The following is a 144179-nucleotide window of genomic DNA, read 5'->3' as shown; positions in this document are numbered from 1 at the left end:
CCTCACTGGGCCTCTGTTCAAGTCTCTAGTCTCCCTCTTTGGTTTCCACTGTCCAGGAGAAGTCTTGACTTCTGGACCATTGACCTAGCTGTGGAGGACCTCCCACCGACCCAACCAACAAACTAGCTGCTTGATCTGGGAATTTTTCCTCAAATTAGTCTTCCCTCACCTTTCTCAAATCACATTGGAGGGGAGAAGATCCAAGGTACCGCCCCTCAGGCCTTCTCCGACCAATGCTTTTTGAGGAGAGAGGACACAAGACGAGTTGGGGAAAGAGCCTGGGAGGGACTATCCCATGCGCTGAAGACAGACACAGATGACAGCTGAGAGGGAGAAAGCGAGAGAGAGCCTATTCTGACACAGTCAGATTCCACGAGGATTAGCTAATGATCATCACCACTTCCTCTTCTTTTCAGTAGGCTGCTGGGTAAAACAAGCGGACACCTACCTCGTTGGGCATGCTCACCTACATCACACTCAACGGGGAACAACGTAACTGGATGCCATGGCGGTGTGTGGTCACCCCGTAAGGGAAATTGCGTATGTGTTTGCGCACAACGGCTGTGCGTCTGTCTCTGGGCTACATGCCCCAATTGCTCAAAGGCATTGAACTCCCTCTCTCTCAGTCTGTACATTTTCAGCCATCATTCCTTACCATTTACATGACCCCCCCTCCATGGGGATCAATAGAGTACATTCATTCATTCAGAAAACACCACCGACACTCACACTACATCTGGCGCTTAAAACCATCTACACAACTGACAAACCAAAGTCCTTACAGTTCCTTCCTGCAATAGAATAGGCTTATGATCGGAGTGGGGCTGTGATGGAATTTTGCATGGTGGTAATTGGCCAGCGAAATGACCGCAGTCGCTGTAAAACCGTTCCAATAGCAAATAATATAACACAATTAAAATGTCTTATTTTGGACGCACATTTTCCCCTCTCCTCCTGACTGCATGCACTGTCGTAGGTTATATTGCTGTGTGCTGCTGCGCCTTTCGACGTGTACTCATTTGCTTCAACACCTCTTGCTTGTTTCAGCAAAGAGCAACAAAGATTCATCACGTTGTTAAGAGTCCATGTGACCCGCAGGAAAAGGACAGTCGCACGGCTACCCGGCTGTCTCGTCTCCAGTCAGCTGTTCGTAAAAATATATATATATATATTTATTTATTATACGGTGAGATTATCCTGCATCTACAACACATTCAGAAAGGTATTACTTCCCCTATCACTGAGTGAGATCACCACCCTGCCCAAAAGAACTTGGCTTCAATTGGTTTCCATGGAGATGTCTGCCCTCAGCTGACCCGGATGCTGTAGAAAGGGGGCCTCGACACAAAAGTTGACCGATGACAAACAAAACACTGAGGTTAGGTGGAAAGAATGAGTGTATAATGTGTATTGTACCCCACACAGACCTAATAAAGAAGGCAGTTGAGTACACTCATGAACACAATGAGTGTTTCCTCCTTCCCTCATCAGCCACAGTAGCGCCCAGCTGGCCATGACCATTGGCACAGGCTACTCTCTTCACTAGCTAGGTTTCCATCCAATTGGCAACCGATGTGAATATTCAAAAATATGCATAGAAACAACATGCGTATTTTCCCCACCAGCCATAGTGCACATAAAAATAACTTTTCGGTCAAATTCTCCTGTACTGAATAAAAAGTACAAGTGAAACGGGTTTCCAATCACATTTTCAACTCTACTCATGGTTTTGTCACATACGCTCTAGCCCACATATGTCAGAGTCAAGGCCCGCGGGCCACATCCGGCCCGCAAGAAGGTTTTTTACGGCCCCTGGGATGATCTTGATTTATTATTAGAACCGGCCCGCAGCAAGCCGGCAGCCCGCAGATCTTTTACACGCACCAATACTACATTTCCCACAATGCAAAGGTGACGCACCGAGCAGTAGGCTGCTTCATTTCAATATTTATTGGCACAGCAGTCGTCAGCATCACAGTAAAATTAACTTTCAGATACCCATCAAAAATGGCAAAACGGAAGGTGGATACTGAGAACCGGGGGTTTCAAACAAGGTGGGAGTCGGAGTATATGTTCACGAAGGTAGCTGGAAAACCTGTGTGTCTTCTGTGTGGAGAAAGTGTGGCGGTACTGAAAGAGTATAATCTGAGACGACATTATGAAACGAAACACGTGGACAAAAACAAGAATATGGACATGGAACAAAGGCTACAAAAGGCAGAGGAATTAAAACGAGGCCTCAAATCTCGACAGGCTCTGTTCAAAAAAGCCAAATCACAAGGCCAGGCTGCTGTCAAGGCCAGTTTTATTTTGGCAGAAGAGATCGCTAAATCAGCCCGGCCATTTACGGAGGGGGATTTCATCAAAAACTGCATGATTAAAGTTTGTGACGAAGTTTGCCCAGAAAAAGGCAACTCTTTTTAAATGTGAGTCTGAGCAGAAACACCATTGCCGAGAGAGTAGACCAGTTGTCCATCAATCTAAAAGAGCAGCTTGTGAAAAAGGGAAAAGATTTTATTGCATATTCCTTGGCTGTGGATGAGAGCACCGACATTTCTGACATTGCCCAGTTGTCAATTTTCATCCGCGGAGTGGACTCCAACCTAAGCGTGACAGAGGAGTTTTTGGCTTTACGTCCTATGCATGGCACAACTACGGGGCATGATTTGTATGAAGAGGTGTCAAGATGTGTAAATGAGATGGAGCTGCCTTGGGAAAAACTCGTGGGTTTGACAACCGACGGAGCACCTGCGATGTGTGGACACAGGAGCGGACTGGTGGCGAAGATACGGGAAAAGATGCAAGAGGAAAACGCGACAGGTGAGCTGACAGCTTATCATTGTATCATACACCAGGAAGCGTTGTGCGGTAAAGCCTTGAAAATGGAGCATGTAATGAGCATCATCACGCGCACAGTTAACTTTATCAGAGCCAAAGGTTTGAATCACCGCCAGTTCAAGGCATTTCTGACGGAGTTAGAAACGGAGCATGGTGATTTGCCTTATCACACAGAGGTGCGATGGCTAAGCCAGGGAAAGGTGCTTCAAAGATGTTTCGAGCTTCGTGAGGAGATTTGTCTGTTCTTGGACAGCAAAGGGAAAGACACAACACAACTCCGAGACGAAATGTTTCTGTGTGAAATGGCTTTTCTGTGTGACATTACGAGTCATCTGAATGCAATAAACTTGCAGCTGCAGGGTCGGGATCGTGTCATCTCTGATATGTACAGTACAGTGAAGGCATTTAAAACCAAACTGACTCTGTGGGAGACGCAGATGCGGAAAGAAAATTTGAGCCACTTTCCCAGCTGCCAGACCATGAAAGAGAAGCTCTCTACCAGTGCGTTCCCGAGCACACAGTTGGCTGATAAAATAGGTATGCTTGCCGCTGACTTTCGACGCCGATTTGCTGACTTTGAAGCACAAAAAAGCAGGTTGGAACTGCTCGGTAACCCATTTGCTGTTGACGTGGAAAGCTCACCACCAAACCTCCAAATGGAGTTGATTGACCTCCAATGCAATGATGCACTGAGGGCAAAATATGCGGCAGTGGGTGCTGCGGAGTTCGCCCGTTCCTCCCGGCACAATGCCCCAGCTGCGCATCCAGGCTGCTCAAACGTTGTCTATGTTTGGCAGCACATACCTGTGTGAACAACTGTTTTCTTTGATGAACCTGAACAAAACATCACACAGAAGTCGACTTACTGCTGAACACCTCCACTCAATTCTGAGGATTTCTTCAGCTCAGAGCCTTACCCCGAACATTGATGAACTTGTGGAAAAGATGGGACACCACCAAGTATCACCCTCAACCTCAAACAAGTGAACATTACTGTGCAATCACATATTTAGAGTTTTTACTCAGTTCAAGTTTAAAAGTTAAAATTTAATATTTGTTTTCACTGCATGTTACTTCTCCTTAAACAAAGTGTTGTTTTTGATTAATAGATTTTTGCACTTTATTTTTTTGTATTTCAATCCAATTATATTTTTAAAATATTTCAGTTGAGTGGATGATAGAAAATTGCTATTATTGTTTTTTCTTTGAAGTAAATTTAGCCCACTTTTGCTAAAATAGAAAATATAGTCTACTGATGGTGCCTTGAATACCGGTTTCTTTCATTTAATGTTCATGTTATGGGGATATTTATATAAAGGAAATGTGTCTTTTGTGTCTGTTGAAAATTAAAGATTACTGACAGAGCCATAAGAAAATATTGCTTTATTTATCTGATCATATTGTAATATATTTGTTAGGTTTTCAGTAGGTTCAATTAGGTTCACTAGACTATATGCGTCATTTAAAAAATGTTCAATGAACATTCGAACAGTCCGGCCCTCGTCTTGTAGCTGATTTTTTTATTTGGCCCTCCGTCCATTTGACTTTGACACCCCTGCTCTAGCCCATGTATTCCCAAACTGGGGTACGTGCAATGCCGTCGGGGGTACGCTAAATAAAAATGTGGTTAATATTTTTTATTTTCCCCTTTACATTTTCAAACAGTCCATTTATATTTTCCAACGGGGCTATGCATTTGGGTGAGGTTCCCCCCCTGCGCCTTGAGTAGCCTCGTTTCACTGCCAGAAATAAAATTAAACCATCAAGTATTCAGCGAAATAACAACACAATGTAAAAAATACAGGTAGCCTAGTCAAATAATTGACATCCAATCACATTAACCGTTACTCTCTCGCGGGAAACCTTCACTCTTGCACAGACACTTAGAAACAAAACATGACCATTTGAAAAATAAGCCACGGGAGGTTTTTTTGTGCGGGAATAAAGATGACTTTCGAGTAGTAAGACAGGTATAAAAGCAACAGTATATGGTGAGCTACCGAGTGGCTAGGACAGGCAATCCCCATACTATTGTGGAGGACTTTATTCTTCCTGCTGCCACAGATATGGCTGGGGGGAAAAGGCCCCCCCCAAAAAACTATACAGACAATGCCTTCATCAAATAACATTGTTTCACGACGCATCAGTGACATGGCAGGAGATGTTTTGAAGCAATTACTGCTTTGCATACAAGCCAGTGAATTATATGCATTTACAGCTGGAAGGGTCAACAGACGTGATGGGAATGGCACAGCTCCTGGTATATGTCTGTTACGTTTATGGGAGGGGGGTCAATTAAGGAAGATATCCTCTTCTGCAAACCAGGACAACATGAGAGGATATTTTTAAAGTACTGGACAGCTTTCTGACATCAAATGGACTTGGGGTTAAGATGTGTTGGCATCTGTACTGATGGCGCAAAAGCCATGACAGGAAGACACAGTGGAGTGGTAACGCGCGTGCAAGCAGTTGCTCCCGACGCCACTTGGGTCACTGCAGCATCCACAGAGAGGCTCTTGCTGCCAAGGGAATGCCTGACAGCTTGAAATATGTTTTGGACACTACAGTGATAATGGTTAACTTTGTTAAAGTAAGGCCCCTGAACTCTCGTGTATTTTCTGCATTACGCAATGATACGCAGATATTCTTTACTGACCATAATTTTCACGTTTGACCACTTGCCTGATGACGTGTTTCTCACCCGACTGGCCAATCTGGGTGATGTTTTTTCTCACCTGAATGATCTGAATCTAGGATTACAGGGACTCTCCACAACTATATTCAATGTGACAAAATTGAGGCTATGATTAAGAAGTTGCAGCTCTTCTCTGTCTGCATTAACAAGGACAACACACAGGTCTTTCCGTCATTTAAATGATTTTTGTTGTGTGCAGATGAACTCAAGCTTACAGACCATGTCAAATGTGATATAACGAAGCACCCGAGTGAGTTGGGTGCGCAATTACACAGGTACTTTCCCGAAACGGACAAAACAAACAACTGGATTCATTATCCCTTTCATGCCCTGCCTCCAGTCCACTTACAAGACAAGAGAGCCTCATCGAAATTGCAACAAGGCAAGCGGTTCTGTGAACATCGAATTTAATCAGAAGCTACTGCCAGATTTCTGGATTGGGCTGGGCTCAGAGTTTCTTGCCTTGGCAAATCGTGCTGTTAAGACACTGATTCCCGCAACCACGTACCTATGTGAGAGTGGATTCTCGGCCCTCACAAACATGAAAGCTGAATACAGGCACAGACTGTGTGGAAAATTATTTCAGATGGAGACTCTCTCCAATACATTCTTTCAAGCACACCCTTCTCATTAACCTGTGGTGAGGTATTCAACATTTTTGAGGAACTAATATGTAAGATGGTTCAATAAAGACCAAAATGATTGATTATTATTATTACTATTATTATTGTATTATTACTTGTGCCCTGTTCCTATAAGAGCTCTTTGTCACTTCCCTCGAGCCGGGTTGTGACAAAACCTCACACTCATTCTTATGTTTAATGAATGTATTGTATCGTGTGTGTGTGTGTGTGTGTGTGTGGTGGCAGGCTTACAATGATGGCAAAAAAACAAACATTTGAGAGTGCGCTGACCCTGGTGCGAGAGGGGGTACGCAGCTGGAGGTTGAATGTTTGAAGGGGTACGGGACTATAAAAAGTTAAGGAACCACTTGGTCTACATGATGAGATTATGATGGACAAAATAGTGAGATTATTGATATTTTTCCAACGGTAGTGAAGCATCAATCAAGTCAGCAGAATAAGACAGCAAAAAAAAATAGTTTGGAAAGGAGCATCAAGCTCATCACGTGCAACACCCTGTTGTCATAACTCATTTCATCTGTAACCTAATAAACTGCATTCTTCCCCGAGTCCTAGCAGGAGGATCAAACAGAATATCACCACGTGACTCCAGATTTACTTCCATATGGATATATGAATAGTTCTGAGTAAATGCATTTCCGCCGCCATTTCGTACATAATTAATTTTACCTACACAAAATGATATTTTGTTTTGTCGGCATTTGGAAAGTTTACAGACAAATTTGCTGTTCCCATCAGGCCTGTAGTGACATGTTTTATCCAACATGTACTTCACTCGCATAAAAAGGGTTGGATGAAAACCTGGTTACCGTAATACATTAAAATCACCACCACTAACAACTTCTCCTGGACCAGGGGACAGCGGAGGAGGAGTGCATACATTTGCATTAAAATGGACTCTGCATGGACTGCGTGCGTATCATGATTGATGAGGTGGCAGAGAGGTCTCTCCCTGAGAGTGTATCATTCAGTCCCCATTCATCAGAACGGAGGTGAGGATCAGATGTGTCCCATTTTCCTTTTGTTCGACACATGAGCAGAGCTGTAGGGAAGTCATTAGCTTCTATATCCATAGTCATAAACCCCACCCATTCCTACAAGTTATCTTCTTCAAATTATATTTTAAACCTAACCCCACTGCTAACATTATGCTTAACCCCGACCTTAAATTAAGACACATTTGTGTAGCCAATTTTGATGTTGTGGCTGTGGAATCTGACTGCTTGTGGAAACCAAATACTCCTGAATAGCTTCCTCTCATCATCTCCTTTTGTTTGATTCATGTACCTTCTATATTCCCTCTCTGAATTATCCTTTCCTTCCCTTACAGGGAGGATTCTTAATGTGACCTCACTGCTCATTTGCATCTTATTCACCACCCACTCTTCATCCTGCAAACTTCACAGGTTTCAAGGTGGACCCTGCCTGCAGGAACACACCATCTAAATAGCTGACAATCATGTGTTCAGTCCTCAACAGGATCACCTGTCAAGTGTTACCACACAAGCTATGCAGGCATGTGCTGCTAGGGCTAGTCAACACCCTCACCCAAAACTACAGGTTGGTGTCTGGTCTGCCAAGGGATAGGCCTTTAGTGCAGCATGTGATTTGACATTATGGGGGGACATCATTCATGTAGTCTGACAAATGGTTGGATAATCTAAAATGGTCAGGTAGGCTATATACAATTATACCTTTATACTAAATCTGTAATACCGAAGCATCGTCAATCGATCGAAAAGGTTAGTTTGCGGTCACGTTCAGTGAAAAAAAAAGCGTTATGATTTGAACCCTTTCTCATTCTCTTTGACAAACCCCATTCCGCCTGTAATATTTTTTGGGTGTGTATCGCTGCGGTTCCACTCTGTCACTCTTCTGTATAGGCCTCAAAACTCATCCCCGAACTCACTCTCTTGTCTAGGTTGAGAAAAGATACCTTCAAAACTGGGGTCGACGCAGCGGCACAGCCCGATGTGTTCTGACGGCCCGGCCTTGCTCGAATCGAGATGACACACTAAACCACACTCGTTACAGGTTAGCGTAATAAATATGAGTTCGACTCATATCGAGCGAGGCATGGTTGGCTGTATGGACGTTGACTCCGATTCAACAACTTTGCCCCGAAAATACAGACATTAACGTTACTGTCACCCGGTGAAAGTCGGTTATGGGAACATTAGCGAACTATGAATTGACTAGCGTTACTAGTCTATGACTAGCTAAAGCCCCCCCTGTAAAATGTAGCTCGCTTCAGTGGTACGGAATGGAGTAGATATTTTGCAAGCCAGTTAGCCATTTCTGGTGGCTAACTTCTAGCTAGCTAGCTTGGAAACTGTGCTAGCTTGGTGGCAACACCTGAGCGTTTGGGCTACCTAGCCAGCTAGCGTTTGGGCTACCTAGCCAGCTAACGTTTGGATACCACATTTAGCCTGCAAAGCTACAGTAACATTAAGTTAGCTTCTAGGTTTAATTTTCACAACAGCATTTTGACAAACCTGGCTAACCATTTACCTGTAGCTATGTGGATTCACACCGGCTCCTTGAGTGAATAAATCCCAAAACGGTTGAATGTCCCCCCCGTTGATAGATTAGATTGATGATAACCGTTTTAATCTCCATACGGTTTGGTGTTGGGTCCTCTGTGTTAGCAATTTGGCTAGATAGCTACATTTTCCTTCTCCATTACGGTACAGTACACGCCTAAAAGATAAGTATCTAAAGCTGTTCGTTATCACTGGTCGATGGCTTCGGTGCATGTGTTTACATAACGGCTAGGCGTTTTTTTAATCGAAGACACGAACGATTGCAGCATGTAGATTGTACTGAGATGCCCGAAGCCGATACATATTTTCAGGACCAACCAAGCGCAGATGTCCACGAACCTCTCTCCGAGAAGATATTGAAGTCCCGCCTCCTTCCTTGCTATTGGAAAGTTTATCTGTCAACCAAGAAGTTGAGTTTCTCGTGTACATTATGTGGTATGTGGCCAATATACGACATACAGCTAGGGCTGTTCTTATGCACAACGCATCGCACAGTGCCTGGACGCAGCCCTTAGCCGTGGTTTATTGGCCATACCACAAACCCCCGAGGTGCCTTATTGCTATTTTAAACTAGTTACCAATGTAAATAGAGCAGTAAAAATAAATGTTTTGTCACACCCGTGGTATACGGTCTGATATACCACGGCTGTGTGCCAATCAGCATGCAGGGCTCGAACCACCCAGTTTATAACAGATCCTATACCATGGGTATGACAAAACATGTATTTTTTACTGCTCTAATTACATTGGTAACTAGTTTATAATAGCAGTAAGGCACCTCAGGTGTTTGCGGTATATTGCCAATGTACCACGTCTAAGGGCTGTATCCAGGCACTAGTGGCATATTGGCCAAATACCACACCTCCTAAAATGATTGATTGATTAGACCATTTCATTGATCCTTAAATTAAATCTCCACACAGGGGACACCGGGCCATGCAAAACGAACTTTCCCACTCATCAGTAGAGATCAAGACCAATACATCATGTCATGTACTTTTACTTTGTTGATCATGATGGTCAGTCAATGTCCATACAAGATACCCTTCCAAAATAAATAACCGTATTTTGACTCCCAACACTCGAATACAATCAGGTATGTATTGGGTAAGTGGTTTTAGCCTGGCTATTCCTACTCCATGATTGACAGGTAGGCCTTGACTGAAAGGGGGTGTTTAAAAACCCTCTGACACACTGACATACTAAATACTGTGTGTTTTGCGTATGTGTACTGTCTCAGCGTGTGTGTGGGCCCGTAAACACACACACGCCAGGGGGATTAAAGCGACAGCAGGAGTTTTGGATAAGCCCACCCTACCCCTCCTCTCCACACACACATATTCCCACAAAGCTCACATACATACATACACTAAGTTGACCAACATCTGCTGCAGCACCACCAGACATAATGAAACAAATCTGAATCGCACTAATGAAATCACACACAATGGCATACAGTGTTTCCCCTAGGATTTTGTATGCAGCGGTGGCATGGTTAGTGTGGGGGGTCCCTCCTCTTTGCCTTAGAGACAAAATATTGCTTTTTTAAAGTAACTTCCCAGTGTTTCCAGATTTCTATGAAATATGACCTATAATTACTTACAATAAGAGTGAAACTATTCCCATTTTTTGGAATGAAAACTAAGTTAAAAAGCAGCTTTTCTGTGTTGGAATGGTGTGGGCATATCCCAACAACAGAATGGTGTGGACTATACCCGTCATAAAAAATATTAATGCAAGTAGAATGCTGATTGGCTAGCTCATCCTCCTCTATACCGCTGATTACCAGGACCCCAGTGTCCGGTCTGGAGTTTGAAGTCACGAGCTCCGCTGGTCAGCAACTGCGAACAACCTAGCGGTGCCAAATGCCCTGGTTTGCCCTAGAACGCCTATGTAATTATGATCGTCAGAACGGCCCAACATTTTTTTTAGATAGCTGTTTTGGGCTCTAATATGTGTTTATTCGATCACCATGATGAGTTATTTAAAAGTTTGCTACAAACCGAGATCATTAATTAAATAGTGATCATTCTGACTACTACAGGACCACGTGCTGACACAGACCAATCACTGATGGGCAGGCTACGAGGAGGCTCGCACCCTCATGCACGCTCTTTGCACTTGGTATTCACACCGATGTCATCTAGCAGCATTGGGTTGACTGTCTCAAGCAGGATGAAAACGACCACATCAACTGTGATACTTTGCTAGTTACGGACACTTTCACCATGATCCTTAGTGATGCTTTGGTGCCGTTCAGCCCCATTCAGCAATATGGCACGCTTCGAATTAAAATACTTCCAGCTTCACGCGCCATCGGGAGTTTTCCTTATGAATATGTGGATGATGTCAGCGCTGTCACTAGCTACTGGTTTTAATGGCAAGGGGTTTTACATCATACTCTGAAGAAATAGCAAACTTTAAAAAAAAGTTTGATGTGAGGTTTTTGAAGTAATTTTTCTCAAATGTATGTTTTGGCCACAAAACAAGTATAGGACTAGTCAACAACATTTTTGTATGAGTTAACAGAATATTAACTTTTAAAAGTGTGATTTTCACTTTACAGTTACTTTCAAACCTAGTTTCCTGCAATTCTATACATTTTGTCATGGGGCTGAGAGAAAAAATTGCAATTTTAAAGCTGATTTCCTGCAATTCTACACATTTTGCAATAGCATAAGAACATCACATAAGCCATCTGAGTGACTCAAACTTTAGCAAAATCAATGGGGACCCCATGCCGTGACATTTTTGGAATTTTAGATTCTCCCTGACTGTCTAGTTTTTATTTTGGTGGATGTTAGTTATCAAATATGATCTTATTAAAACATACAGTTGAAGTCAGAAGTTAACATACACTTAGTTTGGAGTCATTAAAATAGTTTTTTCAACAACTCCACAAATGTCTTGTTACAAACTATAGTTTTGGAAAGTCGGTTAGGACATCTACTTTGTGCATGACACAGATATTTTTTCCAACAATTGTTTACAGGCAGATTATTTACCTTATAATTCACTGTACCACAATTCCAGTGGGTTGGAAATTTACATAGTTGACTGTGCCTTTAAACAGCTTGGAAAATTCCAGAAAATGATGTCATGGCTTTAGAAGCTTCTGATAGGCTAATTGAAATCATTTGAGTCAATTGGAGGTGTACCTGTGGATGTATTTCAAGGCCTACCTTCAAACTCAGTGCCTCTTTGCTTGACATCATGGGAAAATCAAAAGAAATAAGCCAAGACCTCAGAAGAAAAAAAATTGCAGACCTCCACAAGTCTGGTTCATCCTTGGGAGCAATATCCAAACACCTGAAGGTACCACATTCATCTGTACAAACAATAGTAGGCAAGTATAAACACCATGCGGCCACACAGCCGTCACACTGCTCAGGAAGTAGACGCATTCTGTCTCCTAGATATTAACATACTTTGGTGCGAAAAGTGCAAATCAATCCCAGAACAACAGCAAAGGGCCTTGTGAAGATGCTGGAGGAAACGGGTACAAAAGTGTCTATATCCACAGTAAAACAAGTCCTATATCAACATATCCTGAAAGGCCACTCAGCAAGGAAGAAGCCACTGCTCCAAAACCGCCATAAAAAAAGCCAGACTACGGTTTGCAACTGCACATGGGGACAAAGATTGTACTTTTTGGAAAAATGTCCTCTAGTCTGATGAAACAAAATAGAACTGTTTGACCATAATGACCATCGTTATGTTTGGAGGAAAAAGGGGGAGGCTTGCAAGCCGAAGAACACCATCCCAACCGGGAAGCACGGGGGGTGGCAGCATCATGTTGTGGGGGTGCTTTGCTGCAGGAGGGACTGGTGCACTTCACAAAATAGATGGCATCATGAGGTAGGAAAATGATGTGGATATTTTGAAGAAATATCTCAAGACCTCAGTATGGAAGTTAAAGCTTGGTCGCAAATGGATCTTCCAAATGGACAATGACCCCAAGCACACTTCCAAAGTTGTGGTAAAATGGCTTAAGGACAACAAAGTCAAGGTATTGGAAGTGACCATCACAAAGCCCTGACCTCAATCCTATCGAAACATTTTGGGCAGAACTGAAAATGTGTGTGTGAGCAAGGAGGCCTACATAACTGACTCAGTTACACCAGCTCTGTCACGAGGAATGGGCCAACATTCACCCAAGTTATTGTGGGAAGCTTGTGGAAGTCTACCCGAAACGTTTGACCCAAGTTAAACAATTTAAAGGCAATGCTACCAAATACTAATTGAGTGTATGTAAACTTCTGACCCACTGGGAATGTGATGAAAGAAACAAAAGCTGACATAAATCATTCTCTCTACTATTATTCTGACATTTCACATTCTTAAAATAAAGTTGTGAACCTAACTGACCTAAAACAGGGAATATTTACTAGGATTAAATGTCAGGAATTGTGAAGAACCGAGTTGAAATGTATTTGTTTACGGTGTATGTAAACTTCCAACTTCAACTGTATATAGCTCCTTTATCTTTTCTACGTCATTTATATCTGGCATTAGTCATTTAAATTGACACAGAATACGTTTTACTATCCCCCAAATTATATATGTAAAAAAATACTGCTAATTGAGTATAGGGGAAACACTAGGATAGGTGGCTGACAAGTGATTTCTAATGGTGTGCATTAGTGTGAGACAAGGAGAGGGAGCGAGAGTGTGTGTGTGTGTGTGTGAGAGCGCAGGGGGGGAGAGAGGGAGCGAGAGAGAGAGTGTGTGAGAGAGCGAGAGAGAGCGTGTGCCGTAAACTCTTTGGTAGTTGGCACAGAGAGTAAATACAAAAGAGGGGAGAAAACGGATAACAAAATGGATGAACATGCCTAAGCAATGCTTCCACACGTGTGTGTTAGTAAACTAATTAATACACTCACACACAGACACACACGAGTAGGTGTGTTCACCAATGGCTCCAATACATAACTTTATATTAGAAGATAAACAATATGCATGAAGAAGACATGCATGTGAAAACGTTACAATGTCTGTTATCTATTCCACTTTTGAAGAAACACAGACCTGTGGTTTGGATCACGGTGTCAGTGCAGGTGCCTGCTCGAGCGTTGGATTCCCGTTTCAGAGATGTTTGCTGCGATCCTGTGGTTCGAAACAGAATCGTGGCCACGACCGCTACAGAAGGCTTTCTGCTGCAATGTCACAACGTTGCTATGTAATTGTAGCACTGTGCAGTTTCAGGGAACTCATCAAGTTAATGTCGTCTCAGCTTTTTCGAAAGATATCTGACTGTGTGGGGACACCAAAGGGAATTCCGGATAGCCTTCATAAAGTAGCCTGTGTTCATGATTTGATTTGATGTTGTCATTATTCTTAGAGATGATTATGAATAGTTCGTAGACAGCTTTTCTGATTATTCAATAAGAACCGTGGCTGACATAACAACCATCACGGGGCAGAGGTACATTTTATTACGGCTCATACCGGGAGTATGTTAGCCCAATAATGGACTAAGGGAACCTAACGTTAGTCCTTATAGTCCAAGGACCTTGCATGTTCTGTTTTGAGGTGAATTGGCTCTGGAAGCCGAAAAAAGCCAAATGCAGTACGGTTGTAGAAACATAAAGCCCTCTACTTTCACATCACATCAAAATCATTTCACAAATGTAAAATATACACTTACTGTACACTTTTTGAAACCGGGTTTTAACACAGTTGCAGCCGACAGTATTTTTCAATGACATGTTTGTGCCCTCTGTCTTCTGCTATGGTGAGCTTCGATTTGTCACTCGTGTCGCAAAATCGCAGAGGATTCGAATAAAGTTCAGCTTTCCCCAACTTTAGCCCCGCCCTGTTCTGCTCCCTTGCACCATGCTCGCAGCGGCCCATTCCACTTCTCTCACTTTCCCTCCATTGAATATGAATTGCTTCCGGTGTTTCACAGAGCAATGCTGCTTCCTAGTGTAAATGTCCCACTCTGGGCCTCGACCCGCTTGAATACATTAGGCTATTGAATTAGTATTTCATATAAAAGGCTGTGTGTTTTCAAGTACAGCCTGTCACAGTGACTGGATATACACCCCCCCAAGGAGTCGAAAGTATTCCACAGGGATGCTGGCCCATGTTAACTCCAATGCTTCCCACAGTTGTGTCAAGTTAGCTGGATGTCCTTTGGGGAGTGGACCATTGATACACGCAGGAAACTGTTGAGAATGAAAAATCCAGCAGCATTGCAGTTCTTGATACACTCAATCCAGTGCGCCAGGCACCTACTACCTACCATACACTGTTCAAAGGCACTTAAATCTTTTGTCTTGCCTATTCACCCTTTGAATGGAACGCATACACAATCCATGTCTCAACTGTCTCCATTAAAAATAATTATATAACTTGTCTCCTCCCATTCATCAACACTGATTGAAGTGGATTTAACAAGTGACAGGATCAGAGCTTTCACCTGGCTTCACCTGGTCAGTGTATGTCATGGAAAGAACAGGTGTTCATAATGTTTTGTACACTCAGTCAATACGCATCCCAAATGGCACCATATTCCCTATATAGTGTACTACTTTTGACCAGAGCCCTATGGGAATAGGGCCATTTGGGACGCGGTATAGTGTTTAGGCCTACCTCTTTAGGCCTACCTGTATAAAAGTCACTGTAGTCAGAGTAGGCTCCCAAAAGGCACCCTATTCCCTATATAGTGCACTACTTTTGCCATTTTACTATGTAAAGTGATTTGAGCATCTGGAAAAGAGCTATACTTTGCTATACAACCTGTCAATTATTCTCTCTCAGAATAACTTTACAGTGTACAGTTTGTGAGAATAAACATACCAATAAGAATCCTAAATTCACTCACATTTATATTATTTTTTGGATTGATCATGTCTTGATTAAAGTCGTATGTGTATGTATATACTGTATGTGCGTGTGTGTACGTCATAGGAGGATGGTGGCTGGAGCTATAGGAGGACGGGCTCATTGTACAATGGAATGGTGAGGTTTTGTGAAGGTCAGAACTGTGTATGTGTTCTTGCATACAGTGGGGCAAAAAAGTATTTAGTCAGCCACCAATTGTGCAAGTTCTCCCACTTAAAAAGATGAGAGAAACCTGTAATTTTCATCATAGGTACACTTCAACTATGACAGAAAAATCCAGAAAATCACATTGTAGGATTTTAAATGAATTTATTTGCAAATTATGGTGGAAAATAAGTATTTGGTCAATAACAAAAGTTTCTCAATAATTTGTTATATACCGTTTGTTGGCAATGACAGAGGTCAAACATTTTCTGTAAGTCTTTCACACACTGTTGCTGGTATTTTGGCCCATTCCTCCATGCAGATCTCCTATAGAGCACAGATGCTTTGGGGCTGTTGCTGGGCAACACGGACTTTCAACTCCCTCCAAAGATTTTCTATGGGGTTGAGATCTGGAGACCGGCTAGGCCACTCCAGGACCTTGAAATGCTTCTTACGAAGCCACTCCTTCGTTGCCCGGGCGGTGTGTTTGGGATCATTGTCATGCTGAAATTCCCAGCCACGTTTCATCTTCAATGCCCTTGCAATGCTGGGGGGGGGGGGGGGGGGTTAGGATGATAACAGGAGCTAAACAGCTGCCACAACAAAAACAGAGAAAACTATAGAACCAACAGGTACAGCTACACAGCACTACTGTATATAACCATACAACGGGAAGAACTCTCCAAGCAGGAACAACTGCACAACAGAAAGGAACAACTACACAACACTATCATATAGAATAAAAAGTACTTTTTTTATTACATTTTTTTGTATTCAGATGACAGTTGCAAAATGCATTTTAAAGTTCACAAAAACTTAAAACATCAGCTAAACTGCGACTTTACGTCAAGAGTAAGTCTTACTTGCTGCTGGTTTCCCGGACACAAACTACTGAGTGGGCTTGATCTGGGTGGGAAACAGACCCACAATCTCATAAATGTAGCCAACTCTTATCTGGTGTCGGGGTGCTCTCCAAATTAACCACCCGGGGGAGGTAGTACTCAAATTATATACATCAAAAGCATTATTATGGCCAGGAAAGTACTTACATTTATCATAGATATTCATAGTATTTATTCACGCCCATAGTATCCCTGTCTTTACAAGTCTCCAAGATGCATTAAGATATCCTAATGATATTTGTTTGTGTGTGTAGGGCAGAAAACGGACTACTTGTATTCCAAATTTTTAGTTTACGTGGCCCATTCCCCCCCAGGAAGTCATTTTCTGCACTTTTTGAGTTTAGGGGCTCACAGTCTCACAGTGTCTATCAATTTAACAACTTGCAGTATAATATTTTTATACAACTATCCATTTCATAAATGAGAGACGTTATAGCTGTGAACAACGTGGTTGTGTTTTGTTTTTCTAAACAATCTCAACATTTTGCGTGCCTTGCCACTAGCCTACAGGTCATTGCAAAATAGGATATGCTGTTCTAGATCTGTGGATAAGAGGTTGATAAATGGAGCTAGTAGATTGAGTGTTAGTTTGTATTCTATTTGGTGACAAAACATCCTTCACTCATACGGCTTAACATACCCTCATAAAACGGACTGTCCTACCGATTCTTGACTTCGGCGATGTCATTTACAAAATAGTCTCCAACACTCTACTCAGCAAATTGGATGCAGTCTATTACATTTACATTTAAGTCATTTAGCAGACGCTCTTATCCAGAGCGACTTACAAATCACCTTATGACATCCAGTGGAACAGTAGTGCATCTAAATCTTTTAAGGGGGGGTGAGAGGGATTACTTTATCCTATCCTAGGTATTCCTTAAAGAGGTGGGGTTTCAGGTGTCTCCGGAAGGTGGTGATTGACTCCGCTGTCCTGGCGTCGTGAGGGAGTTTGTTCCACCATTGGGGGGCCAGAGCAGCGAACAGTTTTGACTGGGCTGAGCGGGAACTGTACTTCCTCAATGGTAGGGAGGCGAGCAGGCCAGAGGTGGATGAACGCAGTGCCCTTGTTTGGGTGTAGGGCCTGATCAGAGCCTGGAGGTACTGAGGTGCCGTTCCCCTCACAGCTCCGTAGGCAAGCACCATGGTCTTGTAGCGGATGCGAGCTTCAACTGGAAGCCAGTGGAGAGAGCGGAGGAGCGGGGTGACGGAGAGAACTTGGGAAGGTTGAACACCAGACGGGCTGCGGCATTCTGGATGAGTTGTAGGGGTTTAATGGCACAGGCAGGGAGCCCAGCCAACAGCGAGTTGCAGTAATCCAGACGGGAGATGACAAGTGCCTGGATTAGGACCTGCGCCGCTTCCTGTGTGAGGCAGGGTCGTACTCTGCGGATGTTGTAGAGCATGAACCTACAGGAACGGGACACCGCCTTGATGTTAGTTGAGAACGACAGGGTGTTGTCCAGGATCACGCCAAGGTTCTTAGCGCTCTGGGAGGAGGACACAATGGAGTTGTCAACCGTGATGGCGAGATCATGGAACGGGCAGTCCTTCCCCGGGAGGAAGAGCAGCTCCGTCTTGCCGAGGTTCAGCTTGAGGTGGTGATCCATCATCCACACTGATATGTCTGCCAGACATGCAGAGATGCGATTCGCCACCTGGTCATCAGAAGGGGGAAAGGAGAAGATTAATTGTGTGTCGTCTGCATAGCAATGATAGGAGAGACCATGTGAGGTTATGACAGAGCCAAGTGACTTGGTGTATAGCGAGAATAGGAGAGGGCCTAGAACAGAGCCCTGGGGGACACCAGTGGTGAGAGCACGTGGTGTGGAGACGGATTCTCGCCACGCCACCTGGTAGGAGCGACCTGTCAGGTAGGACGCAATCCAAGCGTGGGCCGCGCCGGAGATGCCCAACTCGGAGAGGGTGGAGAGGAGGATCTGATGGTTCACAGTATCGAAGGCAGCCGATAGGTCTAGAAGGATGAGAGCAGAGGAGAGAGAGTTAGCTTTAGCAGTGCGGAGCTCCTCCGAGATACAGAGAAGAGCAGTCTCAGTTGAATGACTAGTCTTGAAACCTGACTGATTTGGATCAAGAAGGTCATTCTGAGAGAGATAGCGGGAGAGCTGGCCAAGGACGGCACGTTCAAGAGTTTTGGAGAGAAAAGAAAGAAGGGATACTGGTCTGTAGTTGTTGACATCGGAGGGATCGAGTGTAGGTTTTTTCAGAAGGGGTGCAACTCTCGCTCTCTTGAAGACGGAAGGGACGTAGCCAGCGGTCAGGGATGAGTTGATGAGCGAGGTGAGGTAAGGGAGAAGGTCTCCGGAAATGGTCTGGAGAAGAGAGGAGGGGATAGGGTCAAGCGGGCAGGTTGATGGGCGGCCGGCCGTCACAAGACGCGAGATTTCATCTGGAGAGAGAGGGAAGAAAGAGGTCAGAGCACAGGGTAGGGCAGTGTGAGCAGAACCAGCGGTGTCGTTTGACTTAGCAAATGAGGATCGGATGTCGTCGACCTTCTTTTCAAAATGGTTGACGAAGTCATCTGCAGAGAGGGAGGAGGGGGAGGGGGAGGAGGATTCAGGAGGGAGGAGAAGGTTGCAAAGAGCTTCCTAGGGTTAGAGGCAGATGCTTGGAATTTAGAGTGGTAGAAAGTGGCTTTAGCAGCAGAGAGAGAGGAAAATGTAGAGAGGAGGGAGTGAAAGGATGTCAGGTCCGCAGGGAGGCGAGTTTTCCTCCATTTCCGCTCGGCTGCCCGGAGCCCTGTTCTGTGAGCTCGCAATGAGTCGTCGAGCCACGGAGCGGGAGGGGAGGACCGAGCCGGCCTGGAGGATAGGGGACATAGAGAGTCAAAGGATGCAGAAAGGGAGGAGAGGAGGGTTGAGGAGGCAGAATCAGGAGATAGGTTGGAGAAGGTTTGAGCAGAGGGAAGAGATGATAGGATGGAAGAGGAGAGAGTAGCGGGGGAGAGAGAGCGAAGGTTGGGACGGCGCGATACCATCCGAGTAGGGGCAGTGTGGGAAGTGTTGGATGAGAGCGAGAGGGAAAAGGATACAAGGTAGTGGTCGGAGACTTGGAGGGAGTTGCAATGAGGTTAGTGGAAGAACAGCATCTAGTAAAGATGAGGTCGAGCGTATTTCCTGCCTTGTGAGTAGGGGGGAAGGTGAGAGGGTGAGGTCAAAAGAGGAGAGGAGTGGAAAGAAGGAGGCAGAGAGGAATGAGTCAAAGGTAGACGTGGGGAGGTTAAAGTCGCCCAGAACTGTGAGAGGTGAGCCGTCCTCAGGAAAGGAGCTTATCAAGGCATCAAGCTCATTGATGAACTCTCCGAGGGAACCTGGAGGGCGATAAATGATAAGGATGTTAAGCTTGAAAGGGCTGGTAACTGTGACAGCATGGAATTCAAAGGAGGCGATAGACAGATGGGTAAGGGGAGAAAGAGAGAATGACCACTTTGGAGAGATGAGGATCCCGGTGCCACCACCCCGCTGACCAGAAGCTCTCGGGGTGTGCGAGAACACGTGGGCAGACGAAGAGAGAGCAGTAGGAGTAGCAGTGTTGTCTGTGGTGATCCATGTTTCCGTCAGTGCCAAGAAGTCGAGGGACTGGAGGGAGGCATAGGCTGAGATGAACTCTGCCTTGTTGGCCGCAGATCGGCAGTTCCAGAGGCTACCGGAGACCTGGAACTCCACGTGGGTCGTGCGCGCTGGGACCACCAGATTAGGGTGGCCGCGGCCACGCGGTGTGGAGCGTTTGTATGGTCTGTGCAGAGAGGAGAGAACAGGGATAGACAGACACATAGTTGACAGGCTACACAAGAGGCTACGCTAATGCAAAGGAGATTGGAATGACAAGTGGACTACACGTCTCGAGTGTTCAGAAAGTTAAGCTTACGTAGCAAGAATCTTATTGACTAAAATGATTAAAATGATACAGTACTGCTGAAGTAGGCTAGCTGGCAGAGGCTGCGTTGTTGACTATGTAGGCTAGCTGGCAGTGTCTGCGTTGTTGACACTACACTAATCAAGTCGTTCCGTTGAGTGTAATAGTTTCTACTGTGCTACTGTTCGGGGCTAGCTGGCTAGCTAGCAGTGTTGATTACGTTACGTTGCGTTAAAAGAACGACAATAGCTGGCTAGCTAACCTAGGAAATCGCTCAAGACTACACAATTATCTTTAATACAAAGACGGCTATGCTGTTGGCTAGCTAGCAGTGTCTCCTACGTTAAGGACGACAAATAGCTGGCTAGCTAACCTCGGTAAATTAAGATAATCACTCTAAAACTACACACTCTAAACTACACAATTATCTTGGATACGAAGACAGCAAAGACAACTATGTAGCTAGCTAACACTACACTAATCAAGTCGTTCAGTTGAGTGTAATAGTTGTGCTGCTAATCGGTAGACGGTGGACTAGCTAACGGTGGACGTTAGCTAGCTGGCTAGCTGCAGGGCAGTGTAGACTGCGTTAGGACGACGAAATACGAGAATTACGCAATTATCTATGATACAAAGACGGCTATGTAGCTAGCTAAGAAGAAATTGCTAAGATTAGACAAATCAAACCGTTGCTAATCGGTAGACGGTGGACTAGTTAACGGTGGACGTTAACTAGCTGGCTAGCTGCAGGGCAGTGTAGACTGCGTCTATCACAGTGCCATCAGTTTTGTCACCAAAGCCCCATATACTACCCACCATTGCAAAAATCACTAAAGCTGGAGACCCATATCTCCCTCACTAACTTCAAGCATCATCTGTCAGAGCAGCTCACATATCATTGCACCTGTACATAGCCCATCGGTAAATAGCCTATCCAACTACCTCATATTGTTATTTTTTTTGTTGCTCCTTTGCACCCCAGTATCTCTACTTGCACATTAATCCGATGCACATCTATCACTCCAGTGTTTAATTGCTAAATTGTAATTACTTCGCCACTACAGCCTATTTATTGCCTTACCTCCCTAATTTTACCTCATTTGCACACGCTGTATATAATTTTTTCTATTGTGTTATCGACTGTACGTTTGTTTATTCCATGTGTTGTTGTTTGTGTTGCACTGCTTTGCTTTGTCTTGGCCAGGTCGCAGTTGTAAATCAAATAAAAAATGTCACTGTGTTTGTTTTAGTCTGGATACCAGTCTTTTAGGCTAACATTCCACTCCTTGACATTCCTGCCATTTGCCAAAGAGACTGGCCTTTCGGAAATCTTCAAATATGAACATTCTATCTAATAGCAGAACGGAGACAGCAACCAGGCGATGTTTCTGTGTGAATCATCAGCGATTAGTGTTATGCTTCAGAATGAAATCATGAGATGCTGTCATCACTCAGGGCAGTGGGATTAGAATTCCCTTTCACACTGAATTGTCAGTTGACTTTGATATGCTCATTACAAATGGCTCTGGATGGTCAGTGCCATTGTCACTGAGGTTCTGGTGGAAGTTTATGGTGCTTTTGTTATGCCCTGTAGTAGCTGAAAGATTTTATTGGCCAAAATAAACAAAAGCACATTTGTTTCTTGGATAACAAAAGTCTGTGTCCACCAACACCCTAACATTAACACAAAAAAATGTTTTATTTAAAGCCGTTAGCAAATTCTGCAACTTGTATTCATGTCAAAAGAACATGAATTTGAATAGAAACATTTATTTCCATAAGGTGAATGTCTGCAATAAGCTCTTTGGGTTTTCACAGTTTTCCTGTCTATGGGTTTTCAGTGGGGGTACCATTGCGTCCAACGTATAGCCTACAGTGAAAGAGTATCCAGTGCCACAAAATAATATTATAAAAAACGTGTGATTGCAGCGACACTTCCGCCTCGGTCACAAGGAAAGTTGAACTCTTCCTGCTTTTTACCTGCAGTAAAAAAGTAGGATATACATATACATCCTTGCGAAGTATTCCATATTAGCAATAGAGGCCATGGATGCAGCTGAGGGGAAGAGTTTGCGAAACAACTAATCTGTTTAGAAGCGCAGTGTAACATACAAGCAAGGAAGTGAGGCGGGCACTTGAAACTTAAACGATTGTTGTGTTTTGGGAGTTCCAGTCACTCCATAAATCGCCTGTTAACAATGGGATGCTGTGGCAGTTCAGAGGTAATCGGGGTTCGGGATATTTAAGCCAAAACTAACTAGCTAGACATTTTTGGATTTGCCAGATAAGTTGCTAACATTATCTGTTTGGGATATCCATTTAGCTACGAACACGTACACGTTGTTGTCGACTGCAGATCTTTCGAGGCGTTGTCTGTACTATATGTAGTTAGCCATAGTTGCCTACGTTTTAAACAACGGGCTACTTCCGTGTGTAAAAAGACGCTTGCGTGTTAATTTGGGTGAAAGTAAATGATTTACTCAATTACAGTACAGTAGTTGTTGTGTGTGAAACTGATTTGAGGTTGTTGTCTTTTTAGAAAGCACGCCAGGTTAAAACAGTTTCGCGCATGCACCAGGTATTCACAGTTGACCATTTTTGATTCTTTGTCATTTGTATTTGTTAGCAAAAGCAGCGCGAGTGGAAACCATTGGAGGATCGAAGCTGCACGGATATTCCATGGCTCATCATATTCGCATTGTTCTGTATCGGAATGGTGAGTTTGACTGTGATTGACCATGGGCGCGTTCGAGCGGATCGCTTTTGTCAAGACGTTAACTAACCCTGGTCACGTTATTATAAAAAGTGTCCGATTTGGGACTGCATGTAGACTGCATGACTTTTACAACAACCATGTCATCAAAGGTCATGAACTTTCGACTGCAGTCGACTGGACATTTTTTCAGTTGCTCCTCACCACAGATTATCCATTATATTGACCAGATACTCCAGTGGCGGCTCTAATGAAAATACATGTCTTCAAAAATGGAAAGCAGTCAAGAGGAGGCAAGATCAGGTGGGACCATTCTAGCCAATGAGGGGGCAGATACGCGTGTGAATGGGCACAAGTTACCACGGCCACAAAGTGTATCGTAAAAATTAATGAAGACAAACATTTGTATTTCTGTCTTAATTTAAGGATTAGGGTTGGGCATAAGGTTAGCAGTGTGGTTAAGGATGAGGTTTAAAATCACATTTGAAGAAGATAAATTGTAGAAATAGGCAGGGTTTATGACTTTGTGTCTGTGTTAATTAGTGACTACCAGACACAACTCTTAATAGTTGCCGGGATGTAACGTGGCCTCATTATAGAAATACATTCATAACAACCTAATTATTACAAAACGTATATTCAAGCAAATAAGACATGTAGCAACTAAGCCATACCATTTTTTGTTAATGACATTTGACACAAGTTACATGCTGGAGAAGACAGACTTTGGGTCCCCCTCGCTTCGCCTCTTCCTCTCTGTCCTCACCAACTGCAACTTGAATTTGGAACCAAAGCATTGTGGGAGACAACCTTCTGTTTTTTTTAAGCAAAAGGCACTACATACTGATCATTGTATTTACCAGCATAGTTCAGTGCTACCCCAATATTTTTTTTGTGCATTGTCATGATGGTGATGATATCGTTATTAATGGAAGCTGCTTCCCCTGTAGGCCTGTATCGCTGGTTTCTCCATTTCCACGGGAGCTGCATCCAGGCTCATCTCTGGCTACGACAGCTACGGTAACACCTGCGGTCAGAAGAATAGCAAGATCGAGGGGGTCGAGCTCAGTGGCCGGGATCAGACCGACAACAAGTAAGTTGCGTTGGAAATGTGGAACATCTCGAGATGGATGCTTACCAGTTATTAGCCTATCATGTAATTGCAAAGTAATAACAATGTTTTGGTTGAGCTGTCCACTCCCATGACAATGTAGGCTCAGCAGGTTATGACTCCTCTCTCCTAGCCTGGTTAAACCAGACAGAATGTGGCCTTCGCCATTGTTCAGTGTGATTTAACCAGGCTAACTCTCTCCCCCTTCCTCCCCACAATCGACAAGCCTTTTTTGTGGTAGTTTAACACGCGCCATTTAACATTACCGGTGCACAAACACGGATTTCATAATTTGGTAATCCAGTTTGCCACTTATACTTTCTTGCTCATCTGATGCTAGGCCTGTTAAAGCCTGGAGGCTCATTTGTTTTGTTGATGGGTTAACCAGTGAGATCAGTGGGTTACAGAGGATTATAAACTGGGGGGGATCGAGCCCTGAATGCTGATTTACCACGGGTATGACAAAACATTTCATTTTTACTGCTCTAATTACGTTGGTAATCAGTTTATAATAGCAATAAGGCACCTCGGGGGTTTGTGGTACATGGCCAATATACCATTTCTACAGGTTGTATCCAGGCACTCCGTGTTGTCGTGTGATAGAACAGCCCTTAGCCGTGGTATATTGGCCATATACCACATCCCCTCGTGCCTTATTGCTTAATTAGCTTGCTAGCACAGGGTGTTACTGTAAGACACTTTACTCGAAATCTTACTATACTCACTTCTTGTTACCTGTGGTCAGAAAAGACTGATGTGGGTCTGAAATGGCACCCTATTCTCTATATAGTGCACTCTTTTTGACCAGAGCTGGTGTCAATAATAGTGCACTAGGTTATAGGGTGCCATTTCACATGCAGCCTGAGTGCAGCAGTGTTCTGCATTAATTCACGCCCGTGTTCTTTTTTTTGGAATATATTCGAATAAATTATTCAAACACGATTTTTTTTTTGAGCTGCTCGTCCAGTAAGTTTCCATTCTAGCAGTCTCTAGGAACAGTTTCAATGAGACAATGGGCTTTGTTTCATAAGCTGGGCTGGTATGCCCATTGACGTTTTGAGTGAGGGGCAGCAGGGGCGTTTTGGCTACAGAGATTTGACTGTTTGATAAGCTGTGTCCCACATCACATTTTACTCAACCTACATCACAAAGTCTACTATGAAAATATACTTAGGAAAATGTGCAATGTATTGTATTGCAAGATGGAAGAGAACATTCAAGGATGTTACTCAAATGTGCAGATGTTTAGTTCTGTCTGACTTGACTTGGGCCCTTGGCTTCCTTCAAGGAGCATGTGCCATTGACAGATGCATCTCGCTCTCTTTTCAGGATGTTTCTCTACTTCCATCCTTATTGAAGTCCTGTTCTTTGTCCTTTTCCAGGTATGTCTTCTTCCTAGACCCTTGCAACATTGACATTCTGAACAGGAAGATCAAGTCCATGGCTCTCTGTGTGTCCAGGTGTCCAGACATAGAGCTCAAGACGTACACTGACGTCAAAAAGTTTGCACTGCAAAATGGTGAGCGTTCCTCCTGCTCTCATCCGTACTTTATGCATGTATTCATTGGTCATTTCCACAGTGTGGATGAATGAACTACACAATGTTTATTTCCCATTTCTCCTCTTTACATAGGGTCGGAGCTCTGCTCGTACGACATCCCAGTCTCCAAGTATCCAAGCCACGGAGAGAGATCCAAAAAGTGCCCCAAACTCCCCGTGCCACCAAGGTACGGTCCTTTTTTTTTTTTTTTTTACCAGTGTCGAGTCGACAGCGAGTAAATATAATGACACTAGCGAGACTATGCTGATGATATCATTTCCTCATCCTCTCGCCTTGTGCAGTAATTCTCTCCCGGTGTTCCACCGCTGCACTCCCGTGGACATCTCCTGCTATGCCCAGTTCGCTGAGGCCTTCGTCACCTTCGTCAGTGACAACAGCATGCTGCACAGGGTCATCGCCGGGGTGATGGCCAGCAAGGAGATCATCATGGGCCTGTGCGTGCTGGCTCTAGGTACTGTACATCCTAAAGTGGCATTTTATGTTCGAGCTGTCTGTGTAGCCTCGTTAAGCATTGCAGTGTATATCCTGAATGACTTCTCTCTCTCTATATAACTGCCTGATTTAATTGTGCCAAAGAGGCCTCTGCTCTCCACCTAGAAAGTTGTGTTTCCTGGGACAGGGTCAGGAAATGATAACAGGAAATGTCTCCAGGAGAGCTGACGGCATCCAGGGCTCTACGCTGACCGTTTAAAAAAAAATGTTTTAAGTAGAAACATTTAGGAGCACACAGAAATTTAGGAGAAAGATTTAGGAGCACACGTAGAAATGTAGGAGCACAATGGAGAATATTTGAGGTAACAAGCTGTTTTCTTTGTAGTAATGGTGCAAGCATGACAGTCATGAATCTGCACTCGGGCTGCAGTGCCTTGAAGTAGCCTAATTATTGCAACAATTATCACCTGGGAGATTTTCATTCTAGGCGCACTGGTGCTCCTAAATGATAATACCAGGTCAGACAGCACAATATTTAAGCGCATATACGAGTAAGAAGGTTGCACTGTAGAGCGCTGGCATCCAAAAGAAGTAGTCGTGCCACCCCGCCCCCCCCCCCCTTAAACGTACATGAAACATCACACAATTATGCCTTATGTTTCAATAAATATAGCCGTTATACAATAATAAGGCATTTTTTGTCATGACAATGGCATTGTTTCATTTCTTTTATTTATATCCTCCTCTGTCTGTAGTCCTCTCCATAATCCTGATGGTGGTGATTCGCTACATCTCTGTCGTGCTGGTCTGGATCCTCACCGCCCTCGTGGTTCTGGGCTCTATAGGTAATCTTCCTGTTCATTTGGCTCTCAAACGTCTCTTCCTTCATTCTGTAGTGCTTAAAAATGTATGAAGAAACATGTATTATAGCACATTTCTAATTTAAAGCCTAAAAGGTCACCAACCATTAGGTCAGATTGTGAAATGTGAGTTCAAATAAATTTTACATCACGAAATTAGATTGCTTACAAAAACACACTGCAAAAACTGAGCATGGACCAGAATGAGCTTCTCTCCTCACAATCCCATTGTCCCTGCAGTGAGGAATTACTATCTCCAGATAATGTTTTACAACTGCTCTCCGGATAATGTGTTTTTTCAACTGCTCTCCGGATAATGTGTTTTTTCAACTGCTCTCCGGATAATGTGTTTTTTCAACTGCTCTCTGGATAATGTGTTTTTTCAACTGCTCTCCGGATAATGTGTTTTTTCAACTGCTCTCTGGATAATGTGTTTTTTCAACTGCTCTCCGGATAATGTGTTTTTTCAACTGCTCTCTGGATAATGTGTTTTTTCAACTGCTCTCCGGATAGTCATTATAGGGAGCTCAATAAGAAGTAGTAGTAGTATGAAAATCAGGGAGCCAAATGAACTGTGTGTTTCAGGTGGGACCGGGGTTCTGTGGTGGCTCTACGTGGACCACAGGACGAATCTGACCGACCAGACTGGTACCTCCCCAACACCCCAACAGCAGGTGGCCACAGACAACGTCCAAGCTCTGCTGGTCTACGCCATCTTTGCCACTGCCTTCACGGTACGTGTGTGTGCTTGTTGCCATGTGTGCTTGTTGCCATGTGTGCTTGTTGCCATGTGTGCTTGTTGCCATGTGTGCTTGTTGCCATGTGTGCTTGTTGCCATGTGTGCTTGTTGCCATGTGTGCTTGTTGCCATGTGTGATTCCTGTTTTATATGGGTACGGTGTGTTGTGAGAGTGCATGTACTGTGTTATCAAGTATTTGCTCTTTCAGTAACAAGAAAAAGCCTGATGTTGACAGACAGGCAAGCTTTAAGTCTGGAAAACTGGAAAACATGACCAACGCTTTTGCAAAAATGTATCTTGATTCTGCAACTATAAAAGCCATAGTTTCTTCTGTAATACAGACAGAAATGACCTGACCCACATTTACATTTTAGACATTTGGCAGACACTCACAGATTTTTCACATAGTGGGCTCGGGGATATTGAACCAGCGACCTTTCGGTTACTGGCCCAATGCTCTTAACCGCGCGGCTACCTGCCGCCCCACCATTCCGAATCAGTGTTTTCCACAAGTACCTAAAGTAGCCAGACAAATAGAAAATGTACCCATACCTCTACGCTGACATGTTTTACAAGGAGCCCACAATTAAATTATTTGAAGAAGAGGGTTTTATGATCAAAAATTACTCTAAAGTTTATGAATAAAAGGTTTTTGGGGTGTTCCATGCTCAATTTAGTACAATCAATGTACCCTCTAATATATGACTCACATCTGAGACAAACATTTTCAGCTGCCACTTTAAGGGGCGGCTTTTACCGTGGTAATGTTGGGATTCACATTTTGTCTGAGAGCTAAGATTCTCCAACATCCTTTTGCTAGTAGCAGTTGAACAACCTAGTGTATGTGAACAAAACGATGTAAATGGCCCAAAAACACGAGGAAAAAGTCACACTAGTACATTTTTGGGTAAATTCAACCAACTTCTGTGTCTGTGCACTTCTAAAAATGAATATTTCAGAACTTCACTCAGTGTGCACAGCACTCCAGGCACTGTTGATGTGGTCCAGGCACTGTTGCTGTGTGCGAGGTGGGATATTTTGAATTCTACAGTGGCTTATGAAAGTATTCACCCCTTGGCATTTTTCTTATTTTGTTGCCTTACAACCTGGAATTAAAATAGATTTTTTTTGGGGGGGGGGGGGGGGTTTGTGTCATTCGATTTACACAACATGCCTACCACTTTGAAGATGCAAAATATTTGTTATTGTGACACAAATAAGACGGAGCATAACTGTTCACCCCCCCAAAGTCAATACTTTGTAGAGCCACCTTTTGCAGCAATTACAGCTGCTAGTCTCTTGGGGTATGTCTCTATAAGCTTGGCACATCTAGCCACTGGGAGTTTTGCCCATTCTTCAAGGCAAAACTGCTCAAGTTCCTTCAAGTTGGATGGGTTCCGCTGGTGTACAACAATCTTTAAGTCATAGCACAGATTCTCAATTGGATTGAGGTCTGGGCTTTAACCTGTTGCTCCTACCCTCTACTTAAAAATCGCGCAACATTTCAGCGCCCTGCTACTCATGCCAGGAATATAGTACGTTCATATGGTTAGAATGTGTGGATAGGAAACCCTCGGACGTTTTTAAAACTGGTTAAATCACGACTGTGGCTATTACATAACGTGCGTTACATCGGAAAGCGCAGGAAAACCTGATCACAGAAAATGGAAATAAATATCCTTGCGCCACTTCAAGCAATTGTTAACAGTGAGCCGAATTAGATAAGACCGAGCATTCAACTCCCACAGCATCCCCATGTTGTCTAGAGTCTTGTGAATTGAATCCTCTTTGATTCTTGGTTGAACCGAAAGAGGGGCACGACTTACCTCCGGTCTCCGCCCAGATCATTCCGGAAGAGCTCTCTCCTGAAATTTTTTCCAAGACGACAGCTAATGATATTTACATCGCCTACGGATGATTTTTATCGCTTATTAACGTTTACTAATACCTAAAGTAGCATTACAAACGTATTTCGAAGTGTTTTGTGAAAGTTTATCGTCTACTTTTTGAATTTTAAAAAATGACGTTACGTTGTGAAATCGCTGTTTTTTTCGTTTATCACACAGTCTACATATAACGATATCTTGGCTTTATATGGCCCGATTTAATCGAAATAAAGACCCAATAGTGTTTATGGGACATCTAGGAGTGCCAACAAAGAAGATGGTGAAAGGTAATGACTGTTTTCTATTTTATTGTGCGGTTTGTGTAACGCCGAAATGCTAATTATTTTGTTTACGTCCCCTGCTGTGCTTTTCTGTTGTAGTGTATTGGTGCATGCTATCAGATAATAGCTTCTCATGCTGTCGCCGAAAAGCATTTTAAAAATCTGACTTGTTGCCTGGATTCACAACGAGTGTAGCTTTAATTTGATACCCTGCATGTGTATTTTAATGAACTTTTGAGTTTTAACTAATACTATTAGCATTTAGCGTAGCACATTTGCATTTCCAGAGCTCTAGTTGGGACGCAAGCGTCCCAACTAGAGGCAAGAGGTTAACTAGGCTATTCCAAGACATTTAAATGTTTCTCCATAAACCACTCGAGTGTTGCTTTAGCAGTATGCTTAGGGTCATTGTCCTGCTGGAAGGTGAACCTCCGTCCCAGTGTCAAATCTCTGGAAGACTGAAACAGGTTTCTCTCAAGAACTTCTGACCAGTTTCCCAGTCCCTGCCGATGGGAAAAACTTCCCCACAGGGATGGTGTTCTTAGGGTGATGAGAAGTGTTGCGTTTGCGCCAGACAGCATTTTCCTTGATGGCCAATTTTAGTCTCATCTGTCCAGAGTACTTTCTTCTATATGTTTGGGGAGTCTCCCACATGCCTTTTGGTGAACACCAAATGTGTTTGCTTATTATTTTCTTTAAACAATGGCCTTTCTCTGGTCATTCTTCCTTAAAGCCCAGCTCTGTGGAGTGTATGGCTTAAAGTGGTCCTGTGGACAGATACTCCAATCTCCGCTGTGGAGCTTTGCAGCTCCTTCAGGGTTGTCTTTGGTCTCTTTGTTCCCTCTGATTAATGCCCTCCTTGTCTGGTCTGTGAGTTTTGGTGGGCGGCCCTCTCTTGGCAGGTTTGTTGTGGGGCCATATTCTTTCCATTTATTTTATAATGGATTTAATGGTGCTCTGTGGGATGTTCAAAGTTTCTGATATTTTTTATATCCCTGATCTGTACTTCTCCACAACTTTACCCCTGACCTGTTTGGAGAGCTCCTTGGTCTTCATGGTGGCCCTTGCTTAGTGGTGTTGCAGACTCTTTCAGAACAGATGTATTGTGTGTGTGTGCACTGAGATCATGTGACACTTAGCTTAAATATGCACACCACTTTTCCATTTTTTTATTATTTGAAACAAGTTTTTTTTTCTTTTTTTCTCTTCACCAATTGGGACTATTTTGTTTGTTTATTACATGAAATTCAAATACAAATCCATTTAAGTTACAGGTTGTAATGCAACAAAATAGGAAATGCCAAGGGGGATGAATAATTTTGCAAGGCACTGTATGTATTTCTTTACATAGGAATAAGATCTATGGTTCTTTGTGTGATTAGCTGTCAGCTATGAAACAAAATGACAATCCTCTTGAGTGTAGCTACAGCAGGAATGTGCTCATGCTTTACTTTTTCAGTTCACTCATCTATTTATAGGTGCACATGCGAGTAAAATGGTCACACTCTAGAGCCCTGAAATGAACTCGCAGACCATAAAGAAGCATCACCCTCTCCCCATCTTCCATGTAAAGAAATTTGACTGCAAACATCCACAGCGCACACAAATCATACTTACCACACGTACCTACCGGGAGGCGGGACTGACAGCAGACTGTCACAACGTAACTTCCGCGTCAGACTGTACCTGCCATCACTGTTTCCCTGTGCCTGTCCCATCAATAGGAAACTAGAAGATGCATATTGTTTATTCTAGTGACAGAGGGCTTGGCAGACTTTTTTAAAATTCTGACTAGCAAATTGAAAAGTAGCCTTGTGAATTTAAGTGGAAAAAGTAGCCGGCTGAAAATGAGTCTGTAATCTGATGTTTAGCATACGGTCGGCACTAGTGGAAAACACTGCATTCCTACATACTCCTCTTCATTTGAAATGTATTCACAACCCTATCCTATAGCTGATAACCAGCATATAGTGCATTCTGAAGGTATTCAGACCGCTTGACTTTTTTCACATTTTGTTACGTTACAGCCTTTATTCTAAAATGGATTTTTTTAAATGGTCCCTCATCAATCTACCCACAATACCCCATAATGACAAAGCAAAAACAGATTTTTAGACATTTTTGCACATAAAAAAATATATATAAAAAATGAAATATCACATTTTCACGGGTCTTAATTTGTAAATCGGGAGGTGCCGGAACAAAAAGTGAGCACAAGGGGGGTGACCTGGGGAGCTCTGAGGTACTATTTTGCTTTTTAATAAAGCATTGCATGCTTATCGCATTTGCGTAATGGCATAGAGTAGAGGTACTTGCAGAAGGTGCACACATTGGGAACATTTTTCCCAAACCCTAGGCTACTAAAAATCTGCCTTTTTATAAACGTATTTCATGCAATTCTACGTCATTTTACATGACTGGAGACTTTGGTAGAATATTGTATTGAATCCATCATTAGCCTAGGCCTAGGGGTGTGGAGACATTGTAGGCTACAATGTGAGGAAGAAATTATAGTCCTAAAAATGCTTTCCAGTTTCACTGACTTGCCCCATGATGCACAGCTCCCTCGCTGGTGATGGCAGAGATGCGCTTGTGCCAAAAGTCTTCTCTCTCTCTCTCTCTCTCGCTCGCTCTCAAAAAAAACAATATTTGGAAGTTACCCAATACTTTGGTAGCCTTCAGGATAGTCTTCTCTTTTCAGCAGGAGCCATTTGCTTTCCAACCTGTGTTTTCCTTCGATTGTATTTGAAATACTGCGATAGGCCTGTTTTGTCTGGCATGCTGTTTTTTCACTGACAGATTTGCTGCGTGTTCCCGACGGTAGGCTATTCCTTGTTATTGGTCTACAATCCACAGCTAGACAATAAAAAAAATAAGTTATTGATCCTCTGTGGCTAAATTCGAGGCCTTTTCATGGTGTAGTAGGCTATTCTGAATGATTTCCTTTTGTTTCTGACAGACTGCAGTAATTCTATAACTTTTGGCTAATTTATTTCAATTTATCAAGGCTGCTGAAATGATGAAGTGCAACAATGGAGAGATGAGTTGCAGGCTCGTGTCTATCAGAACAGCGAGAGTGAGAGGGATCATAAAATGTTAATTTCGTTGTAGTTATGTGAGGGATACTGGCGCTCTTCTCACACGGCCACGCGTTGGTCTCCAACAGGTTACAGTGTTGCGCAAACCATAAACCTGGATCGGCCCAACCTGAATCAACTCTTAGAATATTAGGCCCGGGCTGAAAAATGAACTTTTTCGCGTTTAGTTTTTTTTTTGTGGGAGCAGGAGAATTAACAAATATTTAACTTGAATTAACTTCCAGTGGGGCAAAAAAGTATTTAGTCATTCACCAATTGTGCAAGTTCTCCCACTTAAAAAGATGAGAGAGGCCTGTAATTTTCATCATAGGTACACTTCAACTATGACAGAATCTTTTGGGGGGGAAAAATCCAGAAAATCACATTGTAGGATTTTTAATTAATTTATTTGCAAATTATGGTGGAAAATAAGTATTTGGTCACCTACAAACAAGCAAGATTTCTGGCTCTCACAGACCTGTAACTTCTTCTTTAAGAGGCTCCTCTGTCCTCCACTCGTTACCTGTAGTAATGGCACCTGTTTGAACTTGTTATCAGTATAAAAGACACCTATCCACAACCTCAAACAGTCACACTCCAAACTCCACTATGGCCAAAGACCAAAGAGCTGTCAAAGGACACCAGAAACAAAATTGTAGATCTGCACCAGGCTAGGAAGACTGAATCTGCAATAGGTTAGCAGCTTGGTTTGAAGAAATCTACTGTGGGAGCAATTATTAGGAAATGGAAGACATACAAGACCACTGATAATCTCCCTCGATCTGGGGCTCCACGCAAGATCTCACCCCGTGGGGTCAAAATGATCACAAGAACGGTGAGCAAAAATCCCAGAACCACACAGGGGGACCTAGTGAATGACCTGCAGAGAGCTAGGACCAAAGTAACAAAGCCTACCATCAGTAACACACTACGCCGCCAGGGACTCAAATCCTGCAGTGCCAGACGTGTCCCCCTGCTTAAGCCAGTACATGTCCAGACACGTCTGAAGTTTGCTAGAGAGCATTTGGATGATCCAGAAGAAGATTGGGAGAATGTCATATGGTCAGATGAAACCAAAATAGAACTTTTTGGTAAAAACTCAACTCGTCGTGTTTGGAGGACAAAGAATGCTGAGTTGCATCCAAAGAACACTATACCTACTGTGAAGCATGGGGGTGGAAACATGCTTTGGGGCTGTTTTTCTGCAAAGGGACCAGGACGACTGATCCGTGTAAAGGAAAGAATGAATGGGGCCATGTATCGTGAGATTTTGAGTGAAAACCTCCTTCCATCAGCAAGGGCATTGAAGATGAAACGTGGCTGGGAATTTCAGCATGACAATGATCCCAAACACATCGCCCGGGCAATGAAGGAGTGGCTTCATAAGAAGCATTTCAAGGTCCTGGAGTGGCCTAGCCAGTCTCCAGATCTCAACCCCATAGAAAATCTTTGGAGGGAGTTGAAAGTCCGTGTTGCCCAGCAACAGCCCCAAAACATCACTGCTCTAGAGGAGATCTGCATGGAGGAATGCGCCAAAATACCAGCAACAGTGTGTGAAAGCCTTGTGAAGACTTACAGAAAACGTTTGACCTCTCATTGCCAACAAAGGGTATATAACAAAGTATTGAGAAACTTTTGTTATTGACCAAATACTTATTTTCCACCATAATTTGCAAATAAATTCATAAAAAATCCTACAATGTGATTTTCTGGATTTTTTTTTTCTCTCATTTTGTCTGTCACACTAGATTTCTGAAAACCTTTGGTATTGTGCAAGTTTGAAACTGGGAAGAAAATTGAACCAAAAAAGGAACATAAAGGCAAGGATAAAGGAGAACAAAAATTGATGAAAATTACAGGCCTCTCTTATCTTTTTAAGTGGGAGAACTTGCACAATTGGTGGCTGACTAAATCCTTTTTTTGCCCCACTGTAGATTGCTTTTTGTTATGGTCTTTACATTGCAAAAAGTGGAGAGAACAAAATAGTCCAAAACGGAGATGTGCCAAATCCAGATCAAATTAAGCACTGCATTTACATAAGTATTCAGACCCTTTACTCAGTACTTTGTTGAAGCACCTTTGGCAGAGATTACTGCCTCGAGTCTTTTGGGGTATGAGGCTACAAGCCTGGCACACCTGTATTTGGGGAGTTACTCCCATTCTTCTCTGCAGATCCTCAAGCTCTGTCAGGTTGGATGGGGAGCATCGTTGCACAGCTATTTTCAGGTCTCTCCAGAGATGTTTGATTGGATTCAAGTCTGGGCTCTGGCTGAGCCACTCAGGGAAATTATCCCGACGCCACTCCTGGGTTTTCTTGACTGTGTGCTTAGGGTCGTTGTCTGCTCTGGAGCAGGTTTTCATCAAGGAGCTCTCTGTACTTTGCTTTGTTCATCTTTCCTTTGATTCTGACTAGTCTCCCAGTCCCTGGATGCTGCCACAACCATGCTTCTTCATAGGGATGGTGCCAGGTTTCCGCCAGAATGCTTGGCATTCAGTCCAAATAGTTCAGTCTTGGTTTCATCAGACCAGAAAATCTTGTTTCTCATGGTCTGAGACTCTTTAGGTGCCTTTTGGCAAACTCCAAGCGGGTTGTCATGTACATTTTTTACTGAGGAGTTGCTTCCGTCTGGCCACTACTAAGGCCTGATTGCTGGAGTGCTGCAGAGATGGTTGGGTGGCCAGCTCTAGGAAGAGTCTTGGTGGTTCCAAACTTCTTCCATTTAAGAATGATGGAAGCGACTGTGTTCTTGGGGACTTTCAATGTTGCAGAAATGTTTTGGTACATAATCCTGTCTCGGAGCTCTACAGACAATGTTTTCGACCTCATGGCTTGGTTTTTGCAAGTGTGGGACCTTATGTAGACAGGTGTGTGTGTGTGTGTGTGTGCCTTTCCAAATCATCTACAATCGAGTTGAAGAAACATCTCAAGGCTGACCAATGGAAACAGGATGCACCTGAGCTAAATATTGAATCTCATAGCAAAGGGTCTGAATACTTCTGTAAATAAGGGATTTCTGTTTGATTTATTTTTACACATTTCTAAAAACCTGTTTTTGCTTTGTCACCATGGGGGATTGTGTGTAGATTGAGGATTTTTTCAATTTAATCCATTTTAGAGTAGGGCTGTAACATAACAAAATGTGGAAAAAGTGAAGGGGCCTGAATACTTTCCGACTACATTATATCGTGTATGTACCATTTTCAGGTGATCCTGCTGCTGCTGCTGTTCTTCATGAGGAAGCGCGTGGCACTAACCATCACCCTGTTCCACGTGGCGGGCAAGGTGTTCACTCACCTGCCTCTGCTGGCCCTGCAGCCCTTCTGGACCTTCCTCAGCCTCATGCTCTTCTGGGTGTCCTGGCTCGGTGTGCTCCTCTTCCTCGGAACCGCAGGTCAGAATAGAATACAACTTTGTCACGTTGTGAAGGACATTTTTGTTAATGTCTTTATTTTCTCCTTTCAACAAGATATTTACATCTAAATAGACCATTTTGGTGAGGATGCCATATATTTCTTTTTAGATTAGTTCCAATTATTTTATGCCCTGTAAAAGATTAAGGAAGTGGACTTGCGTCACTATTGAAAGTTTGGATACTGTACGTATGGAGTGTTTGGTTCACTTCATCCTGCTAGTGATGTGGTGATTAACCATGTAGATCCTATTCAATTACTTAATGGGCTATGTCATTAAGTTCCGTAATGGGGTGAAAATGGCAGCCAACTTGGTCAGGGAGAAATCCAAAACCAGTTTAATGATGCATTTCCTGACTTACTTATGCAGGAAAATAAAAGTAAGGTATGTGATGCATCAGATATTGTGTAATGTCAACCAACAATATTGTCATATAAATACAATTTCTAAGTGTTTTATACACAGTCTGTTCAAATAGCCTCTCAAATATATGTAAATGGACCATAAATGTCTGATTTTGTTTTCTTAGAGTGCTATTATGAGTACATTTACATGCACACTAAATAATTGAATATTAAACAGATTACGGCAGTAAGCAGAGTATGGACATAAGCAGAGTACGGTGTTTTTTTTAACCTTTATTTAACTAGGCAAGTTAGTTAAGAACAAATTCTTATTTTCAAAGACGGCATGGGTTAACTGCCTGTTCAGGGGCAGAACAACAGATTTGTACCTTGTCAGCTCGGGGATTTGAACTTGCAGCCTTCCGGTTTCTAGTCCAACACTCTAACCACTAGGCTACCCTGCCGCCCCACGTTTAGATGACTATCTTGATGCTCCATACGCACAAAAAGCGTATTTCTCAAAAATGTTGTGCACAAATTTGTTTACTTCCCTGTTAGTGAGCATTTCAACTTTGCCAAGATAATCCATCCACATGACAGGTGTGGTATATCAAGAAGCTGATTAAACAGCATGACCATTACACAGGTGCACCTTGTGCTGGGGGGTCAATAAAAGGCCACTCTAAAATGTGCAGTTTTGTCACTATACACAATTCCACAGATGTCTCAAGATTTGATGGAGCGTGCAATTGACAGGCTGACTGCCGGAATGTCCACCAGAGCTGTTGTCAGAGAATTTAATGTTAATTTCTCTACCATAACCCGCCACCAACGTCGTTTTAGAGAATTTGGCAGTACTTCCAACCGGCTTCACAACCGTAGACCACGTTTAACCACGCCAGCCTGCCCAGTCATGTGAAATCTATACATTAGGGCCTAATGAATTTATTTAAATTGCCTGATTTCCTTATTTGAACTGTACCTCAGTAAAATCATTAATTGTTGCGCTTATATTTTTGTTCACTGCATTAATCTGTCCACCATAATCATCTTATTGTGTGCCTGTAACCATGCTCAATATCAGTACTTGTTGCGTTTACAACTTGTCTAAGGCCCATCATCAACTGATTTGAGCCAGTGTAGGACTGTGGATTGACATCATTGTTTGAATGGAATGTTGGCATATTGTCAGTTAATTAGAAACATTTATGGAAACATTCCTCTACCTACTGTCTGGCTAGCTAACACGCATACAGTGCAGATAAATTCCTCACATGCATTTTTTTACACACTATCTTATCACAGCGCTGGCAAACCATGGTTGACCAACATAAGGTTTATGTCCATCCTAATTGTGATTAACACACTCATGGGACATTTTGGAACTGAAAGCGCATGGCTAGAAGTGGCATGACTCGACGCCAACTCTTATTTAGATTCTTGGGTCAGTCTGGTGCTGTGGGTGGCAGCTCGGCACACAGTCAAAGACCAAGTCTCTGAAATATACCCACTACATTCACGATCTCCCTCATCAACAAGACCACCACCAGAGAAGCCTCAATTACAACAAAGCGTCATGTTTTTGTCAAATTTGTTCTGCCTACTATTTCCCTCTCCCTGCCCTTTTATCTGTTTCTGGATGTTAATTCAGATTAGAGTTCGACAAACTAGATCACGTTTAAAAAAAAATAGGTGTCCATCAAAGTCATCCGTGCTGCAGTGTTTGTTGTTGCAAAATGGTGTCATCTTGCTGTCTTATATTTGATTCCAATTTATGAGTTAAAATATTTTTCCCCAAAAAATCTACCAGGAGCTTTCCAGGAACAAAACGGTTATCTATGAATGCCTGGCAGATCAGAGGAGATCAGCCTACCCTTAAACCTGGCTGTAGGGAACCCTGTAAAGAACGAGAAGGTTGACCCCTGACCTTAGCTGTGTGCCCCTACAGGTAGCCCAGTGCAGAGTGAAGAGACAGGGCTGGTGGAGTATCGTATATCAGGCCCACTCCAGTACATGGTGTGGTACCATGCTGTGGGCCTCATCTGGATCAGTCAGTTCATCCTGGCCTGCCAGCAGATGACCGTGGCCGGAGCTGTGGTCACCTACTACTTCACAAGGTCAGGAGAGAGTGTTGTGATGAAATGTAGTAGATGTAACGGCATGCTTGTGATGTGTTCACTTGGAAATATCCCGTATCAGTCCAAAATATTTTGAAAAATTCTGTCATACATTAGCTGCACTTAATTGAGCTTGCCTGGTGCATTTGAACCAATGGAATTGTCCCAAAAGTGCAAAGTACATCAATCTTAGCTACAGTACAGTGCCTGCTTTATTGGTCCATTTGTACGGATAATACTATTTAAACCCAAGTCTGTCCTGTATCAGTTAATTTGACTATTTCCAACTCTTCTTCTTTTCCTCTGTCCCGCGGTGGACATCAGGAATAAATCTGAGCTGCCCATGACCCCCATCGTGTCATCTATGCTGTGTCTGACCCGCTACCACCTGGGCACTGTGGCCAAAGGCTCCTTCATCATCACCTTGGTGGAGATCCCTCGCCTCATCCTCACCTACATCCACAACCAGCTGAAAGGAAAAGTACGTCCTTTAGCTCATTCAGCCCAGTCACCTACGTCCACAATCAGTTCTAAAGGCAGAGTATGTAGGGTGTTGGCGTACTGCTCTAGAGTGTTGAGAAAAACGGGGCAGTTCAAAAGGGTTCAACGAAATGAATGTCAAAACGTAGTTTTCTTTGCACCATGTCATTATAAATCACATGGAATGAATCATTACATTGTTCTCTACATTATAACCTTAATATACTTCTTTTTTTTCATACTAAGACTAGGGTCTCTTTTACAGATGATCCCTGCATAAATACGTCAAACATATACAACATTACAAAACATATGAAGAAAAACATTTGCCAACTACAGTCGGGAGACCTCTATTACTCTGAACTAACCAAAGGTGACCGGAACATCTCATTTCAGAGAGCTCTGGAAGTTGTAAAGGGCACAAAAAAAATAAAATTAGCTTTACCCATCTCTGTGGAGACCGATGGGCCTCCAGGGTTATTATCCAAGCCTGGGACCGGGTTCGGTCATTTGGAAATGACCTTTTGACCCACATTCAAAAGTGTCATACAAGCATGATTATCAATACATAGGAAGTTTCTACATGAGTGCTTTGTAGATAAACATAAGAAAATGCTGCTCTCTCCTTACATACAACGAGACCCAACCCACTTTTTGATACAAAACACAATGGTGAGTTCTAGAACCATGACCAGTGATATACCTGTCAGAGGAAAGCCCATAAAATTGTCAGAGACTCCAGTCACCCAAGTTATAGACTATTTTCTCTGCTCCCGCTTGACAAGTGGTACCGGAGCGCCAAGTCTAGGACCAAAAGGCTCCTTAACAGCTTCTACCCCCAAGCCATAAGACTGCTGAACAATTAATCAAATGGCCACCAGACTATTTACATTGACAACCACAGTACATTTGTTTTGTACACTGCTGCTACTCGTTGTTTATCTATGCATAGTCACTTCACCCCTACCCACATGAACAAATTACCTCAACTAACCTGTATCCCCACACATTGCCTCGGTAACGTTACCCCCTGTATACAGCCTCGTTATTGTTATTTTATTGTGTTACTTTTTATTATTTTTGAGTTATTTCGTAAATATTTTCTTAACTGTTCTTGGACTGCACTGTTGGTTAAGGACTTGTAAGTAAGCATTTCAAGGTAAGGCCTAGACGCTGCTGGTAATTAATCGTTTTTGGGGTTTCAAAAAAACTTTACGGAAAAAACAAACCATGCAATAACCTGAGTACGGAGCTCAGAGCCCAAACCAGCCAAAGAAATATCCGCCATGTTGGTTAGTCAACATTAGTCAGAAATAGCATTATAAATATTCACTTACCTTTGATCTTTATCAGAATGCACTCCCAGGAATCCCTGTTCCACAATAAATGTTTGTTTTGTTCGATAATGTCCACCATTTATGTCCAACTAGTTTCTTCTGCTAGCGCGTTTGGTAAACAAAACAAAACTCACGAAGCACGTTCACTAGGACGAGCAGACGAAATGTCAAAAAGTTCCATTAGTCTGTAGAAACATGTCAAACGATGTATAAAATCAATCTTTAGGGTGTTATCATAAATCTTCAATAATATTCCAAACGGAGAATTTCTTTGTCTGTAGAAAAGCAATGGAACGAGACGTACCTCTCATGTGAACGAGCGTCACAAGCGCGTGGCTCTCTGGCAGACACCTGACTCATTCCCCTCTCATTCAGCCCCCCTTCATAGTAGAAGCCTTAAGGAAGTGCAACTCGACCAATATCCCACTATCTTCAATAGGGGCTGAGTTGAAAAATGACCAACCTCAGATTTCCCACTTCCTGGTTGGATTTTGTCTCAGGTTTTTGCCTGCCATATGAGTTCTGTTATACTCACAGACATAATTTAAACAGTTTTAGAAACTTCAGAGTGTTTTCTTTCCAAAACTACTAATAATATGCATATATTAGCATCTGGGACTGAGTAGCAGGCAGTTTACTCTGGGCATGCTTTTCATCCAAAAGTGAAAATGCTGCCCCCTATCCCAATGATGTTTTAACTGGTGTGCCTTGTGAAAAGTTAATTTGTGGAATTTCTTTCCTTCTTAATGTGTTTGAGCCAAGCAGTTGTGTTGTGACAAGGTAGGGGTCGTATTATGAAGATAGCCCTATTTGGTAAAAGACTAAGCAAATAGAAACGACAGTATTACTTTGACTGACCTTCATGTCTTAATCTCATTTATTGTATTAGTTGTTCATTTTTCTTCCACTTTGACATTAGAGTATTTTGTGTATATTGTTTATCAAAAAAAATGACAAATCTATTTTAATCCAATTTTGTAACACAATGTGGACGAAGTAGAGGGGTGTGAATACTTTCTGAAGGCGCTGTATGTCCTTTATCATTCATCTGTTTGAGTGTTTGTTGCAGCTCGTTCCAGTCGCTAGCTGCAGCGAACTGAAAAGAGCAGCGACCCAGGCATGTGTGTGCATTGGGGACCTTTAACAGAATGTGACTGGTAGAACGGATGTTGTATGTGGAGGATGAGGGCTGCAGTAGATATCTCAGAAGGGGGGGGGCTAAGAGGGTTTTATAAATAAGCATCAACCAGTGGGTCTTGCGACAGGTATACAGAGGTGACCAGTTTAAAGAGGAGTATAGAGTGCAGTGATGTGTCCTATTAGGGGCATTGGTGGCAAATCTGATGGCCGACTGGTAAAGAACATCTATCCGCTTGAGAGCACCCTTACCTGCTGATCTATAAAAATGTCTCTGTAATCTAGCATGGGTAGGATGGTCCTCTAAATCAGGGTTAGTTTGGCAGCTGGGGTGAAAGAGGAGACATGATAGAGTAAACCAAGTCTAGATTTAACTTTAGCCTGCAGCTTTATGTGCTGAGAGAAGGACAGTGTACCGTCTAGCCATACTCCCAAGTACTTGTATGAGCTGACTACCTCAAGCTCTAAACGTTCAGAGGTAGTAATCACACCTGTGGGAAGAGGGGCATTCTTCTTACCAAACCATTTGACCTTTGTTTTGGAGGTGTTCAGAACAATGTTTGTTATAGAGCATTTAACACAAAATCCCAGGAGGGGCCAGCTGAGTAGAAGACTATCATCTGCATATACACGGATGAGAGAGTTTCCTGCATGAGCTATGTTGTTGATGTAAATTGAGAAGAGCGTGGGGCCTAGGATTGAGCCTTGGGGTACTCCCTTGGTGACAGGTAGTGTCTGAGACAGCAGATTTTCTGACTTTATACACTGCACTCTTTGAGAGTGGTAATTAGCAAACCAGGCCAAAGACACCTCAGAGACACATACTCCTTAGCCGGCCCACAAGAATTGAAGGGTCTACCGTATCAAAAGCTTTGACCAAGTCAATAAAAATAGCAGCACAATATTGCTTAGAATCAAGGGCAATGGTGACATCATGGAGGACCTTTAAGGTTGCAGTGACACATCCAAAACCTGAGCGGAAACCAGATTGCATACCCGAGAGAATACTATAGACATCAAGAAAGTCAGTTGATTATTTACAAGTTTTTCCAACACTTTTGATAAACAGGGCGAAATAGAAATGGGCCTATAACAGTTAGGATCAGCTTGATCTCCCCCTTTAAATAAAGGACGAACTGTGGCTGCCTTCCAAGCAATGGGAACCTCTCAAGAAAGGAGATCGGCTTGGCGATGATAGGGGCAGCAGCCTTAAAGAAGAAAGGGTCTAAACCATATGACCCAGATGTTTTTTGGGGTCAAGTTTAAGGAGCTCCTTTAGCACCTCGGACTCAGTGACTGCCTGCAGGGAGAAACTTTGTAGCGGGGCAGGGGGAAAATAGGGAGAAACATCAGGGCTTGTCGCGTTAGAAGGGGTAAGAGATAAGGAAATGTTGGACGGGCAGGGAGGCATGGCTGAGTCAAATAGGAATCCTGACTTAATGAAGTGGTGATTTAAAGAGCTCAGCCATGTGCTTCTTGTCAGTAACAACCACATCAACATTAAGGGACATGGGCAGCTGTGAGGAGAAGGGTTCATTCTCCAGGTCTTTAACTGTTTTCCAGAACTTCTTGGGGTTAGACCCAGAGAGAGAGAACTGCTCCTTAAAGTAACTAACGTTGGCCTAACGTTAGCCTGAGTGCACTTATTTCTCATTTGCCTGAACGAGAGCCAGTCAGCCTGAATATGCGTGTGCCTAGCCTTTTGCCAAATGCAATTCTTGAGGTGGAGTAACTCTGCAAGATCACGGTCGAACCAGGGGCTGGACCTGTTTTTTTAATCCTAATTTTCTTTATGGGGGCGTGTTTGTTTTCAATACCATTGAACAGCGCGACAGAGCTGATTCTATACCATTTTACAGAGGCCACTTCATGAAGGAAGGCTTGATCATTTGTTTTTTTTAGCGAGTGTCTATGACAAATCAGGACAGGAGGTTTCACTGAGCAGACATTACGAACACAGGCTGTAAAACAGTTATCACTAAGGTATCAGTCTGGTGTTTTCTGTAATGACCGATCAGGATTATTTGTGAGGATAACATCGAGGAGAGTAGCCTTTTCTGGGTGTTTGGAATCATACCTTGTGGGACTGGTGATTTAATCTGAGAAAGATTTAGGGAGTCCCATTGTTTTAGGACCTGGTCAGGTGGTTTAAGCATGTCCCAGTTTTGGTCACCTAGCAGGACAAATTCAGACTTAGTGTATGGGGCCAGGAGTGAGCTTAGGGTACAGGCCGGTGCTGATGGAGGATGATAGCACCCAGCAACAGTCAACAAAGAGCTATTTGAAAGTTTCATGCTTAAAACCAGCAAATCAAATTGTTTGGGTACAGACTTGGTGGAGACAACTGAGCACTGAAGGTGATCATTGGTAAAGATTGCCACTCGACCACCTTTGGAAGATCTGTCTTGTCGAAAAAGGTTACAACCAGAAAGGTTAACATCAGTATTCAAAACACTCTTCCTTAACCACGTCTCAGTAGTGACCAACACATCTGGATTGGAGCTGTGAACCCACACTTTCAATTGATCAATTTTAGGTAATAAGCTTCTAGTCTTAACGTGCAGAAAACCCAGGTTTTTACGAGAGCAGAAATCAGTGAAGCAGATATCAGAGCACAAGTCAGAATTTGTCATAATGGGGAATTGTGTATAGATGGGTGAAATAAATTACATATTTAATCCATTTCAATTCAGGCTGTAACAACAAAATGTGGAGTAAGTCAAAGGTATGAATATTTTCTGAAGGCGCACTATGTAGATAGGAATAATCAAAGCAACAACTTTTCATATTTCATTCCAGTGGAGTCTTGATTTTCAGTAAATACAATCATGTATTATTGATGTTAGGGTGTACAGAACATTTCAGAGGACAATGTGGATATTCTAATCAATCTGACAAAATACGCTCATTTGATGATTTGTAAATGGTCTGTTGCAAAAAAGCAGTTACCTCATCGTTTAATCAGTCTGGGTGATTAACATGAGATGATGAGGGGCTGAGTTTTTACCATCAGTATTATTACAGGATTCAAGGAATGGAAAGAGTTTCTCTTTAAAGGTGCAGAGAGTGGAAGAGTAGATATGAGACTTGGCCTCCACATCATAAAAGGAGACCCTCCTCATAGTCCACAAACACCCCCACCTTCTGGGGCTTCTCTCTCAGGGAGAGGACTGTGGAACACAGTCCAGAATCCATTCTCAGGGCTCAGTGTGAATTTCCCCTTCCTGTCAAAGGACTCTGGCCACTCCTACATCCCAGTCAGTCTTCCCCTTAACCATCCTTTTCAAGGGTCATGGCATAACAATCAAACCTTTTTTGGATTGTCTGGAAGTTTCTGTGGTATGTCTCCACGTCTTACTTGTTTCCCATCTTCAGACAGGATGAGTTTGTGATGTGCTGTATCAGGGTCCAGAGTCACATCCACTGCATACTGCTGAATCATCTTCAGTTTGACTTCAGGCAGCTTCTCCATCTCTTTATCCAGTGTCTTCTCCAGCTCACAGTCCCCACACACAGATCGCTGTAAACACTGAGCTCAGGGATTTCCTGCTCCAGCTCTTTTAATGAACCCTTCAGCCTGCCTCTCTACTGCTTTCTGCTTCTCCTCAATCACCTCAACAAGCTCAGCCTGGTTTTTCTCAATGGAGCGCACCCGAGTACTGAAGGACTGCACACACTCTGCTATCTCTCTCTGTGTCACTCTTCCTCTATAGGGACAGTGTCATGAGTCTTGTGGTCTGCCTCAGTGCAGAACTGACATGCACATGTCTGTTCATGCTCCAGTAGTCTTTCGTGCTTCTGACAGATCCTGTCTTCCAGGTTCTCCACAGGGTCGACCAGTTTGTGTCTCTTTAAGGCTGGGGCGATCTGATGAGGATCCAGGTGAATCTCACAGTAAGAAGCCAGGCAGGACTTCAGGGCCTTGCTCTTCGTCCCAGTGCAGACGTCACAAGGCACTTTTCCGGGTTTGGAAGGGGACTCATCTTTACCTTTGTCTCTCATCCTTTTAAAATTCTCTACAACCTCTTTGTAGGTTGTGTTGACACAAAGCTTAGGTCGTCTGTAGAATTTCTCCTGACTCAGTGGACATTGACACAGGTCCTTGCTATCCCAGTACTTTGTGATACAGACCATGCAGAAGTTGTCCACATGAAGTGGTGTTTTGCTCAGAGCACAGGAACTGCTCTTCAGACTGCATGAGGAAGCCATATCTAGAGAGGGCGCAAAGTCGAAACTGTAAATAAGTTTTGTTTTTTACTGCAAACACTCTGAAATACTTCAGATCAAAATATAATAGACTCCAGCTCCAGATTAGAATCAATAATGCATTAAATATGAAGGCTCCCGTGTGGTGCAGCGGTCTAAGGCACTGCATCTCAGTGCTAGAGGTGTCACTACAGACACCCTGATTCGATTCCAAGCTGTATCACAACCGGCCGTGATTGGGAGACCCATAGGGCGGCGCACAATTGGCCCAGCGTCGTCCGGGTTTGGCCGTGTAGGCCGTCATTGTAAATAAGAATTTGTTCTTTGCTGACTTGCCTAGTTAAATAAAAATAAAAAAAATTTTTTTTTTTTTTTTTTTACATTTAATTTGATATATATATATATTAACAGAGCATTTCCTGTAATGACTCCGCTCTCAGTAGTTTTAGTGCCGTTGTCAACAGGGCATTAAGGAATACTAACCCATCTTGATTCACGTTGTTTAACCCTACAACATACAGTAGAAATGAGTAAATGTACTAAATATAGTTAAACATAAGTACTATAGATAAAGAAAACAGGAGATTGCCATAAACTGTACACCAGTAACATTTCTTCACCCATCCCATCCCACCAATCTACTCACCTGTCTGTGAGACTGTGGGCGTGTTCTCAGATTTTTTTTTTTTTTTCCCTGTGCTGAAGTATCAAAAAACCACCGGAGAGTTTTTTTTTTAGGAGACTTTTCTGAAGAGTTTGAGGGCGTTTGCTCGTGTGCACTAGGTATATCCCACCCAGTGCTGCTTTGGAACAGAATGATCTCTTCACGTGGCTGATGTGCCGTTTTGAAACATTCTCGCTTTCACCTATACCAACCACCAGTTTGTCAAGCCAGACAATGGGTGGAGAACTAAAGCTCAGTGTATTTTCTGTTTGTAGGAAAATGCCTGTGCTCGCTGTATGTTGAAATCCTGCATCTGCTGCTTGTGGTGCCTGAAGAAGTGTCTAATGTACCTGAATCAAGTAAGTGTTCGATCAGAATCAGATTGATTGTCATCTGAGATGTTGATTAGGTCACATCATTGACGGCAATCTATTTGACAAGGGAGACTCGTTCCAAGAGGACAGCAGTCACACATTGTTATTGATGATACTTCTGTCTCTTGTTTGTCTGTTTTCACCACAGAACGCGTACACGGCGACAGCGATCAACAGCACCAGCTTCTGTACGTCGGCGCGTGACGCCTTCGTCATCCTGGTAGAGAATGCCCTCAGAGTGGCCACCATCAACACCGTGGGGGACTTTGTCCTCTTCCTGGGAAAGGTAACGGCCGCACAGCGACGCCATTTTAGGATTGTTTATTGTTAGTTAATTTTGTGTGTATTTTACAAGCATACTAATACGATTCAATCTGTCTCTGTCTTTCTCTCTTTCTCTCACTCCTTTCTCTCCATCTTTCTCTTCATCCGTGTGTGTGTGTCCAGGTACTGATCGTCTCCTGCACTGCGTTCGTTGGCGTATTGTCGCTCAACTACCAGCGGGACTACACGGTGTGGGTGCTGCCCCTGCTCATCGTCTGCCTGTTCTCCTGGCTAGTGGCCCACTGCTTCCTGTCCGTCTTTGAGATCGTGGTGGACGTGCTCTTCCTCTGCTTCGCCGTGGACACCAAGCACAACGACGGCAGCCCCGGCCGAGAGTTCTACATGGACAAGGCCCTCATGGTGAGGAGAAGGGAGGCCGGGTGGGTGGGAGGTTATGGCTGCGTCCTGATTTTCCACCTGTCATGGATTTATAAGGAATGGACTGGTGTAATCACAGATAATCCATTATATTGATCAGATACTCAAGTGGCCGCTCTAACAGTGAAAATAAATGTGTTCAAAAAGCAGCCGGGACAAGATCAGGTGGGACCATACTAGCCAATGAGATAGCAGATACGCGCGTGAACAACAGGCACAACTCTGATATAAAATGTTTTTTTCTTGACGTTGTCATGATGTCACGTGTCCCACTTAGATCAGTACAATCGTAACAACCTAAGCGTTACGAAACTTCTATTTGATCAAATAATCCTCACGTAGTAAATAAGTCGTTCATTTTCTTGAATTCTACACTCATTGACCTCGTAAAACTCTTAGCTTGATGAGCGACAAAAAAAAACCTGAAAAACACCATCTGCTGGAGAAGACAAATGTTGGGCCCAGTTATACATCTCACGTCGCCTTTTCCTCTCTGCTGTAATCGTTGGCTAGAGGGAGTTTCCACCGTTGTTAAATTCATACTGTGCCTTTTGGTAGACGGTGGAGAATCGGTACGTATATGTCTCTGTTCCATGATCCACACTAACATTCCAATGTATCACAACCGTACATTCTAACTGGTAAGCTAATGTGGCTAATGGAACATAGCCTTTTGTTTTTACCCTGTGCTACTTTGGCTACGTTTCTATATGGTGAATAGTGATTATGCACGTATTACACCAGACTCTCCTTGTTATCTCGACACCCAACACAGTCACTCTCTCTCTTCTCTCTCTTCTCCCTCTTTAGGAGTTTGTAGAGAACAGTAAGAATATGGCGGGAAGGGATCGGCCCGAGGCAGATGGAGACGGTCGTGAGATGAAGCCTATGGTGAGTTAACCAAACTTTTCCAACCGAGAATACATTCATTTACCTTCCATAATCTAAAGTCATACACCCAAAATGATGATGCGGATGAAGACGATAGTGAAGTTTAACACTCCATTTGTTTATTGTTGTAGACTCATGGAGGAGGGACTTTAGCTTGACCAAACCAGAAGACGGAAACCAAAAGGCATTCCTAACGTTTCCATGATATCACTCCAGTCCCACGACTACAATATTTCTGATAACCTGTTTGTTAATTTATGGCACATTTTAACATGAAAGCTTTTTTTTCTTTTTTTTTAAGCACAATATCTTTTTGTTACACATTGTGCTATTGTACAGGCTGTAGAGTTGGTGTTCTGTATTTTCGCTTCTTGTGTGTGGAAGTGTTGTGTGAGAGATTCAAATGCATCATGTCATCACTGTTTTTTTTTTTTTAAACTACTAATATTGTACACCACAAGTGTTTTTGTATATCAATGTCTTTTTAGGTTGTGGTAATGAGGATCATGGTCTCTTCTAATGCTGCGTTGGTACATCTAATACAATTGTGACGACTAACTTGCATAACAGATGATCAACAGGCACTTTTCTCTGTGGGAGAACTCCACCCCCCTCAATGTATTTTGACCCTGTTGAAAGATTCCCTTTATGGAATAGAAGACATTTTCAAAAAGTTAGCATTTTGTAGAAATCAGAAGCCATCTTCCAATGTTTACCATAACTGAAAATCCCTATGTTGTGGTAATATTGAGTCATTACTCCTGATTTGAGTTTGTAATACTGTATCCATAGAAAAAGTGATTCCCTATAACTGTATTCATGAATGTTTTAACCCAGAATGTTTTGGATAATGTTTTTATGCAGAGAAATAAAACAACAACGACAACAAAAATGTCCATCTGTGATTGTGAGAGCTGTGGGGCAAGCGATGATCAGTTCGAATAGGGACGTGGGTTTGTGTCTGGATGTCATTAAGATATCCACACAGGGAGAAACATTCAAACAAAATACCCATACATGTACACACACAGTGCCAGTCAAAAAGTTTGAACACACCTACTCATTCAAGAGTTTCTTTATTTGTACTATTTTCTACATTGTATAATAATAGTGAATACATCAAAACAATGAAATAGCACCTATGGAATTATGTGTTAAACAAATTAAAAATAGATGACATATTCTTCAAAATGGCCTCCCTTTGCCTTGATGACACCTTTGCACACTCTTTCGGATTCTCTCAACCAGCTTCACCTGGAATGCTTTTCCAACAGTCTTGATCGGGTTCCCACGTATGATGAGCAGTTGGTGGCTGCTTTTCCTTCACTCTGCGGTCCAACTCATCCCTAACCATCTCGATTGGGTTGAGGTCGGGTGATTTGTGGAGGCTAGGTCATCTGATGCAGCACTCCATTAACTCTCGTTCTTGGTCAAATAGCCCTTACACAGCCTGGAGGTGGGTTGGGTCATTGTCCTGTTTTAAAAACAAATGATGGTCCCACTAAGTGCAAACCAGATGGGATGGCGTATCACTGCAGAATGCTGTGGTAGCCATGCTGGTTCAGTATGCCTTGAATTCTAAATAAATCACTGAGTGTCACCAGCAAAGTACCATCACGCCACCACCTCCATGCTTCATGGTGGGAACCACACATGCAGAGATCATCCGTTCATGTGATGTTCTGGATGTTTGTTTTAGATTCCGTCTCTCACAGTTGAAGTGTACCTATGATAAAAATGACAGACCTCTACATGCTTTGTAAGTAGGAAAAACCTGTAAAATCGGCAATGTATCAAATACTTGTTCACACGTGTGTGTGTGTATGTATATGTATATGTATATATATATATATGTGTATGTATATATATATATATTACTTTATTATCGGGTATTGTGTGTAGATGGGTGAAAAATATATATTTTGAATTCGGGCTGTAACACAAAATGTGGAATAAGTCAAGGGGTGTGAGTATTTTCTGAAAGCACTGTACAAGCAGCTCAAAATAAAAGTATGTATTTTATCATATTCAGTCACTATCCTAAATCGAAAAACCAGCTCATAGGCACATTACTTCCTATTCCACACAGAGTCTTGGATCCACAGCCAGCTGAAAGAAAAAGTATGTCCTTTATCAAAGTACAGAACTGTGGAACCAGGTCAAAGGCTGAGTATGTCCTTTACCATATTCACTTATGCAGTAGCAACAATCAGCTTAAGTCCTTTTTCACAATTACCCACATCCAGATCAAAGGAAAAGTAAGTCCTTTATGACATTCACTAACAGTTGAAGTCGGAGGTTACATACATTACAGGTTAAATACATTTAAACTCAGTTTTTCACAATTCCTGACATTTTAATCCTGGTAAAAATTACCTGTCTTAGGTCAGTTAGGATCACCACTTTATTTTAAGAATGTAAAATGTCAGAATAATAGATCGATTTATTTCAGTGTTTATTTCTTTCATCACATTTCATCACTTTCATCACATTTTTCCTCATAATGCTGGACTATCGGACCACCATTTTATTACGTTTGCAATCGCAACAAATAATCTGCTCAGACCCCAACCAAGGAGCATCAAAAGTCATGCTATAAATTCTCAGACAACCCAAAGATTCCCAGATGCCCTTCCAGACTCACTCCGCCTACCCAAGGACGTCAGAGGACAAAGATGTGTTAACCACCTAACTGAGGAACTCAATTTAACCTTGCGCAATACCCTAGATGCAGTTGCACCCCTAAAAACATTTGTCATAAGAAACTAGCTCCCTGGTATACAGAAAATACCCGAGCTATGAAGCAAGCTTCCAGAAAATTGGAACGGAAATGGCGCCACACCAAACTGGAAGTCTTCCGACTAGCTTGGAAAGACATTACCGTGCAGTATCGAAAAGCCCTCAATGCTGCTCGATCATCCTTTTTTTCTAACCTAATTGAGGAAAATAAGAACAATCCAAAATGTATATTTGATACTGTCGCAAAGCTAACTAATAAGCAGCATTCCCCAAGAGAGGATGACTTTCACTTCAGCAGTAATAAATTCATGAACTTCTTTGAGGAAAAGATCATGATCAATAGAAAGCAAATTACAGACTCCTCTTTAAATCTGTGTATTCCTCCAAAGCTCAGTAGTCCTGAGTCTGCGCAACTCTGCCAGGACCTAGGATCAAGGGTGACATTCAAGTGTTTTAGTACTATGTCTCTTGACACAATGATGAAAATAATCATGGCCTCTAAACCTTCAAGCTGCATTCTGGTCCCTATTCCAACTAAACTACTGAAAGAGCTGCTTCCTGTGCTTGGCCCTCCTATGTTGAACATAATAAATGTCTCTCTATCCACCGGATATGTACCAAACTTACTAAAAGTGGCAGTAATAAAGCCTCTCTTGAAATTGCCAAACCTTGACCCAGAAAATATAAAAAACTATCTGCCTATATCGAATCTCCCATTCCTCTCAAAAAAAATTGAAAAAGCTGTTGCGCAGCTACTCACTGCCTTCCTGAAGACAAACAATGTAGACGAAATGCTTCAGTCTGGTTTCAGACCCCATCATAGCACTGAGACTGCACTTGTGAAGGTGGTAAATGACCTTTTAATGGCGTCAGACCGAGGCTCTGCATCTGTCCTCGTGCTCCAAGATCTTAGTGCTGCTTTTGATACCATCGATCACCACATTCTTTTGGAGAGATTGGAAACCCAAATTGGTCTACACGGACAAGTTCTGGCCTGGTTTAGATCTTATCTGTCGGAAAGAAATCAGTTTTTCTCTGTGAATGGTTTGTCCTCTGACAAATCAACTGTAAATTTTGGTGATCTTCCATGTTCCATTTTAGGACCACTATTGTTTTCACTATATATTTTACCTCTTGGGGATGTCATTCGAAAACGTAATGTTAACTTTCACTGCTAAGCGGATGACACACAGCTGTACATTTCAATGAAACATGGTGAAGCCCAAAAATTGCCCTCGCTAGAAACCTGTGTTTCAGACAAGGAAGTGGATGGCTGCAAATGTTCTACTTTTAAACTCGGACCAAACAGAGATGCTTGTTTTAGGTCCCAAGAAACAAAGATCTTCTGTTGAATCTGACAATTAATCTTGATGGTTGTACAGTTGTCTCAAATAAAACTGTGAAGGACCTCGGCGTTACTCTGGACCCTGATCCCTCTTTTGACGAACATATCAAGATTGTTTCAAGGACAGCTTTTTTTCCATCTACGTAACATTGCAAAATATTCAGAAATGTTCTGTCCAAAATTGATGCAGAAAAATTAATACTTGCTTTTGTTACTTCTAGGTTAGACAACTGCAATGCTCTACTTTCCGGCTACCTGGATAAAGCACTGAATAAACTTCAGTTAGTGCTAAATACGGCTGCTAAATAATGATCTGCCTACCCATGTGAGAGACGCAGACTCGGTCTCAACCTTTAAGTCTTTATTGAAGACTCATCTCTTCAGTAGGTCCTATTATTGAGTGTAGACTGGCCCAGGAGTGTGAAGGTGAACAGAAGGCACTGAAGCAACGAACCGCCATTGCTGTCTCTGCCTAGCTGGTTCCCCTTTCTCCACTGGGATTCTCTGCCTCTAACCCTATTACAGGGGTTGAGTCACTGGCTTACTGGTGCTCTTCCATGCCGTCCCTATGAGGGGTGCGTCACTTGAGTGGGTTGAGTCACTGACGTGGTCTTCCTGTCTGGGTTGGCGCCCCCCCCTTGGGTTGTCCGGCGCCGACAGAGATGGCCGCCTCGCTTCGCGTTCCTAGGAAACTATGCAGTTTTTTGTTTTTTTACGTGTTATTTCTTACATTAGTACCCCAGGTCATCTTAGGTTTCATTTCATACAGTCGAGAAGAACTACTGAATATAAGATCAGCGTCAACTCACCATCAGTACGACCAAGAATATGTTTTCTGCGACGCGGATCCTGTGTTCTGCCTTACAAACAGGTCAACGGAATTGATTCCATGCAGCGACCCCAAAAAACGACTTCGTAAAAGAGGGAAACGTAGCGGTCTTCTGGTCAGACTCCGGACACGGGCACATCGTGCACCACTCCCTAGCATTCTTCTTGCCAATGTCCAGTCTCTTGACAACAAGGTTGATGAAATCCGAGCAAGGGTAGCATTCCAGAGGGACATCAGAGACTGTAACGTTCTCTGCTTCACGGAAACATGGCTCACTGGAGAGACGCTATCCGGGGCGGTGCAGCCAACGGGTTTCTCCACGCATCGCGCCGACAGAAACAAACATCTTTCTGGTAAGAAGAGTGGCGGGGGCGTATGCCTCATGACTAACGAGACATGGTGTGATGAAGGAAACATACAGGAACTCAAATCCTTCTGTTCACCTGATTTAGAATTCCTCACAATCAAATGTAGACCGCATTATCTACCAAGAGAATTCTCTTCGATTATAATCACAGCCGTATATATCCCCCCCCAAGCAGACACATCGATGGCTCTGAACGAACTTTATTTAACTCTTTGCAAACTGGAAACCATTTATCCGGAGGCTGCATTCATTGTAGCTGGGGATTTTAACAAAGCTAATCTGAAAACAAGACTCCCTAAATTTTATCAGCATATCGATTGCGCAACCAGGGGTGGTAAAACCTTGGATCATTGTTACTCTAACTTCCGCGAAGCATATAAGGCCCTGCCCCGCCCCCCTTTCGGAAAAGCTGACCACGACTCCATTTTGTTGATCCCTGCCTACAGACAGAAACTTAAACAAGAGGCTCCCACGCTGAGGTCTGTCCAACGCTGGTCCGACCAAGCTGATTCCACACTCCAAGACTGCTTCCATCACGTGGACTGGGACATGTTTCGTATTGCGTCAGATAAAAATATTGACGAATACGCTGATTCGGTGTGCGAGTTCATTAGAACGTGCGTTGAAGTCGTTCCCATAGCAACGATAAAAACATTCCCTAACCAGAAACCGTGGATTGATGGCAGCATTCGCGTGAAACTGAAAGCGCGAACCACTGCTTTTAATCAGGGCAAGGTGTCTGGTAACATGACCGAATACAAACAGTGCAGCTATTCCCTCCGCAAGGCTATCAAACAAGCTAAGCGTCAGTACAGAGACAAAGTAGAATCTCAATTCAACGGCTCAGACACAAGAGGCATGTGGCAGGGTCTACAGTCAATCACGGACTACAAGAAGAAACCCAGCCCAGTCACGGACCAGGATGTCTTGCTCCCAGGCAGACTAAATAACTTTTTTGCCCGCTTTGAGGACAATACAGTGCCACTGACACGGCCTGCAACGAAAACATGCGGTCTCTCCTTCACTGCAGCCGAGGTGAGTAAGACATTTAAACGTGTTAACCCTCGCAAGGCTGCAGGCCCAGACGGCATCCCCAGCCGCGCCCTCAGAGCATGCGCAGACCAGCTGGCCGGTGTGTTTACGGACATATTCAATCAATCCCTATACCAGTCTGCTGTTCCCACATGCTTCAAGAGGGCCACCATTGTTCCTGTTCCCAAGAAAGCTAAGGTAACTGAGCTAAACGACTACCGCCCCGTAGCACTCACTTCCGTCATCATGAAGTGCTTTGAGAGACTAGTCAAGGACCATATCACCTCCACCCTACCTGACACCCTAGACCCACTCCAATTTGCTTACCGCCCAAATAGGTCCACAGACGATGCAATCTCAACCACACTGCACACTGCCCTAACCCATCTGGACAAGAGGAATACCTATGTGAGAATGCTGTTCATCGACTACAGCTCGGCATTCAACACCATAGTACCCTCCAAGCTCTGGGTCTCGACCCCGCCCTGTGCAACTGGGTACTGGACTTCCTGACGGGCCGCCCCCAGGTGGTGAGGGTAGGCAACAACATCTCCTCCCCGCTGATCCTCAACACGGGGCCCCACAAGGGTGCGTTCTGAGCCCTCTCCTGTACTCCCTGTTCACCCACGACTGCGTGGCCACGCACGCCTCCAACTCAATCATCAAGTTTGCGGACGACACAACAGTGGTAGGCTTGATTACCAACAACGACGAGACGGCCTACAGGGAGGAGGTGAGGGCCCTCGGAGTGTGGTGTCAGGAAAATAACCTCACACTCAACGTCAACAAAACTAAGGAGATGATTGTGGACTTCAGGAAACTGCAGAGGGAACACCCCCCTATCCACATCGATGGAACAGTAGTGGAGAGGGTAGCAAGTTTTAAGTTCCTCGGCATACACATCACAGACAAACTGAATTGGTCCACTCACACAGACAGCATCGTGAAGAAGGCGCAGCAGGGCCTCTTCAACCTCAGGAGGCTGAAGAAATTCGGCTTGTCACCAAAAGCACTCACAAACTTCTACAGATGCACAATCGAGAGCATCCTGGCGGGCTGTATCACCGCCTGGTACGGCAACTGCTCCGCCCTCAACCGTAAGGCTCTCCAGAGGGTAGTGAGGTCTGCACAACGCATCACCGGGGCAAACTACCTGCCCTCCAGGACACCTACACCACCCGATGTTACAGGAAGGCCATAAAGATCATCAAGGATATCAACCACCCGAGCCACTGCCTGTTCACCCCGCTATCATCCAGAAGGCGAGGTCAGTACAGGTGCATCAAAGCTGGGACAGAGAGACTGAAAAACAGCTTCTATCTCAAGGCCATCAGACTGTTAAACAGCCACCACTAACATTGAGTGGCTGCTGCCAACACACTGACATTGACACTGACCCAACTCCAGCCACTTTAATAATGGGAATTGATGGGAAATGATGTAAATATATCACTAGCCACTTTAAACAATGCTACCTTATATAATGTTACTTACCCTACATTATTCATCTCATATGCATACGTATATACTGTACTCTACATCATCGACTGCATCCTTATGTAATACATGTATCACTAGCCACTTTAACTATGCCACTTTGTTTACTTTGTCTACATACTCATCTCATATGTATATACTGTACTCGATACCATCTACTGTATGCTGCCCTGTACCATCACTCATTCATATATCCTTATGTACATATTCTTTATCCCCTTACACTGTGTATAAGACAGTAGTTTTGGAATTGTTAGTTAGATTACTTGTTGGTTATTACTGCATTGTCGGAACTAGAAGCACAAGCATTTTGCTACACTCACATTAACATCTGCTAACCATGTGTATGTGACAAATAAAATTTGATTTGATTTGATTTGGAGGAGGAGATCTTTGTGGGCTATACTCGGCCTTGTCTCAGGATGGTAAGTTGGTGGTTGAAGATATCCCTCTAGTGGTGTGGGGGCTGTGCTTTGGCAAAGTGTGTGGGGTTATATCCTGCCTCTTTGGCCCTGTCTGGGGGTGTCCTCGGATGGGGCCACTGTGTCTCCTGACCCCTCCTGTCTCAGCCTCCAGTATTTATGCTGCAGTAATTTATGTGTCGGGGGCTAGGGTCAGTCTGTTATATCTGGAGTATTTCTCCTTTCTTATCCGGTGTCCTGTATGAATTTAAGTATGCACTCTCTAATTATCTCTTTCTTTCTATCTTTCTCTCTCTCGGAGGACCTGAGCCCTCGGACCATGCCTCAGGACTACCTGGCATGATGACTCCTTGTTGTCCCCAGTTCACCTGGCCGTGCTGCTGCTCCAGTTTCAACTGTTCTGCATGCGGCTATGGAACCCTGACCTGTTCACCGTGATTAATATTATTTGACCATGCTGGTCATTTATGAACATTTGAACACCTTGGCCATGTTCTGTTATATTCTCCACCCGGCACAGCCAGAAGAGGACTGGCCACCCCTCATAGCCTGGTTCCTCTCTAGGTTTCTTCCTAGGTTTTGGCCTTTCTAGGGAGTTTTTCCTAGCCACCTGTAACGGCGTTCGTCTGTTGAAAGAAGAGAGTCGGACCGAAATGCAGCGTGTAGGTTACTCATGTGCTTTAATAAAGGAAATAGCGATACATGAAATAACTGTGAGATACAAAACAACAGACGGAACGTGAAACTATACAGCCTATCTGGTGAATACACAAAGACAGGTACAATCACCCACGAAATACAACGCGAACTCAAGCTACCTAAATACGGTTCCCAATCAGAGACAAAGAGAAGCACCTGACTCTCATTGAGAACCGCCTCAGGCAGCCAAACCTATAACTAGACACACCCCTAAACAGCCGCGATCCCAACTATACAAACCCCAATACGAAAACAACATATAAACCAATGTCACACCCTGGCCTACCCAAACATATAAAAAAAACACAAAATACAATGACCAAGGCGTGACACCACCGTGCTTCTACACCTGCATTGCTTGCTGTTTGGGGTTTTAGGCTGTGTTTCTGTACAGCACTTTGACATACAGTGGGCCAAAAAAGTATGTAGTCAGCCACCAATTGTGCAAGTTCTCCCACTTAAAAAGATGAGAGAGGCCTGTAATTATCATCATAGGTTCACTTCAACTATGACACAAAATGAGAAAAGAAATCCAGAAAATCACATTGTAGGATTTTTAATGAATTTATTTGCAAATCATGGTGGAAAATAAGTATTTGGTCAATAACAAAAGTTTATCTCAATACAATACTAGTTATATACCCTTTGTTGGCAATGACAGAGGTCAAACGTTTTCTGTAAGTCTTCACAAGGTTTTCACACAATGTTGCTGGTATTTTGGCGCATTCCTCCATGCAGATCTCCTCTAGAGCAGTGATGTTTTGGGGCTGTTGCTGGGCTACACGGACTTTCAACTCCCTCCAAAGATTTTCTATGGGGTTGAGATCTGGAGACTGGCTAGGCCACTCCAGGACCTTGAAATGCTTCTTATGAAGCCACTCCTTCGTTGCCCAGGCGATGTGTTTGGGATCATTGTCATGCTGAAATTCCCAGCCACGTTTCATCTTCAATGACCTTGCTGATGGAAGGAGGTTTTCACTCAAAATCTCACAATACATGGCCCCATTCATTCTTTCCTTTACACGGATCAGTCGTCCTGGTCCCTTTGCAGAAAAACAGCCCCAAAGCATGATGTTTCCACCCCCATGCTTCACAGTAGGTATAGTGTTCTTTGGATGCAACTCAGCATTCTTTGTCCTCCAAACACGACGAGTTGAGTTTTTACCAAAAAGTTCTATTTTGGTTTCATCTGACCATATGACATTCTCCCAATCTTCTTCTGGATCATCCAAATGCTCTCTAGCAAACTTCAGACGGGCCTAGACATGTACTGGCTTAAGCAGGGGGACACGTCTGGCACTGCAGGATTTGAGTACCTGGCAGTGTAGTGTGTTACTGATGGTAGGCTTTGTTACTTTGGTCCCAGCTCTCTGCAGGTCATTCACTAGGTCCCCACGTGTGGTTCTGGGATTTTTGCTCACCGTTCTTGTGATCATTTTGACCCCACGGGGTGAGATCTTGCGTGGAGCTCCAGATCGAGGGAGATTATCAGTGGTCTTGTATGTCTTCCATTTCCTAATAATTGCTCCCACAGTTGATTTCTTCAAACCAAGCTGCTTACCTATTGCAGATTCAGTCTTCCCAGCCTGGTGCAGGTCTACAATTTTGTTTCTGGTGTCTTTTGACAGCTCTTTGGTCTTGGCCATAGTGGAGTTTGGAGTGTGACTGTTTGAAGTTGTGGACAGGTGTCTTTTATACTGAGAACAAGTTCAAACAGGTGCCATTAATACAGGTATCGCGTGGAGGACAGAGGAGCCTCTTAAAGAAGAAGTTACAGGTCTGTGAGAGCCAGAAATCTTGCTTGTTTGTAGGTGACCAAATACTTATTTTCCACCATAATTTGCAAATAAATTCATTAAAAATCCTACAATGTGATTTTCTGGAGAAAAAAAATCATTTTGTACCTATGATGAAATTTACAGGCCTCTCTCATCTTTTTAAGGGGGAGAACTTGCACAATTAGTGGCTGACTAAATACCTTTTTGCCCCACTGTAGGTGCGCGTTTATTTTTCTTCTAAATAGTAACTACGAAGGCACCTACCCATTTCCTGATTTAGCCTTTTCACCTGCCCATTTGATTGGGGATGGTTTCCGGAGGTGAGGCTGACCGTGACCCCCAGTCGTTCCATGAAGGTCTTCCAGACACAGGAAGTGAACTGTGAACCACAGTCAGACATGTACTCCGGGATCCCATAGTGCCGGAAGATGTGAGAGAAGAGAGCCTTTGCCATAAGTTTGCCATGAGGGAGGTGTCTAGATGTCTTGCTCTGTGCGCAGGTGGAACAGGAAGAGACATAAACCCGGACATCCTGGGCCATGGTGGGCAACCAGTAGTTGGTGGAGAGACAGACGATAGTACGGCTATACCCGGGTGCCCCAACACAGATGCTGTGTGTGCCCAGGCGAAGAGACGGTCTCGCACATCAGAGGGCACGCCTGCTGGAAGAAAAGGCACTTCTCCGCCTTGGCGTATAGGTGATGCTATCAGCTTCTCCAAAACGGACCTGACATGAGAGTTTGTTGGAACCTCTACACCTTGCTGATAATAAAGAATGATTCATTTAAGTTTGAATTTGAGTCCCTGGTGGTAATTTCCACCACACTGCGCCATTTTGTACTTGTTTATTGTCAGTTTGTCATCTGTGTGTATTTTACAAGCATAATATTACTATTCAATCTATCACTGTCTCTCTATTTTTCTCTCTCTTTGTCTCTTTCCCCTTTCCCACCCCCCTTTCTCTCCGTCTTTTCCTTCGTATGTGTGTATCCAGGTACTTTCCGTCTGCTGCACGGTGTTCGCCGGTGTGTTGGCGCTCAACTACCAGCGGGACAACATGGTGTGGATGCTGCCCCTGCTCATCGTCTGCCTGTTCCCCTGGCTGGTGACCCACTGCTTCCTGTCTATCCTTGAGATTGTGGTTGACATGCTCTTCCTCTGCTTCGCCGTGGACACAAAGCACAACGACAGCAGCCCCGGCCGAGAGTTCTACATGGACAAGTCCCTCATGGTGAGGGGAAGGGAGGCGAGGCTTCATGGGAGGCTATAGGTGCGTCCCGATTCTCCACCTGTCATGGACTTAAAAGCAATGGATTGGTGTAATCATTTTCGAGAGGGAGTTTCCACCATTGTTAAATTAATGTTGTGCTCACTTTGAGAAAGAATCGTGACGCAGCCTTATATACACTACCGTTCAAAGGTTTGAGGTCACTTAGAAATGTCCTTGTTTTTGAAAGAAAAGCACATTTTTGTCCATTAAAATAACATCAACTTGATCAGAAATACAGTGTAGACATTGTTAATGTTGTAAATGACTATTGTAGATGGAAAAGGCAGATTTTTTAAAATGGAATATCTACATAGGCGTACAGAGGTCCATTATCAGCAACCATCACTCTTGTGTACGTACCTATGGCACGTTGTGTTAGCTAATCCAAGTTTATAATTTTAAAAGGCAAATTGATCATTAGAAAACCTTTTGCAATTATGTTAGCACAGCTGAAAACTGTCATCCTGGCCTTCTTGAGACTAGTTGAGTATCTGGAGCATCAGCATTTGTGGGTTCGATTACAGGCTCAAAATGGCCAGAAACAAAGATCTTTCTTCTGAAACTCGTCAGTCTGTTCTTGTTCTGAGAAATGAAGGCTATTCCATGCGAGAAATTGCCAAGAAACTGAAGATCTCGTGTAACAGTGTGTACTACTCCCTTCACAGAACAGATTAAACTGGGTCTAACCTGAATGAAAAGAGGAGTTGGAGGCCCCGGTGCACAACTGAGCAAGAGAACACGTACTTTAGAGTGTCTAGTTTAAGAAACAGACACTTCACAAGTCCTCAACTGGCGACTCCGAGATGCTGGCCTTCTAGGCAGAGTTCCTCTGTCCAGTGTTAATTTTTTATAATTTTAATTGGCCGGTCTGAGATATGGCTTTTTCTTTGCAACTCTGCCTAGAAGGCCAGCATCCCAGAGTCACTTTTTCACTGTTGACGTTGAGACTGGTGTTTTGCAGAGTACCAATCCATTTATATATGGCGAATAGCGTTTTTTGCACATTTTAAACAGCGCTCACCTTGTTATCTCATCACCCAACACGCTTTTCACGTTATCTTTTCTTTCTCTCTCTCTTTCGGAGTGTGTCGAGAACAGTAAGAATATGGCGGGACGGGATCGGTCCGTTGCAGATGGAGTCTGTGCTGAGATGAAGTCCATGGTGAGTTAACAAAACTTTTCCAACAGAGAATACATTAATTTAACTCCATAATCTAGAGTCATATACCCAAAATGATGGTGCTGATGAAGACAATAGTAAAGATTAACACTCCATTTGTTTATTGTTGTAGACTCATGGAGGGACTTTTACTTGAAAAACCAAACCTGAAGACAGAAACCAAAGGCATTGCAGAAGTTTTCTTGAATCCATGTGCAATAGGTTTAACATGATATCACTCCAGTCCCAGAGACTACAATATTTTTTGATAACCTGTTTATTAATTTATGGCACACAGTTTTTTTTAAGCACAATGCCTTTTTGTAACAAATATTTTATGAGACATAAAGTACATACGTCAAGAATATTGTTAGTGTAGTTTGGTGCAATGTTTTTTAGATAAGCCTCTTCTGGGTCAAAGTATTGTGAGAGAATATTCAAATGCATTCCATGTCACCACTGTTATTTTGTAACCACCACTACGATACACTACAAGTGTTTTGGAGCTCAAATGACTTTTGGGGTTGTGGTAATGATGATCATGGTCACTTCTTGACTTGCATTTGTACATCTAATACAATTTTGAGAAATACAACTGACTAGCATAACAGAAAAGTTCTTACATGGACATGTTTTGAAAGTTAGTGATTTGTGTTCTCCCTCACCTGTTAACAGGATCATTTTACTCATTACTACACTGGATCAAATATGAGAGAGGCATTTACTCTGATGATGAAATGTTTATAGCAGTTGAACATATTAAATGCAGGTCCAGCAAGTGCTTAGTTTGTCTTATGTCAAAGGCAATGGATGATCATGAACTGACAATCCCAAAATGATGGCTTGAGTTTGTAATACTCTGTAGAAAAAGGAATTGCCTAGAAGTGTATATTTATTCATAAATGAAAGCAGAGTTCAACCCAGAATATGTTGTATAACATTTTTATGCAGTGGACTTCATTGATCTCGCCTGATGTGGTTGAACCAATGGAATAGTCCCTAAAGTACAGACCCTGCCCATCTGGCACTCCATACCGGCTCAATCAAACGGCAAAAGTATGTGAAAGAAAACAAATACTATTTGAACCCAGGTGTGTAGTGTACCACTTATACTATTTCAAACTCCTCTTTACTTGTACCCTGTGGTGGACATCAGGAATACATCTCAGCTGGCCCTGACCCCATCCTCTATGATGCAACTGTCCCACTAAAACCTGGGCAACGTGGCCAAAGGCTCCTTCATCATCCCCCTGGTGGAGATCCCTGGCCTTATCCTCACCTACATCCACAACCAGCTCAAAGGAAAAGTACGTCCTCTATTACATTCACTGTCACAAACCAAAGACCAGCTCAAAGGCAAGTACTTTCTCACATTCAATACATGCACAGTCAGGACAAAAAGCTTCATTTCCAATAGTTCCAAGCGGTGAAAACCATCTGTTTTTGAGACAGGGTGACACCAAAGCTGTGTTGTATTCATTAAGTATACCTTTATATAAATGTTCAAAGATGCATTATGGTACATTACAAGCTCAAAACATTTTTCAACACAAATGACAATTTATGGCAATAACCGAAAAATGACTCTCTCTCCATTTTTTTATCAGCCTGTGTGATTGACAGGAGAGATGATGAGAGGAGCTGAGTTTTTTCCATCATCATTATGACTGGGGATGAAGAAGGGACAGAGTTTATCTTTAAAGGTGCAGCCAGTGAAAGAGTAGATATGAGACCTGGCCTCCACATCATAAAAGGAGACCAGACCCTCCTCATAGTCCACAAACACCCCCACCTTCTGGGGCTTCTCTCTCAGAGAGAGGATGACGTGGGGGGAGGCACAGGCTGTGTATTGATTCCCATCCTTTAAGACCACAGACCAGAGTCCATATTCAGGCCTAGGTGATATAGACCCCTTCCTGTTTATGGACTCTCTGGCCACTCCTAAAATCCACCTAGTCTTACCGTTAACCGTCACCTCATAGTAAAATCTCCCTGAGGAGAAGCCATCCTTTGCAAGGGTCATGGCAAAACGATCAAACCTTTTTGGATTGTCAGGAAGATTCTGTGGTATGTTTCCACGTCTTACTTGTTTCCCATCTTCAGACAGGATGAGTTTGTGATGTGCTGTATCAGGGTCCAGAGTCACATCCACTGCATACTGCTGAATCCTCTTCAGTTTGACCTCAGGCAGCTTCTCCATCTCTTTATTCAGTGTCTCTTCCAGCTGAGACACTGCTCTCCTCACAGTCCCCACACACAGATCACTGTGAACACTGATCTCAGACATGTTCTTGGTGGGTGGAGGTTTGTACACTAGTGATGGGAAGTTCTGGAGAAGTTGGAGGTGGTCCTCAGTGTGTGAGAGCTGCTTCAGATCAGTGCTTCTCCTCTTTAGCTCAGTGATTTCCTGCTCCAGATCTTTAATGAGCCCTTCAGCCTGCCTCTCTACTGCTTTCTGCTTCTCCTCAATCACCTCAATCAGCTCAGCCTGGCTTTTCTCAATTGAGCGCACCAGAGCAGTGAAGACCTGTATGCTGTCTGCTATCTCTCTATCTGCATCTCTCTTGCTGAGATCTACTGAGAGTTTGATCTCTTTAACCTTCTGCATTCGTTCCTGGATAATCTGCTGCACTTCTGCCTCAGTCTTCCCTAGCTGAGACTTCCTCTCTCCACACTCTTCCTCTATAGAGACAGTGTCATGAGTCTTGTGGTCTGCCTCAGTGCAGAACTGACACACACATGTCTGGTCAGTCCTACAGAAAAGCTCCAGGAGTCTGTCATGCTTCTTACAGATCCTGTCTTCCAGGTTCTCCACAGGGTCGATCAGTTTGTGTCTCTTTAAGGCTGGGGCGATCTGATGAGGCTCCAGGTGAATCTTACAGTAAGAGGTTAGACAGAGCAGGCAGGACTTCATGGCACTGAGCTTCGTCCCAGTGCAGACGTCACAAGGCACTTTTCCGAGTTTGGGAGGAGATTCATCTTTACCTCTGTCTCTCATCTTTTTAAAATTCTCTACAACTTCTCTAAACGTTGTGTTGACACGAAGCTCAGGTTGTCTGTAGAATTTCTCCTGACACAGTGGACATTGACACAGGTCCATTCTATCCCAGTACTTTGTGAGACATGTGATGCAGAAGCTGTGTCCACATGAAGTGGTGACTGGCTCAGTGAACACATCCAGACAGATAGAGCACAGGAAATGGTCTTCAGAAAGTAGAATGCTGGAGGAAGCCATATCTAGAGAGAGAGAGAGCAAAGTCGAAACTAAAGCATAGTTAAAGTTCAACATTTTTATTTCGCAAATTGCAGAAAACCTTCCGATCAAAAATAATAATAGACTCCAGCTCTAGATTATAATCAATCAGTCATTAATACAATATATATGTTTTTTCAAATGAGCCTATTCCATTTCCTGGAATGAGTCAGCTCTCGATAGTTTCAGTGCCGTTGTCAACACGGCATTAAGGGAAACTAACCAATCTTGATAAAAGTTGTTTAACCGTACTACATACAGAGCAAATGAGTCAATTTACGAAACATAGTTAAACATAGGTACTGTACTCAGGTGTGCAACATACAGCACGTCTAGCAACTGTAGTTTCACTTTAGCAAAGTGACGTTGTCATGCTCCTACCCACCCAGTGCTGCTCTGTGCTCTGGAACAGAATTAACCCTTCACATGGCTGATACATTGTTTTACCTTCTCAATTCAAACAAGGTTGAACAGTTAAACAATAGTATTATAATTGTTTGGACCTATTGCAGGTGTATGGAAGGTTTTCTGACATCAACAACAACAGAATTCTAATTCCAAATTGGGATGAAAAATAATTGCTGTCTTGGCAGATTTGACAATTAATTATGAAGCAAGATTGTGCCTTTAAACATACTCACTTTGATTTATACCATCTACCAGTTTATCAAGTCAAGCCAGACAATGGGTGAAAGGAGAAAATGCAGAATGACTTTACTGTTTGTAGGAAAATGCCTGTGTTCGCTGTACGCTGAAAGCCTGCATCTGCTGCTTGTGGTGCCTGAAGAAGTGTCTAATGAAATGCAGGTCCTAAATATTGAGGGTGTTTTATGTTAAAGGCAACGCATGATCATAACTGACAATCCCTTCAATTGTGGCAATATTAGATCATTACTGCTCATTGAGTTTGTCTCTTTCATATATTCTATTGGAGTTTATAAAACATAAATGCAGGACATGACAAAACATGCCACTTGGTGGCAGACAACCCACACAGCATCCATAAACAACAACAGATAAAACAACGCTGACAGACAATTGACAACAAAAACAAAGAGCAATAATGGTAATACAGTTATGGTCCTTTACGGATGCCCAGACTGTGATCCTGAGCTTGGGTTCAAATACAATCAAATAGGTGCATCGTTCTGGACCTGTACAGGACGTACATCCCTAAATCGTGGCACCGTTGGGTCATTACTGCTTATTGAGTTGGTAATTCTGTATTCATAGAAAAATGGATGTCTAAACTACAAATTCCCCCTTTGCGGTGCACATTACCATCATCAGTCAACATGTGTCGGGTTCACCTAGGGGTCATGAAAAGGGTTGTACCAAAATGTTTGATGTATTAGAATAATTGATTATTCTTATGTTGTATTAATAGAAGGGGAGGGGTTATAAGATCCCTCCCTCCTTACATTTATAGGATCCTAGACTACAGATTAACAATATCTATTCATTGTAGAAGTTTAGTATTCCACAGTTGTTTTTTAGTTCTCTCTCTCCTTTCTTATAAAGTGGCCCCTCTGAGAATGTGTGACTGTGGAGAAGGAGCTCTGCAGGGGAGTGGAGGAGATAAGACTAGTCAAACATTCCACAATAAATCAACTTTGGGGAGTGTACGTTTCCTGCTAATTTTTCGATACCACTAAAAGCCATTGTTTAAATTGTTTGGTAGGCAGGGTTTTGGTCTCAGGAGTAAAAAGGTAAGGACATTTGAAGTGAACCAGTCCCTCCTGCAGCAAAGCACCCTCACAACATGTTGCTGCCTCCCCCGTGCTTCACGGTTGGGATGGTGTTCTTCGGCTTGCAAGCCTCCCCCTTTTTCTTCCAAACATAACAATGGTCATTTTAGCCAAACAAGTCTATTTTTGTTTCATCAGACCAGAGGACATTTCTCCAAAAAGTACAATATTTTTCCCCATGTGCAGATGCAAACCGTAGTCTGGCTTGTTTATGGCAGTTTTGGAACAGTGGCTTCTTCCTTGCTGAGCGGCCGTTCAGGTTATGTCGACATAGGACTTGTTTTACTGTGGATAGATACTTTGTACCTGTTTCTTCCAGCATCTTCACAAGGTCTTTTGCTGTTGTTCTGGGATTGATTTGCACTTTTCGCACCAAAGTACGTTAATCTCTAGGATACAGAACACGTCTCCTTCCTGAGTGGTATGACGGATGTGTGGTCCCATGGTGTTTATACTTGCGTACTATTGTTTGTACAGATGAACGTGGTACCTTCTGGCGTTTGGAAATTGCTCCCAAGGATGAACCAGACTTGTGGAGGTCTGAAAAAAAAAAAAAAAAAATCTGAGGTCTTGGTTGATTTCTTTTGATTTTCCCATGATGTCAAGCAAAGAGGCACTGAGTTTGAAGGTAGGCCTGGAAATACATTCACTGGAACACCTCTAATTGACTCAAAGTATGTCAATTAGCCTACCAGAAGCCTACCAGAAGCTTCTAAAGCCATGACATCACAGTCAACGAGGTGTATGTAAACTTCTGACCCACTGGAATTGTGATACAGTGAATTATAAGTGAAATAATCTGTCTGTAAACAATTGTTGGAAAAATTACTTGTTTCATGCACAAAGTAGATGTCCTAACCGACTTGCCAAAACTATAGTTTGTTCACAAGAAATTTGTGAATTGGTTTAAAAACAAGTTTAATGACTCCAACCTAAGTGTATGTAAACTTCCGAATTCAACTGCCATTGTTTAAATAGCTTGGTAGGCAGGGTTTTGGTCTCAGGAGTAAAAAGGTAATGACGTAGGTAGTGACATCACCAGGCTAGACTGAGCGTGTAGCAAAACAACTGGAGACCTTTTTGTTTGATGCAGAACTTACTCGGAAACATGCGTACTATGTTCCTGATAGTCAACTTCTGTCTGTAATTGCATTAATAAAGATTTTTGAATGATTTAATTCAATATATTGTCATAATGCTAATTTCACCAATGAGCCAATAATGATCAACAAGGACGAAAGGAACGAACCCTAACACATGCTTTGTAGGCATCAGAGAGAATGCTAAAATATAATGTGCGTTAGGTACATATTTCACACACTGTGCATCTCTAGAGTAAGCAGGTGTCCCTCATCCCATTGGTCTAAGTAGGCCTACCGTGCTCCCTGGGAAACCAAGCCGCGTACGCATCGTCTTAGCCACATTCTCATGCTACCTCCCTCTTAATTAAAAGACAACCAACAGGAGCTACAGCCAACTCTGCCAGAATGTCCTAACTTTGCTTGTGTCAACTGCATTCTATCTGGAGGGGAGAAGATGCCATCTCATGTGATGCCGTCATACCAGTGGCACGACCAGGCCCTGGTGAAAAGGATCTTTGATCGTCCCTAAGAAGACAACCTGCCAGTGTGGATGGATATCGAAGGAGGGGTGACAGGGAACATCAACGACGTATAAATATTGCCCTTTGGATCAATCAATCATATATAATGCAGACAGTATTAAGTGATATTGTCCAAAAATGTGTGTAAAATACAATCAATGCACATTAGGCTGAATCAAACACAAATAATTATTTTATAAAACAAATACAAATATGTGAATCCAGGAACCCTGTCCTCACCCATGTGAAGTCAAAATTTCAAGTAGACCAGGCCTGGGTTTTGAAAAGTCAACAATTCTTCCCTACCTGTCCATTATCTCTAACTCTAAAGACACAACCTCGATTCTAACCAATGTCTTCAGCTATTTTTAATTTTTTTAAATTTTACCCCTTTTTCTCCCCAATTTCATGGTATCCAATTGTTAGTAGCTACTATCTTGTCTCATCACTACAACTCCCATACGGGCTCGGGAGAGACGATGGTTGAAAGTCATGCGTCCTCCGGAGTCGCTGGTGCGCGATGAGACATGTTATTAATCCAACCTCGTGAAAGTGACAAATTAACATGTTTTCATTTGTCAAAAACAACTTCATATCGAAGGACTGCCTTTGATTTGACGGCCTCCAAAGGCGCAGTTCGGCACGAAACTACCGGTAGACCTGATGACATGCTTCGACACTGTGCATGAGATTAGCTAGCCAACGTCACCATGACATCGCCTACAAGTGTGACCGGAGATTTCTATTGGAGAAGCAGTTTCTGCCTATCTTCATACTCTACTGTCTTTGCTAACATAGTAAAAGCGTGAAAGAATTTGATCAGTGTTATTTCCTGATGGTTTCTGTTTTAAATACAATCTACACAGGACCTTCTAATCAACAGGTGTTGCATGGGTGGATTTATAGCCTGCCTGGTGACATCACCAGCCGATATACGTTAATAGTCCAATAACAGAGCGTTCCAAACCTCTCGGCCAATAACAGCTAGTTTTCAGGTTACATCTCCCTCCCATTAGGCCCCTCCAATTAGGTCCCTCACTCAGACCACTCCCAGACAGTCCTAGCAAAATTCTTGCCTGTGCAATTGTTTTTTTTGCAAAATATAAATTCAAAAAATATATATTTGTTTTTACCATTTTAATGGAAACTATTACAGTAATGTTATCCAGCAATGATTTGATATTGAGATGAAAACGGCTACATTGGGCCTTTAAAGGCACAGTACGTCCCTTGTCATATTCAGTGTCTCAGATCCAGAGCCAGCGCAAAGGCTAAGTATGTCCCTTATCACATTCACTTAGAGTATCAATAACCAGCTTTAAGGCAGAATAAGTCATTTGTCACATTCACCTACATCCACAAACAGTTCAAAAGCTGAGTACGTCTTTAATCATCAACTCGATTCAGCAGCGGGCCATTTTGTTTTGAGTGGATGGTTGAGGGCCAGAACATAATTACACATCATTTCTAGATTGTACATTTTTAGAATGGGTGGCCGGTAATGATCTGGTCCTGGTCATCTCTAAAACTAAGAGCATGATATTGGGTTCAAATCATTCCCTAAATTCAAGACTTTTTTCAAGACAGTTGAATCTGGTAATGAATGGTGTGGCTGTTGAGCAAATTGAGGAGATGAAATGACTTGATGTTAGCTCATGGTAAAAACATATCGATTCAATGGTTTGTAAAGATAGGGAGAGGTTTGTTTGTAATAAAGAGATGCTCTGCGTTTAAGACACCACACTCCACAAAGCAAGTCCTGCAGGCTCTAGTTTTATCTTATCTTGATTATTGTCTAGTCATATGGTCAAGTGCTGCAAGGACTGATCTAGTTTAGCTGTAGCTGCTCTTCATTGTAATCAGAGGGCTAGTATTAATACGAGGCATGCCCAGTCTCTCTTGGCTAAGAGTTGAGGACAAACTGACTGCATCACTTCTTGTTTTTATAAGAAACATGTGTTGGAAATTCCAAATTGTTAGCATCGTCAACTTACACACAGCTCTGTCACATACACTTACCCCACCAGACATGCCACCAGGGGTCTTTTCACAGTCCCCAGGTCCAGAACAAATTCAAGGAATCGAACAGTATTATACAGAGCCATGAATGCATGGAACTCCCTTCCATCTCATTAGCGCAAGGATTGAAGAGCAAAGCTGGTTTCAAAAAACAAATAAAGCAACACCTCATGACACAATGCCTCTCCCCCATGTGACCTACTTTTTGTGTGTATGTACTGACATGTATATGTAACTGATAGATGCACATTAGATGTTCATATTTTAAATGAATGTACATTTTCAAGTATTTTGTCTGTAATGTATTTTTTGTTATGTGTCGGACTCTAATGGGGATCCTAATAAACTAAAATCGAAAAATTACTGCACAAAGCACAAACAGATATCAAATTTGATTTCAAACCTTGCTCACATTTGTATACGATCAAGTTTAAATTATGCATAAGGAATACTTTGGAACAGGTTTCCAAAATTTAAATCAATTGGAGATTATTTCCTGGTGTTTTTACACTCTTTTATTGACCAACACTTGGGGAAACCTGCTTTAAAGCAGAATTTTCCCTAATAACAATTGTGGGTAAATTATATAAATAATCAAAGCAACATACCTTTTGATTTAAATACACATTTGATTTAAATTCATTCCAGTTGATAGTCTTCATTTTCAGCAAATACAAGCATTTATTATCCATGGTTTAGATGTACAAAACAGTTTCCATTTTCATTTGTTGACACTATTTCAGAGGACATCTGTGGATATTCTAATCGTGTGCCATGTCACCTGAATAAATATACTATTTTGTAAATATTGATGTATTGAATGATTTGTAAGTTAGTTCCATCGTTTAATCAGTGTGTGTGATTGACAGGAGATATGACGAGAGGAGATTAGTTTTTACCATCATCATTATCACAGGGGCTGAAGTATGGGTAGAGCTTCTCAGCGAAGGTGCAGCCAGTGAAAGAGTAGATATGAGACTTGGCTTCCACATCATAAAAGGAGACCTGACCCTCCTCATAGTCCACAAACACCCCCACCTTCTGGGGTTTCTCTCTCAGGGAGAGATAAACTTGAGGGGAGGCACAGGCTATGTACTGATTCCAATCCCTCAGGACCATAGTCCAGACTCCATCCTCAGAACCAGGTGATATAATCCCCTTACTGTCAGTGGACTCTCTGGCAACTCCTAAATCGCAGTCAGTCTTCCCCATAACCGTCACCTCATAGTAAAATCTTCCTGAGGAAAAGCCATCCTTTCCAAGGACAATTAAATACTGATTAAACTTTTTTGGATTGCCAGGAAGATTCTGTGGTATGTTTTGAAGTCTTACATGTTTTCCATCCTCAGACAGATAATAAAAATCCCTCTAAGGTCAGGGCGTGAAAGTGACGTTGACATGCTGCTCCCCACCCAGTGCTGGTTGCTCTGTGCTCTGGAACAGAATTAACCCTTCACAGGTCTGATCTCTCTTCATTCTTGATACATTCTTGGTACAAAAGTGTGAATCAGAAATGCTAAACAAGGAATTACTGCAGATGTAAGAAGTTATTTTTAAAGACATCAACTACAATATAATTCACAGGGGATAAATACATAGGTACACCTCACACACATGGTTATGGGATTAGCAAAAAATAAGACACCTGTACCAGTTCAGATATAGAATTGAAATGTAATCAAGATTGAATTTGCATCCCAATATTACATCACAGAAGACTGAAATATTGCAAAACTGTTTGACATAAAACACCAGAATTTTGGCTTTAAAAAAAAAAGTAAACTGCCTGTTACTGAGGCCCAGAAGCTAGGATATGCATGTGCATGATAGTATTGGATAGAAAACACTCTAAAGTTTCTAAAACTGTTAAAATAATGTCTGTGAGTATAACAGAACTGATTTGGCAGGCGAAGCCCCGAGGACAATCCATCCAGGATTATTTTTAGGTCATTGAACTTTTCAACGCTTTTCTATGGGAAAGCCTAATTATTAGGACCCATATTGCAGTTCCTGTGGCTTCCACTAGATGTCAACAGTCTTCAGAAATGTTTAGATGTTATCTTTGTTGAAAAATTTAAAAGTATTCGTATTCTGTCACTCAGAAGGACTCTAGTCTTTTGGTGCACGTGAATGAGTACGCGCTCATCGTTGTTTTTCTCTGGTATTGAAAACAGTTTTCTGTTTTAAATTGTATTGATTATTTACATACTAGGGTACCCGAGGTTGGATTAGAAATGTTGTTTGAAATGTTTGGACCAAGTTTACAGGTAACGTTTTAGATTCCTTTGTAGGCATGTTGGGCGAGTTGGAACAGGTGTATTTCTGAATCAAACGCGCCAAATAAACCACATGTTTGGGATATAAAGAAGGACTTTATCGAACAAATCGACCATTCATTGTGTGACTGGGTCCCTTGAGATTGTAAAAAGATGAAGATCTTCAAAGGTAAGCGATTTATTTTATCGCTATTTCTGACTTTCGTGATGCATCTGCTTGGTTGGAAAATGTTTATGACACGCTCCGGTGAGGGCGAGCACTTGGTTATTTATCTCCGGTATTGAATATACTATTTTCCATCTTAAATTTGATCATTTATTTACATATTAGGGTACCTGAGGATTGATTAGGAACGTTGTTTGACATGTTTGGACCAAGTTTATTGGTAACGTTCGGGATTAATTTTGTATGCATTTTGAACGGGGGGAAACAGGTGGATTATTGAATGAAGCGCGCCAAATGAACTTACTTTTTTGGGATATAAAGAAGGACTTTATCGAACAAAAGGACCATTTGTTATGTAACTGGGACCCTTGTGATTGCAACCAGATGAAGATCTTCAAAGGTAAGGGATTTATTGTATCGCTATTTCAAACTTTCGCGATGCATCTGCTTGGTTGGAAAATATTTTTTATGCTTTTGTATGCGGGGAGCGCTGTCCTCAGATAATTGCATGGTATGCTTTCGCCGTAAAGCCTTTTTGAAATATGATAAAGCGGCTGGATTAACAAGAAGTTAAGCTTTTAAATGATTTTAGACACTTGTTCTACATGGACAAGTCCCTCATGGTGAGGAGAAGGGAGGCGAGGCTGGGTGGGAGGTTATGGCTGCGTCCTGATTCTCCACCAGTCATGAATTTAAAAGGAATGGATTGGTGTAATAATTGGCTAGAGGGAGTTTCCACTGTTGTTAAATTCATGTTGTGCTCACTTTGGAAGAAGGATGGAGAATCGGGACATTGCCTTATAAATGCAGAGGTGGAAAAAGTACCCAATTGTCATACTTGAGTAAAAGTAAAGATACCTTAATAGAAAATGACTAAAGTAAAAGTGAAAGTTACCTAGTAAAATAGTACTTGATTAAAAGTCTAAAAGTATTTGGTTTTAAATATACTTGAAGTATCAAAAGTAGAAGTATAAATAATTTCTTACATTAAGCAAACCAGACGGCAGAATTTTCTTTCTTGTTTTTATTGACGGATATCCAGGGGCACACTCCAACACATAATTTACAAACAAAGCATTTGTGTTTAGTGAGTCCGCCAGATCAGAGGCAGTAGGGATGACCAGGGATGTTCTCTTGAATAGTGTGTGAATTAGACAATTTTCCTGTCAAAATGTAACGAGTACTTTTGGGTGTCAGGGAAAATATATGGAGCAAAAAGTACCTTATTTTCTTTAAGAATGTAGTGAAGTAAAAGTAAAAGTTGGCAAACATATAAATAGTAAAATAAAGTACAGATACCTAACAAAACAACTTAAGTAGTACATTTTATATAGTATATTTTTGCTTAAGTACTTTACACCACTGTATATATGTCTGTATATATGTCTCTGTTCCATTATCCACACTAGCATTCCAATGTATCACACCATACATTCTTAGTGGTTTGTTAGTGTGGACAATGGAACATAGCCTTTGTTTTTACAGAGTACCGCTTTTACTCCCTCTATATGGCGAATAGCGTTTGTGCACATTTTACACCAAACTTACCCGGTTATCTCATTCTTTCTCTCTCTCCCTCTTTAGGAGTTTGTACAGAACAGTAAGAATATGGCGGGAAGGGATCGGCCGGAGGCAGATGGAGACGGTGGTGAGATAAAACCCACGGTGAGTTTAAAAAACTTTTCCAACAGAGAATACATTAATTCACCTCCATAATCAGTCAGATTTAATATTTTTAACTAGGCAAGTGTGTTAAGAACAAATTCTTATTTACAATGACGGCCTGGGAACTGTGGGTTAACTGCCTTGTTCAGGTGCAGAACAACAGATTTTTACCTTGTCAGCTCAGAGATTCGAGCCACCAACCTTTCGGTTAGTGGCCCAATGCTCTAACCACTAGGCTTCCTGCCGCTCCGGATGTAGGTGAGGATACACCCAAAATGATGATGCGGATGAAGTTTAACACTCCATTTGTTTATTGTTGTAGACTCATGGAGGAGGGACTTTAGCTTGACCAAACCAGAAGACAGAAACCAAAAGGCATTCCTAACGTTTCCATGATATTACGCCACTTCCGGGGACTACAATATTTTTGGTAACCTGTTTATTAAGTTATGGAACACGTTACATAAAAGCTTTGGACTTTTTAAAAGCACAATGTGTTTTTGTGACAAATGTTGTCGGTAACAGAAGTACATCCATCAAGAATATTGTTAGTGTAGTTTGGTGCTATTTCACAGGCTGTAGAGTTGATGTTTTTAAGTTAAGCCTCTTGCGCGAAAGTACTGCGATTGATTTTGAAAATGCATTCTGTGTCATCACTGTTATTTTGTCACCACTACCACGGTACACTACAAGTGTTTTGTATCTCAAATGAATTTTGGGATTGTGGTAATGATGATCATGTTCGCATCTTGTGTTGAATTGGTACATCTAATACAATACAACTGACTAGCATAACAGAAACCTTCCTACATGGACATGTTTTAAAGTTTGTGATTTTTGATTTGTGAAAAGGTGTTCTCCCTCACCTGTTAACAGGATCATTTTACTACAGTGGATGAAATATGAAAGAGCCATTTAATCTGAGGAGTATGTTTTAAATTAGTTTAATATATGAAATGCAGGTCCTACAAATATTGAGGTTGTCTTTTGTCAGAGGCAATGAATGATCATAACTGACAATAGTTAAATTGTGGAAACATTGGGTCATTACTGCTTATTGAGTTTGTAATACTGTATGAACAAAGGGATCGTATATGACTGTCTCTATTCCCTTCATACGTTTTAACCAATCATATTTTTGATAACATTTTTGTGCAGGGTAATAAAAGAAAGGAAAACAAGCTTGTCCATCTGTGTTTGTGAGAGCTGTGGGGCAGGAGAGGATCCATCCTATGTGGGGCATGGGTTTGTGTCAGGATGTCCTAAAAACAATATATATATACACCCAACAATAAAACAGTATATTTAATTAATACGAATTAATTCATACAATGAAAGGGTTCATAGTATTTGTCTTTCTGTCAAATACATTAGCTGCACTTAATTGAGCTCTCCTGATGCAACAGAAGAAATGAAATAGACCCAAAAGCACAGACTCCGCTCATATGGCACTCCATACCTGCTCAAACGCTCAAAGTATCTGAAAGAAAACAACTATATTGTGAACCCAGGTCTGTCCTGTATGAGTTTGTCTATTTCTAACGCTGCTTTCCATGTACCCTGTGGTGGACATCAGGAATAAATCCCACCTGCCACTGACCCTCATCCTGTCATCTATGCTGCGTCTGGTCCACTACAACCTGGGCAACGTGGCCAAAGGCTCCTTCATCATCCCCCTGGTGGAGATCCCTGGCCTCATCCTCACCTACATCCACCACCAGCTCAAAGGAAAAGTATGTGTTTTATCAAAATCACTATCCTAAACCAACAACCTGCTGAAGATAGGTTATAATATATTCACTGTCTTGGATCCTCAGCCAGCTCAATGGAAAAGTATGTCCTTTATCGAAGCGCAGAACTGTGTAACCAGCTCAGAGGCTGAGTATTTTACCACATTCACTTATGCAGTAGCAACATCAAGCTAGAAGGGGCAATCTGTAGTTACAAAATCCATTTTTGGACTTCGAAATGAATGATGTTACACCTATTGATTCTTGAAAAATATGACTCATAAATGCCTCGTCAGCTTAGTTCAACTGTCACACTCCATTTGAACCCAAAATACAAGCTTGTTTCTCTCCAGTTTTTGTAAACATATGAAAATGTTCAAATAAACTGTATTGTCTCAATCCAGGCACATCCCTCAGCTTTTTACCAAAGCACTTTGTTACCGTTTCAACTGTGGATTTGCGCTTTAAAGTCCTTTGTCACATTCACCTACATCCAAAACAAGTTCAAAGGCTGAGTACGTCTTCAATCGTCACATTCACTTAGAGACACAATAAGAGGTTGAGAGAAACCGAGAAAAGGAACGTCACTTTAAAGGATAGTTTTCAGTCTGTGATAATTATGGGTAAATTATATGAATAATCAAAGCAACATAACTTTAATTCCATTTAATAGTCTTCATTATTCAGTAAATACACACATTTATTATCCATGCTAAGATGTACAGAATACTCTACATTCTCATTTGAGGATACAACTTCAGAGGACAATGTGGATATTCAAATGATGTGACCTGTCCGTATGTTTACAATATGTAAATGTGCATTTTAAAATATCTGGGGAAAAAACAGTTTCCTTTCCGTTGTTTAATCAGTGTGTGTGATTGACAGGAGAGATGATGAGAGGGGCTGAGTTTTGACCATCATCATTATCAGAGGGGCCGAAGTATGGAAAGAGTTTCTCGGTAAAGGTGCAGCCAGTGAAAGAGTAGATATGAGACCTGGCCTCCACATCATAAAAGGAGATCAGACCTTCCTCATAATCCACAAACAACCCCACCTTCTGGGGCTTCTTTCTCAGGGAGAGGAGAACAGGGGGGGAGGTACAGGCTTGGTACTCATTCCCATCCCTTAGTATCACAGTCCAGAGTCCATGTTCAGGGCTCAATGTGATATTCCTCTTCCTGTCAGTGGACTCTCTGGCCACTCCTAAAGTCCACCTAGTCTTACCGTTAACCGTCACCTCATAGTAAAATCTCCCTGAGGAGAAGCCATCCTTTGCAAGGACAATCCAATACTGATTAAACCTTTTTGGATTGTCAGGAAGATTCTGTGGTATGTCTCCACGTCTTACTTGTTTCCCATCTTCAGACACGACGAGTTTGTGATGTGCTGTATCAGGGTCCAGAGTCACATCCACTGCATACTGCTGAATCCTCTTCAGTTTGACCTCAGGCAGCTTCTCCATCTCTTTATTCAGTATCTCCTCCAGGTGAGACACAGCTCTCCTCACAGTCCCAACACACAGAGCACTGTGAACACTGATCTCAGACCAGTTCTTGGTGGGTAGAGGGGTGCACACTAGGGATGGGAAGCTCTGGAGAAGTTGGAGGTGGTCCTCAGTCTGTGAGAGCTGCTTCAGATCAGTGCTTCTCCTCTGTAGCGCAGTGATTTCCTGCTCTAGATCTTTAATGAGCCCTTCAGCCTGCCTCTCTACTGCTTTATGCTTCTCTTCAATCACCTCAATTAGTTCAGCCTGGCTTTTCTCAATGGAGCGCACCAGAGCAGTGAAGACCTGTATGCTGTCTGTTATCTCTCTATCTGCATCTCTCTTGCTGAGATCTACTGAGAGTTTGATGTCTTTAACCTTCTTCAGTCGCTCCTGGATAATCTGCTGCACTTCTGCCTCTTTTTTGTCCAAGTGAGCCTTCCTCTTTCCACACTCTTCCTCTATGTGGACAGTCATGTGAGTCTTGTGGTCTGCCTCAGTGCAGAACTGACACACACATGTCTGGTCAGTTCTACAGAACAACTCCAGGAGTCTGTCATGCTTCTTACAGATCCTGTCTTCCAGGTTCTCCACAGGGTCGACCAGTTTGTGTCTCTTTAAGGCTGGGGCTATCTGATGAGGATCCAGGTGAGTCTTACAGTAAGAAGCCAGACACACCAGGCAGGACTTCAGGGCCTTGCGCTTCATCCCAGGGCAGACGTCACAGGGCACATTTCCAGCTTTTGCAGGGGACTCATCTTTTCCTCTGTGTCTCATCGTTTTAAAATTCTCTACAACCTCTCTTAACATTGTGTTGACACTAAGTTTAGGTCGTTCTGGGAATTTCTCCTTACACAGTGGACATTGGTACAGGTCCTTGCTATCCCAGTAATTTGTAATACAGACCATGCAGAAGTTGTGTCCACATGAAGTGGTGACTGGCTCAGTGAACACATCCAGACAGATAGAGCACAGGAACTGGTCTTCAGACAGGAGACTGCTGGAGGAAGCCATATCTGGAGAGAGAGCAAAGTCGAAAATATAAACGTTTTAATTTAGCAAATTGCAGCAAACCCTCTCTGAAAACTTCAGATTAAAGGAATAATAGACTCCAGCTCTAGATTATAATCAATGAGTCAATAATACAATATATATGTTTTTAACGGAGTTAATTATGTTCCCTGGAATGAGTCAGCTCTCGATAGTTTCAGTGCGGTTGTCAACACGGTACTAAGCGACGTTACCAATCTTGATTTAAGTTGTTTAACTGTACTACATACAGCATACATTTGTCAATTTACTTAATATAGTTAAACATAGGTACTGTAGATCAAGAAAACAGGAGATTACCATAAAATAAATGTACAAAGTAATATTTCTTCACACATCTTTGTAAATTTCTACTCACCCGTGTCTGTTTAAAATGGTGTTGGCGTGTTCTCAGATTTTTCTCTAGTATTTACTGTAGTTTTAAAAACCACCGGAGACTGTGTAGCGGTTGAAGAGAGATTTCTGAAGTGTTTTAGAGTTTGTTCATGTGTGCAACATGTAGCATGTTTAGCAACGTTAGTTTCACTTTGTCAACACCCGCCTCCCCGCCCAGTGCTGCTCTGTGCTCTGGAACAGAATTAACCCTTCACGTGGCTGATACATTGTTTTACCTCAATACAAACAAGGTTGACAGTTTAAACAAGAGTTGTATAATTGTTTTACTGATTTAGGTAGAATAAGTGTGAATCAGAAATGTGAAACAAGTACCTATTATTGCAGGTGTATAGAAGGTTTTCTGACATCAACAACCAACAGAATTCTAATTCCACATTGGGATGAAGAAGTAGTGGCTGTCTTGGCACATTTGACCATTAACTAAGAATCAGGAAATATCACAGATTTTTCCTTTAAACATATTCACTTTGAGTTATACCAACTACCAGTTTATCAAGTCAAGTAACAGAAAATGGGTGAAAGGAGAAAATGCAGAAATACTTTACTGTTTGTAGGAAATTGCCTGTGCTCGCTGTATGCTAAAAGCCTGCATCTGCTGCTTGTGGTGCCTGAAGAAGTGTCTAATGAAATGCAGGTCCTACAAATATTGAGGTTGTCTTACGTTAAAAGCAACGCATGATCATAACTGACAATCCCTAAATTGTGGCAATATTGGATCATAACTGCTCATTGAGTTTGTCTCTTTCATATATTCTATTGGAGTTTATAAAACATAAATGCAGGACATGACAAAACATGCCACTTGGTGGCAGACAACCCACACAGCATCCATAAACAACAACAGATAAAACAACACTGACAGACAATTGACAACAAAAACAAAGAGCAATAATGGTAATACAGTTATGGTCCTTTACGATGCCGAGAATGTGATCCTGAGCTTGGGTTCAAATACAATCAAATAGGTGCATCGTTCTGGACCTGTACAGGACGTAAATCCCTAAATCGTGGCAACGTTGGGTCATTACTGCTTCGTGAGATTGTAATTCTGTATCCATATATTCATGGCCCAAGAGAAAAATGAAAGCATATAAAATAATTGATCTATCGTCTCTCTTAGTTTCATCATTTTCCTTCAATTCGCAAGAGGCTGAATGTATCTCACTGGAGAAACCTCTGCACGAGTAAAACAGCATCGCTCTGTCTCAGTATGTGTAGGCCATCTATCTGATGCTGTCTGGTCCAAAAAAGTATGACATTGTCGCCGCCCATAGCATTGAATGCAAGGGAAGCCAGCGAGCATTTGGCCTCCCTTGATAGAAAAGAATGAAATAATAGCCAATCAGTGATAAACTGAGTGAGCTCTACTATGAATGGTCCTGGCGCACCAAAAAAAAGTGTCAATAGAAGCTGTTTTGGAATTGGCTTCTCTCCAATCACATCGAGAGCATACGTCATTGACAGAAACAACTTGAATTCTTGCATCTCTTTGTGTTGTTGTCCTCCGGTGGCTAGCTAGCTAAAATTGCCTCTTTCCTGGAGATAGGGATTTGGACTTGTGGTTTTACTTAATTCTCCATACTGGACACTGATTTAAATGGCAATTCTGATCCAACCATAAATACATACATAGTGCCCCTGGCCTGAGAGGATGGAAGTTCAATATGTTGCTAGATATAGAAGGCTAATCTTACTGTAACTAGCTAACGTTGCCCATGAAATGAAGTTAAACTAGCGAGCAAGCATTGTAGCCAAGTAGCCTAGGATGGCAAAAAACAAAGTGTGTACTGTTTGACAGAGTGATAGACCGTTTCATCTCCATGAAAGAGAGGATGGCATTGGAGTTTCTGTACATACACACACAAACACACACAGAAATTAGAACCATAGACAGCCACATCATATTTAGCTTACGTTGATTGGACTAAATTGTTTTTGGTATCTTTTAGTTGTCACTGAATTAGACTAAGCATCAGATGATGTTGAAATGTTTAAGTTGAAATGGTGCTGGAATAGTGGAGGCAGCTCCTGTTTTCTTTGCGTCTTGCGGTAACTCTCTGTGGTTCTAAATCATTAGTGGTCTTAAAATGTCAGAAATGCTAACTTGCTGTAGGTCATGTAACTGTTTGTTCCATGCAATATGCTTTGGGGACTTCACTGGACAAAGGTTGCTCTCCGGGTTTTGTGATGAAACAAAGGTTTGTTTGAATTTATTCTAAAACCTTTTTCAATGTGCCATTTCTGGCTCTGGACAACATGACAGGAAAATCTTTAATTTACCAGACATTTGAGAAATGTAACATCTATATGCATTCAAATCCAACCTGGACAGCGGGCACCTTCAATAAATTAGGAATGTTGGCTAATTAAACCATATTTACATGTAATTAAAACCAGACTATAACAATTTACAGAAACACTATTGATTGTGTTTCGATTTGTAGCATATGCAAAACTTTATAGCCAATTATTATTTTTTACTTTTGGGGGTACTTTCCTAAAATAATAGTTGTCCACCTCACGGTTCAGCTGTCAGAGATTTGATTACTAAACGTATCAAGGCATTGCATATGCAAAGGCCAATAGGCTTAGGTGTACACTGTATGATATTAACATTTAAACAAATATATATATATACGTAGCATATATATAGGAAAATAAGCTTAACCCCAGAGAGAGAGATGCTGGTGGCATGCTACGACACTGACATGCATTTCTTTATGGCAGATGGCTACTGCGTCTGCTACACAGATATAGACACACAGAAGGAGGGCAAATTTATAGGCTTTCAATCTGAATATTTTGTATAACGATGAGCATTATATTGGTAGATTAATGGAGTAACTCTGGTAGGCCTGAAACTATCTCCCTCACCTGGAGCACAGGGGGACACTGCCTTCATAGCACAGGCCTGCAGTAGCTAAGGCTTAATGATAGCCACACCATACCAATCCTTCCTAAACCTTTCTAAACTTTATTAGGGTAATACCAAAAGTAAGTCAAGCCATTGTTTGTATGGAAGATACGAGCAGAATGGTGAATGTAAATCTGGGAAAAAACACACTACCCTCCCCCCTGTAACCCCCAAAAACCCACACAACCAAAGCAATGAAAAAGGTTTGACAAAGCTCCCATATTTTGGTCCACCCCTCTCCAGTAATATTCAATCTGTCCCTAACAGAGTAAAGACGTTTACAAGTTCATTTGATGATGAGATTACAGAGGACATCCATGGAAATTCCAATCATGTGTCGGCTGGCTAAATATGATCATTTCTAAACTGATATATTCAATGATTTGTGAATGTAATTAGTTCATTATCTGTTCCCTTTCCATCATTGATTCAGCCTGTGTGATTGACATGAGAGATGATGAGAGGGGCTGAGTTTTCATCTTTTTCAGAGGGGCCAAAGAATGGAAAGAGTTTCTCTGTAAAGGTGCAGCCAGTGAAAGAGTAGATATGAGACCTGGCCTCTACATCATAAAAGGAAACCAGACCCTCCTCATAATCCACAAACACCCCGACCTTCTGGGGATTCTTTCTCAGGAAGAGGAGGACAGGTGGGGAGTTACTGACTTTGTACACATTTACATTCCTTCGGTACACAACACAGAGTCCATCTTCAGGTGTCAGTGTGATTTCCCCTTTCCTGTCTATGGACTCTCTGGTCACTCCTAAAGTCCACCTAGTCTTACCCTTAACAATCACCTCATAGTAAAATCTCCCTGAGGAGAAGCCATCCTTTCCAAGGACAATGCAATGCTGATCAAACCTTTTTGGATTGTCAGGAAGATTCAGCTCCGTGTCTCCGTGTCTTACTTGTTTTCCATCCTCAGACAGGATGAGTTTGTGATGTGCTGTATCAGGGTCCAGAGTCACATCCACTGCATACTGCTGAATCATCTTCAGTTTGACTTCAGGCAGCTTCTCCATCTCTTTATTCAGTATCTCCTCCAGCTGGGACACAGCTCTCCTCACAGTCCCCACACACAGATCACTGTGAACACTGATCTCAAAACAGTCCTTGGTGGGTGGATGTTTGTACACTAGTGATGGGTAGTTCTGGAGAAGTTGGAGGTGGTCCTCAGTGTGTGAGAGCTGCTTCAGATCAGTGCTTCTCCTCTTTAGCTCAGTGATTTCCTGCTCCAGATCTTTAATGAGCCCTTCAGCCTGCCTCTCTACTGCTTTCTGCCTCTCCTCAATCACCTTAACAAGCTCAACCTGGCTTTTTTCAATGGAGCTCACCAGAGCAGTGAAGACCTGTATGCTGTCTGCTATCTCCCTCTCTGCATCTCTCTTGCTGAGATCTACTGAGAGTTTGATCTCTTTAACCTTCTGCATTTGTTCCTGGATAATCAGCTGCACTTCTGCCTCAGTTTTCGCCAGCTGAGCCTTCCTCTCTCCACACTCTTCCTCTATAGAGACAGTGTCATGAGTCTTGTGGTCTGCCTCAGTGCAGAACTGACACACACATGTCTGGTCAGTCCTACAGAAAAGCTCCAGGAGTCTGTCATGCTTCTTACAGATCCTGTCTTCCAGGTTCTCCACAGGGTCGATCAGTTTGTGTCTCTTGAAGGCTGGGGCGATCTGATGAGGCTCCAGATGAGTCTCACAGTAAGAGGCCAGACACACCAGGCAAGACTTCATGGCACTGAGCTTCTTCCCAGTGCAGGCGTCACAGGGCACTTTTCCAAGTTTGGGAGGGGATTCGTCTGTACCTCTACCTCTCATCATTTTTAAATTCTCTACAACCTCTCTTAACGTTGTGTTGACACGAAGCTCAGGTTGTCTGTAGAGCGTATCCTTACACAGTGGACATTGGTACAGGTCCCTGCTATCCCAGTACTTTGTGATACAGGCCATGCAGAAGTTGTGTCCACATGAAGTGGTGACTGGCTCAGTGAACACATCCAGACAGATAGAGCACAGGAACTGCTCTTCAGACAGGAGACTGCTGGAGGAAGCCATATCTAGAGAGAGAGCGAGCAAGATCAAATTCGAAAATGTAAAGCAGAGTTAAAGTTCAACATTTTTATTTAGCAAATTGTAGCAAACCTTCAGATCAAAATAATAATAGACTCCAGCTCCAGATTATAATCAATCAGTCATTAATACAATATAATGGAGCATTTTCCATTTCCTGGAATGAGTCAGCTCTCGATAGTTTCAGTGACATTGTCAACACGGCACAGGTCCCTGGACATTATCCAATCTTGATTAAAGTTGTTTAACCGTACTTTATGCAGTATAAATTTGTGAATTTACTAAATATAGTTAAACATATTTACTGTAGATGAAGAAAACAGGAGATTACCATAAAATAAATATACACAGTAATATTTCTTCATCGATCGTTGTAAATCTCTACTCACCTGTGTCTGTGTAAAATTGTGAGGGTGTGTTTTCTGATTTTTCTCTAGTATATACGGTAGTTTTAAAAAACAACGGAGACTGTGTAGCTGTTTAAGAGAGATTTCTGAAGAGTTTGAAATAGTGTATTCATGTGTGCAACATACAGCACGTCTAGCAACTTCAGTTTCACTTTAGTAAAGTGACATCAACATGCTCCTCCCCACCCAGTGCTGGTTGCTCTGTGCTCTGGAACAGAATTAACCCTTCACATGGCTGATCTCTCTTCATTCTTGATACATTGTTTTCTTATGTCAATACAAACAGGGTTGAACAGTTTAAACAAGAGATTTATAATTATTTTACCAGTCTAGGCAGAATGAGTGTGAATCAGAAATGTGAAACAAGGACCTATTACAGGTGTATGGAAGGTTTTCTGTCATCAACAACAACAGAATTCAAATTCCACATTGGTTGTCTTGGCAGATTTGACCATTAATAAATTAGCAAGAAATATCCCATACTGTGCCTTTAAACATGCCCACTTTCACTTATACGAACTACCAGTTTATCAAGTCAGACGATGGGTAGGGACAAAAATGCAGAATATCCTTTGACCCTTTACTGTTTGTAGGAAAATGCCTGTGCTCGCTGTATGCCGAAAGCCTGCATCTGCTGCTTGTGGAGCCTGAAGAAGTGTCTAACATACGTGAATCAATTTAGTGTTTTATCAGATTCCGATTTATTGTCATCTGAGTTGTGGATTGTTCTTACGATTCCGCGCCATATCATTGACAACAGTCTATTTTACAATGGAGACTAATTTACAATGGAGATGCCTCTACATCTTCATTGCTTGCCGTTTAGGGTTTAGGGTTTTAGGCTGGGTTTCTGTATAAGCACTTTGTGACCTCTGCTGATAAAAAATAAAAAAAAGGCTTTATAAATTAATTGAATTTTATTCCAAGAAGACAGCAATCACACATTGCTATTGATGATACTTCTGTCTCGAGGTTTGTCTGTTTTAGAACGCGTACACGGCGACAGCGATCAACAGCACCAGTTTCTGTACGTCGGCGTGTGACACCTTTATCATCCTGGTGGAGAATGCCCTCAGAGTGGCCACCATCAACACCGTTGTACTCGCTGTACTCATAACATACAGCAGAACTATCGCTTTATGGTGAAGATAGCCGTGTTGCAAACACAGCTTCAGATGCAATCGTTAGGCACGGGCAATTTAAGTGTAGGAAAGGATGAAACAGCATCTGTGCCATCAGTAAGAGCCTCTGACCCTATTACGGGGGATGAGTCACTGGCTGCCATGCCGTCCCTAGGAGGGGTGCTTCACTTGAGTGGGTTGAGTCACAAACGTGATCTTCCTGTCCGGTTTTGCGCCCCCTCTTGCTCGTACGTTGGAGGAGATCTTCGAGAGCTATACTCAGCCTTGTCTCAGGGTAGTAAGTTGGTGGTCTGTTGATATCCCCCTAATGGTGTGGGGTCTGTGCTTTGGAAAAGTGGGCGGGGTTATATCCTGCCTGGTTGGCTCTGTCTGGTGGTATCGTTGGACGGGGCCACAGTGTCCCCCGATCCACCCCTGTCTCAGCCTCCAGTATCTATGCTGCAATAGTCTATGTGCCAGTGGGCTAGTGTCAGTCTGTTATATCTGGTTTAATTATCTTGTTTTATCTGGTGTCCTATGTGATTTTAGGTATGCTCCCTCTACCTCTCTCTCTCCCTCCCCAGGACCTGAGCCCTAGGATCTTGCCTCAGGACTACCTGGCCTGATGACTCCTGGCTGTCCCCAGTCCACCTGGTCGCGCTGCTGCTCCAGTTTCAACTGTTCTGCTTGCGGCTAGGGAACCCTGACCTGTTCACCGGACGTGTTACATCCACTGGGATTATTATTTGACCCTGCTGGTCATCCATGAACGTTTGTTCTTCAAGATGTTCAATCTGAACTTAAATGGCCATGTACTCTTATAATCTCCACCCGGCACAGTCAGAAGAGGACTGGCCACCCCTCAGAGCCTGGTTCCACTCTATGTTTCTTCCTAGGTTCCTGCCTTTTCATGGAGTTTATCCTAGCCACCGTGCTTCTACACCTGCATTGCTTGCTGTTTGGGGTTTTAGGCTGGGTTTCCGTATAGCACTTTGTGACATCAGCTGATGTAAAAAGGGCTTTATAAATACATTTGATTGATTGATTGGTTTTTACCCAGTGCTACTTTTACTGCTTCTCTATATGGTAAGTAGTGTTTATGCACATATTACAGTAAATTAGACTATCATATCTACATGCACACACGGTCACTCTCTCTCTCCATTCTCTCTCTTTCTCCATGAGTTTGTAGAGAAAAGTAACACAATTGATTGAGATGAAGCCCCATAAACAGTAAACAAAACCATTCAATCAGAGAATACATTGTTTTTTAGGTGTTAAGCCTGTGGTAGCCCTTTACATTCGTACCTGTATACAGGTTGACAATTTCAGGACTGATAAGCACTTAAATTGGAACTCAGTGGCTGTACACTAACATGCTATAAATGGTGTCAGAGCTCAGGCTCTGCGCCTTGCAGTGCTGTACGGGTTTTGACTGACAGCCATTCTGAAGTGCCACACTGCACGCGACAAGAAGTTGCCTCCATCCCTCCCGTTAATTGGGCAACTTTTGGATGTTTGAGTGAGGGAAATGCTGTAAATTAAGAGGACTCTATGTATTTTCGAAGATGAGGCATTGAGTATTATAATAAGTACCGCTTCGATGTCATACAAGCAAACCAAACACCTGTATGTCCAAAATGTGCACTTTATATTTCCATATCATAAATCTCAAGTCAAAACAGTGTCAACGTTTTTGATCACTATGTGTGGTGTAGAGTTACAAGATGACATGGCATCATACCCTGTTCTGAACAGAATGAGCCTATGTTTGTCTAATGTGAAGCAATTTTGCAGCAGAACAAGCACCTGAATGCACTCATGGCTAGTCCTAGCTAGTCGTGTTGGCAATAGAACAAGCTTTATTTTTGGACTGCATAAACAACAACAGCAAGTGTGTGATGGTGGGGATGCAGGGTTGTGTTCCAAACAAAACAACTACTCTAGTTCCGCAATGGCACGGCTAGGAGAACCTAAAAAAGCACCTTATAGTTAAAGACTCTTCTTTGAGTCCTAAATGTGCATTGGCAATACTTTGGAGATGTGTGTGTCCACTTGGAGACACCAGTTAGTTCTCTGTTTCAAACCCATTTTTTCTTATATTATGTTTCACTTACCCCACATTGTCCAGGACTAGTCTGATCATTTACTGAATGTAACAAATGCAGCAAAACTTTTTAAATTGTGTAAATAAATCAAATCCATTTTTATTTGTCACATGCATGTGTATAGCAGAAAAAACATCCCCACATCATGACGCTGCCACCACCATGCTTCGCCATAAGGGATGGTGCCAGGTTCCACCAGACGTGACGCTTGGCATTCAGATCAAAGAGTTCAAGCTTGGTTTCATCAGACCAGAGAAACTTGTTTCTAATGGTCTGAGAGTCCTTTAGGTGCCTTTTGGCAAACTCCAAGTGGGCTGTCATGTGCCTTTTACTGAAGAGTGGCTTCCGTCTGGCCACTCTACCATACAGGGCTGATTGGTGGAGTGCTGCAGACATGGTTGTCCTTCTGGAAGGTTCTCCCATCTCCAGAGACAAACTCTGGAGCTTTGTCAGAGTGACCATCGGGATCTTGGTCACCTCCCTGACCAAGGCCCTTCTATCCTGATTGCTCAGTTTGGCCGGGTGGCCAGCTCTAGGAAAAGTCTTGGTGGTTCCAAACGTCTTCCATTTAACAATGATGGAGGCCACTGTGTTCTGGGGACCTTCAATGCTACAGAAATGTTTTGGTACCCTTCCCCAAATCTGTGCCTCTACACAATCCTGTCTCTGAGCTCTACCCACAATTCCTTCGACCTGATGGCTTGGTTTTTGATCTGACATGCACTGTCAACTGTGGGACCTTATATAGAACAATGTGTGTATTTCCAAATCGTGTACAATCAATTGAATTTATCAAAGGTGGACTCCAATCAAGTTGTAGAATCATCTCAAGGATGAACAGTTGCCTATCTAAGGTCTTCGAAAGCCTAGTCAACAAACAGATCACTGACCATCTCGAATCCCACCGTACCTTCTCCGCTGTGCAATCTGGTTTCCGAGCCGGTCACGGCTGCACCTCAGCCACGCTCAAGGTACTAAACGATATCATAACCACCATCGATAAAAGACAGTACTGTGCAGCCGTCTTCATTGACCTGGCCAAGGTTTCGACTCTGTCAATCACCATATTCTCATCGGCAGACTCAGTAGCCTCGGTTTTTCTTATGACTGTCTTGCCTGGTTCCATGCTAGGTAAAGCTCCACCTTATCTCAGTTCACTGGTCATGATGGCAACACCCACCCGTAGCACGTGCTTCAGCAGGTGTATCTCACCGATCATCCCTAAAGCCAACACCTCATTTGGCCGCCTTTCATTCCAGTTCTCTGCTGCCTGTGACTGGAACGAATTGCAAAAATCGCTGAAGTTGGAGACTTTTATTTTTAAACATCTGCTATCTGAGCAGCTAACCGATCGCTGCAGCTGTACATAGTCCATCGGTAAATAGCCCACCCAATTGACCTACCTCATCCCCATACTGTTTTTATTTATTTACTTTTCTGCTCTTTTGCACACCAGTATCTCTACCTGCACATGACCATCTGATAATTTATCACTCCAGTGTTAATCTGCTAAATTGTAATTATTCTCCTACCTCCTCATGCCTTTTGCACACAATGTATATAGACTCTTTTTTCTCTTTTTTTCTACTGTGTTATTGACTTGTTTATTGTTTACTCCATGTGTAACTCTGTGTTGTTGTCTGTTCACACTGCTATGCTTTATCTTGGCCAGGTCGCAGTTGTAAATGAGAACTTGTTCTCAGCTAGCCTACCTGGTTAAATAAAGGTGAAATAACATAAAATAAATAAAAATCAATTGAAACAGGAGACACCTGAGCTCAATTTTGAGTCTCATTGCAGTTTTCTGTTTGTCATTATGGGGTATTGTGTAGATTGATGTGGATAAAACATTTTTTAAATCTATTTTAGAATGAGGCTATAACGTAATAAAAGGTGAAGGGGTCTGAATACTTTCCGAATGCACTGTATACCCAACAATAAAACAATATATTAAATTAAATTAAACGCTTGTGATTGTGATGTGTTAATAAATGTAACTACATTTAATCTAAAATGTAATCTACATGATCCCCGAAAGTATTTATAATGAGAAGACAAGCAACAACTAGCAATGCTGCATACTCCAAAAGACGGTTAAAAGCTAACCTTTCTTGTAAAAATAATTATAAATTGCTGGGGTATAGTCACTTTTGAGGGCACAAGCTAAAATTTTAATAAAATATTAAAATATTAAATATTTTATATGACATAGTTCCTATTAAACAAACTGAGCTGACACCTGGGGCAGCGGCCGGGCCAACGGCGGGCTCCTCGCGCTGTTGATCACGAGCCGCCGTAGCACCCTGTAGGACTTTGACAAGCGCTGACGCCGCTTCGGTGCTTCGGTGGGAGATGCTGCCTTCTTTGGATCAACGGCTTGACGAGCGCCTTTCCCAGCTGCTCCAGGAACAACCTGCGCTTGTTCCGCTTGCGAGGCATCCAGTCAGGCTTGATCTCGCGCCATATGACAAAGGCGTTGTAGGAGGACACGTCGAGGATGTTGTGGAAGATGACCAGGGGCCAGCGGGCAGTCATCCGTCTGCAGCTGTACGTGCCGACCACCTTGTTCAGGTTGTCCACGCTACCCTTGTTGCAGTTGTAGTCTAGGACGTGGGCTGGCTTCCTGTCACAGCGATCGCTAATGTCGGCCTCTGTGTGCAGCGTGCTCAGAAGTAGCACGTTCTTGTTTTTCTTTGCCAGGTAGGACACTAGAGTGGCGAGGGGCATGAAGGCAAACCTGGAGGACAGGACCTGACAGGGCGGGAGCCCGGCCTTGTTCTTTCTCACCGTGCCCACCATGGTGAGGTTCCTTTCGAGGAGCCGCTGGCCCAGTTCGTAGGAGGTGAAGACGTTGTCACAGGTGACATTGCGACAGCTCAGTCCCGTTGTCAGATCAAGGACGACGCGCATCCCCTGGTTCTTCTCAGGGACTCCGCTGGCCACCTTACCGGTGTACACTTGCATCTTCCAAGCGTAGCTGGACTTGGCGTCGCAGGCCACCCACGACTTGATGCCGTATTTCGCCGGCTTGCTGGGGATGTACTGACGGAAAGGACAGCGGCCTTTGGCAAGGGGAGAAGAGATTGGCTTCATTACCGGCTCGTTGGGGCCAATGAGTGCTATGCTACACGCACACGCACTCACACGCACGCACATGCACACACACACACGCACGCACACACACACACACGCACAGTACCTCTGAACGGGAGCAGTTGCTCGTCCACCGTCACGTCAGGCCCCGGGTAGTAGAGGGCCGTCAGCCGCGCAGCCCAATGGTCCCAGACGTCTCGTATGGCTGCGAGTTTGTCAGTGGCGAGTCTGGCGGGCCTTGACTGCCGATCGTCGAATCGTAGCAGCCTCGAGTACCTGTGAAAGACCTTGAGCGGCATGGTGGCTCGGAACACGGTCCTGCCACTCTCGGCGTCCCACAGGCTGGTCACGGCCTCGCCTCGCCTCGGGACCTGGTGATGCCCGCTAGGATCAGCAGCCCTACGTAGGCACGCAGGTCTGTCGCGTCCATGGCTCGCCAGCCGCCGCCGTATTTTCTGGCCCCGTGCAGGTTTGTCATTTCCAGAATGATCCTTTCTATCGCCGGTGGGACAAACAGGTGGAAGGTGGACGCGATGTCGCGGGCGTGGGTCGCGGAGTCTCGTCCGGTCCGGCAGATCACACGGGCCCTGTGGATGCGGCCGTAGGCCACGGGGGACCATTCTATTTTGCCGTTTTTCGACAGCAACGTCTCCCTTTGGTCCGGAGCCGAGGAGATCTCTTCCTCGCGTTGGTCCTCGTGCTCGTCCTTGCGTTGGTCCTCGTGTTGGTCGTCATGCTCATCCTCGGGGGCTTCCTCGGGTTCTTCCTCAGAAGAGGGAGAAGAAGCATCGTCGACCTCGCGGCTCTCGGGTTTGTATTCCTTCCCGTCTTTGTCTTCTGAAACCTCTTCCTCCTCCTCCTCCTGGGAACCTGAGTACTCTTCTTGGTCCACGCTGGACAAGATCTGTTCTAGAACTTGCGCGGCTGTGAAACGCGCGGCAATGGCCGCTCGGGTCCACTGAGCGGCGGGGAAGAGCGCACTTTGCATGGATGGGGCGCCGTCACTTTGTGCGCCGCTGACAATATTAGTATATTGGGGAGCCACACACAACCTCGCCACACTCTCAGACTCTCTACACTCAATGGCATACGCCTCGCCAGTGGCTGGCTGGGTCGCTCTGACTCACGAGCGCAGAGCGGGAGCCCTGGAAACACAGGGCCTGGGTCACTCTGACCCACGAGCACAGAGCACAGAGCGAGGAGCCACACACAACCTTGCCACACTCTCAGACTCTCTACACTCAATGGCATACGCCTTGCCAGTGGCTGGCTGGATCGCTCTGACTCAAGGGCGCAGAGCGGGAGCCCTGGAACCACAGGGCCTGAGTCGCTCTGACCCACGAGCACAGAGCGCAGAGCGGGGAGCCACACACAACCTCGCCACACTCTCAGACTCTCTACACTCAATGGCATACGCCTCGCCAGTGGCTGGCTGGGTCGCTCTGACCCCAGGACGACGGGAGGGTTATTTATCCACAAACACATTTCACTTATATTATACAACAGTATGGACACTAGCGGGAGGTCCTGCCTCAACTCACATCCTGGAGATTTCACAGACAGGACACTGTGTGATTTCCAGCAGTCTGTCCCTTTACACCTAACTCTTTCTCAAACTTTTCTAAAACTATATCAATAACATATCTCTTGGTTAGGAACACTGTGTCGGGTGAGCATAATAGTAATTGTGAGCAGCCGAAAAGCCTGTGTGCTTCGGCATGTGCTTTCCCATCATCTTCCCCTACTGTTGGTCTCACGTCCTGCTCTATCCGATCTAGGTAATAGTCCCTGCACTTGGCAGCCACAGTGGTGCTGTTGAATTGAGGGTGGAGTTCAGCTCCTCTCTTTTCACTCCGATGCGGCACATGAAATAGTTGTCAGGTATATCAGGACCGTTGGTAGGTTGTGTTTACAGCACCGGGTGATGTGTGAACTTGGCATAACAGTGTTCTTGGGCCACATAACACAAGGCCTGTGATATGAATAATGTCTGGGGGTTCTCACCGGTGGCTATTGTGGAGTCTCTATGAAACACTGTCCTGTTCTCTGTCTAAATGTCTCTGTGGCTAAAATGTATGCAACTGACTTAGGCAACAATATGCTACTCTACCCCAGTCACCACATGTCACAGTCTCACAGAGTGCATTCGGGGGGATTTGCTTGGCAGGACTGACTAATCAACCATATCTCTGTCAGGGGTGGTTTATGCTGCTTTCCCCTCCCAATGTAAACACTAACCTGGAGCTGAAAATATAAGTGATGGGAGTGCAAAGCCTATCCTATTTGGGATATGAAACACTGCGAGCTATGCCTTGCATAGTAATGAGGGAGAGACAGGTGTAGGGGTAGCGATACATAGTCAATGTAACAACAGACACGGAACTGTGAGATGGACTGTTGAACAATTTATTCATATTCTTTTTCATGGCCATAGTACATACATACATACATACATACATACATACATACATACATACATACATACATACATACATACATACATACATACATACATACATACATACATACATACATACATACATACATGCATACATACATGCATCCAAATGAGACACACTTTTCGGTAGCTGGTGGCCAAGTCAATGTCTTGAGGTTTGCTCCCTGACAGAATAAGTGTGTCAACTGCACGTACATGGGTCTGGTGAAGAGACTCTCCTTTGGGCCTATCATCACACGTTGACACGGTCCAGCTTTTCCTTCTCGTGATCTGTCAGGGACCTGTTCTTCAAGAGGAGGCAGTCGTACCAGGCTGCCATAGCCTTAGTAGAAAGCGAAGGGAGTTGCTGTCAGAGACACTGGCCGGTCAGTGTTTGCTGTTGCCTGGGATAATAGCTTACACGGGTTAACGTTCTTCACTCATTGCTGCCCGGACTATGATTTGAATTAGTAACCTATGAAACGGTTTGTTGAGCAGGCTGCCAGTAAATAGCCCTGTGCGAAAGGAGAGGAGCACTCGGTTACAGGCCACTGTAGCACTTAACCTTTACACACTTCATCACACCGCTCCCCGTGACCCTCCTGTACACTCGGAGCTGTTCAGAGTTTTGCAATGTCTCTGTTGAATAATTGTAAAAAATATGACACGCCTGTAATTCGCTATAAGTTTGACTCCCTGGCAATGGCAAGGACTGCCTTGTTCTTACTTATGGGGTGAGGTGGGTTCTTAGACCCTTCTTCTCCACATAATTGTTGTAATGTCTGTGGCAGCCTGTTGTAATGACGAAACGAATAACTCACATCTCTGTCATTCCCTAGGTGTGTGGTGGGCTGCTGCATGTACCCGTTCATGTACCCGTTCATGTACCCGTTCATGTACCCGTTCTTCAAGATTGAGTTTATGGACACCGTCTACCACTGTCCTACCCGCAACGATGTTCTGGTTATAATAAAGAAGTGAAGTGTGGCGCCGATATGGACCGGACCAATGTAGCGGTTCCTATCACCCTAAAAACCTATTCAAACCTATGTGCCTATTCAAAATGTATTCCTTTGAACATGTGTCAATAAAAGACTGAACAGAAGCTCACACATTGGATCCTTGTCATTTATTCAAATAGGTAGCACAGCTTTGCCCACTGCTACACACACTATATACCTGTGACATGTGAGAAAAGCCAGAGGGCTATGGTAACATCACACAGGACAATATACTGCTGTTTGGACAATGGTTTTACTTGTTGCCTCCAGTCTATTATTCGGTTCCATGAACTAATAAAGAAATAGATATACCATACACAACATGTTACTTAACAAGTCATTAGAAGAAGATATAGGGTCCATTCTTGGGAGACTGCTTTCAAGGTTGGCTTCATGTCTTCAGACGCATCCAGGTACAGAGCATCCGCTTCTCGTTATTGCTGATGCAGCTCCTGACAATTGGAATGTAACCACAATGCAGCAGGACACACTTAGGGTTCCTTGCAAAATATCATAATAGCTACACCTATTAGGCAAAGGTCTCCCAATGATGCCCTCAGGCTGTGTGGCTGGGCTGCGGTCCTGCTCCACGTTCCCCTTTGCCACTCAGCCCAAGCGGCGGAGACTTCTGGGAGAGGCTCGAGGTCCTTAGATGAAGCTCGACTGTGAATTGTACGAGTTGATGCTTCTGCTGATGCAGTCACGAGCTGAGGAGGGTATCGCCACAGCCTCAGGGATGTCTCGCAGACCATGAACCGTGATCACTTTGTGCTTCCCCTTTAGAACAGTCGAAGTCAGCACCATGGTCACCACGTACATGATGTAGATTATGATGTTGAACACTGCGATAGCACACTCCATGTTATGCAACCTTTGGGCGTCGCTGATCATAGGTTGGTAAAGCAGCCCGAGATCACGGCCATGAACAGCTCGATGTTCATCATGATGAGGCATGCCATCACGGTCCTGGTGCTCTTGACGGACTCCGGACGCTTGTAGAAGCCATCAGAGTCGTCCATTTGTTTTGCACTTGGAAGCGAAGTAGCTGAGCACTATGCTCACCACCATGGCAAGATAACCAAGCATGACGAGGGAAATCACAGAGTGGATGTACGCGTACTCACAGTCAGGTCTGCCTTCGGAATGGGACGACTGCTGCGAGTCTGAGGTCCTTGTACCGTGTTTGTTGTTGATGAAGTACAGAATGTTGTTGGAGATGGTAAGAAACCCCACGATGAGAGATGTGATGACTGCAATGGAGGCTCCCAACTTGCCCCTGAAATGGGCAGCGCTCAGTATGGGGCCGTTCGGGACCCCTAACCTTCTGTTGTTAAACAGGTTTCTTGCGATTCATATCTCTTAGAGGGGATCCCTGGGGCCTTGTTCCCCCTTCTGCTTTGAACTTCCTTACTTACTGGCGTTGCAATAGTATGGGTACCTTAGCTGTGCTACTTCTGTTTCTCACAAAGGGACAGGGTTATCACAGCAACCTAACAATCCTAGAACATTTAATACAATGAAGCTCCAGGACCCTGTGATCGAGTTCCGGGGCTACGGTGGTGCGCTGTGTGCCAAGTCTACAGCTGACCACCGCTGGTACAATCACCAGAACCTTGGCGTCTACCATGTGCTGCAGGAAGTGCTCAACGGGCCACAACATGATAAGCATGGATCTGTTTACCAGGGATGTGCAGGACCTGAATGCCAACCCCGAGAGCTCGCTGGAGTGGCTGCCTGAGTACCTAAGAAACCTTAACGCGCCCGAGTCCAAGGGATCGGTGGTCAAGGAAGCCATGCTGCAACTGTTCAAGTGTAGACCCCTGACTCCAGCCGCTTGCAGACGCTTCTGAGATATGAGCCGTATGTCCACAGTCATAGGCGTTGCGGTAGACGTGCAGTGCAAGGACGTGTTCAACGGAAAGAAGAGACTGCGAGACCTCGGCCCCGTGTCGCCCCTCATTCTCACGCAGCTCGAGGCTCTGCGTCTTGCTCCCATTTGCACAGGCCTCAAGGTTGCCGGTGTGCTAAAGCCCGATAGGTTATGTAAACCCGGATCGTACACGTACCACAATGGCTGTAGGCGAGGCTGCAAGTCCATCCGCTGCACATGGGGCTTCTACACCGAGGTGGACCTAGTGGCCCACGACACCGTAAAGGGAGACATAGCCCTGCTGGAGCTCAAGACCAGGAACAAAGACGTTCTAGACCAGGCCACCTTGTGGCGATACAACACGCAACTGTGGCTTACGTGGCTGATGTTCTCGCTCACGTACCCCGGCATGGCAGAGCGGTCTGCTGCGTATCTGATGATAGTCAGGCCATGCACCAACCTGGTTACCATATTGTTTAAGGCCCACGATCTATAAGACAATGCGACGGAAGTTCCCGTGACTGAACTGTTTCTGCTCCCAGGTGCTTAACTTTTTATGGCTGCAGGGGCAGTATTGAGTAGCTTGGATGAAAAGGTGCCCATTGTAAACGGCCAGCTCCTCAGTCTCAGTTGCTAATACATTTTATTATTAGTATTGGATAGAAAACTGTTTGAATTATGTCTGTGAGTATAATAGAACTCATATTGCAGGCAAAAACCTGAGAAATTCCACTTCCTGTTTGTATTTTTTCTGGGGGTGGCAGATTTTCAACCAAGCTCTCATTGAAATTACAGCGAGATATGGTTCAGATTTCACTTCCTACGCCTTCCACTAGATGTCAACAGTCAACAGAACTTTGTCTGATGACTCTAATGTGAAGGGGGGTCGAATGAGACAGGAAATAGTCACCACTGCCACGAGTTGACCATGCTTTCATCATGCGCGTTCACAGGAGAAGGACCTGCGTTCCACCGGTCATCTGAAGTCATTCTAATTCTCCGGTTGTAACGTTATTCAACATATATGTAAACAACATTCTAAAGATTGATTCAGTACATCGTTTGACATGTTTCTACTGACTGTTACGGAACTTTTGGACATTTCGTCACGTTATAGTGGACGCGCTTTGTGACTTTGGAATTGTTTACCAAACGCGCTAACCAAAGTAGCTAATTGGACATAAATAACGGACATTTTCGAACAAATCAAGCATTTATTGTGGACCTGGGATTCCTAGGACTGCATTCTGATGAAGTTCATCAAAGGTAAGGAAACATTAATCATGTATTTTCTGGTTTCTGTTGACTCCAACATGGCGGCTAATTTGGCTACTGTTCTGAGCTCCGTCTCAGATAATTGCATGGGTTGCTTTTTCCGTAAACTTTTTTTGAAATCTGACACAGCGGTTGCATTAAGGAGAGGTATATCTATAATTTCATGTGTATAACGTGTATTATCATCTACATTTATGATGAGTATTTCTGTTGAAACGATGTGGCTATGCAAAATCACTTGATTTTTTGGAACTAGTGAATCGAATATGCCAAAGATTTTTTTTGATATAAATATGAACTTTATCAAACAAAATATGCATGTATTGTGTAACATGAAGTCCTATGAGTGTCATCTGATGAAGATAATTCAAGGTTGGTGATTAATTTGATCTTTATTTCTGCTTTTTGTGAATGCTATATTTCGCTGGAAAATGGCTGTGCTTATTGTGGTTTGGTGGAGACCTAACATAATCGTTTGTAATGCATTTGCTGAAAAGCATATCTGAAATCGGACACTTTGGTGGGATTGACAACGAGAATAGCTTTAAAATGGTATGAGACACGTGTGTTTTAGGAATGTTAATTATGAGATTTTTGATATTTTGAAAATGGTGCCCTAAACTTTGACTGGCTGTTGTCAAATCACTCCCGTTAACGGGATTGCAGCCATAAGAAGTTAACTGTCTGGCACCTACGTGTGTCAACATGAGAGTGGAGAGGGTCGAGGCCAGCGGAGCCTCAACTGAAAGGGACAGAGACCCCAAGGCTAGAGCCTACCGATTTGTGTTACAGGAACATACTTTTCAACCAGGACAAACTGAATAACAGGAAGAGTGTACAGGTGACAATCACCCGAGACACCGATGTTGTTTCTCCTGTTGGAATCGACCACGATGAAGACGAATAAACGTACATGTAGTGTCCTTGCTCCTGCAACGCAATAGCTCCCTTGCGACCAATCCAAACAGGGCTCGAGTCGCCAACACTAGAGCAGTTCCTTGTAGCAGGGCTCATTGTCCAACCAGGGCTCCAACCGTACAGCATTTGCCCAGAGGTGCATGAAAGACCCAACCAAAGGGTGACCCGCGGCTACATATTGCCCGGCTACACTGTCCCTGTAGACATACTTTAGACCTACTCCATCCCTCTTCTATTCGATGGTATAACGCATTGATGGACATGGGGTTGAAACACAAGGCCCTTCACGCGATGCTCGCAAACCCTCACCTGGCGCCGCTTGAATTGATCGACAGACCGTAGCAAAAACAGGATTGGACTCTGATAGACCATCTCATGGTAATCCACAAAGTCAAGGACAGTGACTATATCGAGGATGATCCTCAGGCGTCCGTAGTTAGCATGGCCAGAACCCTGGCGTCTTGTTACATCTCGGAAAATGCACACAGCCGGTGTGTAGTGCTTGTAAAGGACGGCGTGGGAGGTCAGAAGCCGTGAGGGAGATCAGACTGAACCGCCCCCGCTATCTCACATAGCATTCTGTAAGCGTAATCTGTGCGCAATAGAATACACCATGATGAAGATTTTGGCCGACAATGGTATGACAAACAAGTTGTTCCTAGTGACCGGAGCAAAAGGAGCCTCCTCCGAGGACGAACCCCTAGAGGGAACCTCGGTCGATAACCTGGTGTCGTTCCACCAGACGTACCTGATGTACCGGGAGTGTCAGGACGACATTCTATTCGTGAACACGTTCCAAGATCTGAACCCTCCTGAGGGTGGTGAGCTGTCAGACCTAGATCCCGGCTATGCTGACGGTTCGATAGACAGGCCTGAGGGACACGAGGGCCGACCCCGAGACTATACAATTGTTTACATTGAGGGACGCGTGTCTAGGGTGTACGAGCATAGAGGCCAACACACTGCTCGTGGAGTTGGCCAACGTTCTGAAAGGTAGCGTGACCGTGTGTACCGGAGACTCGGACCTGGTGGCCGTGCTGACGGCTTGTGGCCACAAGAGCTTCCACGAGGATCGAGACATGCACATGTCCACCTTCGGGGAGCTGCTGTTTGACAGTCCAGACAATCGCCTACCCAAGCTTCAGTGTAGGGAACTGGCAGATGGTCAGTCCCGAAGGGCTACACCTAGAGCCTCAGCCCAGCTGTCCCGTTTATTACTTCAATGTTAAACTGTGTCCTGACGTCGGGTTGCCGGAGGTGTGCATAGATGCCTATCCAGGTTACCTTGTCAACTTTAGAGGCTCATTTACCCGGATACCAGTTACCTGGATACCATTTACAAAACACTGAGGGAAATGAACCAAAACAGCTTGGCAGACCAGTTGAAAAAGTACATAGCTGGCCTCAGTCCCTAGGATATGTAGTCAGTGATAAACTGTTTTACTACACTGAACAGTATTAGTTCTATAAATGTGCCATTGCAACATGTCTCTATTGAGCTATAGCTTGCTGATATGTACCACTGCTTTGTTTTATGATATACTGCTCAATTAACCCGAGTGACAACAATGTATACTGTGCATGTCTCTACACACACACACACACACACACACACACACACACACACACACACACACACACACACACACACACACACACACACACACACACACACACACACACACACACACACACGGGCTAAGTAGAGTACAACTTGCATTATAATGAAGTGCAGGCTTTTGTAATTACACACAAAATCTTTTCATGTCACACCTCTCACTCAAAGTGCAAAACTACACACCAAATATCCAAAACCATAAGCTATTTCTCAGCCTTTGACTCAGTTGTCAATTGCATAAAAAACGTTTTTCAAAACACTACACACAATTCTCTACCTAAAACACAAAACTCTAACAGGAAGTGACTTGCTTTCCTTTTCCAAACACAACCAAACAAAATACTACACTTATTCACCAGGTCACACACACACACTCCTCACATGTGCAAACACTAATAGCTTAACTGATTACTAACCAATCTTTGCTTTACTGTAGTATAGGCCTATAAATAGGTCAAAGGTCAGATTACCTGTTTTGAACAATGGATGCCAACAATGGACAGAGAGCAAGAGGAGTAGGAGGGAGAGGACGAGGAAGAAGAGGACGAGGGCAAAGAAGAGAAGGAAGGAAAGCCATCTCTGATGAGATTAGGGCAACACTTGTTGATCATGTGATCAACCACGGTTGACCATGAGAGAGGCTGGACTGAGAGTCCAGCCCAACTTGAGTCGATTTACAGTGGCGTCCATAATTCAAACCTTCAGAAATGAGAACAGGTATGCAACTATCTAATTACTATTTTAGCATTACAGTAATGTACTGTAAAATACGTATGACTGTATAGTATTGCATAAACATTTGTAACTCTAAGCCATCCATTTACTGCACTGCATTGAATGAATGAGGTTGGTTATCATGCTGTACTACATTTTTTTGTACATTGTTTATAGTTCCTATGCTGAACACATACTGTGTTTGAATTCTGTACAGAGTGGAAAGGCAAAGACATCATGGAGGACAAGGAGGATTGTTTACAGATGTACAAATACTGCAATTATAAATATGGTTTTGGCCAACAATGCAATTAGGATTCGAGAGATAAGAGAGCATATCTTGAATAATGACACCATATTTAACAACATCAATGCTGTAAGCCTGTCGACCATACAAGGCATCCTCCAACGGCACCGAGCAACGATGAAACAACTTTACAAGGTGCCATTCGAGAGAAACTCTGACAGAGTCAAGAATATGCGACATGACTTTGTAGAGGTATGTATGCAACACTACTTCCAGTACTTCAGACCATATTTACTCATCTGTATATCCTTTTGTCTGTTACAGAGAGTATTGGAGCTGGATGCCCATGTAATTCGCCATTAATTTATTTATGTGGATGAGGTTGGCTTCAACCTCACCAAAACCAGGCGCCGCAGAAGAAATGTAATAGGACAGAGGGCAATTACCAATGTCCCTGGACAGCGTGGGGGTAATATAACTATGTGTGCTGCCATCACTCAAAACGGGGTCCTCCATCACAATGCCACACTGGGTCCGTACAACACCGGCCATATGCTCACTTTTCTGGATGCAATTTACACAATGCTTGTCCCTGATCCAGATCAGGAGCCTGCTAGATTTGTGATTTTATGGGACAATGTTAGTTTTCACCGGGCTGTTGTAGTTTTGTACCTACCCCCATATTCACCTTTTCTAAATCCCATAGAGGAATTCTTCTCAGCCTGTCGCTGGAAAGTGTATGATCGCCAACCCTATGCCCGCATGCCGCTTCTCCAAGCAATGGAGGATGCATGTGGGGACATAGAGGTTGCCTCTGACCAAGGTTGGATATGCCATGCTAGGAGATACTTCCCTCGATGTTTGGCAAGAGAAAACGTATCTTGTGATGTGGACGAAGCATTGTGGCCAGACCCAGGCCGGAGAAGAGATGAAGCGTAGCTTAGCACTGGTGACTGCCCCCCCCCCCCCTACCAATTCCTGGACTGCCCCCCCCCCCGGGACCCCACACACACAATTGTGTTCTTTACTGTATTCTAAAGAAAATATTTTTGGTTTACATTTGTTTATGGTTTTGTTGTATGCTACTGTTATACAACAGTAATGTTTGGCCTAATAAATATTTTCTGTTTCTACATTGCATTGGTGTTTACAGTGAACTTGTTACCCCTCTCAGCAGATTACTTTCACTGTAGAACATTGTATTGAAATGTAGATATAAGCCTATGAAAGGACCAAAGAGCTTTAGATTGGTTTACAAGGTATATCCAAAAATGTACTATTATGAAAGCAGTGTTTGCCATTTGACGCAAATGCTTCATTCTGACATGTGTTTATGGCATTTTGAATGCAGTGTTCCATTTTGAAGGAGACGTGAGGCATTTTGCATTCTGTGGGTGCAGTTTTGGGAATTGTGTGTAGAGTTTTGAAAAAAGGAGAACCGTTTTGAAAACGTGTGTAAGCAGTTGGAAAAAAACTGTAATAGACCTGTGACCATTGATTTGTCATCCAGGTAAATGAGCCTTGAAAGTTGACAAGGTAACCTGGATAGGCATCTATGCACACCTCCGGCAACCCGACGTCAGGACACAGTTTAACATTGAAGTAATAAACGGGACAGCTTGGCTGAGGCTCTAGGTGTAGCCCTTCGGGACTGACCGTCATCCCTCACCATCATTTAAATGTGTAACCGGTAGACATATAGCACTCTCCAATGTTCACACGGAAAATGTGCTGGATGAACAAACATGCCTTATAGATAAGGTCCCCTTGTTTACACCAGATCGTGTTTGGGTAGCACGGCAACAGGTCCAAAGTCAATCAGTTACTAACAGCTTCCACCTTAGACTCCCAAACAGAAAAGCTTGTTATTCTGTAGTTGAAATAGCTAAACGAATGACCTATCTATCTATCTGGTGTGGATGTTTGCTCACCATGGAGATAGCAGTAGCTGGGTGAATCATTCACGCTTGGACAGTCTGAGCTTCATTGACATAAAAGCTGTTGGAAACCCCTGCAGGTGTCGGATGTTCCGAGCCCCATATACATAACAGTGGTTGGACGATCTACCTTGCTCTGGATGTTTGAGCCCCGTGGAGATAACATTAGTTGGGTGAGCCACCTGTACTTGGAAAGTGTGAGATTCATCTGCGTAACAGTGGTTGGAAGACCCAGCTGCGGCCGGAGGTGTCAGCTCTGTTTGGATTGTATGAGCAATGTTCGATGAACAGCGGTTGGACGAGTTATTGGACAATTCGAGGTTATGTGCATAACATCGGAATGGACAATTCAGCAGCGGTTGGACGTATCGGAAGCCCGTAGAAACAGCAGTTGGTTGGATACACAGTGAGACATTGAAACTAGGTCACCTCAGGTTGACACCTAAGCAGTGAAACAGGAAAGATACAAATAGTCTACCTGATGCCACACTGTGGTGATTACTTCAAAGGCCTTGAAGCTTTTAGGAAGAGCCTCAGCCACATATATAAGATTAGTTACACAGACAGTGGATAATTCAGTGTATATTTGCAGCTGAACCATGAAGATGGTCCAGTGCTAGTGTGAAGTACTTTACAAAACAACAAGAATGAGAAACAAAAGATAGAATGTCACATGACATTGATTCAACATACCATAACAGAGGCGAATGGTACTACCAGCATCCCAATATGGCCCTAAGAGTTGAGGAATATACACAGTTGAGGGAATCTACACCCTCTCGCTTGCGCAACATACAGCAGAGAAGGAGGCATGAAAGAGTCTCTAATGACAGGCTGTATAACACAGAGAACACATATCAACACCACCTTCTGGTTCCACACAATGTACCTGTGTACCCTAGACACCCCCAACCCTTTGACTTAAAAAACAGGTTACAAAAACAGGTTACAAATCAAATCAAACCAAATCAATTTATATAGCCCTTCGTACATCAGCTGATATCTCAAAGTGCTGTACAGAAACCCAGCCTAAAACCCCAAACAGCAAGCAATGCAGGTGTAGAAGCACGGTGGCTAGGAAAAACTCCCTAGAAAGGCCAAAACCTAGGAAGAAACCTAGAGAGGAACCAGGCTATGTGGGGTGGCCAGTCCTCTTCTGGCTGTGCCGGGTGGAGATTATAACAGAACATGGCCAAGATGTTCAAATGTTCATAAATGACCAGCATGGTCGAATAATAATAAGGCAGAACAGTTGAAACTGGAGCAGCAGCACAGTCAGGTGGACTGGGGACAGCAAGGAGTCATCATGTCAGGTAGTCCTGGGGCACGGTCCTAGGGCTCAGGTCCTCCGAGAGAGAGAAAGAAAGAGAGAATTAGAGAGAGCATATGTGGGGTTAGTCATGACATAGGACTGTCACCGAAGACCAAGGTTACAATGGACCGCCAACTCGGTACAACAAACGGCCACAAAACGTTTGTCTTGCTCCTACTACAGCACAGGTGAAACGCCGTAAACCTCCAGAATGGATACTGCAACCCTGTGAAGGACAACCTGCCAAAAAACAACGCAAGACTGGTGAGAGACACGGACATCATGACAATGTCAGCAGTCGGCCCCAGCCCACCAGGGGCAGCAGTCGGTCCCACCCGCCAAGGGACAGCATCAGGGCCCAGTCTCCCAGGGACCACAGCCGAGCTCACACCACCAGCGGCAGCAGAGACATGACCCATAGTTCTGTCAACTGTAGGCGAAGCAAAGAACCCAATACAGGCCTTAAAGCTCAAAGGTTGTGTCCCGAAGTCTCCTGTAGCAGCGGCCGCAATGGTGGTCTTGGTAGCAGCGTCACATCGGCAAAGATTGGCAGATATGAAAACAGGTTTTCTTCACAAAGCCACAGCATGCCTAGATCACATAGACCGTCCACTGGCACACATCAGAAACCTGTGACTGTGGACAATATTAAGAAGAGATCGGTCGACATGTCCTACAATCAGCCTGGTTCTCAGACGAGCATTAAAAGTGGTTGCAGAAAGATGTTCAACAGGAGACCGAACAACAGTGAGGAAGTAGACATTGGCACATCAGAGGTTCTACACCATGTCACGGATACCAATGAGGAGGCTAACCTACCTAGAGAACCCGGTGCAGATGATAGCGGAGATGAAAGCGTCAACTCCAGCAGTGGAATCGGGACAAAAGTACCTAATGAACCCAGTGCAGATGATAGCGGAGATGGAAGCAACACAAGTTCCTCCAGTGACTCTGTTCACACTCGCGATGATGACAAGGATGACTGTCACAATTCTGTACCCAAACATGTCGCGGAAAGGGTATCCTCTCCAGTCAAACATAGTGTACCTATCAAACAAAAAAGTACCAGAGTGACTGGAGTCCAACAAGACGCTGATACTGAACCATGTGTATCTGCTGAGCCAGAGTATCAGTATACAGAGGATGCTGCCTGTTCTGGGACGGTATGCACTGTGCCTAATTCCCCCACGACGCAAACCCAGGAGCCAGACTCTGATGAGACTCAGACCAAGGAGGAAGTGTCCGCTGAGACTCAGACCCCAGAATCTGCTGAGACGCAGACCGAGGAGCCAGACTCTGATGAGACTCAGACCAAGGAGGTAGTGTCCGCTGAGACTGTGTCTGCAGAGACTCAGAACCCAGACTCTGATGAGACTTAGACCAAGGAGCCAGACTTGGATGAAACTCAGACCAATGAGGTAGTGTCCGCTGAGACTGTGTCTGCTGCGACTCAGACCCCAGAATCTGCTGAGACACAGACCGAGGACCCAGACTCTGATGAGACTCAGACCAAGGAGATAGTGTCTGCTGTACCCAAGCCCCAGTCTACAACTGAACCATCGTTCCAACAACCTATTGGTGAAACATGTGAAATGTCTCACAATGTGCCTGAATGTAGAGTTGACCATGCAATTGTATTAGCTGCGCCTGGGTATCAAGATAGGGCTGATGAAGTTGTCTCTGCGACAGAGCAAGTAACCAGGGCCGGGTGTGCTACCTCAAAGGAACCTGAGACTGCCGTGGATAGCATCACAGCCATGTCTGGGTGTGATACATCAGAGGAGGTTGATGCTGCCCTGGATAGCATGACATGTGTCACGTAAGTGTAACTATCACACACATTGTGTTATTACTGAACAGTAATCTATTGCCTTTGGGTAGAGGGGTGACTTGTTTCTGCCTTGTGTTACAGGGGTACCGAGAGAGTTCCGGATGATATGCTAACCGATGTGGAATATGCAAACGCCTTTCAAGAGTGTGAAGTGTCTCAATTCTATGCATCCCGAGCCGCATTTCAGTAGGCCACAGTTGAACGTTGACTCTTGTCCAGGTTCAATATTTTCTGCTACAACCGATCCCCTTCCCACTATGATACCACCTTCAAGCGCCATCTCTAATGTGGTAACCCAGCCTACAGATGTGGAACTCAACGCCTTCAATGCCTGTATTGGTGACATGGACCCTCTCGGGTACCCAGACAACTCCATGTTTGCTCTTGAGAGGGTCTGTGGTGAATATGTATTTCAACAACAACAACAGTCGGCACAGCCTCTAGAGGCCCAGCAGGTTGAGGTGCATCTGGAAACGTTTCATCAAGTGCCTCGACCGCAGCAGGAGGCCCGGGTCCTACATCCCGAACAACCAGCATCTCAAGTGCCTGAAACGTCACAGCAGACTGTTGATATACACGGGTTCAACGTGTGCAAACTCAAGCCAGTGACATCTTTACAGTCGCAAAGGACATTGTTCCCCACACCACCACAATCCGAAGCGGCTGTCACCTATGAAGAACCTGTGCCTGGTCCCAGCCGATATAACCTGGACAGCGACGGGGCTACAGTGTCATCCATTGCGATGATAATCCCTGTGGTGAAACAGTTGACTATATGCGGCACATGTAAAAAAAAGAAGTTCAACAGAGCGTTCATCTGTAACAACTACTCGATTCAGCTGAACAGGCCCATGCAATGTGCTGGCGGCTGTCCACTGTGTTACAGTGAACAAAGTGGTTGCCGCCTACACAATATGTCGTCCACAAGGGCCGCTGTAAGCACCACAGCCAACACCCTTGCAAATTGCCCTGCTCTGGAGAATGTAGGAGACTGGGATCTGGAACTCAACATAGATGATATGTTCAAGACTGACAAGGAGGTCAACGTCCATTTGCAGCTGATTATGAATGAGGAGCAATCCCCTGGAGTTGACTCCCTGAAAAGAGGTATGTATATTACCATTTATAGATATATCTGTCTATGTTATACTACTATGACCAGCCCTGATAATGTAGCTGGACTGACAGTGTTCTCTTCCCACACAGCGTTCAACCATCTCGTCACAGTGAATGACACCATGTCCTTCAGGTACTGGGTAAACGAAGCAATGCCAGAAGAGGTGGCCTACAGATATGTCTGCATCCCTCATGTACCTGGGTTCTTGGATCACGTTGTGGTGGGAACCCGTCCCCTTCCCAGAACGGAGAAGCTGATCGGACCTGATGACTCCCTACCGAGATTGTTCAATGTGTCACTTGGGTCCTACAGGTTTCATTGGTGCCGTTTTGTCTTGAAGAAACAGATCATTTTGACTATGTGCTGCACTTCGTTGCCCAGGAGAGGCCAGTCTAAGGTAGTCACAGTTGTTGGCAACACACTGAGAAACCTCACCTCGAGCATAGAGTTTAGAAGAATGGTATTCTATCTTTGTGGGTGGTTTACAGCTCAGTACGTGTCACCACAAGACAGGCGGCTTAACGTTGTGTTAGATTGTAAACCCAGTGAAGGTGCTACTTTGGTCCATGTCATAGCTTTGTTGGCCTCCAGGATTGGGATGGGACACAGTAACACCTCACCTGGCCCAGCAACGGGCCAAAGATGATAGCAGTTCCTGCTTCAATGGCAGGAATGCCAATAACATGTTCACATTCCCCTCAGATGGTAATTCCGTAGGTAATTACATCGATATTGTTGAGGAGTTTAGCTCCTACCACAACAGTGGCGATGATGGTATTGGTCTCCCTCGCGTGTCCACAACCATAGAGTATTACAGTTTGCTTTAAAGTAGAGCAATGATGTTTGTATATTGTTACCAATTTCACGTGTGTACGATTTTATACCTTACTTTAATCGACCATATTACACCTGAGTAATGTGTATACCCTTTTGTACCTACCCTTTTCTACTTTTCTATCAGCTAACTGTATATATCTATTGCCTTGAAATAAAATATGTCTTGCACATACATATATCTTGGTTGTGTTTATTTGAAAGATGACAGCGACACCACGTTTTGAAAGACAATTGACGTGACAGTAATTGAGAATGAACTGCCTATGATCGGGTGCACATCTATGTGGATTACTCAGTAGACACTGGTTCTGTGTTGCATTCCCTGCCTTAGTTCTACACAGCAGGAGGAATCAGAGGCTATTTCATTCAGCACAGGGACCTATCTGTGTACTGTCTATTTAGAACTTACAAAGGAAGGTGCTACTCGCCCCCTTATGCCAGTGATCCTGCTGGTGTTTCCATGTGATAGGGTAGTGGGATATACAGTGGGGCAAAATTGCACCAATTGTGCAAGTTCTCCCACTTAAAAAGATGAGAGAGGCCTGTAATTTTCATCATAGGTACACTTCAACTATGACAGACAAAATGAGAAGAAAAAAAATCCAGAAAATCACATTGTAGGATTTTTAATGAATTTATTTGCAAATTATGGTGGAAAATAAGTATTTGGTCACCTACAAACAAGCAAAATTTCTGGCTCTCACAGACCTGTAACTTCTTTAAGAGGCTCCTCTGTCCTCCACTCATTACCTGTATTAATGGCACCTGTTTGAACTTGTTATCAGTATAAAAGACACCTGTCCACAACCTCAAACAGCCACACTCCAAACTCCACTATGGCCAAGACCAAAGAGCTGTCAAAGGACACCAGAAACAAAATTGTAGACCTGCACCAGGCTGGGAAGACTGAATCTGCAATAGGTAAGCAGCTTGGTTTGAAGAAATCAACTGTGGGAGCAATTATTAGGAAATTGAAGAGATACAAAACCACTGATAATCTCCCTTGATCTGGGGCTCCACGCAAGATCTCACCCCTTGGGGTCAAAATGATCACAAGAACGGTGAGCAAAAATCCCAGAACCACACGGGGGGACCTAGTGAATGATCTGCAGAGAGCTGGGACCAAAGTAACAAAGCCTACCATCAGTAACACACTACGCCGCCAGGGACTCAAATCCTGCAGTGCCAGACGTGTCCCCCTGCTTAAGCCAGAACATGTCCAGGCCCGTCTGAAGTTTGCTAGAGAGCATTTGGATGATCCAGAAGAAGATTGGGAGAATGTCATATGGTCAGATGAAACCAAAATATAACTTTTTGGTAAAAACTCAACTTGTCGTGTTTGGAGGATAAAGAATGCTGAGTTGCATCCAAAGAACACTATACCTACTGTGAAGCATGGGGGTGGAAACATCATGCTTTGGGGCTGTTTTTCTGCAAAGGGAACAGGACGACTGATCCATGTAAAGGAAAGAATGAATGGGGCCATGTATTGTGAGATTTTGAGTGAAAACCTCCTTCCATCAGCAAGGGCATTGAAGATGAAACGTGGCTGGGTCTTTCAGCATGACAATGATCCCAAACACACCGCCCGGGCAATGAAGGAGTGGCTTCGTAAGAAGCATTTCAAGGTCCTGGAGTGGCCTAGCCAGTCTCCAGATCTCAACCCCATAGAAAATCTTTGGAGGGAGTTGAAAGTCTGTGTTGCCCAGCAACAGCCCCAAAACATCACTGCTCTAGAGGAGATCTGCATGGAGGAATGGGCCAAAATACCAGCAACAGTGTGTGAAAAAGATTTACAGAAAACGTTTGACCTCTGTCATTGCCAACAAAGGGTATATAACAAAGTATTGAGATAAACTTTTGTTATTGACCAAATACTTTTTTCCCACCATAATTTGCAAATAAATTCATAAAAAATCCTACGATGTGATTTTCTGGATTTTTCTTTCTCATTTTGTCTGTCATAGTTGAAATGTACCTATGATGAAAATTACAGGCCTCTCTCATCTTTTTAAGTGGGAGAACTTGCGCAATTGGTGGCTGACTAAATACTTTTTTGCCCCACTGTATATATCACGCTGGCAAGGCATATGAATTATCATGTTGTACACCAAACAACACAATTATCATAATTGTTGTAATATGCCTTTTTTTCTAGCTTGGCTTCCCCAGTGATTTACCTACGCACAGCTACAGTGCACCACTCAACTAATAAACAAAGCATACTGACTTCGAGCACTTCAATATCATGGCATGCATTTTCAACAACAAAATAAATAGACTATGTCACTCTCAACAATCATAAAATACATCCCTTGCAACCTTGTAGGCTTACCCGTAATTGAAGGCTTGGCAATCTCTGAACGTTACAAAACTTTTAAGGTGTTTTGTAACAGATGTCTCTTTCTATTCATCAATTGGCCGCTGCACAGTTTGGATTGATTGATTTTATTTGTCAGTTTAAAAAACACATAAACAAAGATTTTTTTAAAGTGAATGGGATTGAACAATAAAGTCAGGGACTTATTTCCATAACTACATGTACATATATAATGACATAGATACAGACATATTACAAAGATAGACAAAACATTTTCAACATCCAGACGAATATGAGGGGGGAGTTTAAGTGCAATTCTTACCAGCTTGTTTGGCTGGTAGCTTATTCTTTAGAAGTTTGGGGCTGCTGGTAGTAGGGCATCTCTTTATGTCAGATGGCTACCGCGTCTGTTATACAGAAATAGATGTACCGAAGGAGGGTAATTCATAGATTTTCGATCCAAATATTTTGTATAAAGATGAGCATTATATTGTGAGATTATAGGGGAAACTCTGGTTGGCATGAAAGTCTTCCTCACCTCAAATTCAACTGTCGAAATCAGTTTGAAAAGCCCGGGCGCACTGCCATCACATCAAAGGCCTGCAGTAGCTAAAGCTTAATAATAGACAAACCATACCAAATTTCCCAAACGTTTCAAAACTTTATTAGGTAATATCAAAAGTAAGTCATTGTTTATAGGGAGAATACGAGCAGAATGGTGAATGTAAATGAGGAAAAATTGCACTACCCCCCCCCCCACACAAAAAAGACAACACACAACCATCCCCAAAGCAATAAAAAAGGTTTGACAACCCTCCCCTATTTTGGACCACCCCTCTCCCAGTAATATTCAATCTGTCCCTAACAGAGTAAAGAGGTTTCACTTTTCATTTGATGATGAGATTTCGGAGGACATCCATGGAAAATATAATCATGTGTCATGTCGACTGACTAAATATAATAATTTCTAAATTGATATATTTAATGATTTATTAATGCAATTAATGAATGATCCATTCCCTTTCCGTTGTTTAATCAGTGTGTGTGATTGACAGGAGAGATGATGAGAGGGGCTGAGTTTTGACCATCATCATTATCAGAGGGGCCGAAGTATGGAAAGAGTTTCTCTGTAAAGGTGCAGCCAGTGTAAGATGAGATATGAGACCTGGACTCCACATCATAAAAGGAGACCAGACCCTCCTCATAGTCCACAAACACCCCCACCTTCTGGGGCTTCTTTCTCAGGGAGAGGAGGACAGGGGGAAAGATCCAGCTCACGTACACATTTACGTCCCTTCGGGACACAGTCCAGAGTCCATCCTCAGGTCTCAGTATAATAATCCCCTTCCTTTCTATGGACTCTCTGACCACTCCCAAATTCCATCTAGCCTTCCCCTTAACAATCACCTCATAGTAAAATCTCCCTGTTGAGAAGCCATCCTTTCCAAGGACAAATCGATGACCGTCAAACCTTTTTGGATTGTCAGGAAGATTCTGTGGTGCGTCTCCAGTTCTCACTTGTTTCCCATCTTCAGACAGGATGAGTTTGTGATGTGCTGTATCAGGGTCCAGAGTCACATCCACTGCATACTGCTGAATCCTCTTCAGTTTGACTTCAGGAAGCTTCTCCATCTCTTTATTCAGTGTCTCTTCCAGCTGAGACACTGCTCTCATCACAGTCCCCACACACAGATCACTGTGAACACTGATCTCAGACATGTTCTTGGTGGGTGGAGGTTTGTACACTAGTGATGGGAAGTTCTGGAGAAGTTGGAGGTGGTCCTCAGTCTGTGAGAGCTGCCTCAGGTCAGTGCTTCTCCTCTTCAGCTCAGTGATTTCCTGCTCCAGTTCGTTAATGAACCCTTCAGCCTGCCTCTCTACTGCTTTCTGCCTCTCCTCAATCACCTCAACAAGCTCAGCTTGGCTTTTCTCAATGGAGCGCACCAGAGCAGTAAAGACTTGTACACTGTTTTCTATCTCTCTCTTTGCATCCTTCTTGCTGAGATCTACTGAGAGTTTGATCTGTTTAACATTCTTCTGTCGGTCCTGGATAATCAGCTGCACTTCCGCCTCAGTTTTCCCCAGCTGAGCCTTCCTCTCTCCACACTCTTCCTCTATAGAGACAGTGTCATGAGTCTTGTGGTCTGCCTCAGTGCAGAACTGACACACACATGTCTGGTCAGTCCTACAGAACAACTCCAGGAGTCTGTCATGCTTCTTACACATCCTGTCTTCCAGATTCTCCACAGGGTTGATCAGTTTGTGTCTCTTTAAGGGTGAGGCTATCTGATGAGGCTCCAGGTGAGTCTCACAGTAAGAGGTCAGACACACCAGGCAGGACTTCCAGGCCTTGCGCTTCATCCCAGTGCAGACGTCACAGGCAACATTTCCAGGTTTAAGAGGGGGCCCATGTCTACCCTTTTCTCTCCTCTTTTTAAAATTCTCTACAACCTCTCTGAAAGTTGTGTTGACACGAAGTGTAGGCCGTCTGGAGAATTTCTCCTGACACAGTGGACATTGGTACAGGTCCTTGCTATTCCAGTACGTTCTGATACAGGCCATGCAAAAGTTGTGTCCACATGAAGTGGTGACTGGCTCAGTGAACACATCCAGACATATAGAACACAGGAACTGCTCTTCAGATAGGAGACTGCTGGAGGAAGCCATATCTAGAGAGAGAAGGTGGAACTATAAATTATTTCCTGGAAAGAGTCAGCTCTCGAAAGTTTTAGTGCCACTGTCAACATGGCATTTTGAGAATCTAACCAATGTTGATTAAAGTTGTTTAACCATACAACATACAGTATAAATCAGTAAATGTACAATATAAACATAGGTACTGTAGTCAAAAACTGGAGAATAAAGGAATTCATTAGAATACAAGAATTCACACACTAGAATGCATCTTCACCTGCCCTTGTAAATCTGTGCTCACCTGTATCTGTGTGTGAAAGAGGGTGCGCACTTTCTGCGATTTATCGGTACTGTCTTAGATTTTCCACAAGAGTGTGAGACCGTTTGCATATGTGGGCAACGTACAGTACGTCTACACACTTCAGTTTCACTTCAGTAAAGTGACGTTGCATGCTCCTCCCCACCCAGTGCTGCTCTGTGCTACCCTTCACATGGCTGATCTCTCTTCATGCATGAAACATTCTTGATACAAAAGTGTGAATCAGAAATGCTAGACAAGGAATTACTGCAGATGTATTGAAGGTATTCTAAAATCAACAACTACAATATAATTCTACAATAGACTAGTTGAGTCTTGTCGAATCTCTGAGCGTCATTTCCGGTCACAACTTGCAGACTTGTTTACGTGCGGCTGTGCGTTTTGTTGCCAACCTTACTTTGCTACCTGACAACTTTACGGTTTTTACTTTTGAATTACCGTTTATATTTTTATTTTTTCCCTCACTCAACTGTTTTTACTCCGGACGTTTTATCTGGACATGGTTCGTCAGGACTTCCAACAGCCGAAGCTAAGTAGTAACATTAACATGATGCCTTCTAATAGGCTCTATGCATTATACCGCCTCCAACGTTCTAATTTACTTCCGATCGAGTTGATGACTTCCGGAGCGAGTTCTGCTATTACATTACATTTACATTTAAGTCATTTAGCAGACGCTCTTATCCAGAGCGACTTACAAATAGCCTGCAGTGTCTGATTTTTACCACACGGGGCAGTGCAGTCCAATGTCAGTTCAGGGTAATCTTTACACAGTTCTGGTTACTGCAAAACAAGTTCCACCATATTACACAATAGATCCACATATTTGTTTTCTACTCAATAATACTAATTCAGGTGTTGTTGCATTGGTGTCTGTTTGTGACAAGAAAAAAGGTTATTGGTCAGTAGTGACAAGTGTTTTTGTGCAACACACACACACAGCTGACCTATAAAAAGTAAACAAACCCCAACTGTCATCTGATGATTTATCAGCAGATCAGAGAAGCCGAGTGCTATATAAACCTCCAGACTTGGCTCAGACACCACTGCACATTACATTTCTGTACTGCTTGGTCTCATTGGAATCCTTACTAACGAATATCAAAGCCATCAGAACAGTTTCAAAAAGATAGCCATCTGTTTATTTTCTACTCTAGTATGAAAAGGGTTTTCTTGGAACTTCAGTAGCAGACTGCAGGACATGTGATAAATACTGTGAGGCATAGGTGGTGTCCTCCCTACTTCTCCATCCCTGACTTCCTGTTTGTTTCTGAGTCTACTTCCTCCACTGGTCCTTCTCTCCATGGCCCTCCATCTGTCCACTGTTCCCCCTCCTCTCCTTCTTCCCCTTTTCCTCACCCTTCTGCCTCCCCTCCTCTCCTCCTCACCCTTCTGCCTCCCCCTCCTCTCCTCCACACCCTTCTGCCTCCCCTCCTCTCCTCCACACCCTTCTGCCTCCCCTTCCTCTCCTCTTCATCCTTCTGCCTCCCCCTCCTCTCCTCCTTCTTCCCCTCGTCCCCCCAGATGATGACCTCGTCCCAGCCTATTTCTGTTTGAAAAAGCTAGCCTTAGCTTTCCTAACTGACTGTGTATGTTGGTTCCTGACTTCCCTGAAAAGTTGCATATCGCGGGGGCTATTCGATTCTAATGCGGAACGCCACAGGACGTTTTTGTGCTCGTCACGGGCAGTCAAGTTTGGGGTGAACCAAGGTTTATATCTGTTCTTAGCTTATTTAAGCACTTTTTAAAGAGCAACCAGGCATCCTCTACTGGTGGGATGAGGTCAATATCATTCCAGTATACCTGGGCCAGGGCGATTAGAAAGGATTGCTCGCTGAAGTGTTTTAGGGAGCGTTTGACATTGAGGGGTGGTCGTTTGACCTCAGATCCATTAAGGACGCAGGCAATGAGGGAGTGATCGCTGAGATCCTGGTTGAAGACAGCAGAGGTGTATTTATTGTTTTTAGCATTCGCTTACTAGCTATCGTCGATGCATCTGACTGAAATAGTTAGCAATGACTATGTTTAAATTACAGCCCCGAGAAGGAGGTGCTAATGAACATTGTTCAGTGCCTATGTGTTCAGTTTATTCCAAATGTAATGGTATTGTGAGCATCCATCGTTTCCCGGTCGATGTAGAGCTCAGAAAAAGGTGGTTGGTGGCAGTACGTCGTGACAACTTTACTGTCACCAAACACACAAATGTGTGTAGTACACATTTCGTCGAAAGTGACTTTGTTGAGGGAAAATTGGGGGGGCGACAATACCTAAAAAGAGGTGTTGTTCCTACTGTCTTCGCGGTGAACTGGCACATTAAAAAGAGACCTGATGTTTGGGAAAGAAGACTGAAACCTCCTGCTCCGACGGAGGGGGATGAAGAACCAGGTGCGCTGCCTATGGACTGTGCCGTCTCTGATCCGGTCCAGACCCATGATTACTGTGCAGTCCCTGAACCCGCAGCTCTGGACATGGCCCTGGCCCTAATGGCAATCCATGAGCACGTAAGAGAAATTGATGAGCTTCGAGCCAAGCTGGAGAAACTGCTGGATCTGACGATGATATACGTTTTTACACAAGGTACAGTAATAATTTATTATCCAGCATTATTATTATTTACTATTAATTATTAGTATTATTATCCTAAAGTCCATCTTCCCTTTAAGTACATGTTCATTGTTATGTGAAACTGTGGCTAGCATATCTTACCCAAAGTAGGCACATTGAATGTATATTGTCTTTACATTATTTTTCAGTTAACCCCCAAAAATGCTCCCAGGTCGTTGCTTCAAATAAGATTTGGTTCTTAGTCCACTTTCCAGGTTAAATAACAGAACATTTAAAACAAATTCACTGCTATGATGATAGCTGCTGTGAATTACAGTACGGATTGCAGTAACAAGAAAACAGGCTACAATAGCAGGTAGGTCATGTCTAGTGCTAGGGCTTAGAGAAGATGGGCAATAACAGTAATGAGCTTTTTTGGTATTCAAATACTCTGGGTCCATCTTTAGATTTGCAAGCTATACCCACCTGATGACCTTCTGGCACTTGATTGAGCGGGCAGCAGAGACCAAGTTTATAAGAGTCACAAGCACCAATCCATCTGAAACAAGTGTTACTCGAAGAAAACCGGTAAGGGACAACTTCATTAAATACTTAAGAGTATATTATTTGATCTTACTGTAATTGTTAAATTTTTATTTTATTTCACCTTTATTTAACCAGGTAGGCTAGTTGAGAACAAGTTCTCATTTGCAACTGCGACCTGGCCAAGATAAAGCATAGCAGTGTGAACAGACAACACAGAGTTACACATGGAGTAAGCAATTAACAAGTCAATAACACAGTAGAAAAAAAAAATGGGCAGTCTATATACAATGTGTGCAAAAGGCACGAGGTAGGCGAATAATACAATTTTGCAGATTAACACTGGGGTGATAAATGATCAGATGGTCATGTACAGGTAGAGATATTGGTGTGCAAAAGAGCAGAAAGGTAAATAAATAAATAAAATAAAAAAACAGTATAAAAACAGTATGGGGATGAGGTAGGTGAAAATGGGTGGGCTATTTACCAATAGACTATGTACAGCTGCAGCGATCGGTTAGCTGCTCGGATAGCTGATGTTTGAAGTTGGTGAGGGAGATAAAAGTCTCCAACTTCAGCGATTTTTGCAGTTCATTCCAGTCACAGGCAGCAGAGTACTGGAACGAAGGCGGCCAAATGAGGTGTTGGCTTTAGGGATGATCAGTGAGATACACCTGCTGGAGCGTGTGCTACGGATGGGTGTTGCCATCGTGACCAGTGAACTGAGATAAGGCGGAGCTTTACCTAGCATGGACTTGTAGATGACCTGGAGCCAGTGGGTCTGGCGACGAATATGTAGCGAGGGCCAGCCGACTAGAGCATACAAGTCGCAGTGGTGGGTGGTATAAGGTGCTTTGGTGACAAAACGGATGGCACTATGATAGACTGCATCCAGTTTGCTGAGTTGAGTGTTGGAAGCCATTTTGTAGATGACATCGCCGAAATCGAGGATCGGTAGGATAGTCAGTTTTACTAGGGTAAGCTTGGCGGCGTGAGTGAAGGAGGCTTTGTTGCGGAATAGAAAGCCGACTCTTGATTTGATTTTCGATTGGAGATGTTTGATGTGAGTCTGGAAGGAGAGTTTGCAGTCTAGCCAGACACCTAGGTACTTATAGATGTCCACATATTCAAGGTCGGAACCATCCAGGGTGGTGATGCTAGTCGGGCATGCGGGTGCAGGCAGCGATCGGTTGAAAAGCATGCATTTGGTTTTACTCGCGTTTAAGAGCAGTTGGAGGCCACGGAAGGAGTGCTGTATGGCATTGAAGCTCGTTTGGAGGTTAGATAGCACAGTGTCCAATGACGGGCCGAAAGTATATAGAATGGTGTCGTCTGCGTAGAGGTGGATCAGGGAATCGCCCGCAGCAAGAGCAACATCATTGATATATACAGAGAAAAGAGTCGGCCCGAGAATTGAACCCTGTGGCACCCCCATAGAGACTGCCAGAGGACCGGACAGCATGCCCTCCGATTTGACACACTGAACTCTGTCTGCAAAGTAATTGGTGAACCAGGCAAGGCAGTCATCCGAGAAACCGAGGCTATTGAGTCTGCCGATAAGAATATGGTGATTGACAGAGTCGAAAGCCTTGGCGAGGTCGATGAAGACGGCTGCACAGTACTGTCTTTTATCGATGGCGGTTATGATATCGTTTAGTACCTTGAGCGTGGCTGAGGTGCACCCGTGACCGGCTCGGAAACCAGATTGCACAGCGGAGAAGGTACGGTGGGATTCGAGATGGTCAGTGACCTGTTTGTTGACTTGGCTTTCGAAGACCTTAGATAGGCAGGGCAGGATGGATATAGGTCTATAGCAGTTTGGGTCCAGGGTGTCTCCCCCTTTGAAGAGGGGGATGACTGCGGCAGCTTTCCAATCCTTGGGGATCTCAGACGATATGAAAGAGAGGTTGAACAGGCTGGTAATAGGGGTTGCGACAATGGCGGCAGATAGTTTCAGAAATAGAGGGTCCAGATTGTCAAGCCCAGCTGATTTGTACGGGTCTAGGTTTTGCAATAAATATCATTTACTTTTTGTTATGGACCGAATATAAGGACTATTGTACTAAAATGGGTTTCTTTACGTTCAGACACTGCCATCAATCGATGAGTTCTTCTTGTTTATGACTCATCTGTCGCTGGGTCTGAAGCAGAAGGATTTAGCCCACCGGTTCAGCATCCACCAATCAACAGTGAGCCGGATTATCATCTCTTGGGCCAACTTCCTCTACTGTCTGCTTGGATCAGCACGGATATGGATCCCCAAGAAAACCATCAAAGCCCACCTACCAGTTCAAGGACTATCCAGACACCCAGGTAGTGATCGACTGCACTGAACTCCGCTGCCAGACACCATCTTCACTACTACTGCAGAGTGAAGTGTTTTCTTCTTTCAAGTCACTCTGTACCTTTAAGGGCATGTTGGGAATGTCACCACATGGAGCTGTCGCTTTTGTGTCATCCTTGTGTGCTGGATCTGTGAGTGACAAGGAGATTTTCAAGCAGTCTGGAATTATTTCCTTACTCACACATCAACAACTGACACCCATGGGTAACGATGCTTCGAGGGTGACTGTTGATGTGTGCAGAGTGTCCCTAGTTCGAGCCCAGGTAGGGGCGAGGGGACGGACGAAAGAAATACTGTTACATTGGTGCCGTGACCCGGATCACTGGTTGCTGCGGAAAAGGAGGAGGTCAAAAGGGGGGTGAGTGTAACCGATGTGAAATGGCTAGCTAGTTAGCGGTGGTGCGTGCTAATAGCGTTTCAATCGGTGACGCCATTCGCTCTGAGACCTGAAGTAGTTGTTCCTCTTACTCTGCAAGGGCCGTGGCTTTTGTGGAGCGATGGGTAACGATGCTTCGTGGGTGTCAGTTGTTGATGTGTGCAGAGGGTCCCTGGTTCGACTAGACTGAACGGAAATTGCCAAACCGATAGGAAGTGTATTTAAAACGTTCGATCATGGAATGTGCATAAGGGCTATTGCAGTCGTTGTACTCATAATAAACAGGGGAACGATCGCCTTAAGGCGAGGATAGCTGTGCTGCAAGCCCAGCTTCAGACGCAATATTAGGCAAGGGTAATTTCAGTGTAGGAAAGGATGAAACGGCGTCTGTGCCACCAGTAAGTACAGATTGTAACCTTAGTATAAATCCCCTCGCACGGTCCCCACAGCCGGACAACTTTCTCATGGCTTCTGTATGGAAATGCTGTAGGAATGCTCAACCGGTATTTCTCATTTAGCCGACAAACTTTCAACTGGTTCTCCCCATTAAGCAGCGAGTCGGAGTCAGAGGCCCGAGCCTTCCCTGATCTCTACTTTTCCCTTTACGGGGTCTGAGACGCTGAAGCTTCCCACCATTAGCTCTGACAAATTGAAAACCCTAGTCATTGGCAACTCCATTACCCGCAGTATTAGGCTTAAAATGTATCATCCAGCGATCATACACTGTTTACCAAGGGGCAGGGCTACCGACGTTAAGGCTAATCTGAAGATGGTGCTGGCTAAAGCTAGAACTAGCGAGTGTAGAGAGGCGGTGGCCCGTTCCTGTAGGTTCATGCTCTACAACATCCGCAGAGTACGACCCTGCCTCACACAGGAAGCGGCGCAGGTCCTAATCCAGGCACTTGTCATCTCCCGTCTGGATTACTGCAACTCGCTGTTGGCTGGGCTCCCTGCCTGTGCCATTAAACCCCTACAACTCATCCAGAACGCCGCAGCCCGTCTGGTGTTCAACCTTCCCAAGTTCTCTCACGTCACCCCGCTCCTCCGCTCTCTCCACTGGCTTCCAGTTGAAGCTCGCATCCGCTACAAGACCATGGTGCTGGCCTACGGAGCTGTGAGGGGAACGGCACCTCAGTACCTCCAGGCTCTGATCAGGCCCTACACCCAAACAAGGGCACTGCGTTCATCCACCTCTGGCCTGCTCGCCTCCCTACCACTGAGGAAGTACAGTTCCCGCTCAGCCCAGTCAAAACTGTTCGCTGCTCTGGCCCCCCAATGGTGGAACAAACTCCCTCACGACGCCAGGACAGCGGAGTCAATCACCACCTTCCGGAGACACCTGAAACCCCACCTCTTTAAGGAATACCTAGGATAGGATAAAGTAATCCTTCCCCCTAAAAGACCTAGATGCACTATTGTAAAGTGGCTGTTCCACTGGATGTCATAAGGTGAAAGCACCAATTTGTAAGTCGCTCTGGATAAGAGCGTCTGCTAAATGACTTAAATGTAAATGTAAATGTATAGAGAAATTGTTATCCGTGTCGGCACCAACGATGTTAGGATGAAACAGTCAGAGGTCACCAAGCGCAACATAGCTTCAGCGTGTAAATCAGCTAGAAAGATACGTCGGCATCGAGTAATCGTCTCTGGCCCCCTCCCAGTTAGGGGGAGTGATGAGCTCTACAGCAGAGTCTCACAACTCAATCGCTGGTTGAAAACTGTTTTACTGCCAAAATATAGAATTTATAGATAGTTGGCCCTCTTTCTGGGACTCACCCACAAACAGGACCAAGCCTGTCCTGTTGAGGATTGACGGACTCCATCCTAGCTGGAGGGGTGCTCTCATTTTATCTACGACCATAGACAGGGCTCTAACTCCTCTAGCTCCACAATGAAATAGGGTGCAGGCCAGGCAGCAGGTTGTTAGCCAGCCTGCCAGCTTAGTGGAGTCTGCCACTAGCACAGTCAGTGTAGTCAGCTCAGCTATCCCCATTGAGACCGTGTCTGTGCCTCGACCTAGGTTGGGCAAAACTAAACATGGCGGTGTTCGCTTTAGCAATCTCACTAGAATAAAGACCTCCTCCATTCCAGCCATTATTGAAAGAGATTGTGATATCTCATATCTCAAAATAGGGCTATTTAATGTTAGATCCCTAACTTCAAAGGCAGTTATAGTCAATGAACTGATCATGATCTTGATGTGATTGGCCTGACTGAAACATGGCTTAAGCATGATGAATTTACTGAGGCCTCACCTCCTGGTTACACTAGTGACCATATCCCCCGTGCATGCCGCAAAGGTGGAGGTGTTGCTAACATTTACGATAGCAAATTTCAATTTACAAAAGACAACAACTAAGTTTTCGTCTTTTTAGCTTCTGGTCATGAAATCTATGCAGCCTACTCAATCACTTTTTATAGCTACTGTTTAAAGGCCTCCTGGGCCATATACAGCGTTCCTCACTGAGTTCCCTGAATTCCTATCGGACATTGTAGTCATAGCAGATAATATTCAAATTTTTGGTGACTTTAATATTCACATGGAAAAATCCACAGACCCACTCCAAAAGGCTTTCGGAGCCATCATCGACTCAGTGGGTTTTGTCCAACATGTCTCTGGACCTACTCACTGCCACAGTCATACTCTGGACCTAGTTTTGTCCCATGGAATAAATGTTGTGGATCTTAATGTTTTTCTTCATAATCCTGGACTATCGGACCACCATTTTATTACGTTTGCAATCGCAACAAATAATCTGATCAGACCCCAACCAAGGAGTATCAAAAGTCGTGTTATAAGTTTGAGGTCGACCGATTAATCGGAAGTGGCCGAATTCAAGTTTTCATAACAATCGGAAATCTGTATTTTTGGACACCGATTTGGCCGATTATTTTTCTTTATTTAACTAGGCAAGTCAGTTAAGAAAACATTCTTATTTTCAATGACGGCCTAGGAACTGTGGGTTAACTGCCTCGTTCAGGGGCAGAACGACAGATTTTCACCTTGTCAGCTCGGGGGATCTAATCTTGCAACCTTACAGTTAACTAGTCCAACGCTATAACCACCTGCCTCTCGTTGCACTCCACAAGGAGACTGACTGCCTATTTAACTACACATGGTTGATGATATTACTAGTTTATCTAGCGTGTCCTGCGTTGCATATAATCTGACTGAGCATACAAGCATACAAGTATCTGACTGAGCGGTGGTAGGCAGCAGCAGGCTCATAAGCATTCATTCAAACAGCACTTTCGTGCGTTTTGCCAGCAGCTCTTCGTTGTGCGTCAAGCATTGCACTGTTTATGACTTCAAGCCTATTAACTCCCGAGATGAGGCTGGTGTAACCGATGTGAAATGGCTAGCTAGTTAGCGGGGTGCGCGCTAATAGCGTTTCAAACGTCACTCGCTCTGAGACTTGGAGTGGTTGTTCCCCTTGCTCTGCATGGGTAACGCTGCTTCGAGGGTGGCTGTTGTCGTTGTGTTCCTGGTTCGAGCCCAGGGAGGAGCGAGGAGAGGGACGGAAGCTATACTGTTACACTGGCAATACTAAAGTGCCTATAAGAACATCAAATTGAAAAAAATCGTCCGATTAATCGGTAGCGGCCTTTTTTGGTCCTACAATAATCGGTATAGGTATTGAAAAATAATAATCGGTCGACCTCTACTATAAATTCTCAGACAACCCAAAGATTCCTTGATGCCCTTCCAGTCTCCCTCTGCCTACCCAAGGACGTCAGAGGACAAAAAACAGTTAACCACCTAACTGAGGAACTCAATTTAACCGTGCGCAATACCCTAGATGCAGTTCCATCTAAAAACTAAAAATATTTGTCATAAGAAACTAGCTCCCTGGTACACAGAAAATACCTGAGCTCTGAAGCAAGCTTCCAGAAAATTGGAACGGAAATGGCGCCACACCAAACTGGAAGTCTTCCGACTAGCTTGGAAAGACAGTACCGTGCCGTATCGAAGAGCCCTCACTGCTGCTCAATCATCCTATTTTTCCAACTTAATTGAGGAAAATAAGAACAATCCAAAATGTATTTTTGTTACTGTCGCAAAGCTAACTAATAAGCAGCATTCCCCAAGAGAGGATGACTTTCACTTTAGCAGTGATAAATTCATGAACTTCTTTGAGGAAAAGATCATGATCATTAGAAAGCAAATTACGGACTCCTCTTTAAATCTGTGTATTCCTCCAAAGCTCAGTTGTCCTGAGTCTGCGCAACTCTACCAGGACCTAGGATAAAGGGAGACACTAAAGTGTTTTAGTACTATATCTCTTTACACAATGATGAAAATAATCATGGCCTCTAAACCTTCAAGCTGCATACTGGACCATATTTCAACTAAACTACTGAAAGAGCTGCTTCCTGTGCTTGGCCCTCCTATGTTGAACATAATTAACGGCTCTCTATCCACCGATGTGTACCAAACTCACTAAAAGTGTCAGTAATAAAGCCTCTCTTGAAAAAGCCTAACCTTGACCCATAAAATATAATAAACTATCGGCCTATATGGAATCTTCCATGCGCAGCAACTCACTGCCTTCCTGAAGACAAACAATGTATACGAAATGCTTCATTCTGGTTTTAGACTCCATCCTAGCACTGAGACTGCACTTGTGAAGGTGGTAAATTACCTTTTTTCCCCATCTACAAAATATTGCAAAAATCTGAAACTTTCTGTCCAAAAATGATGCAGAAAAATTAATCCATGCTATTGTTACTTCTAGGTTAGACTACTGCAATGCTGTACTTTCCAGCTACCCGGATAAAGCACTAAATAAACTTCAGTTAGTGCTAAATACGGCTGTTAAAATCCTGACTAGAACCAAAAAATGTGATCATATTATACCATGCTAGCCTCCCTACACTGGCTTACTGTTAAGGCAAGTGCTGATTTCAAGGTTCTACTGCTAACCTTCAAAGCATTACATGGGCTTGCTCCTACCCAGCTTTCCAATTTGGTCCTGCCGTACATACCTACACGCACGCTACGGTCACAAGACGCAGGCCTCCTAATTGTCCTTAGAATTTCTAAGCAAACAACTGGAGGCAGGGCTTTCTCCTATAGAGCTCCATTTTTATGGAATGGTGTGCCTACCCATGTGAGAGACGCAGACTCGGTCTCGACCTTTAAGTCTTTACTGAAGACTCATCTCTTCAGTAGGTCCTATGATTGAGTGTAGTCTGGCCCAGGAGTGTGAAGGTGAACGGAAAGGCTCTGGAGCAACAAACCGCCCTTGCTGTCTCTGCCTAGCCGGTTCCCCTCTCTCCACTGGGATTCTCTGCCTCTAACCCTATTACAGGGGCTGAGTCACTGGCTTACTGGTGCTCTTCCATGCCGTCCCTAGGAGGGGTGCATCACATGAGTGGGTTGAGTCACTGACGTGGTCTTCCTGTCTGGGTTGGCGCCCCCCCTTGGTTTGTGCCGTGGCGGAGATCTTTGTGGGCTATACTCGGCCTTGTCTCAGGATGGTAAGTTGGCGGTTGAAGATATCCCTCCAGTTGTGTGGGGGCTGTGCTTTGGCAAAACTGACCAGCATTACAGATAATTAACAGGCACTTTTCACGTCTGAAATAACTCCATCATACCTTGTTCAAAGTCTTCTTGCATGGACATTCTTTTTTTATTCTAAATTTGTACAAGCTGTTGTCTCACGCCCGATAACAGGATCCGGTTACTACGGTGGATCAAATATGAATGAGCCACTTACTCTGAGGATGTTTGATATTACTCTAATGTTTGAAAGGCAGGTCCTACAAGTACTGAAGTTGTCATGTCAGAGGCAATGCATGATCATAACTGACAATCCCTACATTGTGGCAACGTTGAGTCATTACTGAGTTGGTAAAACTGAATCCATAGAAAACGGGATTCCCTATTATTGTATCTCTATTCCCTTCATGAGTTTTTGTTATTTAACAGAATTGTTCAACCTTTTGCATACTAATTAAACAATCAATGTCCTCTTTTCTTTGTGAGAGCTGTGGGGCAAGAGAGGATCAGTTTAATCTTGAACATGGGTTTGTGTCTGTATGTCACTGTATGTTATTTAAATCGTTTTGATGCCTTCACCATTATTCTACAATGTAGAACATGGTAAAAAGTAAAAACCCTTGAATGAGTAGGTTTTCTAAAACTTTTGACCAGTAGTGTATGTATATATCCATTGATTCTTGAATAACTTATGAGTTCAGTTCAACTGTCACATTCCTTGAGAACCCAAAATATAAGCTTGTTTTCCGCCAATGTTTGTAAACATTGTTAAAGTGAACAAACACTGTATAGCCTCATATCGTGGTTAAAACATTCATTTTTATATCACTGATGGTCAGTCCTTGTAACCATAGCTGTCTATTAATCTGAGAGTGTTTACATTTCTCTAGGCCCATCCCTCAGCTTTTTACCAAAACAGAGGCAGGGAAATCGTTTTGTTGTTTCATCTGTGAACTTGCCCTTTTAAAGAGCTGCATATTATCAAGATATCAAAGTGGCCTGGATTTCTGAGTTATATTCTTCAAGAATGAATGGGTATTTATAATTCATTTAAAAGGCTAACAATTGATGTAGAAACTGCATATTTCCCCTTTAATGCACGTTGGGGAGTTAATTTACACTGTAAAGGGGTTGCTGAATTTGACAGTAACTTACTGTGGCAAGTCAAATTCTGTAATATAAATATAGTATCAAAGCAAGTACTGTGTAATGACAGTACAATACCGTAACATTGATTATTATACTGTTAAAAAAGTGAATATTAGCGTAATCATAATGAATGATAAAAATGCTTTACTGTAATTACAAGGGATTTGTGCAAGCAGGTTGGCTGCTAAGTGTTTAGACATTACAGCATATTAATGAATAGTTGGTGTCTTACAACACTTGCACTTCTGGAAGCTTCCAAACTGGCAGCGACTACAGGGGAAAACAGAGCACAGGACATGGCAAAATGTGCAACCATTTCAGGTTGAAGACTTGCCCCACTCCAATCTGTCCCCTATACATTTTAAATTGATGGGGCACTATATAACCATATAGGGCTTAAATTGGTACAGCATTCTCACTCACAGGTGCAATATAGCCTCTTACAAAGCCTCAAATATGTTAATAAGCCAGAAACAGCAATACCATTTTTGGCACTCCCAATGATACAGTACAGATACTGTATTATGTGGGTTGGAATTACAGTACCACTCAAAATACACAATTTTCCCACAATGGCCCATAATTTACAATATGCTACAGTAAAACGGAGTATTTCACTGTTGATAATACCCCAAATTACCGTATAAAGTAGTTTTGTTAGAGTGAACATCTGCTTTGTCTAACAGGTGAGCAGAAGTTCCATGTTATCAGGGAAACCAGGAATACGGTTGAGCTCCAGGACCACCCAGGAGATGATGGATACTGGGAGATCAATGCAAACAGCTCCAAACACGATGGGAATGTTGTCACCAATGGTTACATGGGTGAGTCACGCTTCACGGAAATTCAAAATGAGATGCAACATGTTTTTTATTTTTATGGTTCTGTTAATCATACAGTGATTTATTTCATACACCAGATTGCACAACAAATTACATTTCTCTTGTATATACAGTTGGTGTTTCTGAAATAAAGAAATAAAAGAAAACATTTCTAATGATGAGAAAATCTTGGAATTTTCCACACATTTACTAGATTTGACCCGAGTGGGGACTATGTGTACACTAAGGCGAGCTCTTATGGAGCTGAGAAGTGGCTTCTCATGGTGGACGAGAGTGACCAGAGATATGAGAGAGCATTCATCATCAAGAACAAACATTCTGGAAGGTTATTGGCTGTCCAAAATGGCTACTTTGTTGGACTAACATTGTACATTAAAGATGGCAAAATGGTACTTAGAATAAGGACTACTTTGAAACCCCCAAAAATTACAGTAAAAATAAAAGTCAACTCGTTTTTGTGCGAATATTCTTCTTTAAAAAATGATGGGAGTTCTATTGATGGGAATATTGACAGAAATGAACAGAAATGAATTAATATATTTTTTTGTTTGTTGCAAAACTAGAATCTTTTCCTCTTGAGGATTTCCGGTTTCCAGTTGATTGGGTGGCTTTCCTCGGTCTGAAAGAAAAAAACAATCCCACCCTAGTCAGAAACAAGAACTTGTGAAGTAATACCATAGTTTCATTAGCTTAGCAATGTTTTAGTGACTGTCATTTTCCCTGACTGAAGAAACATCCACTTTGTATGAGGTTGTAATTAACACGTCCATTACTGAATCACATCTCAAATCAACAAAAACTTGTGTTTTTACAGCACAGGATACAAGTATTTCCCTACCGCGGTGTCGTCCTCTTTGTACACCTTGATGGTCTTGTCGGCCTCGGCCGTGATCAGCCTGCTCTCCGAGTGGTCGAACATGCAGGCGAAGATCCCCGATTCGCTGTCCAGTGAGCCGGGCTGCACGGCGGCGTGGATACGCTGGAAGTTGTAGCCGGTCCGCCAGTCCCACAGGTGAATGGTGCCGTTGTCAGCTAACGGAGACAATAAAAAGATGTAAGGATTAGCTGTATCTAGATCAAGACAGCGGTGTCTAGGATCTAGCCGTATGTAGGATTTCCTATCACTTAGCCATTCAATATATTTGCTTCCAGCCTCTGCAGTTACCACTTCCCTTTCATTTGTTGCCCATCTTTAGTAGTGTGCTTTCGAAGCAACAAAGCCCTTCAGAATCATTCAATGTACTATGACTAGAAATAATCTGACCAAATCATCCGGACAGAGGCTCAAAACTGTCTATTTCAATCGCAACATATATACAAGATATTTTTTGTTCAAACACGAGTCGCCAGTGCGCGATGGGACAAGGATATCCCTGTTGGAAAAAGTAAAGGACGTTTTCATACCTCCTGATACCAGCACGCCGTCTGAGTTGACCGCCATTGCGTTGATGATGGCGTTGTGTCCAGAGAGGTTCTGGATGAAGTTGCCGTCTGGGAACGTCCACTGCTTGATGTTGTCGGCAGAGCCAGAGGCTAAGGTATACCTGTAACATTCAGCCAAACAATGGTTCAGTGCCATAACTCAAAACGCACAAAATAAAATGAGCGAGCCTATCAACCCTATCATTAACTACAACTAGATAACAAAAGATGACGAACTTGGGTGCAACATATGCATCACCGTTTACCACGTATGAGGAAGTGACGTACTGTCTGGGATGTAGGGCCAGTGCTCTGACAGACTTCTTGTGATTGGTGAGAGTGGCTCTGGTCTTCCCAGCTATCAGATCCCATAGCCTGATGGTAGAGTCGTGGCTCCCTGGAACGGAAAGAGCCAGGTCGTGTTCAGGTCACACCGTGGCAATATGTTTTGAAACTAACAATAAAACGCTGCGTTCTTATTCGGACAAGTTCAAGTGTTCTATCCTATTTTTTTCCCTACTGAACATGACCCAGGAGAAAAGGTCCAAATAAAAAAATCCTGATTTCTCCTTGCGCCAGCTCATAATAGAATGTAACAAGATGATAAGCCATTGATGGTAGTTTGGAGTGAGTCAACTAGCCAATATATGAACACAGCAAGGCAAAGCAGTTGTAACATATCCTTGTCCGTACCTGTGATGATCTGCGGTTCGGCGGCCTGGCATCTGACTGTGGCCACTGTGTTGGTGTGTCCGGACAGGGTGTGCACGTTGGCTTTGCTCCTGATATCCCACACCTGTAGACGTAGAGATTTCATATTGATCTCCCAATACACTCCAAAATGTTCCACTAAAATAACGTTTTTGAAAGTTAAGACAACTAGTAATTAGCAAGACTTACCCTGGCTGTGGCATCTCGGCTGCATGTGACCAGCACGTCGATGGTTGGGTGCAGGTCCAAGTCGTACACGGCGCTGAGGTGGCCGTGGTAGTGCCTGATAACCTAAAAAAATTGTGAAAGTGAGGTAGGGCAGAAATGAGTGGGCGTAACTATACTAAATAATTAACTAAATAATAATGGACCAACAGTCCATTGAAACGCATCATATAAAGTAAAGCAGAAATGAAAGGGTACTAGTACAATACCTTGTTGTACTCCAGATCCCAGCACTTGACCTGCTTGTCCTCGCCGCAGGAGAACAGGTAGGGGCTCCGGGTGCTCACGGCCACGCCGCGCACTGTGCTGATGTGTCCCGTCAGGGAGAGCTTTAGCTTCCCACTGGCTAGGTCCCAGATCTGTCAGGAGAATGAGAAACAATGGGGATTTGACGTCACGGGTGAACTTATAGCTGACGTATTACGAGATACATGACTAAATGCCACCAGTTGACTGACATTGAATAGATCAAATGGGTGTCCCAAAACCCTTATGGATGTCACTTCTTATTATCATATCTGTTTCACTGGCTGCACCTTTACAGAGGTGATCTACCCATTCTTCAGTCCCTGTAGTGATGATAGTGATAAAAACGTAGCCCCTCTCATCATCTCAAATCAAATCAAACAAATTGTATTGGTCACATCTTTCCTGTCAATCACACACACTGATAAAACAAAGGCGTTACTCTTCCTTTAAAGCTGCAAAATGTAACTTTTTGGGGGGACCCGACCAAATTTACATAGAAATGCTAGTTGTAGATTTCTCATTGAAAGCAAGTAGAAGAAGCGGTATATCTGTTCTATGTGCACTATTTCTATGCGTCCCATTCTTAAGTTTCATTTTTGCATCTTTTACTTTCGGTTTTGTACACCAGCCTCAAAACCGCTGTTTAGAAGTTACAGATCTCTCGGTCTCTCTCTGTACTCACCTTAATGGTTCTGTCGCCAGCGCCTGTCACAAACCACTGGTTGCCGGGCTCTACGGCAATGGACCTCACCCAGCCAAGATGACCACTGATGACCTGGAAGGGATAAAGCAAACCTGTATCAGTTACCACACAAAACAGGGAGCAAGTCAATACACATGAAGGTATCTTAAAACGCATAGGCCTTGCATGAAGATATTCTATGATTTATTGTAGTACGTCCAAAGGACTAGGGACAGTTCCTTACAAAACATCCAAGCTTTTTGTGAGTGTGCTCTGTGCATTTGATAAAGTTTGTGGACTGTAGAGGAAATAAGTGCATTCAGAAGCTCTTGACATGACAAAACAACGTCCTTTACCCGAAACAGCTTCCATGGAGCGTGCCACTGGGGCTTGGGCATAGTGGGAGCTTTTCTGGCAACGAGGGACGAGTTCTTGGTGCCGCCTCCTTCCAAAAGAGACTAGAAATAAGACAGAAAACGATTAGCATTATTCACAGTGGTAGCATTATATCATACGAGACTGGATGGAAGGTTGGTGCAGAAATGCATGCGAAGTGTAATGATACGTATCGGAGAGCGTTACCCCACCATAGCGTGTGAGTGAGGAGCAGGAGACCTCTCGGCCCCCCCTGCGGTTCTGTGAATGTCCCCGACGCCAGCTGCTGTGCGACTGGCGTCCAGCCTGCAATTACACGCACGCAAAGAAATGGATGCTGGATGGTGTCAAAGTGCACTCCTAATAAGATGGGCAACCCCGATTGGAGTCCCGTGTTGCTTGGATACAATAACACTTTGTTCATGTCTCTAACATCTGGGGTCTGTACAGGAGGTTGTGGTGCTACGGAATTGCGGGGAAGTACAGACTGTCTGACGTGGACTATTGAATTCCGTTTGCTCTGGTGTCTTCTCACTCCCGACACATCTACCGTGCATCATCTGAAAGGATGTACCTGGCTTGTGATGGCGGCAGGGCAAGAGCCATGGCGTGAACTCCCCCTCACTGGGGTTCCTATGTATCTGAGTGTCCGCCGTCAGAGCCACCCCTGGGAAATGACAATACACAGCGTTATAAAGGTCACGTAACACCCCCCCCCCCCCCCCCGAGGACACAATATGAACAAATGTGGTTTTACATGCAACAGTAGCATTGCATGGGGTTAGACCAGAGGGAGGGTTCTCCAAAGTCTGGTCCTGGAGAGATACTGGGTGTGCAGGGTTTTGTTCCGACCCAACATTTAACACACCAGATTCAAATAAGCATGATCTTCAGCCATGATTCGCTGAAAACGGGTGTTAGGATAGGGCTGGAACGAAAGCCTGCACCCCCAGTACCTCTCCAGGACCAGAGTAAGGGAACCCTGGGTAAGACTGTTGTAATTACCAGGTCCTGAGGGGTATGCGTGTGTCCCAGTGATCAAGTACTCTGGATCATCACCTGGAAGACCAGAGGGTTATAAATGAGAAATACTCGGGAGGTATTGCTCTCATTCGTTGCCCATGAAATCAATAATGATTTGTCAATGATTGATGTTGAAGTGATGGCATTCTTACCAGGTTGGGCATAGTTCTGATTGGCAGGCATGTTGGAGCCCAGTGGTCTGTCCTTGCCCTCTTTCAGAATGGGCATGTGTAGAACGGCACTGTAGTCTGCCCTGAGCTTCGCTGCCATCTTCACCTTGTGACTACGAAGGGAAACGCTAGTTAACTCAGTTGAACATATCAGAGCATGAAAGTAGGGGTGGGCGATACGGCCTAAAAATCATATCTTGATCTTTTCAAACGTATAGGTGACTCACAATATATATACACAGTACCAGCCAAACGTTTGGACACACCTACTCATTCAAGGGTTTTTCTTTATTTTATACATTGTAGAATAATAGTGAAGACATCTTGACTATGATATAACACACGGAAGCATGTAGTGGCCAAGAAACTGTTAAACAAATGAAAATATATTTAAGATTTTAGATTCTTCAAAGTAACCACGCTTTGCCTTGATGACAGCTTTGCACACTCTTGGCATTCTCTCAACCAGCTTTACCTAGAACGATTTTCCAACAGTCTTGAAGAAATTCCCACTTATGCTGAGCACTTGTTGGCTGCTTTTCCTTCAATCTGCGGTCCAACTAATCCAAAACCATCTCAATTGGGTTGAGGTCGGGTGATTATGGACGCCAGGTCATCTGACGCTACACTCCATCACTCTCCTTCTTGGTCAAATAGCCCTTACACAGCCTGGAGGTGTGTTGGGTTATTGTCCTGTTGAAAAACAAATGATAGTCCCACTAAACCAAAACCAGATGGGATATCGCTGTAGAATGCTGTGGTAGTCATGCTGGTCAAGCGTACCTCGAATTCTAAATATTCACCAACAGTGTCACCAGCAAAGCACCATCACCTCTATGCTTCACGGTGGGAACTACACATGCGTATATCAAACATCTCAAATTTGGACTCATCAGACCAAAGGACAGATTTCCACCGGTCTAATGTCCATTGCTCGTGTTTCTTGGTCCAAGCAAGCCTCTTCTTATTATTGGTGTCCTTTGGTAGTGGTTTGTTTGCAGCAATTCGACCATGAAGGCCTGATTCATGCAGTCTCCTCTGAACAGTTGATGTTGAGATGTGTCTTTTAATTGAACTCTGTAGCATTTATTTGGGTTGCAATTTCTGAGGCTTGTAACGCTAATGAACTTATCTTCTGCAGCAGAGGTAACTCTGGGTCTTCCTTTCCTGTGGCAGTCCTCATTAGAGAGAGTTTTTTAAATTTTTATTATGTTTTATTTTACTAGGCAAGTCAGTTAAGAACAAATTCTTATTTTCAATGACGGCCTAGGAACAGTGGGTTAACTGCCTGTTCAGGGGCAGAACGACAGATTTGTACCTTGTCAGCTCGGGGATTTGAACTTGCAACCTTTCGGTTACTAGTCCAACGCTCTAACCACTAGGCTACCCTGCCGCCCCATAGTGCTTGGTGGTTTTTGTGACTGCACTTGAAGAAACGTTCAAAGTTCTCGACATTTTCTGGATTGACTTCATGTCTTAAAGTAACGATGGACTGTCATTTATCTTTGCTTATTTGAGCTGTTCTTGACCTACTATGGACTTAGCCTTCTTCTGTATACCACCCCTACCATGTCACAACACAACTGAATGGCTCAAACACATTAAGGAAAGAAATTCCACAAATTAACAAGGTACACCTGTTATTTGAAATGCATTCCAGGTGACTACCTCATGAAGCTGGTTGAGAGAATACCTTCATGCAAAGCTGTCATGAAGGCAATGGTTGGCTACTTTGAAGAATCTCAAATCTTTTGGTTACTACATGATTCCATGTGTTATTTCATAGTTTTGAAATTAGTAAATATAAATAAAAACCCTTGAACGTGTGTCCAAACTTTTGACTGGCACTGTATACTTTTTTAAAAGCTTTGTCGTACAATTAAAGGTAAAATATGTCAGCCAATCAGCTCCTATGTTGTTCAATGAGACGTGCCATTCCATAATGGCTGTGTGGCTACTGCTATCTAGCATGATGAAAACGTCAGATTACTTAAAGTGGTCTAAGGCACTGCGTCTCAGTGCTAGAGGCGCCACTACAGACCCTAGTTAGATTCCAGGCTGTATCACAACCGGCCATGACTGGGAGTCCCGTAGGGCGGTGCACAATTGGCCCAGCATGGTTAGGGTTTGGCCGGAGTAGGCCGTCTTTGTAAATAAGAATTTGTTCTTAACTGAGTTTCCTAGTTAAATAAAGGTTAAATAGAAAAAGTGTAACTCACATACGTATTACACTGACACCCCAACACACACATACTTGTTTTCACTAACTCCCCTATGAGCACACAGTGGACTCTACCAACACACACATACTTGTTTTCACTAACTCCCCTATGAGCACACAGTGGACTCTACCAACACACAAGTAACAGGCGCACACATGCATACTGAACCCCACACTTTCACACTCTCCACATACACTGCTGCTACTGTCTATCCTTTTGCCTAGTCCCTACCTATATGTACATAGATCTCAACCTTGTATCCCTGCACATTCTACTCTGTACTGGTACTCCCTGTATATAGCCATGTTATTCACTGTGTATTTATTCCTCGTGTTACTATTTCTATTTAATATTTATATCTCTAATTCTGCATTTGTGGAAAATACTTGTAAATAAGACCTGTACGTAAGCATTTCACTACACGTGTTGTTTACGAAGCATGTGACAAATAACATTGTATTTTACTGGATGATGGGCCAATTCAGAGTACAACGAATTTCTCATCCCTGGGAGGTAGGGTTTCTAAGATGCGATGGGTCCCGGTATCTTAATCTAAACAGAAAGCCTGTACGACCCCCTGCGCAGCTGTAAGCAAGTGTAGGGTCGGAAACTATTATGTCTATCCCGAACACACATACAGGACCCACCCACACACAGCTGATCTTTATCGCACACAGAAACGAGTAACGTTAGCGAGATGGGAGAACAAAGACAGCATATTGTTTTACAAAACACGAGTACCTTGTTTCATCCAAGGAGACTGGTTTGGCATGGTCAGCCACAAACATATCATGAGTTCTCTTGAGGGACCTGAACACGAGCGTGTGCACAGAGTGCTTTTGCACATCCTGAAAAATAAAATACACGGAAACATTACTTTCGACAACAGCAATATCTGTCATTGCTAGTTACCTACTGTAGCTACATATTCATGATGCATGCTAGCTTGCCAAGTATATCTCAGCTCCACGATACCACATCCGCGGATGTTACTTGGGCTAGATGTATATATAAAGTTGATCCGACTAATATTAATTTCCCAAATTGAATTATTTTAAGTGTGCTTCAAATAGGCTAGGCATCGTGCTAACGTTAGGTAGTGGCGCGTCAGCTACACCTATTGTTATTTCAGCTTTACTGACATGAAGATGCACGAATTAGCACACACCTCAGTCATTTCTGATGTTATTTAGCCAGATACCTTTACGATCTGTAAAAAAAAAAACTTTAGATAAAACAGATGTAGAAATGTAGCTAGGTCCAGCTTTCTAAACAAACGCAGATGCTGTTCCGATGCACCGGATGTAAACAATACGGTTCACGTGTTCATTTCCGGGTTAAATTTGTTTTTCTCCCCCTGACGATGAGCGCCACTCCATGGCCACATCTAGTAACATTTACGGTACAAGTATTTGATTAATTCTGCAGCGCTGCTTAACCCAACATAACTATTCAGGCCTTATTTTCAAGGCCTTATTTACATGTTAAGCCCTAATCACATGTAAAGCCTAGGCCCGTTGTTGTTGTTGTGGCTTTCGAACACTTCAAATTGTCTATTTGGATTTCATCCTGACTTTATCAAATCAAATGTTATTGGTCACATACACATGATTAGCAGATGTTAATGCAAGTGTAGCGAAATGCTTGTGCTTCTAGTTCCAACAGTGCAGTAATATCAAACAAATTACACAACATATATCCAATACACACAAATCTAAGTAGGAATGAATTAAGACTGTATACTGTACAGTATATGGACGAGCGCTGTCAAAGCAGAACGGACTAAGATACAGTAGAATGGTATAGAATACAGCATATACATATGAGATGAGCAATGCAAGATATGTAAACATTATTAAGTGAATGAGATACCGTAGAATAGTATAGAAAACAGTATAAACATCAGATGAGTAATGCCAGATATGTAAACATTAGGTGGCTAACATACCTTAGAATAGTGTAGAATACAGTATATACATATGAGAAGAGTAATGCCAGATATGTAAACATTATTGATTAAGATACCGTAGAATAGTATAGAATACAGTATATACATATGAGATGAGTAATGCCAGATATGTAAACATTATTAAAGTGACTAGTGTTCCATTCCTTAAAGTGGCCAGGGATTCCTGGTCTATGCCTATAGGCAGCAGCCTCTAATGTGCTAGTGATGGCTGTTTCACAGTCCGATGGCCTTGAGATAGAAGCTGTTTTTCAGTCTCTCGGTCCCAGCTTTGACGCGCACCTGTACTGACCTCGCCTTATGGATGATAGTGGGGTGAACAGGCAGTGGCTCGGGTGGTTCATCTTTTTGGCCTTCCTGTGACATCGTGTGCCTTATGTTCTGAATACGTCAACACTGTCTTTTGAAAACCTCTGGAAACTCTGGTACTTGAACAATGTTTGCCAAGGAAAGTACATTGATTAATATGTGTCTAATACACTCAATTCTAAATGACCCCCATTCAAGACACACCTCTGCATTTGGCAATTTTCAATGTGTATTTCAAATCAGATCCAATGTCATTGGTACAATACACATACTTAGCAGATGTTATTGTGCGTGTAGCGAAATGCTTGTGTTCTTAGCTCCAATAGTGCAGTATTATCTATCCATTCACAACAATACACACAAATCTAAAAGTAAAAGAATGGAATTAAGAAAATATCAATATTAGATTGAGCAATGTCGGAGTGGCATTCACTAAAAGACAGTAGAATAGAATACAATATATAAATATGAGACGAGTAAAGCAGTATGTAAACATTATTAAAGTGACTAGTGTTCCATTATTAAAGTGTCCAGTGATTCCAAGTCTATGTATAGTTCAGCAGCCTCTAAGGTGCAGGGTTGAGTAACTGGGAGGAAGCCGGCTAGTGATGGCTGTTTCACAGTCTGATGACCTTAAGATAGAAGCTGTTTTTCAGTCTCTCGGCCCCAGCTTTGACGCACCTGTACTGACCTCGCCTTCTGGATGATAGCGGGATTAACAGGCCGTGGCTCAGGTGGTTGTTTTCATTGATGCTTTTTTTGGCCTTCTTTTGACATCGGGTGCTGTTATGTGTACTGGAGGGCAGGTAGTATTTCGATCACAATCAAGAAGCAAACAGAAATCTCTTAATCTCTACTGTAGATTCTAGCATATTTGTGTTATTTCCCTGCAGTCCAATGCTTCAAAAACATGATTAAGCATATTGCAGCTAACATATTTGACTCAATATGAGTAACAAGTATGGAATGTCTGTCAGAGACGTGGACTTCTATTCAACCAACATCGATACTACTATCCAAAAGTGTTGAATAAAAGTGTTCCCTGATCCCATTTATCTCCTGGATGGAAAAGTGATTGTAAATTGATGACAATTGCAGCAGTACGTTATGAAATACATTCATTTACTAATTTTGGCTTTTGGTTGAAAAATGCTGATAGGAAAATGCAATGCATGTTGGGTAATATTGACATAAAGAGTGTTCACATAGGGGACCTGTGCAATGTACAAACAAAGACAAATAAACACCCACACATAGCCTACTTACCAGTCAGCAGAAACCCACCCACACACACACACACACACATAAGCAAACATGCACACACCCGTACACAAGGCCTTTCTGAGATCCCTCTGATTAGACGGGAGAAAGAGCGAGAGCCTCAGAGGCTTTTTGGTCATAGTGCCACATCTACCGAATTACATCCAAACATGGTTTTGTCCATGCACAGTCAAGTAAATCACGTGACAATGATTACAACATGTTCTTCTCAAAACATGTATGGAAAACATTTGTCTTGGTAATGCCACGCACCAATGGGACAACAACCGTATAGGTTCTAATTCCTGTACTGTTGGTGTTGTAGGAAAGAAAAGATTGACTGAGTCGTATGTTCAGGTAGGAATTTATTTTGTAATAGAACAGCATAAATGACATAACAGGATTTGTAATAGTTTCACTCTGTCTCAGAACGTTTTGTCCATACTGAACATGACCCTGGATTTGGTGGGCAAAACACACATACCCTGTTTAATACGGTAAATTCCTACTTAACATTCCTACCTAATAGCGTCAGTTTGTTTCCCCGTTGACACATCCTCTCAGAATTCAAACCAGGCCATTTGAATATTGGTTCAAAGAACTTCCAATAGATGATTTCCAAGAACTTCAAAATAGCAGTGAATCAGAATAGCTTCTAAAAATCGTTGAACGAATTGATTGAGTTTGGTCCTCCCAGCACAGAGCCTTCTATTTCAAATCCTTTCAATGCCGCCACCAACTTCCATGGTTATTTCATTTATCATCCGATGCCTATGTGCAATTCATCATATACTGCTTGTTCGATTTCTAAATGAAATGTATATCATATAAATGTGGGTATCATTTATCACATTTAGAACAATTACAAGTGGTACCAGGAATGGATATCAGGGAAAGTACAATAAAGATATTGGCATGGTCTTTTAAATGCTATTTGAGGTGATTCGGCACCTTGGCCTGAGACCCAAAGACGTATGTTATCTCCCTGTATTGGCTTTTTAGCTTAGAGGGCTTACACAGTCTTATGGCTTTCAGACCACCCAGGTTCAAACCCTGTCTTAGATCATGTAGTCGGGGCAGGGGTATCTAAAACCAGCACAAAATACATCTTACATGTAGACAAATACAACATTTATTCACTGGTTAAACCAACCAGATCCAATTATTCTCCATAGACAGTAGATCAAGTTTGTTCTAAGATGGTGCTAAATAGAAGAAGTCGAACCAATCTTCCAAGGTCCAACAACAGCGATTTGATCATAGACAATATTTTTGGCAAGAGGGCAAAAAAAAAACTAAATTGATCGAACCAATAAAAACAAGTTACAAGACAGAGGGCCTTTTTCCCAGACACAGATTAGGCCTAAAGTTAGTCCTGGACTACATGTTTAATAGAGATTCTCCATGTGCGTTTTAGGACTTGGCTTAATCTGTGCCCGGAAAAATTCAAGGAAGTTCGAGCTTCCTTGAACTTTCCCAGGACACAGTATGTGTTTTAGTTGTCTCCCAGGCCTCCAAACTGTTTGACCCCTCCGGTCTGCTGTCCGTCTCCCGCCGTGATCCTGTTGGTGGGGATGATCTTCATGGTAGTCTCCTTCAAGGAGTACCAGCGGCTGTGCCACGTGGCCCAGATGATGCCATTGTCGTAGCCTGACTCGCCGGCGTCCTTCTCCGTGTACTTCCCACCTAGGGATGGAAAGACGGAAAGAGAGAAGTGTCAATGAAACGTTTGTTACAAGTAAGAAAATCACAGTGTTGGGCCTACTCCTAAATGTGGCCTTCTCGGAAAGGTAACAGTAGAAATGTCAGAGAAACCCCAAAACTGACATTGCTATAGGTTGGTAGTGACTTGCATAAATGTATAACTAGTATGGTTCATGTTACTTGGAGAGTAGTATTCTTTCAAAGAAAAACAGAAAAACGCAAGAACGTGCACGTGTCTGTGTGTGAGAGTGCGCACGTGTGTGTGTCCTTACCCGGGTAGTATTTCCCGTTGAGGTGGGCGGCGTGGCATCGGTTCATCCACCAACCGGAGCCGTCCTGCTTAGCACAGTTGCCCTGGAACTTGTCGTTGTCCTTGTCGCTAGTACTAAACTGCATGCCGTTGTGAGACGTGTAGAACTTGTCACTGGGGTCATCGCCGAAGTCAAAGCCGTCAAACGCGTCACCCGCGTCGCCGCCGAAGTAGAACGCGTAGGTCAGACGGTACATGTCGACTTCCGGACCCACTTTGAACATGGCGTAGTCGGCATGCCTAAAGAAAGAAAAGAAATACATTATATTTTTTACGCGTGTGGTTTTATTGAATAAATAAGACAAGAAAAGCATGAGCGGCGCAGGTCAGAAAGGCATTTGAACCCATTTGCCTACTGTGGTGTGAGTACCGGGGTCCGCTGCACAAAGCACTAGACCACACAGGCCACAAAGTATTCATTTAAAATGCAGCATACTATCCTGACGGCTTGGGTCATGGCCTCCAAAAACCAGTGTCATGAAGTAAAATACGTTGTTTGCTTTGATTGTGGAGGTCAGTTCTTTCAGTTATGTAACTTGGCACCAGAAAATCTATTCCACAAATTAAAGTCCAGAGGTTTGAGATGTGTGGAGAAACATATTCTTTTTAAGTTAGACACCTCACCAAAAAAAAGGCTTACCGCTGCTTATTTCCACAATTCATCATATAAAATAGCACTAAATGGCACTAAATATTTCAGGACTAAATATATTAAAGGGGCAAATCCTAACTTCCACTTAAGTCAAATGTCAACTTAGTCTCTTATTGACATTAATGACTAAGTGAACATTTGACTTGCTGAAATATTTAATTAATTTAGTGGAGAGAATTGCACGAGTAAATGTGTCATATAGGCAAGAGCAATGGTACCAAGCCCCCAATAACTTTGAGGGGGAATTGATAATAGCAAAATCTGGTATTTATAGCATTTCTATAGCGTGAAACCTAGACACCATTGGATTGGTAAGCATCCCAGTGGGTCAAGATGGTTGCAATGATGTCATTATAACGGCCTTACAATGGGTTGCAGTGACATCATTGCAACCAGTTTTACCTGCTGGGATAAGACTTTGAGCTGTTCCCACTACATTTTGAACACCATTTTCTATTCAGGAGAGGGGGAATGTAGGCCCTAAGTGTGCACTAGTAGTAGCCTTAGTAGAGAACTTAGTAGTGCATACTTCTTGTTGCCCTGCCAGTCGGTGAGCTCGATCCTCAAGACGTATGGGATGGAGGACTGGGTGGAGAGCAGGTGCATCTTCTCATTGCCCAGCCAGAACTCGGTGGTGTCATCTGGGCTCAGGTAGCCGAAGCCCTCCTTATACTGGATCCAGTCCTTGTTGAAGTCCACGCTGCCATCACGTCTCTGTGGAGATATATGTTGGACGGTGCTTATGGCAATAATACAATATGTGGTTCCAATCGGGTGTGGGTCAATACCAGTCAATCCGGGAACTGAAATCCCAATTGGAATTTTTACTATCTGAAATAACTGAAATGTAATTAGCCCCCAACCCTGGTTCCAACTTTCCAATGTCTCAGTGGGTTGGAGCCTGGCGGGGTTGGGGGTTTGAATCCTGCACGGGCCAACCATAATGAACGTGTCACTTGTAAGGGAAGAACACACGTACCCGCTGCAGGACGGTAAAGCCGCGGCCGAAGCTGTCGATCTCGCAGTAGACCAGGAACTGCTCCTTAGCCTTCAGTGGCTTCACGTAGAACAGACCGCTGGTTTTGGCACCCTTGTTGGCAATATCCTGGCAATCTAATACGGGGGAAAACGACATGCCATGACCCTGTTGTTACGTGTTAATAACAAAGACTACTGTTCCCATAAGGCAATGTTTTTTGTAGTGTTTTTAGCCTGTTCCTGGACTACAGATGGAAATGAGCTCTGGCTCTATTACATTGCTGATTATGTTCTTATGATCTTGAGCATTGTTGATTTATTGTCCCTTGTCCCTGGTAATGATCCACTCTGTGGTATTTATTAACAGCCATTTTTGATCATATCAATCAAATTAAAGCTACAGTATACCTATTTATGGAAGAATCCCTTATAAAATGCCAATAAATGACAAAGTAATTCATTAAACTAATCTAAAGTACATCCATATAACTGGATTGATACCCCTCACTTAAAGAATATCACTTAGAAATGCCAACAAGTGATATAAACAAATGAATTCATGAACCATTGCTAAAGTGCATCCATATAACTGCATTTGGGACAAATCGGCTCAGCCTCTATTGATTGATGCCATTGATTCGCTTCTGACTAAACAAGCAACAAGGACAAATGATGGGTACGTAGAGCGATTTCTCCAGGACCAGGATTGAGCAACCTCTCTGATGAAATGGGGAACGACCTACAGAACGTTGTCGATTTTACCTTTCCCTGTAATGGGTTTGATTTCCACGGTGTCCTTGCAGGGATCTTGGCATTTCTGATCCAGCTGAATGGACATCTGTTTGAGGTCTAACATCCTCTTCTTATTGGATTCCAGCATACCCTGGAGTTGACTGAGCAGAAGGGGGGGGACAGACGGATAATGTTTCTCAGGTGATTTGGATATAAACTTAGATTGCGGTTTATATCGTAGGTCAGCCAGCGGGTGTGTGATTTGACTATCAATGTGTTTGAAGTACACAGCATTTGACACTTGTACCCTTACTTTGTCCGGGTATTTCCAATTTTAGCAGGTAATTCGTCCCCAGCAGGGAATGATTGTTTGTAATGATGTCATTGAATGGTTTCAACCAGCTTTAGCCGCTGACAGACATACAAGCATTGGGCTCAATTCCAACTAAATCCCAATCAATTCCAGAAGTGAATTGCTCTACTAAGGAAAAGTTCTGAGTCCAATTGTAAGTGAATTGAGACCAAATTAGATTCTGATGTAAAAAAATAAATAAAAAAAGGTTTAAAAGAAGGACTTACTATATTTGCTCCTCCTGGGAGATGATGGTCTTCTCGAAGCGCAGGACATCATCCAGTATGCTGGCTGACCTTTTGTAGTGGACGTCTGTGGAACAATCACAATACCTGCTTCAGTTACAGTAACCTAACTGAGTGGCCAGAGTCTATACTTCTTTTAAAATGAGCCTAACACCTGGGTGTCTTCAGTAGGGCAAACTGTAGAAAGTTCAGACACTACCTCCCGGATTCACTCTGTTTCAAAATGTGTTCTCCCTATTGAACACAACCCCGATGACGGTTCGAGACAAACCGTTTGTGAAGTGATATAAAATCAAATCCCGTAGCAATGAAAAGCGGAGTGTGCCACTGATGTATTCCTTTAAAGTTTGGACTTCTCTGCTACTGACTCCTCCACTTCTTAGCACCACATCTAATAGTGTTGATTTGTTTTCATTTTTGTGTTAGCCAGGTTAACACAGTCAAGTAACCAAAGATACAGAAAAGTCAATTACCTCCACCAGACTTCTGATGTTGTGTTGCCGAATCCTTCATGTAGGTGACTTTCTCTGTGGCCCCCGTGGTAAGGTTGGTTATTCTACCCAGGATGTCCTCCATTTCATTAAGGTCCTTGTCCACCACCGGCTTGTACCTGTTGAGGTAGTCAGCCACGCCACATGTCGTCGGGCAGTACTTGCCCTACAACAGGCACAGAACACAGATGCTTTCATTTTAACACTCTGTGAGAGATGTGTCTGTGTCGCAAAGGACACCCTATTCCCTTTATAGTGCGCTGCCTGTTGACCGGGGCGCATTGATCTTTGGTCACAAGTAGAGCAGTTTATATGGAACAGAGTGCCATTGGGGACACATATTTACAATATATTGCTATATTGTGACAGTGGGTGTGTGAGTATTGGAAAACGTCATTGGATTCAAAGAAACTAGAAAAGGTTTAATGACGTGTGTTCTTTGAAGAGGCACCAACTAAATTGGTTGTAATGTCCCAGAATTAACTACATATCATATTGCGTGAGAGGAATATAATTCAGCAACAAATCCATCTAAATAACAATGTCAATAAGTATTCGGCACAAAGAGGATGAAATAGTAAGACGGGGTAATTTCTTCCTGAACACACACCGCTTAACGAGTAGAGTACCTGGGCGCATCCATCTGCAATCGGCAGGGTAGCCTAGTGGTTAGAGCGTTGGACTAGTAACCGAAAGGTTGCAAGTTCGAATCCCCGAGCTGACAAGGTACAAATCTGTCGTTCTGCCCCTGAACAGGCAGTTAACCCACTGTTCCTAGGCCGTCATTGAAAATAAGAATTTGTTCTTAACTGACTTGCCTAGTAAAATAAAAGGTAAAAAAAAAAAAAAAATCATACTTACAAATCCGTCCCTTGGTGTGCAGTCCTCAGAATAGTCTCCCCTCGTTTGCTGTGGAACAGAAGCAAAACAGCACAGTCTGTAATCTTAGTAGATGCCACTCTATCTCTTGTTGCAGAACACTGTTTACGAGAACACGCTCAATTCAGACAGGTTCGCTGAAATGTGACACTTACTGCAGAGGAGAGGGAGAACAGCAAAAGAACGCCTGCGGCTGTGGACAAAAGGGAAGGAGCCATGTTACTAGCCTTTGGTACACCAGTTGTGGTGTTGTCCAGTTGGAGAATGAAGAGCCTCTGGCCCCTGATGGTATATTTATGCGATCAAGGTCCTCCTTTTTGTTGCAGATAAGGGGTCCGCGTGTAAACAGAACCGGGTCATCCAACTCATGTCCTAGTAGATGACTCAACAACGTTGTGACTCAAATGTCCTACTACTTGTCATTTCCCAGATGTGACAGGGATTGATTAACAGATTTGATTAACAGGTTTGGTGTGGTTC

The 144179-nt window shown here is 43.4% G+C and overlaps 8 protein-coding genes, 2 long non-coding RNA genes and 1 pseudogene across 11 annotated transcripts; 4 read left to right on the top strand and 7 right to left on the bottom strand.

The window, feature by feature from the left end:
- The first annotated feature begins 22419 nt into the window (after positions 1-22419).
- LOC115137343 (choline transporter-like protein 1) lies at positions 22420-49704 on the top strand. The gene is made up of 16 exons (XM_029673631.2): positions 22420-22710; positions 23115-23204; positions 24152-24294; positions 25695-25831; positions 25946-26039; positions 26155-26324; positions 27061-27150; positions 27751-27899; positions 36354-36540; positions 38853-39021; positions 39346-39502; positions 47121-47204; positions 47368-47505; positions 47667-47903; positions 48732-48812; positions 48944-49704. Exons 1-16 carry the CDS (start codon positions 22687-22689, stop codon positions 48968-48970), a joined length of 1977 nt encoding a protein of 658 aa, XP_029529491.1. The 5' UTR covers positions 22420-22686; the 3' UTR covers positions 48971-49704.
- A 12344-nt stretch (positions 49705-62048) lies between these two features.
- Positions 62049-65536, bottom strand: LOC115137342 (E3 ubiquitin-protein ligase TRIM39-like). The gene has a single exon (XM_065024764.1). The coding sequence runs from the start codon at positions 65236-65238 to the stop codon at positions 63553-63555; it is 1686 nt and encodes a 561-aa protein (XP_064880836.1). The 5' UTR covers positions 65239-65536; the 3' UTR covers positions 62049-63552.
- Positions 65537-77060: 11524 nt separating this feature from the next.
- Positions 77061-79504, bottom strand: LOC115137341 (E3 ubiquitin-protein ligase TRIM39-like). Its single transcript, XM_029673626.2, has 2 exons — positions 79304-79504; positions 77061-78911 (listed from the first exon to the last, which is right to left on the bottom strand). The coding sequence occupies exon 2, from the start codon at positions 78907-78909 to the stop codon at positions 77278-77280; it is 1632 nt and encodes a 543-aa protein (XP_029529486.2). The 5' UTR covers positions 78910-78911; positions 79304-79504; the 3' UTR covers positions 77061-77277.
- Positions 79505-79586: 82 nt separating this feature from the next.
- LOC115137339 (zinc-binding protein A33-like) lies at positions 79587-84899 on the bottom strand. Its single transcript, XM_029673625.2, has 2 exons — positions 84715-84899; positions 79587-84312 (listed from the first exon to the last, which is right to left on the bottom strand). The coding sequence occupies exon 2, from the start codon at positions 84308-84310 to the stop codon at positions 82685-82687; it is 1626 nt and encodes a 541-aa protein (XP_029529485.2). The 5' UTR covers positions 84311-84312; positions 84715-84899; the 3' UTR covers positions 79587-82684.
- A 5345-nt stretch (positions 84900-90244) lies between these two features.
- Positions 90245-93831, bottom strand: LOC115137540 (piggyBac transposable element-derived protein 4-like; annotated as a pseudogene).
- Positions 93832-93850: 19 nt separating this feature from the next.
- Positions 93851-94601, top strand: LOC115137712 (uncharacterized). Its single transcript, XR_003864844.2, has 2 exons — positions 93851-94225; positions 94331-94601. It is a non-coding gene; the product is annotated as an uncharacterized LOC115137712 (long non-coding RNA).
- Positions 94602-103085: 8484 nt separating this feature from the next.
- LOC115137711 (otolith matrix protein OMM-64-like) lies at positions 103086-108311 on the top strand. Of its 2 annotated transcripts, none has more exons than XM_065024761.1 (3): positions 103086-106202; positions 106296-107321; positions 107421-108311. In XM_065024761.1, the coding sequence occupies exon 1, from the start codon at positions 104794-104796 to the stop codon at positions 105760-105762; it is 969 nt and encodes a 322-aa protein (XP_064880833.1). In that variant the 5' UTR covers positions 103086-104793; the 3' UTR covers positions 105763-106202; positions 106296-107321; positions 107421-108311. The 2 variants fall into 2 exon arrangements, with proteins under 2 accessions (XP_064880833.1, XP_029529896.2); XM_029674036.2 differs by having other exon boundaries at positions 103109-106202.
- Positions 108312-111129: 2818 nt separating this feature from the next.
- On the bottom strand, positions 111130-113970 carry LOC115137338 (E3 ubiquitin-protein ligase TRIM21-like). The gene is made up of 2 exons (XM_029673624.2): positions 113424-113970; positions 111130-113157 (listed from the first exon to the last, which is right to left on the bottom strand). The coding sequence occupies exon 2, from the start codon at positions 113153-113155 to the stop codon at positions 111524-111526; it is 1632 nt and encodes a 543-aa protein (XP_029529484.1). The 5' UTR covers positions 113156-113157; positions 113424-113970; the 3' UTR covers positions 111130-111523.
- Positions 113971-118847: 4877 nt separating this feature from the next.
- On the top strand, positions 118848-127071 carry LOC135559611 (uncharacterized). Its single transcript, XR_010465142.1, has 2 exons — positions 118848-119230; positions 126587-127071. It is a non-coding gene; the product is annotated as an uncharacterized LOC135559611 (long non-coding RNA).
- Positions 126753-135136, bottom strand: LOC115137333 (pleiotropic regulator 1-like). Its single transcript, XM_029673616.2, is given in 16 exon segments — positions 126753-127361; positions 127581-127774; positions 128147-128286; positions 128453-128561; positions 128858-128960; positions 129065-129166; positions 129310-129459; positions 130032-130124; positions 130388-130489; positions 130619-130712; positions 130981-131026; positions 131029-131073; positions 131412-131465; positions 131582-131712; positions 134563-134669; positions 134990-135136. Coding segments are annotated over 16 exon segments (1539 nt in total). The 5' UTR covers positions 134999-135136; the 3' UTR covers positions 126753-127301.
- Positions 135137-137708: 2572 nt separating this feature from the next.
- On the bottom strand, positions 137709-143978 carry LOC115137335 (fibrinogen gamma chain-like). The gene is made up of 9 exons (XM_029673619.2): positions 143855-143978; positions 143682-143729; positions 142803-142986; positions 142312-142396; positions 141763-141893; positions 141002-141135; positions 140552-140736; positions 139333-139610; positions 137709-139042 (listed from the first exon to the last, which is right to left on the bottom strand). The coding sequence occupies exons 1-9, from the start codon at positions 143915-143917 to the stop codon at positions 138852-138854; spliced, it is 1299 nt and encodes a 432-aa protein (XP_029529479.1). The 5' UTR covers positions 143918-143978; the 3' UTR covers positions 137709-138851.
- Positions 143979-144179: the final 201 nt, after the last annotated feature.

This window comes from Oncorhynchus nerka, linkage group LG11 (assembly GCF_034236695.1).
Source record: "Oncorhynchus nerka isolate Pitt River linkage group LG11, Oner_Uvic_2.0, whole genome shotgun sequence".
Taxonomy (NCBI): Eukaryota; Metazoa; Chordata; class Actinopteri; order Salmoniformes; family Salmonidae; genus Oncorhynchus; species Oncorhynchus nerka.
The sequence above is the reverse complement of the archived record's forward strand: the minus strand, read 5'-3'. Positions and strand labels throughout refer to the sequence as shown.

Excerpts from the sequence above, each read along its gene's own strand:
- LOC115137338 (XM_029673624.2), bottom strand. The coding sequence starts at position 113,155 with ATGGCTTCCTCCAGCAGTCTCCTATCTGAAGAGCAGTTCCTGTGTTCT.
- LOC115137343 (XM_029673631.2), top strand. The coding sequence starts at position 22,687 with ATGGGATGCTGTGGCAGTTCAGAG. Across the intron at positions 26,040-26,154 it reads AAACTCCCCGTGCCACCAAG|TAATTCTCTCCCGGTGTTCC; the intron begins GTACGGTCCTTT and ends CGCCTTGTGCAG. Across the intron at positions 48,813-48,943 it reads GTCGTGAGATGAAGCCTATG|ACTCATGGAGGAGGGACTTT; the intron begins GTGAGTTAACCA and ends TTATTGTTGTAG.
- LOC115137342 (XM_065024764.1), bottom strand. The coding sequence starts at position 65,238 with ATGTTGAACTTTAACTATGCTTTAGTTTCGACTTTGCTCTCTCTCTCT.
- LOC115137711 (XM_029674036.2), top strand. The coding sequence starts at position 106,331 with ATGTGGAATATGCAAACGCCTTTCAAGAGTGTGAAGTGTCTCAATTCT. Across the intron at positions 107,322-107,420 it reads AGTTGACTCCCTGAAAAGAG|CGTTCAACCATCTCGTCACA; the intron begins GTATGTATATTA and ends CTTCCCACACAG.
- LOC115137339 (XM_029673625.2), bottom strand. The coding sequence starts at position 84,310 with ATGGCTTCCTCCAGCAGTCTCCTGTCTGAAGAGCAGTTCCTGTGCTCT.
- LOC115137341 (XM_029673626.2), bottom strand. The coding sequence starts at position 78,909 with ATGGCTTCCTCCAGCAGTCTCCTGTCTGAAGACCAGTTCCTGTGCTCT.
- LOC115137335 (XM_029673619.2), bottom strand. The coding sequence starts at position 143,917 with ATGGCTCCTTCCCTTTTGTCCACAGCCGCAGGCGTTCTTTTGCTGTTC. Across the intron at positions 142,987-143,681 it reads GCACACCAAGGGACGGATTT|GGCAAGTACTGCCCGACGAC; the intron begins GTAAGTATGATT and ends TGCCTGTTGTAG. Across the intron at positions 139,043-139,332 it reads CAACGGGAAATACTACCCGG|GTGGGAAGTACACGGAGAAG; the intron begins GTAAGGACACAC and ends TTCCATCCCTAG.